At 39.9% G+C, this 144,179-nt stretch overlaps 1 protein-coding gene across 1 annotated transcript; it reads left to right on the forward strand.

The window, feature by feature from the left end:
* Nucleotides 1-11,276: 11,276 nt before the first annotated feature.
* On the forward strand, nt 11,277-115,507 carry Prkg2 (protein kinase cGMP-dependent 2). The gene is made up of 19 exons (XM_036201717.1): nt 11,277-11,712; nt 21,797-22,270; nt 43,525-43,691; nt 49,436-49,549; nt 50,124-50,229; nt 53,928-53,991; nt 61,159-61,236; nt 63,357-63,451; nt 66,375-66,443; nt 69,129-69,227; nt 70,378-70,531; nt 72,298-72,434; nt 74,751-74,840; nt 75,998-76,139; nt 96,205-96,368; nt 100,488-100,610; nt 101,808-101,870; nt 111,321-111,387; nt 113,273-115,507. Exons 2-19 carry the CDS (start codon nt 21,810-21,812, stop codon nt 113,366-113,368), a joined length of 2,289 nt encoding a protein of 762 aa, XP_036057610.1. The 5' UTR covers nt 11,277-11,712; nt 21,797-21,809; the 3' UTR covers nt 113,369-115,507.
* Nucleotides 115,508-144,179: the final 28,672 nt, after the last annotated feature.

The following is a 144,179-nucleotide window of genomic DNA, read 5'->3' on the forward strand; positions in this document are numbered from 1 at the left end:
AAGAGATTCACTAAAAAAAAATTCTTTTCATTAATTTTTGGGTAACATAATATGAGCTATTTTTATGCTCATATGTAACAGTTAATAATAGTTATTTAAAAATGAACAAATGTTTATAAAATTTCTTAGCTTTAATTTTGAATATGCTAAATATTGATAGATGTAGCCCACATAAACAAAAATATGTAAGACTATAAAAGTCTTCTGAGACCAAAAAAATCACCACTTCTGAGCTAGACAAATATGGACTCACAAGAAGTTTCAAAACTCACTGTCCACCCAGAAAGCATTGCCTCCAGGTGGCTTCAGTCTTGCTGGGTGCATGAGCTGGATGCCAAATCAGATGGGGAACCCCATCCATACCATCCACCTATATGTTTCTCTAACCCACAGCCTCCACAAAGCAGTTCCTTTCCTTCCCAGGAACCTGCAACCAGAACCAGATAATATTTCATCTCTGGCCCAACCCTGAAGTTTGGTGTCTACTGTCCCTGCAACAGATTCCTCAAACTATTCCTCTCTCAGTGCTGATGGACTTCACTTCCCACACAAAATCTCAGGACATGTCACTGCAATCGGCTCTTGCAGGAGGGATACTAATTACATCATTTTTGAAATATTTTCTTATTAAAGAAAGGAGCCATTCAGTTATGGAGGAAAGTGAAACAACTGCTCATTATGGCTACCTAATTTCTATTAAAAACATACAATTAAAAAATATCAATGCACGCCTCTTTCATTTTTCTTAAATTTAAAAAAAAGTACAAGGGGAAAAAAGTCATTCATCATTGATCTTACAGCTAACAAGCCTACTGATATCCACATAGCCGTTCAAGAGTGTTTGCTGATGACCCAGTGTGTGTGTCATATACTTGGCAAATGTCTGTAAACAAGCTGCGGTGCATCCTTGTGGTCTCTGATAGCCACTGACCTTGGCTCATACAATGAAGTAACTAGAGGTGAGGACAATCCATGCATACACTTTATTGTATTCCATCAACATAGGAACCTGTTTTTCAATAGACCACCCTGGACAGTTAAACTGGTAGCTACTCTCAGTCAGGCTCTCCACAGGAAAGTCAGATGAGTAAGTTGCAAAGCTGATAACACATAAGCAGAAGAAAGAAAAACAAAACAAAACAAAAACAAAATGAACACCTAAGTTCTGTGGAGATTGCTCTGTATGCTGTGAATGTGTTGCTCTGATTGGTTAATAAATAAAATGCTGATTGGATAGTAGCCAGGAGGGAAGTATAGGTGGAACAAGGAGAGAAGAGAATTCTGGGAACCGGAAGGCTGAGTCAGGAGTCGCCAGCCAGATACAGAGGAAGCAAGATGTAAGAGTACCAGTAAGCCACAAGCTACATGGCAACTTATAGATGAATAGAAATGGGTTGATTTAAGTTATAAGAACTAGATAGCAAGAAGCCTGCCATGGCCATACAGTTTATAAGTAATATAAATCTCTGTGCTTTTACTTGGGTATGAGCAGCTACAGGAGCCCGGTGGACACAGGAAACCTTCAGCTACACCTAAGTTAGGTTACTTTGTAGTACTCCCATCCCCAAAGTCATGAAATGGAAATAAGTAGTGGCATTTGACAATGTGTTAAGACAGAGGATGAGTTTCCTCTTAGAGCCTTCCAGTGTACCAGGCTGGCTACACACAGGTCTGGAGATGATTTATGATTTGCTGTCTCTAGGCAGATGGCTCTCCCTGGCTAATGTTATGGTATCAAATGAGTTCATTTAACAGTGCACTGTTTACACGGACTGAGCAAGACCTGCAAAACAAATTGACCCAATGAAGGACAGACTCTAAGTAGGATTCTCAATTATCCTCATTTCAGGGAAAAATTATTACCTAAATGAAACTTTTGGTGTCTTAGAGGATTTTCTGGAAAGATCAGTTACCGTCTGAATTTGGGAAATGAAATGACTTTGTATCTCCAACAAGGTCCCAATGGATTTAGCTTCTCTTGGTTACACAAAGAGACAAATATACTGTATTTCGAACTAAGGTTCTGCTATCTGACTACCAAGATAGGAAAGTAACTGTCCATATCCATATAATATTATACTCCAGAAAAGCCAGTGAAAGCCAAATAATAGCACTCAAATCATTTTATCTTCCTTATTTTGGCATTAAGTTGACATGACTGCTAATTTAAATTAGTCTGTAATGACAATGTAAACAACATATAAAACTTCAAAACCCAGCCAGTCGTAAAAATCAACCATATTGCCATACTGATTTTCAGGTAGCTATGGGTATTTCTTTTAAATTTATAGTTGGGAGTGCCATTTATAGATCTGTGGCGAGATGCCATTCTTGTTTGTTGGAGCACATGGCAGCTGGGATTCCAAATAGTTAACTCATCTCTTGTCACTGCACTCAAGGACATACCGGTTTTGTGTGTCTGTGGTGGTGGTGGGGGGGCATGTTCTCAAACCATGTTGCATTCTGCATGGAAGTTATGACTGAATAGATTTTTAATACCATTTCCCCCCATAGATCTTCTCTGATTACCATGAAGGAAAGGTTGGTTTGGCCCCTTAGGAGTTTACAGTCTAATCCTACCAGGTACAGGAGCATCTGGCTTACCAAAACTCTTTGATGGAAACTGTCATAAAGGCATGGGCTCTGCCAAGGTCTAACATCATAAAGACAGGCTTGGGGGCACACCTGATTCTGTGTGAGAAGTGTCTGGAGTGGGTGTGTATTTGTTTCTTCTGTTACTCACCCCTCATGTTTAGCTTGAATGCTGCATATAGAGAGGCATTATGACCTTTACCTTCTAATCCTCAGTTATCTCTTTTAGATAAATGTACTACAAGGTTATCATTACCCCCTAGTCCAGGCCAATTCAGATCCCATAGAGGTATCTTACTGTGGTGCCCACCAGAAACAGGAGGAGGGGACTTGTCACCCAAACATGTGATCCCTGGACCAGCTACAATGGAGTAGGGAGTCTGGGAAAAGTGCTGAACAGGATCTCAGACAGGGACCTAGTGTATCAGGACCTGCGTTTTCACATACTCCCTGGAAAGCACATGCCTATGAATTTCAGAAACTTGGGCCTGAGTCCTCCTAAGACACCATTGTGTTCCTCTGACCTCCCTAGACAAGCTACAAATGCAGCTTTCACACACTAGAAAGTCCTGCTAAAGATCTGATGCTACTGAAACACCAATGCCACAAAACAGATGGTGGTAGAACCATTTTAAGTGCCTTTGGCGGGAAGGTTGGAGAGATGGCTCCGTGGTAAACATCACTGCCAGCTCTTCCAGAGGACTGGTGTTCAATTCCCAGAGTCCACATGGTGACTGACTGCAGTCTGTAACTCCAGGGGCTTGACACCTTCTTTTCTGGCCTTTGTGGGCATCAGGCATGCACATGACACAAAGGAATTCATGTCTACAGAACACCTATAGACATCAAATTTAAAAAAGAACATTCTAGGCCTTATGTATTCTAACCTCCAGAGGTTTCATCTCTGTAGCATGTAAAACACATTAACATATATTGATAATCCAGTCAAGATATTCACATATTTTTAGAAAAAAATGGAATGCTCTTATAATTAAAGAACAATTTTGATATGACTAAAATACTCCTTTTGTTCCCTGATCTGAAATTGATTATCCATTGTTGTGTATGATGTACATATGTATATAATCACACACACTTGAATTTCTAGTTGGCATAATTCATGTTACTCTTAGAGGATAATTCAGACCATAATACTTACTGTTATTTTCACTGTGAAAAGTCAAGGAAGTCAATTACCACAAATAAGAATGATGAAATGAACATTTGAAAAAAGAGATGAAAATTTTGGGCTGTTTCCCTTATAGTTGAGAGAAATAAACCTGACCAGTCAGTTCAGTAGAATTGTCATGGAGCATTTAGGACCTAAATGAGACCTATGGAAGGATTTTACCTGTTGGGATTGTAATCCTGACCCCAGCCTCCCAGTTCTGAACCGCCGGTACCTCACTTATCCACGCTGTCCTGTGCAGCATCCATGGATGTCTTGATGTTCCTGGAACTCACCAAGCTCCCTCTGGCCATTGCACTCATTCTTTCCCCTGCCTTCTGCCCAGCAATCCTCCCCAGGTCATCCTGTTATGATTTTGCTTCAACATTTCCGTCTCAGTCAAATGCTTCCACTTTAGAGAGGTCTGAGGGCTACCTCTGGAAGCAGCCCCTCCCATGCAGTCTACACCACTCCAACCTACAGTCTGTCTAATACTCAGCCAAATTTGAAAGTATGTTTCATTTTATGTTCTATCTGTCCCCAGGAATTATCCCCTCCACTATTTCTTTTCTTCCAACACACCACTCCCATTTCTGTTTCTTACATAGTCGAACATTCTTATTCGAGTATTTTGTGTCTTTTATTTGTATATATTTTTGCAAAGTAAGTACTATATTTTATGCATAATTTATGTTATATAAGTTATTGGGCTTTATATTCATATGTCATCTCTCTCTCTCTTTCTCTCTCTCTCTCTCTCTCTCTCTCTCACACACACACACACACACACACACACACACATTTCATGGTTTCAATTTTCTACTATCCTTGCCCTTTCAATATCTGACCTGTTATTTCCAAGTGTTGTCTGGCATATATTCATGAGGGGTGTACATATTTATCTTCTCAGAGGTAGACATGGAGACACCCTATTCTTCTAACAAATACAACAAAAGAAGTTGTAATAGGGGGCAGCTCTGTTTTGGCCCGTTATGGACCTGAGTGAAACGTTCTGTAGGATATAAGCATGTCTAGAAGTGGAACTGACAGCAGGCTGTGCATATTTTAATTTGAATAAATTCTAGCTCTCTAAAATGATTTTACCTGTCTAATCTCCTCTCATTGGCTAAGAATTTAGGACTATAAGAAAGGGTTTATATCTACATTGTCTCACTAGCCCTCTGTTGTCTAGAAATAAAAAGAATGTGAGAAGTAGACTTCCTCCAGGATGGGTAAGGTTAGGGCTAAGTACCAAGAGTGTGAATAATGTACTGCTTGTTAACTATGCAGGAACTGAATAAAAACAGAAAGTAAGCAAGGGTTCAAGGAATTAGATGTCCCTATAAGAACACAAAAACACAAAGGGAAAGTAACTGAGTGAGTAGGCATGAAGGATGAAAGGTTATAGTTACAGAGTGGAATGGTCTCTTGGCTTGTGTTCCCAAGAAAATAGAATGCATAGTACCCACACTTACCACCAAGACTTTATGCAAGGGGATTACTCCAGGGCAGCTGGAGGGAGGGAGCAAATGGGATCAAGAAGGTAAAAAAGCAGACACAGGGTAGTACATTACCAATTTGACCACAGCTTCTCTGCAACAAAGTTGGTTGCTGAGTCATGGAAGAGCTGCCAGAGGTGAAGAACCACTGAGTCTTAGAACAGCTCTTGGGTGGGCAGACAGACCAACAATTTATCTGTTGTCTTCATCCTGGCTTCTTCCCCTCAGTGGTCAAGGTCAACTCCACAAGGCATGGGTTCCACTGTATTTCTGGGATGTGTTTGGGTCCCCTCCAGCCAGCATTGAGAGTAGACAGAACTCCTGTGAGTTCACGCAGGTCAGTCCATGGGGCTGGAGTTACCGAGGATTCCTCAACAACGGGTGTTAGAGAAGCTGTGTTAGTGTGGACCTCAGTTCCAGGGATGGTGAATTAAATGGCAATATTAGTCTTAACATACAAGCATGGAGATAGCACGAGCCACCACCAATGCTATTGTGGCTGAGAAGCAGAGACAAAGGCCCCGGTCTTGGAGGGAGATAGGTCCAGGCTGATACGGGGTACACACATATACTATCAGAATCAGTCATTTCAGTCACAAGTCCAAGTATGCCTGTGGAAGTGGATGGCTGAAGCTGGGAGAGATGTTTGTTAGGTATGAGATTATTTAAGGGAAAACCGAAGGGTTGAGAGGCCAAGGTATTTGATATGTGGTCGTCTGAAACAGTGCAAACTGGTGGGATGCCAAACACTGTGGGCCTGGTGCAGAGAGTATGCACAGACATGTTAGCTCCTTTTTGGTTGCTGTGACTAAAATATCTGAAGGAAACTACTTGAAGAAGAGGAAAGACTTTTTTTTGGCTCAGCTTGGGTGGAGTTGTTTGAATGCTCCATGTGCTGGGGTAAAACTCACTGAGGTAGGAATACATGGCAGGGGCAGTTCTTCACTTCCTGTACAGAACGTAAGAAGGATCCAGGGACAAGGTCCCACTCCCCAAGGACCCACCTTCAATCACCTACTTTTTCAAGCTACATTTTACCTTCTGAAGTTTCCAAAACCTCTCCAAATATCACCATTATTCTAGAGCCAGTCATATACAAACAAATGTGTTATTTAATGAGTGCTTACAACTAGGAAAAAAAAAAACACTCTTTAATAAAAATCAATGCAGATAAAACCAGACAACTAGATTCATTTATAGTTTGGTAGTTTGTAAGAAAATTGACTATCTCTTCATTCCTGATTAGGCAGAGTGTTAACTTTTTTTTTTTCCTAGACAGGGTTTCTCTGTGTAGCTTTGCATCTTTCTTGGAGCTCACTCTGTAGCCCAGGGTGGCCTTGAACTCACAGAGATCTGCCTGGCTCTGCCTCCCGAGTGCTGGGATTAAAGGTGTGTGCCACCACTGCTTGGTGAGTGTTAACTTTTAAATGAAGTAATTATCATTCCAATCCATTGTCTTTATTTCATAAGGAAAATCAAGAACATTCTCCACATTCTATAGAATCTGAGAAGCATATGTTTACTTATCCTGGGTGATTTGTGACTGTAGGAATCAGAGTCATGGCATGTTAGGAAAGATAAAGCAAAGGTGAAGCACATGATGGTCATGTCCTTTGGTGTTCACAGTCTACCGGAGAGGGACAAACATAGATTGACAGTGGTAATACAAAGCAGAAAATGATAAATGCCATGAAAAGGGCTGAGATGAAATGTGGGGGTTTCTGAAGGAGGACCACATGTCTACAAGCAATGATTTATTATAGAAAGAAGACAGGGTTAAGAACAGAGTCCTGGGGTCTTTCAGACTGGACAGAAAGTGAGGTAGTAAAAGGAAGAGATGAGCATGGTGTAGACAAAGGCCAGTTTAGGTAGGGGACTAAGGTTTAGGAAGGTTCTAGCTGCTGCCTAGGGAGGCAGGAAAAAGTTCAGATGTGCCTGTAGTTAATGCCCATGAAGCTCACCTTTCTCACTGGGATCAGAGGGAAATCCTAAGCAAGTGAGAGGCCACTGACCCCTCAGGAGTGTCAGGCTGGAATGAAACAATGGTCTCAGCACTGGTCTGTGCTGTATGTAGCCAATAGCCTAATCCTGATGTGGTGTGAGAGAGGACCACTGTGCTGTATGTAGCCAATGGCATCCCCCTGCTGTGGTGTCAGAGAGGACCACTGTGCTGCCTGCAGTCATGGGCATCATCCTGCTGTGGTGTCAGAGAGGACCACTGTGCTGCAGTCATGGGCATCATCCTGCTGTGGTGTCAGAGAGGACCACTGTGCTGCTGTCATGGGCATCAAGGAGGCACTGGTGTGGGCAGCGCAGAAGTCCTATAGCACAGAAACTGGTGGAACCCATTGCCCAGCTATTTTATCATGCCACGTGATGTTGGAGCTGGAACACCAAAGCACCAAAGGCGCCTGATAAGTTTCTGAGATTAGGAATTGGCATAACCAAAATAAAGAAGACACAGTGGCCAAAACAGTTGGAATGGCTGCTGAAGAAGCCACACTTCAAAATTGTTTGGAAACAAGTGAAGGAGGAAAGCGGGAAGGAAGCCATCGCAGAAGGTGGAGAGAAGCCTGGCCAATGAGAGGACACAGTGTGAACCGCCAGGACGCTAATCTTGTTCCCGTCATGTCCCAGAAAAAGCTTAGCTTGAGTGTCATGGATGCTATGCTGGACTTTGATGCTAGAGCACAGAGCTGATCCAGTTGTTTTTGTGGAAGGGGAAGCAGAGTAACAAGTCTGTGTGTAATGGATCTTCAGAGGCTCCTCTGTGGAAATCTGTCCCAGGAAGTCCATTTGAAAGAGATTGATCAGGAACTTAGTAGTCCTTTAAGAGTCTGGAAGCACATCTAGAACCTGCTCTCAGCTCAGTTTCCAATGTGGTTCTCTGTTGTGGGGGAAGCAGGAGACACTGAGAGACTTTTGAAAGGCATGATGGTGGCACAGGGACTTCTGTAATTGTGTGTAAAATGAGGAGGTGGGCCTTTTTGTTTTCCCACATCACTGTAGGCTATACCTGAGCTTTGACATCATGAGAATAGCTATTCTCTTGTGACTAGGTTTAAGAGGGTTCAGAGGAGCCAAGTGTAGCGGAGTCACATTCGAGAGGAGAAGACTTATGCATTAACACCTATTTTTTGTGTCCAAGGACCAAGACACACCTCAGAAGGAGCTTAGAGGTAAGCTGCATTCCTCTGTCAAAGGCAGAGAAAAGGCAATTGACAACGACGACGTTTCACTGAGGAGGGTGAAGAAGTCAAGATTACTAGCTTGTCAAGGCAGTGAAAGAGTCATTCAGCTCTTTGGCTTGCTTCTTGAGGACCGCCTGCCTGGTGCTGTGAACAGTGTAAGTGAAAAAGTACACAAGCCTTCACCTGTCATTAAGGTCAGACTTTATACAAGGGGATTCCCTCTGCCGGCACGTGCTTCTTCCTCATCTCCAGCCGATTCTTACTCACCTCAAGTTTGAATGACAATTATTTTTCCTCAGTGAAATGTCTCTGAGCTCCTCTAGCAGACCCAACCATTGCCTACTCAGTATCATTGCTACCTCCTCCTCCTCTTTTTTCCCCCCTAGTCATCCAATCGAGACTGCAGTCCTGAAGATTTCACGGGCTAATCCTGAAGAGCTCAAGTCTAACAACCAAAGTAACATGCCATTATTCCCGGCTTCTGGAGCTGGGCACATGACCCAGTTTTGAGAAATAGAAGGTGAGATGAAGTCTCACTGGAACTTTCTGAGAGAGACTGTCCTGTTCTTGAAAAAGACACTGTGTTGCCTTCTGGCAGGGTCAGAATTGCATAACTAGAGAGTCTCCAGTCCAAAAGCTGTGGGTGGGGCAGTTCTGAGGATAAAGCTGGCATGCTAGGGATAGCAGCCGAATAACGGAAACAGTTCACAACCCTCCCTGGAATTGCTCAGTCGATGAATTGACCAACTACAGCCTCTTGACCTTGGGACTTCTTGCTGCATGAAACAATAAATGTCCTTATCATTTCAGACATTTTACTTAGGTTATTTATTAATAGTGGCAGGCTCCCATGACGGCCTCATAGTCCCATTGTTTTCTTTCACAGTGTTTGTGTTTATCATATGTATAGTTATGTGTTTGACGTCTGTGTCTTCCACTGGATTACAGACTCTAAATTGACAGGATAAGTTCATTTTGTTTGCCGTTGAATTTATATATCATTTCATTTTATAATTAACTTAATTTCACATATCAGCCACGGATTCCCCTGCCCCCCCCCCAGCCTTCCCCCCCAATCCACCCCCCATTTCCACCTCCTCTTAGGCAAGGTCTCCCCTGGGGATTCAGCCCAGCCTGGTAGATTCAGTTGAGGCAGGTCCTGTCCTCTCCTCAGTGTCTCAGCATAGGCCCTAGGTTCCTAAAAGCCAGCTCATGCACCAAAGACAAGTCCTGGTACACAGCCTGGGGGCCTCCCAAACAGTTCAAGCTAATCGACTGTCCCACTTACCCACTTCCTGTGGGTCTGGGTCTGCTTAGAAAGAATGTGTGAGAGCCTCCACTTCTCAAGCAATACTGCTCCTCCTTTCCTCTCCTCTTTCTTCTTCATTGTCCTCCCCTCCCCTCTCCTCCCCTCCCTCCCCCTCTTCCTGCTCCCAGGACTGTTTGTTTTTCTTCCCTTTCTCTGCTGTCAGTGAAACTGACCTAAGGAATCTACCTGGTTGCTAGGAGAGCACCCAATTCCTCTTCAACACTACTTCTCCACCACACCCTGTACCCCAACAGTGGTTTCCAAGCTTTCACCTCAAGGACCGGAACTTCCCAGATTCAGGGTTGACCTAGCCCTAGCGCCCCACACACTGGACCGAGGGCGTTCATGAACAGCACTTACTCCCACGAGGTTTCTTGTATTCTTTAAAAATGGCAGCTTTGGCTCAGTCGGACTTAAAATCCTTACTATAATTTACTCATGACTTAATTATTTTCCCATAGATTTCCTCTTTTCTTTGGAATTCTTCATCCCCATCTTCTCTGGTTAGGCGGTATTGGAGGCCAGCAAAAAAAGAAAAAAAAAATGTACAGACGTGTGAAAAATTACCTGGGCTTATTTTTTCCCCAGTTAGCAGAAAAAACAAACAACCGTTTTTTTTCCTCCTCTGAAACTTAATGGCCCCATTCAACAAGTGTACACGGGCCTCATTCTATGTGGGTTTATGTATGTAATAGTGCATGCTGGAGTCCAGGAGACCCACAGCCTCCTGGTGGTTGACACCCCCAGGGAGTCGGGTTCTAACGTTCTCTGGATACAAATCGAAGAATAGACCCTCACTGTCCTGTCCACTCCGCAGAGAAACTGCCCTTGTCCTTGTGAATGTGCCAGGACGTTCCTCTGGGAGAAGGAAGAAAGGGGGACTCGCTGCAGCGGACTCTCGGAACATTAGAGCACGGCGTACTGTGGTGGGTGAGTATATCTATTTATATTTAGAAAACTACAATGCACGCCTCGGGATACTGTGCCTAAAAGGCCACAGGAGAGTATTAAATTGCCTGCTTGAATAACCAAGAAAGCTCCGTACTAATAAAGCCTTGCAGATTTTAGTAAGTATACTCGCTGTCCCTTGAAACTCGGTTCAGCCACTGTCCCCAGCACGCATCACGTACAGCCAGCGGGCAGACTAGAAGCGAGGTAAGGCTCCAGAGTGCTGGAAGAATGTGCGGCTAAGCAACCCCTGGGTCACGTGTCTTCTAGAAGGGCACCACTGTGACACCAGAGAGCATGTCCAGGATGTGTGCATGCAGATTTGCGCTCTGGAAAGGAAGGTAGAATAGAGAGAGACAGCCAGTGAGCCAGAGAGCAAGAGCCTGCAGTAGAGCAGGCTGGAGGCACAGGGGTGGAGAGGGAAGGCGATGATGAATACCCCCCTCAACTTTCCTCTCCCTCGGCCCACACACTTGAAATAGAAATAATAACACAACCAACCACCCGCTTGCATCCACGATGTTATCGCCCTGCTTAAGTTGCCTCACTCCGGAGGTTCGAGGTATAAAGTGCAGACTGTCGTCTTTGCTGCAGGCTGGCTCCGGAGTACAGGTTCGCGCCGGCGCCGGTGACCCCACCTTCAAGGAAGCGGGCTCCGGGTTCTCCCACGCCACGCCAGGCTGACCCCCGCCCTCCTCCGTCCCTCCTCTCCGTCGAGCTCCCTCCTCCCTCCCGGGCGTCTCCTTCTCGCAGCGGCCCCCGCAGACCAGCGAGGCGGCGGCAGCACCCACGTCGCCGCAGCTCCTGCCCGCAGCGCGCTCGCCGCGTCCCCGGCTCCCACGCAGCGCGAGCGGCGGTGTGCCAGCAGCCCGGACCCCGCACAGTGCGCACGGTGCGGCGGGGCAGAGCTGAGCTGAGCCCGGCTGGAGCCGCAGGAGGGCGGCGTGGTGGAGGACGCTGAGACGCTGGACGAGCTGCGCACCTGGAAAGTTACGCGGCGGCCTGGTGAGGCTGGGGGACTCGGGCACCCGGGAGGCGCGCGGAGAGGGACGGCATGGGGACCAGAGGGTGCTACTGGCCGTGCATTGCACGGTGTGCGCTTCTCCCACACCCAGCCGGTCTCTCATGCTGTTTGCATGTGGACATGTGGACGCGTAGTGTTGTTCTCTCCGTGTGGCGCCGGTGGCTCTGTACAGCGGTTGGGTTTAGAGCACAGTGTGGCTGCACCATCCTTGAGTTCTGCTGGGGCTGGGGGCTCAGGGCTGTTGTCAGGGCAGGCTTTGTTCTCCAAGGTCTGGATAGCTGATTGGGGATACAAGACTCCTTCCTGCAAGGACTTTTACAAGTGCTTGTAAACTTATTTGGGTGTCCTGTCACTCAGCACCCTGAGGTACTTTCACGTCTTTGCATATTCTGGTGAAGAAGGAAAGAGAGCAAACAAACGCCAAGAAACCAGCCACCTTGGAGATGAGAGAAAAAGAACTGGGTTCCAACTGAAGGATGAGAACTGAGCGCATAGGCAGAACAGGGGCGGCCAGGGCTGAGAACAGAACCAGCTCAGGGGACCCTTAGAAAGGATGACTGACTCCTTGCCTTCTGTGCTTTCTTCTTATTTCCAAAGTTCTGTAGGAAAGGGGCAATTTTTCTTAAACAGAGTGCAACATCCACCTGCTCCCTGCCACACCCCCATACACACAAAAGCCTTAGAAACCGGTTCTCGTCATTGCAAGTTCCTATTTAGCTCAAGGAGAAGGCGATCATCCCACAGAATATACAACAGCTGTTGCTCATGTTCCTGTTGTGTTTCACACGCCAGGGTAATGAGGTGATGGGGTGAAGAATCTCTTTGGAGAATTAGACTCTCCTCTGCATCGCAACATGGCATAGCTAAGAATAAACGACTTGCAAAGATGATGCCTGTGAACCCACCTTTAAGAGTCCTTGACTCCAGGCCTCTGAATTCCCGGGAGAGAGATGAGAACTCACTTCACAGGGAAAGAAGACATGTGCTGCCCGATTGTTGCCCAAGCCATGGGGTCTCATGTTGTCTCATTCCTCTGTGTTATTTTCCAGTTCTCCCCTCTTCTCCCATGTTTTCATTTTCTCTAGCTTCCTTGCCTCATTATCCCGGGCTTATAAGTACTCTTATTTCTCCTATTGTAAACGTTCTTTGCATGCTCCAATGATGCCATCCTGAAGTCCCAACTTTTGGCATCAGCTCTTTCCGTGGGACCTTTTCAGTGAGGTTCTCGCTTCACTCTTCTGAAATGGCTAACCTCTGTGCTTTCCTCTCTGATCTCATTTCTTTTGATGCATCTGGGATTTGAGCTACAGCCTGCTGGCCACTTGAAAGTTTTATCTCCGTGGTGTCTATCAGGCTTCTCTTATTCCTACAATTTTTCCTCGTCCTTAACCAACCCAAAATGTGTTGCTTCTCCTTCTCTTCTCCTACAAATTATATTTTCGCAGGTATGACCCCTATGTCCACACTCGACAATGTAGGTAATTCTTTCTTATCTCCCTCAGTGGTCTCATCTAGTCTTGTGCATTCAAGTCTTACCTCTGTAGAACTGACCTGAGTTTTTCCTTCTTTACATCTGGTGTAGGCATCCCCATCATATTGGCCCACGGGCATCTCAAACTCAGTACATCTCCTGTTTCCATAAGGCTCCTTCTGCATTCCTTCTCTCTGCTGACTGTGTCATGGAGGACCACTGTAGATGGTGCTCCATGGAACATGTTTCACCGGGTGAATGAATAACACAGATTGGAAGCACTACCTTCGTCCAACCTGTCCAAGATCAAAACACTGGAATTGACATGCCCCATTGTCTCTTGTGCAATTAGAGGTTCCACTCCCAATTTGACTCTCATTTGCCTCTGTTTTTTCGAGATTATAATGTAGTCATAACATTTCTTCCTTCCCTTTCCTCCCTCCAAAATCTGCCATATATCACTGTTGCTCTCCTTCAAATTCATGGCCTCATTTTTCATTGTTATTGTATGATATACAAATCTAGATAGATACAGATATAGATAGATACATCTCCTGTTCGGTCCATATCATGTTGCTTGTATGTGTGTTTACTTGTGTGTGTATTTTCAGGGCTGGCCACTTGGCACTGGATGACCGATTGGTGTGCTCTTCCCTGGGGAGGACCCCCTCTCCTGCTCCCAGCTCTCTTCAGTTGCCTGCAGTTCTGTGTGTAGGTGTCCCTCCTCACTTTAACACGTAGCTTCTTACCATAGCTCTACTCTGCTTTCCAATCTAGTTCTTAGATTTCAGTGCTACTGTTTCTTATGTGATCACGGACCCCTGGTACCTTCTTCCATTTCCACTTATCTGTCAACCACTGCTACAAGACTTCGTCTCTCCCTGCCATTTGTTTTTCCAGTCCCTTATTTATTACTGTTTACTGCACTCCTGGGCTTGAAATCTACACAAGCCTCTCCTTTTGGGCATGTCCAAAATTAAACTGCTACTCCGCCTCCCAGTTCTGCTCCTCATCTTGGCTAATGGCGTCAGCTCTCATCCAGTTGCCACAGGTGACCATGCAGTCTTTCTTCCTGCCATTGCTCGAATTCCATTGGCTAGAATGTCCTGACTTGTGCATACCAGCTCACATTTCTGTGATCATTGTTTATACGCTTGTGCAGCATGCCCACCCCACCAAAAGAGCTGAACGGAATGCTACTAAACCTTTTAGTATCTAGGATAGTTAGTATTCATAGAATTCGTGGTGCGAATTCTGCTGTGGGTGGTTTCGTCCACAGGTAGCTGGTAGCGGCTGATAGTTTGGTATGACAAGCCCATATGGCTGTGAGTGGAGAGGAGAACAGTCTCAACATCGAGATGCTGTGGATAGATAAAACTGAGCCTGTTGTCCACTGTCACAGGGCAGGTGGAAATGGGCTTTTAGTTGTGCCCTGTTAGGACAGTCAGCTGTTTCTCATGAGGTCACTTCTGTTTGGGTTGCTTCAGGGAGAAGAAGCAGCAGGGATTTCCGTATTTAGTGATGGTTAATTATTTTCTAAAAGAGCTCTGGAGATACCAGTAAATGGTAGCCATACAGATACACATCAGTTTCATATAATCTTAGAATTTTATCTAAGGAAGCCAGTACAATCCCCTCCTCCAACGTCAAGCTAAACTGCCAATATGTTAATAATAATAAAAAAGAACCCTACTCTGCTTTTCATGATTTATTGAAGGAAAGGAAATTGCAGTTACCTGTAACCATCCCTTCTGTGAAATCCTCTATAGTCATGTTTTCCTCCTCCTAGTTGCTATGGAGATAGTCTATATTTTCTCTAGTTCCAGAAGTTTGAGTCATTAGAATAGGTTTGAGACTCCAGGCCTGCTTTAATCGCATAAGCACATCTTACTTGGATTGGTGCAGTTGCCTTTGTCTCCCTTTCCCGAGAGGTTCCTTCTCTTGGTTCCATAGTTATTCCAGGAGCATTATCTCCTAAAGGACAGATATGACTATACAGCTTGAAAAAGAACTTGGCTTGCATTAAAACCCAGATACCATAATAAGGCTTGTGCATTTTTGGGTTCTTACTCCAGTATATTACTTTTTTAAGCCTTATTACTCATTACTTTCCTTCCACTCATCATACCTTCAGCCCATTTCTTCAGTGTGTTAGGCACTGGGTTTTCTTGCATTTAGTTCATAGTAAGTGTTCTGTTTTCTAATGAATAAACTCTCTACTTTCCAACAGTTTTAGGGTCATAGGAAAGTACAGTAACTCCATACCACTCCCATCAGTTTGCTTTGTTCTTAACAACTTCGAAAATAGGTTTTCTTTTATTTTTAACATTTGTTTTTATTTATGTGTATATGTATCTGCGTGCATATGTACCATATGTGTGTGGTGCCCACAGAGTCCAGAAGAGGGCATCAGAGCCTCTGGAGCTGGAGTTGCAGCTGGTTTTGAGTTGCTCTATGTGGGTGCTGGGTACTGAAGTCTGGTCTTTGGGATGTGCAGCAAGGACTGTTAACCTCTAGGTCATCTCTCTAGTCACTGTTCTTAATGTCTTGCAGCAGTGTGATATGTTAGTTGCAATTGATGAGCCGACATGGACATATGACCAACAAAAGCCCATCAGTTATAATTGGGTTTATCCTTTGTATTGTATAGCCCATGGGTTGGGACAAGTGTGCAATACCGTGTATCTTTCATTGCAGTATCTAACAGAATGGTCTCAGTGTCACAAACACTACCTATGTAGTTAGAGGTTTCCTGCCTGGCCCAGTCACCCACCAGTCCCACAGTCTCTCCGACCCAACCAAGAAAGCACGCAGAAACTTACATTGTTTAGAAACTGTATGGCCGTGGCAGGCTTCTTGCTATCTGCTTCTTCTATCTTAAATTAACCCATTTCTGTTAGTCTATACTTTGCAACATGGCTTGTGGCTTACCGGTGTCTTTACATGTTGCTTTTCATGGCAGCGGCTGGCAGTGTCTCTCTCCAGCCTTCTACTTCCCCGAATTCTCTACTCTCTTGTCCCGCCTATACTTCCTGCCTGGCCACTGGCCAATCAAAACTTTATTTACACAGAGCGATATCCACAGCACTACCTATGTTTGACTTGTTTATTTCTTTCTCCCCTGCTCTCCAAAACTCTTGGCGGATACTCATCTTTTCACTGTCTGTACTCCTCCTATTTCCCATAATGCTGTACAGTTGAACTCATACAGGAAGTAGGTTCTTCTAGTTGACTGCTTCACTTAGTAATATTCTTTTAAAGTTCCCCTATGTCTTCTCATGAGCTACTACTACTTCTTATTCTTGAATAATATTCTGTTAAGTAGATGGACTGTAGTTTTTTTGTTAACCAACAGAAGGGCATGGTTGCTTCCAAGTTGCAGCCTTTATGAATAAAGCTAAAGGTTTTGAGGAAGCCATGTGACTCATATTGAATAAACACGGGAAGCATGATTAACTTCGTGACAGATGACCACTCTGTTTTCCAAGGTGCCATATCACCTCACATGCCCTCTGGTGACATCAACCTTTCTGTTGGTCCATATCCTGTCATCCCTGTGCTGTTAATGGTCATCACTGTGTCTTGGTATCTTACTGTTGGGTTTATTGGAAGTTATCTACCCACAGATGACTGTGTCTTCTCTTGTTCTGCTTTGCTGTCTATAAATCTTGGGTGAGGTGTCTTTTCAGGTCTTTTGACATTTTTCAGGTTTGTTTAAAATGTTGTGTGTGGAGACCACCACCTTCGTTTCCTCTCTCCCAGACTATTTCACTCTCTTCTTTGCGGTTTTAGCAAAGGATAAACTTAACAATTTCTCCTTTCATAAGTTACTTGTAGCCTTTTATTTCAGAAGTTACCACTGAATCCAGGATCACCTAGACTATCTTCTAGGTTTTATCATTTTGTGTCTTATGTTTAGGCCTGTGATGTACCCTGGAGCTAAGTTTTGTAAAAGCTGTGAAGTCTGTGCTTATGTGATTTCATTTTTTTCCCTTCATGTAGTTGTTGTGTGTTCTGTTCTCCATCAGATTTACTTTGCTTTCTCCAAGGGTCAGTTGATTACACAGTTCTGGGATGCTGTGTTCTGGTGATCTACTTGGCTATGATTTCACTCAGGCCCTCACATCTACTTTCCTCTTCACATCCTCACAATGTTTGCAGCTTTGTAGTGAGCACAGTGGGGGGCAGAGTCAGGTCTCTGACTCTTCTCCTTTGATTGTTTGCCAAATTTGGTATCATTTTTTGATCATTACATTATTTTGATTGGGATAAGTCATTTCCTTGGGTAAATAATATTAACAGTAACTGTTTAGTAGTTATTTATTCATAATGCCATATTCCAGGAGCAGTGATAAATTTTCATCATTGTCTAAGTCATATGACCCTCTAAGAATTCTAAATGACACGCAAATTGTTTTATTTGCCTGTCTATCTGTCTCTGTGTCAGTCTGTCTTTTCTGTTCTTATCACTGAAGCATAGTAGCTGTTCTGGGGTCACAGAAAAACTGATTAAAAGTACTGAGAAAGGAACTCTGGCTCTGTAGCCTTAGCCAGCACTTTACCACCATCTCCCGTATTTATAGATATGCTTTGCAACCCCCTCCCTCCCTCCCTCCTCCTCCCTTCCTCCCTCCCTCTGTATTTCCTGCCCCTTCATGGGTGTGTTGTGTGTGTGTGTGTGTGTGTGTGTGTGTGTGTGTGTGTGTGTCCGTGTGTCTGTGTTCATGTCTATGTATGTCCAGTGTCTGCTTATGTGGATGCATTTCTATCAGACTCTAGGTGGGTAAAGAGTGAATCATATATTATCTAAATCAGAGCCAAGATTTTGTTTTTAAACTCCTCTAGGGCTGAAGGAAAAAACACATACTGACTGCAAGGTGTGAACCAGCCTGCAAGCCCTTTCCAGTCCCTTTGCCCTTCTGTGAGTAGCTTCTTCTGCACAAAGAGAATTAAGATAATGAAGGAAACTGTGATATTCTCCTCTCCTCTTGCTAAGTGCCATGACTTAATCTCCTCTCTCTCCTACCTGACTTCGAAGTGTATTCCCTCTCTAGTGACTAATGCTATGCCTTCAAAGATAACTCACTGAATCTCTTTGATTTAAGAATTTCACTTCAGCATGTAAGAATAATTAGAAGCTATACTAAGAAGCTGCCAAGTTTAAGTAAATCTGGACATTCTGGATTTAATTTTGTGCCATCATTCAAACTGTTTTCTCATCTCCAGTTCTTTGGTGGGGCAGGTTTCATTTATTTATTTATTTGTTTGTTTGTCTGTCTGTTTGTTTCCACAATGGTTTCTCTTCTCAATAGAACTTAAGGTCCAGAAAGAGTAAGATCTCCTTCTCACAAGGAAATATTTGCATCTTTAAAGACCTCTTCTTTTCAAGGCATCTGGTTCATAGAAATGACTTAGACTTCTGCCTCATAGAAATGAAACTGTGTTTTCCTCCTACAGAGATATATGAGGCCATCTCTAGTCCCACATTGCTAAAAGAGACCCTGTACCTGATGGCTCCTACATATTTTGCGCTGAACAGGGTGCTTTACAATCTTCATCATAACCTTATGACACATGACACAGAGAAAATACACCATTTTATAGATACAAACCTAAAATCAGAGATGTCATGTAATTTATAGGAGGGTGAGAGAAGGCAGATTGCTTCCTCTTCTTGAGTAGCCTGAGTCTGTTGCTCCTGTTAAATTGGGCTTTTATTGCTAAAGTCATTTCTTATTACATCATGCACTGTCTTTTAATGTAAAAATGATTTTAGTAACCTGTAGCTGCTAGATTGATGAAGCAACATCCGGCAGCTCAGTTCTCCTTGTGGCTAGCAAGCCATATTTGAGAAATCATGCACTGTGAATCTAATCAGGTTTTATGTGGCCAGAGGCTTGAAGCCTTGCTGAGGGGCAGCAGAACTTACACAGGGGAAGTAAGAACTCACACTAGTCTTGAACTACTTAGTAACTTGTACAATTCGGTGACCTGAAAGAAAAGTTAGCTGCTGTCATTTCTTGCCCTTCTAGGAATTCTAAATAGCTCTCAAGATTAATACAGCTTCTAAAGTGACTTCAGTAAAACAGAGGGTGGAGTTTGGGGCGATTTAACACTCCCTACTTAACTGTGCTTCAGGTTTGTACGACGATTGGATCGGTACAGATTTTGATCTGTGCACAGAATGGAAATGATTCTAGACCTTTTCATATTTAGGGTGTTAGAACTCTGTTCACTGTCAAATCCAAGTTCTAATCCATGAGACAATAGGCCTTGATAAGAGTACTTGTTACTTGGAGCTTAGTAAGTGATTGTTTCATGAATACAGAGTGAGTCATTAGTTTAATATTACATTTAATTCTGCTTATGCTTGCTGAGTTCTCCACAAGACAATCCCCTTTCCTCCTTGCCTCTCCTTGTTCACAAAGTCTGCCTAGAAGATGCCTTAGGGCTGCATGATCAAAACCTTTGGGAGTGCCTTTCAGAATAGCATTCAGGTAAATTCTCAAGTCTCTATCAACACCTTCTGAATGGATAATTCTGGATACAAGTCTGTCTAGGCTCACTTCTTTAAATTCCCCTCTCCTCCACTTCTGTGTGAAGTTAATGGGTGAGAATAATAAATGGTGCTGGCTGAACAGAGGCTTAAGGGATGTGTCTGCTCCATGTCTGAAGCCTGTGAAGGCAACTCCTCACAGACTTATGTTTATTAACGGCGGCTCCCAGCAAGAATCCTGTGAGGAGTGGCCCAGTGTAGAAGGACATTTCACATCTTATTTCTGTCTCAGTCTTGGGCAGCCTCCATTGGTTGGTAGCATCTGTTCAAAATTTGGAGACTGTGTTACATTTTTGCACCTCGCTAGCCTCTTGGAGGCCACAATTAATCTGGTAGAAGTAATAAAATCAAGTCAAGATCTTTGTTTCTCTTTGAGCTTGAAATCCAGAGGGGGAGTGGGGAAATAGGTGTTTGTAAACTTTGTTTTTGATCCTCTGTTCTGATTTTATAAAATCAGAAGTATTTCAGATGATTTTCACAGTTGATGTCTGGTTCCCCAGACTATCCTATCCAAAACTACAATGCTTGGTGTGCCAAGAGTTAGGGCAGTATCTGCCGTACTTCAGCTGTGCAAATTTACTCAATAAGCTTATGACCTGCAGGTGATTCCTTTTCAAAACAATATTTTATTTTTTAAGTTTTAATTATGTGTAGGCGTCTATGAATGTGATGCTTTGGGTGACCAGAAGGGAGAATTGGATCTCGGAGAGCTGGAGTTACAGGTGGTTGTGGGCAGTTGGCACTCTTAACTGCGAAACCATCTCTCCAGCCCTGATTTACTTTTTTCAAAATCTACTATTATTTACGTGGAACTGTCTCGGTAAACCTAAACATGCCACTTACTTTCCATTGAAGTAATAATATCAATGAAACAAAACATTCTGGTGCCAGCTCTTTGACTGTATAATAAATGTTAAAATAAATACATAGCTTTGGAACTTTAAAAGAATGGCAGATCAACTAAAATTACCCCTTATAATCTCTCATCTCCCTCTAGAAACCTGAGACTCATTGGGTTAGTGATAACTTTGGGGCATCCATGAGGCTACGGGTGTATGTTCATGCATAAGCATGCTCATGCTCGCACATACATGTCCGTGTCTAGGCAGGGCAGAAGTTGATGTTAACATGTCATTGTAAATTGATTTCTACCTTATGTGGTCTCGCCTGAACCTAGAGCTCACCCAGTTTGGCTAGTCTAGCTACCCAGCTTGCTCCAGGTTTCTCCTGTGTCTGTATCCTGGGCACTAGGAATCCAGGCAGGCTGAGGTGCCCACCCAACATTCATGTGTTGTTCCTCACACTTGTATGACACGTCCTTGACCCACTGAGCTGACTTTTGAGCCCGGAAGATGTTCTTAATGAAGGAACAGAGCCTCACCCCATGGGCCATTACTATTTGCACCACTTGATTTGAGGACCTAAAGTGAAGGATGTAGAAGAAGCTTCACAGGGATGTTGTCTTCTCAGGGATCACAGTTCAAAAGTTCATAACAACTAGCATTGTCAGAGAGGGGGCCAGGCAAGAACAAACTGCTGGTAAAGCAATACAAAATCTACCTGTGCTCTGTGAGGAATGCAGGCGTGTTATTTCTCAACCAAGGGGTGCTCTTTACTAGAACCACAGAGGTAGTGGTGGGAGTTGTGACATTTCCCAGCCTCTGTGGCTGGGCTGTTCCTTTGCATCGAATCTCTGCCCTACTGACATCCAAACTGCAGTCTTGTTGGACGCTTTTTGACAAATGTCCAGAGAATGACCAAAGAGAACAGCAGGTGACACAGGCCCATTGCAGAAAACACTCAGGTGTGATGCTTGTACTGGTGAAAGAACAGGGAAGAATGAACACAAATGCTAACTGCTCTCTATAGAGAGATAAAGGAACTCTGTCATTAGCTTCCTCTGTGCGTCTGGAGGAGTTTATTGCTTATCAAAGGATGATGACTGCTGTGTGTCTGTTTATGAAGCAGACTGGAAAGGGGAGGGCCATTAGGAAGTGGAACTCCACTTGCTCACTCCCAATTCTGTGCCCTCCCTTAGGCTCCTGAGCAACATGGGAAATGGTTCAGTGAAACCCAAACATGCTAAGCATCCAGACGGCCAGCCAGGGAACCTCAGCACGGATGCCCTGCGGAGCAAGGTGGCAGAGCTGGAACGAGAGCTGAGGAGGAAGGATGCAGAGCTTCAGGAACGGGAGTACCACCTGAAGGAGCTGCGGGAGCAGCTGTCCAAGCAGACTGTGGCCATTGCGGAGCTCACAGAAGAGCTGCAGAGCAAGTGTATCCAGCTGAACAAGCTGCAGGATGTGATCCATGTGCAGGGAGGGAGCCCACCGCAAGCTTCTCCTGACAAAGTGCCTTTGGAGGTTCACCGCAAGACCTCAGGGCTGGTCTCTCTCCACAGCAGGAGGGGGGCAAAGGCTGGAGTGTCTGCAGAGCCCACAACCCGAACCTATGACCTCAACAAACCCCCTGAGTTTTCCTTTGAGAAAGCAAGAGTCAGGAAGGACTCCAGGTAAGAAGTTTCTGTGCTCTGCTCATTCAAGTGGCCTCCAGAGTAGGGGAAGACCAGAGAGGTGGCCATGAAGCTTCCCAAACAGCCAAGGCCATGGCAACCTCAGTTGTGGGTGTGGAGAACTTTGTGGAATGTGTTTGTCCAGGAAATGTGTCTCTTATGCAACTTTTTCTTCAAATCTGGAATTGCACTTTACCTGGAGGTTGAGGGATATAGTTTCAGAGGCCGGTACAACTGAGGAGCCAAATTTAGTAGATACCATCTTTCCCTTGACACTCCCAGAGGAGTGCAGATCATTTAGCAAGGGTGCACTTGTCTTCCTAAGGAAGCAGACTTAACGTTGTGCACAAAACACAGTGGGGGTGAACAGGCACAGCAGAGCCAGCTTCCTAGCGGCTGGTCTTCGAGAGTCCTGAGAAGGGGCGGTGATGGAGTCTCAAAGGAGGGCGACTTCATCTCTTCATGAATGCACAGTCCAGACTGGGTGCTTAAAATAAACAGACACAGACCTCGCCTTCTTGTGTGGAGAGACAGCACACACAGAGAGACAAATGAGGAGTGTGAGATTATTAATTGGAGTAAATGGCACAGTGACTAGAAGCAATGTTGTGGGTGGTGTCCAGGGAGTGAGGGGGAAAGGTGAAAGCCTGGCTGATGGATGAGGTGACCTTTAGCTCAAACATGAAGGATAATCACTGAGCAGAAATTAGGTGAAAAGAGCATTTCAGGTAAAAGGAACAAATGAACTTTGATTGATTTTCATTTAAATATTTCAAATCAACGGTGCATATTTATATGTGCAGTGTGATATTTCAACACAAGTATGCAATGTCCATTGATCAAATTGGGAATTTAGGGTTTCTATGTTCTTATCATATATTTATGTTGGGGACAAAATTTTGAATTTTTAAAAGAAAATGTAAGATTTCACCACTGCTTTCTTCTTATGGGTATGTCAGTGTGTATATGTGGGTACCCTTCTGACTAAAGATTTCTTGATTAGGAGAAATTGATTAGGAAGATGAGTCATGGTCTCCTCTCTGCATTGTCTTTCAATGAGTAAGTGCTTTTAATTGACATGAGGTTTTTGCCTTGGTAATGTCTTGGCTGAGCCTGTATCTCAGTACAAGAGCTATGAAATTAAATCAAATTTTAATTTACTCACAGGCACCCGTAACATAAATCAAGACGAAACATCCAACTTAAACAAATAGCTGATTAATCTTGACAACAAAGTTATGAAGGGGGTTTAATTATTCAATTTGTTGACAGCAATTGAAACAGTGAATGATCAATAAATACTCGAAAGGAAAAATAATCATACCGGATTATTAATCATATGATTCTGTAGGTGAAATAAATCTGATTAATATTAGACATTAGAGGGGTTTTGTGAGGCCCAAAGTTTTATTATTAGTTGGTTTAGAAAGGTCTTCTCTATTTATTTCTTTCAAAATAATAATTATTTTAGTGGCCTAGATTTATAGCTGTTACAAACATTCATATTTTTCAGAACTTGAATATTATCTACTATTCTTTTTGATAGACTATGTATTTTGACATAGGGATGTATAATTATATGTTATTCATTATGTCATCATGCACATACACACACATACATGTGGGCGTGTGGGCATATGCAATAGATCATTTACTGTCATCCCAAATCTTCTCAAATTGAATCTGGTTTATGTATGAGACAGTGTATGAGAAAACTTATCACTAATCCGTCTTTGACTTTCTATCCACGTAAGCTACTCCCTCTCATCTTTAAACCAAGGATTTTTTAGTTGCTTTGTCCAAAGACTTGCACTCATCTTAATCAAAACCCTACTCCCCTAGAGCTGAACAATATGAGACAAACATATCCCTTTGAATTGTTTGGTTAGCTTAGTTATTACATGGCAAAGGAAATTGTTATTTATGCACTTTGATTTCTAAGCTAAGCCCCCATTATTTTTCTTCTGTGTATAGTGAAGAGATCACTGGAAAGGCAATGTGCCACCAAGTAAGGATTAGCAGTGAGTCTTCTCACCCCCATAGCAAGCCAGACAGCCACACATCTATGTGTAGGTCAGGAGGAAGAAAGGGACTAATGGATTTTTTTTAAATAGTACTGGAGACCAAAAGACTAATTGATTTTCTTTAGATTGGTCCTAAATAGAGCTGCAAATCATTCATGCCCTAATAATCCTCATCTGCTTTCACAAAGCCTTGAGGTCATAGGTGAAATACTTAAGTAGGATATGGACCCATCGCCCTTTCATTGACTGACTTATGCTTCAACTTCCCTTGATAAATGGACAAATACATTTCTCTTTCAGTTTGAAATAACTGGTTGAGCACGGCTAACTCAATCCACTCAGAGATGTAAATTTTCAGAGTTTTAGAAGTAGTCACCACTAACAATTTTACCATTTCTAAACACTTCTAGTTTTGAAGGAAAGACCAAATAAATCTGGACTATTCCTTATGCAATTCGTGAAAAATTTTAGAAGAAACAATGTTCTAAAAGTCAGAGCACTAGGAAAATGGGGTTGTTGGTCACTAACAAAGCCTGATATACACAGCCCATTGATTCAGCCACTTTCCATGCAGAGCCTGCTAGAGATGTGAGAATGCATTCAGTTAAAATGGCTGTCTGTTCATTCCTAGGCTCTCATAATTAATTCATGGAGCTTCAGTAATGTTTCCTGAATGAATTGAAATCTATATTTATACCTAAGATATATGTATCACATATACTTTGGATAACTTTTGCTCTCCATGCTTGTTCAGAAAGCCATTGAATATCACTGTGATATATTCTTTTAAAAGAATATCTTTGCTAACAGAGGTTCACAGTTTTCTTAAAATCAAGTCTTAGGTAGCTAACGGAGGATAAAATTTGATGAGATAACAGATTAAGAACTTCGAAATTCCATTCCAATTATCCATGAGGAACTTTCACTCACAGCACTCACACCTGGGACTTTTGAGACCTCTCCATAGATACACTGTGACTGCTGAGTGACCCTCATTGAACTCAAGACAGCCTCAGCTCATGCCAGCTTTGTTGACCTGGACCTACCAAGTGTACTATTAGAGTTTGAAGAGGCAACCTGAATAACTGCATCTCTGTGCTTGAAGCAGGGGAACTTGTAATGGCATGGCAGGGGACTGTGGAGGTCTAGAAATTCTGTGCTACAGTTCAAGGGTTTGTTCTTAAGCATTAGGCTCTAGAGTAGTTCAGCTGTCTAGTAGAATTTTGTGCAATGATTGACAGGCTCTGTAATCCATGCTGTCCAGTGTGGTAGCCAGTAGTCAAATGTGGCCATTGAATGCTTGAAATGTGGTTAGTGCCTGTAAGGAAATGAAGTTTCAACTTCAGCTAATTATGGTTATATGTCTACAACTGTTGAAAGACTATTGGTTATTGCCATTCTAGGATATGTGTTTCTTGTAACAACCATTGCCAATGATAGGACTGTGATCTCTATGTGCTTGCTGGGAACACTTTATAGACAAAGTAAGGCTAGTATAGGTAAAGCCACAGAAAATGTGAACTATCCTAACAGATTGAGGTGGGCACAGAGCAGAATTGCTGTAAAGTGGCACTGGACTTATATGGCCCTTTGTAATCACTTGGCATTGAGCCTATGGACCAGTTTAGATCTTCAAAGGCAGACAGCTGAGTAGGCATGCAGCCTGCTTCTATTACAGGAACTAGGTTTATTGGAGTGCTCTAACTTGCATGAGAGTTACTACATTCTATTAAGAGTTTTGGTCTCTGATTTAAATGTAATATAGGTGAATATTAGAAGACCTTAGAGCTAGATGAAGCTTAGGGATCATTTCATGCTACTCTCTTCTGGGAAGAGTATGGCCAGGCACACATGGACATGACAAAATATACCACAGAAGGTGGTGAACTCAGATTGGAATCTAAGATTTGACTTACAGACCTCTGATATTTAGATCTACTCACAGACTCGAGTCCCACAGTTCAAGTACCAAGGTCCTTTATGGTAACATCCTCTGTTAGAAATGGTGGTGCTTCCTGCTCCTTCTGTGTGGAGTTGGGTAGAACCTGTATGCTTCACTGATGGTTAGCATGAGCTGTGTCCTAAGCTAAGGCCTATGAGTAAAGGGTATGAAGAGTGGATCTGGTCCAAGCTGTGTTGTGCATGGCAGATCCCATGTGGTTATTTGAATGAATCCTGCACTTCTCAAGGCTGAAACCAGGGAATGGTTCAGCATTTCTGTCCATGTCAGACTTGCCATGAGTACCAAGTTAGCCAGGCATCCAAAGATCAGACCCGTTGCTGAAAATAAGTTTTCTGTTTCAGTAGACATTGTTTAGCAAACTCCAGCTATGCTCATGCTGAATGTCTGGTGGAACACAGGCAGATGTATCAGAGACATCTGGTAAGTGGCTGGTAAGAGAAGAGCGCCTTTTGTGGAGAACACTTAAACTATCATTTGGGACTATTGTTCTTCTGAAAAGAGGAAAGCTCAAACAAAGACTTGCCATGACTTCAGAGGTTGACTCCAGTTTTAGGAGGGACAATTAGTTTTATTTGTTACTCCCACCCCAGGAGCTGAATAGGTAAAAGTGGAAAAATGCTGGTGAGTCACACATTGAAGCGAGATGTGGGAAAGGAATGAGGAAGAGTATGGCGTTGTTATTTGGGCTTCCCTTCTGAAGCAGCACTGAGCAGTGAGTGTGCACCAGAGAAATGTGTTTCCCTTACTCACCAGGAAAGTTCCTATGGAAAGAATAATGTTGATGTATTAGTAAATGTGTGCTAGACACCAGTGTGATGCTTCATAAACATGGAGATATGTGGTCCAACAACTCTGTAGATCATCTCTCCCCCACTTTACATATTACACACACACACACACACACACACACACACACACACACACACACACCAGCAACTGTGTGCTAGCCACCAGTTTAAATACTGCATAGATGTGGAGACAGGCAGTGCTTACATTAGATCATCATATCCCTCTTTCCATTTAAGAAAACTGGGACCTGAGGCATGGCATCACTTATCTAAGGTTGCAAAGCTCTTCATTTCTGAACACAGATGCGGTTCTAACTTTGCTACATGTGACCTTTCCAAAATTAGAATTAGAACAGGACTCTTCTTATTTTGGTTGAAAAGCCCTGTAGTAAACTAACTGTTAAATAATTATAACTGGATAATTTAAATTCTGCAATTAGCAGAACAAAGAAATAAGATGCCATCAAGAAAACCCCTTTCTGCTTTTGTTGATTCTCCATGAAAAATTATACTTCCAGCAAGGGCTTCTCTGAAATGAGTTCAGAGTACCAGGGAGCTGTGTGGGGGAGGGGGCACAGGGGCTGAGTTAGTGACTTACATATTGCTACCCGAGAGCTTTTAATAGACAACTGGAAATGTTGAGAATAAACTGTAAACTTTCACCTGTCAAAGTTTGGTAGTTAAAAAGTTGGTGCATATGCTTAAAATACTGCTGGCTTACCCTCACTATTCATCAAAGCAAATACTGAGGCACTCAGTCCAATGAAGGCATGGGAAAACAGAAATCTAACTGTTTGATAGGATTGCTGGAAGCTATGGGTGATGATTGCCGTGTGTGCAGGAAGTCATCACAGTGTTTGGAAACAGAGGTTATGATTTATAACAATAATGCTCACGTAGACACCCAGATCCAAGCTAGCTGCTGAGGGATGGGCTGAGGAAACAAAGTCATCATTTAACTATTAGCTGGTGGTTGTTTTCCATACATTATCTCTAGGACGCTTTGGACTTGCCCGATCAGATATGTGTGATTTCTCCATTGTACCAAAGGTGAAATGAAAGCTAAGGGTAATTTATCACTTGACTCAAGCTTTTAGTGCTGAGAGATTGTTGAAGCAGGTTTGCAGTTTGAGTTTACCTGGTGTCTAATGTATAGTCTCAACTAGATGCAGCCTACAGAATGAATGGCTTCCCTTAAGGTTGTATAAGTAGGCTTGGGGAATTTTAGGAGGCTGGAGTGGGTGAGGGGTAACCTTTAGCTTTAAAGAAAAAGGGAGGGTAAATATGGGCGAGTTTTAAAAATGTCTAGAATTAAGTGCAGCTGCCTTGTCATGTAGAAGCAGTTAAATGAATTAATGGCCTCCCTAGTGCTGGCATCCATCCCCTCTCACTCCCAGCCTCTGCCTTTTCTCTCTCTCTAGGAATACAAGGGCTCTGAGCTCCACACACTCAGCCTCTCTCTTTCTCTGCCCCCAATTCTCAAATGCTCTGCTTTATTCATTTCTACCTTTTAGTTCTTCTTACTTCAACCCTGACTTCCAGCTGTCAGCAGCTAGGGTTTAGGAAAACGTTTAACGAAGTCTCAGAAAATACCCATGACTTGAAGTCTGACTGTTTGGAATAGTCTGAATTTCAAGTACTCACTGTTTAAGTGCTGTGAGAACCTGAGGACACTACCTTTTGGGCTACATTCTTAGGAGGAAAATCTGTGATCTTTTTCTATTACACAGTGTATCGATTCTAACCAATAGCTTCAGGTTACAGGGAGCAGTGGATGGCTCTGCACAATAACAGATTCAGGTCAATGCTTATTTACTGAATACTAAATCAATGTCGCTCGATCTTTTAAATATATTTAAGCCACTGTTGCCTTTGTAAACCCACAGAGTGCCGGTACCTGAGGCTTAGCAAGATGCCTAGTTCAGGGTCATCATCTGCAGTTTCTTTAAATTTTTTTGAGAATTTTATATAGTGTATTTTGATCATATTCTCCCCAATGCCTCCCAGATCCAAGTTCCCCTCCCAGACCCCTCCCTTCTTCCCTCCCTTCCAGATCTATCTCCACATCCCTCCCAGAACCACCTCTACATCCCCCCTAGATCCACTCCTACATCCATATCTCTCAAAATTTGTGTCCTATCTTTTTCTTCCTTTTAATAACTCATGGACTCCAGTTTGTGCTGTCCAGACACTTATGAGTGTGGAGCTATGCACTGGAGTGTGGTCAACTTACCTGGAGCCACATCTCTAAAGAAAACTGGCTCTATTCTCCTTCAGAAGCCATTAGCTGTCCATAATGCCTCAGTTAGGACAGGGGTTCATGAATCCCTTCCCACCCTGTGCAAGACTATTGGCTGCCTTGGTCTTGTGCAGGCAGGCAACCATGCCTTTGGTGAGTTCAAGAGCACAGTAGTCCTATTATGTCCAGAAGACAATGTGTTGCTGTGTTTTTCTTCAACCCCTGGCCCTTACAATCTTCCTCTCTTTTGAGATGCCCCCTGGGCTATGGGAACATGGTTCCAGTTGTGAATGAGCACTCCACTGATGCTTATTCTCCAAGACTTGAAAAGTTTTGAGCCTCTGCATTAACCACTACCATTGCATAAAGAAATTAGTCTGATCAGGTCTGAAACTTGCACTAAACTCTTGGTAGAGAGGCATACATTTAGGCAGTTTGATACTATTACATTTAGTAAAATAACAGTAGTATAATCACTAGGACTTGTGAGTCCTTCAACCATGGTTTCTTGGCTAGATTTGCAGTCCTAGGCATGTGTTTCCTCCCGTGGAGTGGACATTAAATTCAACCAGAAAGCAGTTGGGTACCCCTATAACATTAATGCCACTATTGCACCCATGGGCATATCTTGACACATGGGTCATTATTGCAGTACACAGGCTTCACAGCTGGGTAAGAATGTTGACTTATTTTCTCTAAGTAGCCTGCACAGCACCTTCCAGAATCTAAAGTATATGTCACCTCAGCTAGATGTTAAGACAGTTACAATTTAATCTCAGCAACTTTGACATGTATTTTATTTTTGCTTTCTGGCTCCTCAGCTTGTAGCTACTGTAGACCCTATTGGTCATGTGGGTTTGGGATTGTGTGGACTGGCTTTGAGCCCTTGTCTTGTAGGCCTGGACCGGGAGTGTGTAGTTTCCCTTATTGACATCCTCTTGGTGTCCTCTGAAAGAGAGTATGCCTTTCTGATACAGTTTCTCTTTTACCCTAATCGTTATTCTAGACACTGTGTGTTTTCCTTGCTATGTGCCGCAGAAGACAGTAGCAGAAATAGTGCAGTTGAGGAGACAGTATCTTTCTTTCTATGCTTGTTAGGTCAGAATGAAGCATTGACCCAGCCCTGCTCTCACAAACACTGCAGTCTCTGTAAGCCAACACTGCTCCCTGTCTGACTTCTACGATTTAAACACCAATACAATTCCCAGGCAAGAAGAGCCTAGACAAGGTCAAACCTATTGGGTGTCTAGACTTTATGGGAGTACTTTCTTTGCAAAGGATACCTTTCTTATCCTATGACCACACCTCTCTCATTTTAAAATAGTCTGTCTTTGAAGTATTTTTTAGTTGTAAATCTTTCAGGGCAGTCTTAACTGACAGGTGTCTTCTTCTTTTTCTTTAAATCTAGAATCAGCACTAGCTGGAGGATGTTTTAGATTTAATTTATATCAAAGTATGAGTGGTCAGGAATCCTTCTGTCCAGTTAAGCTTCCCGGGATTATGGCTTGTCACACCAGTTCAGTTTGTGGCACAGGGTGGGGGGGGGAGTTAATTTTCCATCAGCAGTTTGACAATCTTTTCAGAAGTTATAACCAACCTGTGGGGGTGGGAAGAAAACAAGTCTCTGGAGCTGCTCCCCCACCCCACTATGAGAAAGAGGGATGGGGAGCTAAGGAGAGACTAGAAAAGGTTACTGTTTGAAATGTCTTGGGACTGGAGACATTGGGACCAGGAGCTTCAGAGAAAACCAAGTAATAGGTTGCTGCACAATTAGCAATGTAAACAACATGTATTTGCTGTCTCAAGAGTGTTCCTGGTTGGAGGCCAGTGCAGTTTGTGTAGGTAAGTCACAAGCCTTCAGTAAAGAGGTCAGCTGGCTGTGCTCTTTTGTAGTATCTTCTAGAAGGAGGGTCTTTTCCAAGCTCATATAACTGTTCATAGAATTAAGTGCATGTAGGTACAGGACTGAAGTCCTAGATTCCTTTCTGATTTTGGCTGAGAGCTGACCTCAGCAACTTAGACCTGGTGAGTCCCTTGCAGTGTTTGCCTCTCTCAGGCCTCCTTACCATAGGTCACTTTTTTGTGGAAGGTGGAGATTCTCTTTACAGTTGGCTTAGAAACAGTCATAAAACCCTGGCGTAGCCTTCTACTATTGTGTGTTTTGTTGGTGAGCAAAAAATCTTTGGATCTGTCCCCACTGTATGGCAAGGTGTTACATAAGGATGTAAAGCAGAAGTCACACCAAACTCTTTTATTTCTTTGAAGTGAGGCTCTCTGATCCAAAATAGCCATGTGGGTATGTAAGGCACACATACAACAAGTTCAGAGTCATACTTCTGTGTTCATGGCAACATGTGTCAGAGCCAAATGATAGGGACCACCCAATGTTTACCAGTGAATGAATATAGAAACAGAATGTAGTATGTAGAAGGCACACATATGGGATATTATACAACCTTAACAAGATGTTATATCTCATGCTATAGTATAAATGAACTTTTAAGATATCATACAAAGTGAAATAGACAAGGTTCAAAAGAACAAATGTTGCATAGTTCCACTTATATGATGTATCTAAAGTAGTCAAATACATAGAGGTATAAAGCAGAGTGGCGATGGCCAGGGGCAGATGGGCAGAGAGACAGAGTCACAGGTGCAGAACTGGAAGCAGGTGAGTGATGGTCGCATACAATGTGAATATACCTAATGCTACTGAACTGTGCATTTGAAAGTAGTTAAATGGCACCTTTTATATAACATCTATTTTTATCACAACCTAACAAATATTAGAGTTCTAGGACTGATTGGCAGTGTGCCCCCAAATGCTCGGCCATGCTTCAAGTTCCAGATGTGGGGGCTGGGAGAAGGGAGAAGGGGATAAGACTGTTCTCATTTTTGTTTCCACTTGTGATACTGTGAAAGAGAATGTGCCGTATCAAAGTGCCATAGTAAACATTGATTGTTAATTAGCTATTCATTACTTGGTGTTGGCTGACTGCTTGCTTGACAAACGTCTGCTTGTTGATCCATTTTCGTTGTTTTACCTATCTTATCATCCCTTCCAGTGTTGCAGAACTGCAGAGGGAGTGATGACATCCCTTGTGTACATCTCTAGTTCTTCAGAAAAAGGGTTCTACATTTCTTTATCCGTTTGATGTGTGTGTGTGTGCACATGTACGTGCAACCCACTGAGCCGTGCCCCTGCCCCACAGCCGTAATTCCCTAAGAATATGCTGTAGTCACCTGGGGAATTATTTTTAAAGGTATCTGGGTCCAGCCCTGGGAGAAGCTGCTTAAGTTGGTTTGAAGTGAGAGCTTGGGCTTGTAATATAGATTTATAAACATTGCTCACTGCTAGCATAGAGAACCCCTGTGATATAAGGATGTGTACCTCCCCCCCCCACTGACTTCCAAAATAATCAGTTGAATGATCTAAGATGGGTGCTAATTAGAGACTTAGAACTGTTTACCATTTATACCTAATTACTGTGCCGCACCGTCAAGGGTGTGCATATCATCAAGTGTGTCAGGCTAACTTCCTTGTACATTTGAGTTGTTTTCAACATTCCATTATTAATCTCTGTTTTTAATGCTCATGGGGAAAGAACCATCTGCAGAAACCTGAGAAAGAGACAGAGAAGTGTTTGTTGTAAACAGGAAGTAACAGCAACGTAATTAAATTTGAGCCACGCCTGATTACATGGGCAGCAGGTGTGAGGACAGACAGGAGGAAGCATCCCTGTCCAGGCTGGCTTGTTGGTTTATAAGTATATGCAATTATTAGGAATCTTTCTGTTTTATCTATCCAAATTTAGGGTGTGGGGATAGGAAACAAAGAGAAACATATTCTGGTTATCAGTTCTATCTATTAGGTGAGTGACGTTATTTATACCCACTCTGCCCCTTATGTCCATAATATTTAAACAAAAAGGAGGAATTCAAATATTTTCCAGAAATCTCGATTTCATCAAATTTCTAATTGTACCAGGTATAGCTTGAGAGGTTAAGTAATAGGGAGGAAAGCATAGCTTTGGTCTTCATGTTCTGAGTCTCTTGCGGGAAATTAAAATGATTTTTGCCCTGGGTGGTGAATACTATGCTGTAAGAGAGGTGTTAGGAAAGAAGCAACAATTCTGTTGTTTTACCTAGTCAGATATTTTATTTACCTGTTTGTTTTGAAACAAGTTATCACTGTGTAGCACTGCCTGGCCTGGAATTCACTACATAGAACAGGCTGGCCTTGAACTCAGCAACCTACTCAGCTTCTACTTCCAGAGTGCTGGAATTGAAGGTGTGTACCACCACACCCAGTCTTAAGAGAAGATCTCAAGTTTGGTCTTGAGGGAGATGTAGGCTGTAGGGATATAAAATGGGCTGGCACATTGAGGGAAAGTGTAGTTCAGTGGGTGTGGACACCCTGAAATGTGAGGAGACTAGAAAAGCAGTGGGGTTGAACCATTAGAGTTTCACCGACATTTGGAAGTGATTTCCCCGAATGAATATAGTCATAACTTATATAAAGAGCATAGAGCTTTCCAGTTCTCCATTTTAAAATTTGTGGTGAGTAGCTGATTCATCATGGTCATAGATAACTCTTGAGCAGTATACTTTATGTCCCAGGTACTGTTCTAAGTACATTATGCTGTTAACTAATTTAATTCTCCTGGAAATTCCACGACCTGTGGACTGTGTTTATTGTTGTTTTACAGCTTAGAAAATCTGAGCGGTTAAGTGACATGCCCAAGTTTCCACAGTTACCACATGGGAGACCTTGGAATCAAACTCTGACATCCCAGTTCAAAGTCATGTGTTCATAGCAAGAGTGTCTGTGTATGTTTCTTATTCAAATATATAATAAAATGCCATACAACATATAATGTGGACATAGAACTGATGCTCGTAAGAAAGTCTTGGTGGTAAGAGAAGGCAAAGGTTGGCCAAACCTTGGGTAAAGAAGCTACCACCAAGATGAGGGATATGACCAAACACGAGGCCAGATGTCACTAACATCCAGGACTCAGGATCCAGGGTGAACTTTGACAAATGGAATTTCCTGAGCCAGCTTAGAAGACGGGAATTTATTGCTTTGAAGAATGTTGATTATGCAAATTGGTGCTATAAAAGGATTATGAAAGGTTGTGATGTTGCCTCAGATGAGTATAAATTTGAGATCACGCCCACTAGAGGAACTTTGAATGGAGCAGAGTTGTCTTGGAAATGGCTTTGTTGCTCTGTGCTTCCCAGAACCTTTGCTTCCTATCAGTCTCCAGAAAAGCATGCTATAATTACTTGTGTTGCCAACTGCTGATGTTGCCATGCATGGAGGATTTGCTGTTGTGTTATCCGAGTTACAAGCAGAGTATGGGTATGGAGCAGGTGGGGTGCCATCCCCTAATCACTGCTGAGAAACCCACAATTCAGAAGGCTAAGCAACTGGCCCAGGGTTGTGAAGCTGGGAACTCGCAGAACTGAGATTTGGAGCTAATATTTTCTAGTTCCTGAGCCACACACATTTAAAAATAAATTGGGATCAGTGGTAGTTCTGGGGAGATGGTTCAGTGCTTTAAGTACTTTCCAGGCAAGCATGAGGACCTGAGTTTGAATCCCTAGTACCCACATAACAAGCCAGTTGTGGTAATGTGCACCTGTAGCCCCAGCACTGGGAGGTGGAGACCAGGAGGACCCTCAGGACCTTCCCTCGGGCCAGTTTTAGCTAATTGGGGGCCTCTAGGTTAAGTGAGTGATGCTGCCTCAAAAAACATAATGTGGAGAATGGTGAAAGAAGACATTCAAAGTTGATCTCTGGCCTCCACGTGTGTGTGCATTCTCACAATGTCTACAGACTGATTTCTCATGGAAGCATACAAAGAGTAAAGCGAATACACCCGAGTAACCATTAACATTACTGGAGAATAGAATGTTACCTCAGAAGCTCCTTGTGCATCTCCCAGTTTTTTTTATCCATCATCCACTTCCAAGTCACTCTCTGTGCTACTATTACCATAAATTGATTTTTACATATTTTAATCACTGACTTTAATGGAGCTATAGATCACAACTCTACATGCTCCCACTTTTTTTATATACAGCAAAACTCATTTTTGTTATATGTAATGGTGACTTAAGGATTGTCCTTGCTGTGTGGGGTTTATTGTGTGACCCTGTTTAACTGACCACCTCCATACTGGACATTTGGGTGCTTCTGGTTTTACTGCCTGTGAATGCTGCTGTCATGTCTTTCGGTGCATGTATGTGTGAGATCTGATGGACATAAACTGAGAAATGAATAGCTTGGCAGTATGGTATTTCTAAGCTAAAGTTTAGCATAGTTGCCTAGTTTTTCAAAGTGGCTGACCAAACTGATATTCTCACCAGCAATGTAAGTGTATTACCTTTCTTCCAAGTCTCTGCAGTGTTTGGTAACATTAGCAATTTCCATCTTACCCATTCTGGTGAATATGCTGGAATGGTCCATTGTGGCTTTAGTGTGCTGTTCATTCCCGATTAAAACTGGTGAGAATTTCCAATACACTCTCCACTAGTGTCTTGTTTTTGCGTGCCATAGCATCGTGTTACAACTACTATCCTTCATCATGTATTTCCACACTTCTAGACTGACTCTGGACTTTGAATCCTATACAAAAGGCCTTTTTCTCCATCCTCGTACCACTAACATATTATTAGTTATTTTGAGTTACAGTAATTCTTAACATAATGTTTCATTTTTCTTGAATTTTCTGAGGCTGTTGTTTGGCCTTTTTATACCTATAAGAACTTTAGAATTAGCTTCTCAATTTTCAAACATAAAACCATTTTGCTTAGAATTTTATCAATTAGAATATACTTGACATCATTAGAAGTTTCATTTTAGGGAATCAGTGAGATGGGTGAGTGAGTGAACACACCTGTGCTAATGCCTGGTGACTTGAATTTGGCCCCTTGAACCCACATAAAGGTAGAAGGAGAGAACCAAATCTACAGAATTTTCCTCTGACCTCCACATGGGTGATATGGCAGTGTATTTACACATAGGTATCACACACACAGACACACACACACACACACACACACACACACACACAATAAAATGACATTTTAAAATTCAATTTCTAAACCAATTACCCCAATATATTCCTCTATTATTATATTTTATTTATTCTCTATCCCCCTCCCTCCCTCCCTTTCTCCTCCCTCCCTCCATCTTTCCCTCCCTCTCTCCCCTACAGTGCCCCCTTTTGGAAAGAACATCTTCTCTGGAATTTATTGGAACAAGCAAGAAACTATAACAGACTTTGTGTTTATGGACATTATGAAACCTTTGATAACATGCATCAAAGTTAGTACTCAAGACAAATGTTAAGGGTGTTGCTCCAGGCTGTGGCAAATATTGATCCTCCACTGCCAGGGCCCACTAGGCAGCCCTCAATTCCAATGGCAAATTTTATTTTATTTTTTTAAATTTTCTAATCAGGTCTTTATTTACTTCCTTAACTTTCAAGCCCCAAACCTTCTCAAAGGAAGTAGAAGAAAACCAGTAGATGTTATTTCCCTTTATTGTGTATGTATCTTACTTTACATAGTATAATAAATACTATATGATTTGTGTTTATGTATATATGTACATATATATACATATAACTTGTATTTAATTTTATAATTTTGATTTCAGTCTTACTGACAACTATATTTTATGTTTTCCCCCTTTATTGAAAATAGATTTTTCTTTCTCATATAGTAGATCCTAATTATGGTTTCTCTTCCCCCTAATCCCTCTATAGCCTGGGTTGTTTGGAGGTTTCCATAGGACCCTTTTGGCCAACAAATTATATGTAACCCATTCCTAGTACTGGAAACTTCATTTGGTGACAAAAAATGTCTAGTTGGGCTCTGTCTCCTCCATTATTTGCTGCTTTAATTTAGATCGACTTAATATATATACATATATTAAGCTTCTACTGTATTAAGTTTACATACTACCCCTCAGATGACCCTTGCTTTTGCTGTCCTTTATCTTTTTCCCTCCTCGGTCCATCTCTCTCCTCCCCCTCCTGATTCTTCCATTCTAGATCTGTGTTTTGTGTGTGTTGGAATTTTGATGGAGATTGCATTGAATCTGTACACAGCTTTTGATAGGATGGCCCTTTTTACTATATTGATCCTACTGATCCATGAAGATGGGAGATTTTTTTATCTTCTGATATCTTCTCCAATTTGTTTCTTTGTTCTCTATGGACAGTGCTTTGATTATTATGTGCACGGGAATTTCTTTTCTGGTACAGTCTGTTTGGTGTTCTATATAATTTTTGTAATTTGACAGGCATCTCCTTCTTTAGATTAAGGAAATTTTCTTCTGTGATTTTGTTGAAAATATTTTCTGTGCCTTTGACCTGGGTTTCTTCTCCATCCTCGATTCCTATTATACTTAGTTTTTTGTCTTTCCACAGTGTTCCAGAATTCCTGGATGTTTTGTGCCAGGATATTTTTTTTAGATTTAACATTTTCTTTGACTGAGATATCCATTTTTTGAAGTTCTGTGTTTTTTTTTTTCATGGTTTAACATGTGATCAGTATTTATGAAGGTTGGTGTACACTTACTGAAATTACTGAATGCAGACTGTTAAAATCAGTTGAATCTAGAGCTTAAGGAAAATTTGATGATCAGTTGTTTAGACATGGCTTCTAACTAGTGTGTCTACTTGCTTTGTTATTTAGAGAGATGTGTAAAAATACGCTAATATTATTGTGGAAGTTGTGTCAACTTCTGTCTTGGATTTTGTTGTTGTTTTATACAGGTTGATACAGTCTTCCTAGGTACATGCCTATTTAGCATATTGACTGATTCCTGATGCTATCGTCAGGAAATAGCACCAATTCTCTTTAACTGGTACTGACATATCACCCATTTTTCTCCATTTCCTATTCCATTATCTTTAAATATGTGTTTAAAGCATAACATGCCTGATGTTTTTGTTTTGCTATCAGTTTGACAATCCCAGCTTCCCAGTGAAATTTTTTCTACACTGGTACGTAATGTAAATATAATAGTGATTGATTTAAGCCTAGTATGTTACTCTTTGTTAACCTTCTATCTCATCTTATCATTGTCTTGCATTAATTAAGCATATATTTTACTGCATTATTTTAGGATTTTACTTAAACATTTTCTTAATAATCTTGTAGGAAGTTCCCTAAATGGTAGCATGCCTTGTTAATTTATGAATGCTTCCCATTAGACTTTTACCGATTTCTGGACCTTCTGTTATATTAACTCCATTTATTCTCCATCTCCTTCATGTCTTGCCTGTTCCATACATTTATTTAATGTGTATTTTATGCTCCATAAGGTATCCCTCTGTTATAAAGGCAACCTTACTTTAGTCATTTGCACACTTACTTCCTCTGTGGCTCTTTCTTCCCTGTCACATCTGCTGCTTCTCATCTGGGATCACATCCCTGGAATCTGGAGCTAGTCACTATGACGAGTCTATTGCCAATGGAAAAATATTTTGAAAATGTGTTCATTTTGCTTTCATTCTGCAGGCTGTTTTCATGGTAAAGCTATTGAAATGGGCTCTGTGGAGCACTTTGGAGATTTCCTATTGTGTTCTGGCTTCCATTGTGTCTGCAGAAGAGTAAATCAGTCCTGTTGTCGGTCGTTTGAAGGTTATGTGTCTCTCATGTCCTGCTGCTTCATCCCCTCTTCTGCTTTTATCTTCTTTTCAGCAATTTAACTATGGTGGGCTGAGATATAATTTTATTTTAGAATTTTTATTTATTATTACTATTATTGTGCGTGTACATGTGTGTAATGTACATGATGTTGTGTCTCTGTGTGTGTATGTCTCTGTGTGTGTAAGGTGTGTATGTGTGGGATGTATGTGAATGTAGGTGAAGCATGGATGTAAAGGTCAGAAGACAACTTTCAGGGCTCACTTCTCTGCTTCCACCTTGGGTTTCTGGAATTAAACTCAGCACCTTTGTCCACTGATCCATCGGTCTGATACCCTGGACATAATTTTAATCATGGAGTTTATAGTGCATCTTTTCTGTGGCTTGATGTCCTTTAGTTGATTTAATGATAGTATCAGATATGATAGTTGTAGTTTTCTAGCTAGCTTTATGTCATCTAGACACAAGCTAGAGTCATTGGGAAGAGGGAACCTCCATTGAGAAAATGCTCCCACCAGCTTGATTGTGGGCAAGCTTGTGGTACATTTTCTTAATTAGTGATTGGTACTGGAGGACCTAGCTCACTGTGAACAGTGTCGGCCCTGGGCAGGTGGTCTTGGGCTGTATGAGAAAGCAGGATGAGCAAGCCATGAGAAAAAAGCCTGTAAGCAGCACTCCTCCATAGTCAGTGCATCAGGTTCTACTGCCAGGTTCCTGCTTTCAGAATGTTCTGATGGCTTTGAATGATGGTCTACAAACTCTAGGATAAAATAAGCCCTTTCTTTGCCTAGGTGATTTTGCTCATGGTGTTTTATCTCAGCAATAGAAACTCTAATGAGTACATAGAGTTATCATGTCTATGACAAAACTACCTGAGATAAACAACTTAAAGGAATAAAAGTTGCTTCTGTTCAACGTGTAAGACATTTCCATCTGTGTCCAGCTGATTCTCTTTCTTCTGGGTGTTCAGTGAGACCAAACATAATGGTGGTAGGACATGGTGTAGTCAAACTTTCCACCACAAGGTAAACAGGAAGCATAGAACACAGCTGAGAGAGAATCTTCCTGTGGAGTCACTGTTAGGTTAACACAGCTCCACTATTTCCAACAGCTTAATCCATCTGCTGTCATCTGTCTATATGTATGTCTGTTTGTCTATCTGTTATGCATCATCTTTTGTTGTTGGTTTGTGGGACCAGGGAAAGTTGTGCTGATAGTTAGCTGGTCTATCACAGTTGTCCATTGAAGTGAAAGATTAATACTCATGTGCATGTGTGACGTTTGTATTTGTGTGTGCATCTACAAGTAGAAATCAGAAGTTGGTGTTAGGGGTCTTCCTCAGTCACTCTCCACCTTTATTATTTATTTAGAGACAGGGTCTCTTCTGAACTTATTAATTTATCTAGGCTGGCTGACCAATGAGCTACAGGGATCTGCCTATCTCCTCACCCCAGCACTGTGGTTAAAGATACATGCTACTCCATCTGGCTTTTATGTGGTTGGTGAGATCTGAACTCAAGTTCGCATGCTTTGCACAGTAAACCCTTTACCAACTGAGCCATCTCTCCATTTTGTTTATATTCTTAATGGCTGTTATATGTGTCCTGTGTAAGTGTTTGAAACAGAAATTGTCCAGCACAGTTGGCACAAATCCAAGAATCCTGGGAGTAGAAAGGAAGCTTTGTGTGAATTCTGCATTCACTCAGGACCCTGGGGGGCTTTTGTTTGTTTGTTTGTTTCGTTGGTTGATGAATATGATGTGAGTAGCATGAGGTGAGAAGAAACTCATGGTGGAGGAGAAAACACGCTCCTCTCTTTAAGGAACAGCTGACAGAAATAGGAGACAATAATAGTGGCTTACTTCATTAAAGGATTTCTTCAAGAAAAGACCTATGTTGTAAAAATTGAGAATAGTATATTGTAGAATATTGATTTCCTCTATAGACAAAGGGTATTTCACAGCACTTCTATGGGTTTTGTAAGCCGAAGTCAATACAGATAACTGAATTAGAAAGTTTTTTGAAATACTGATTTAAACATAGTTGGCTTACCAATAGACTTTTGTGAACTTTTAAGTTATGGTTTATGAACTTCCAAATTTTCTTAAACTCAGGGCATTTTTATATGTGTTGTTTCTAAAAATATGTGTTGGGAAACTGGGGTATGGGGCATTGAGGAAGCAATAGTGGGAATACTACATGAGCACTGAAAGTCCACTGATGCTCAAGCCTTTTGGATATTGTTCATGTCTAGTACTTGAGCCAAAAAGGATGCCTAGCAAAACTATGCTGTCAGTATATATCAGCTGAGGGAATGTTTTGTTAATGGATAAAGGAGAGTTTGGACCAGACTGAAACATTCAATCATTTTCTTTCTTAGTAAGATTAGTTTTATAATGTAGTATAGGATGAGCTTTAGGAAAGGTCCCAAGAAGCTGAAATCTCAGAAGAGAAGCTGTTAACTTTGTCCAGAGCTGTAATTTGTTCTTAGACTGTGGTGACATCATTGCCAATTGAAAATAAAAAGGACAACAGTGGATCTATTGTAAGAGAATCAACATATCTAAATGCCCATCAATAGATGAGTGGATAATGAGAATTATATTAAAATATATAATAATTGTATATAGAAGAATATTCTTCAGCTTTAAGGAAAGATGAAATCACAAACTTTGCAGGAAATGGAAGGGTGTGAACTATAATATAAGGCAAAGTCACCCAACCGCTAAAGAAAAATAACTTTCACATTCTCCCTCATTCACGGGTCAGCCTATAATGTATGCATGTATGTGTGTAAACAAACTATGTGTGGCTACAGTGAAGCACTTAGGAAGAACTAGAAAGATTGTATTAGGTGACAAGGAAGAAGGGAATTCAGATAAAGGCTATAAAGCTAATAGTTTTTCTGATTTCAATTCTAGCATGGTTTTCCATTGTGGATAAATGCATAAAAATGTAATTGATATTAAAGGCATGAAACCCTAAGTGAAGATCCAGGGCTTCAGAATGGCCCTTCTGATTGTCAGTAAGCTCACTGAGATGTACAGTGTTTGGATCTGGGCAAGAGTCTGCTTGAGTGTAGACTTTATTCTAGCTGTGTGATACTTCTATCTGTGACAAATGCAAGCTATTTTTATATTTAAAATAGAACTGACAAGATTCTGTGATGGCTTAGATGAAAGGGGAGGGAGTTCTTAAGATGGCCACTGGGTTCGGATGGCTCTGAGGAGGGAGAGATTCTCTAAAAAGGGAGTGGTTCCTACAGAGGAGCTCATCTGTTTTCTCCCTGTGGACTAATGTTTTGATGAGGTCATGGGGCAAGTTACTAATTTCAGGAAGCCTTAGCCTGTGCTTGAAAACCAGTTGTATAGGAAAAGGTTATAAGTTTCCAAACGGAAAAATAAAACCAAAACAAACTACTGTTAAAGGGCATTTGAATGAATGATGCAGGGGAAGAAAGCCATTAAAAATCATACTGACATTAAAGGGATGATGTAAAAATTCTGACAGCTCGTGGAGCATCTTTTCCTCTGGCTCAATGATACTTTATATCATCTGATGGAGTATGTTAATTAAATCATTTGAAACACATGGCAATTGAGTAACTATTTTGAGCTGCCTCTTTTCCAACAGAAGGCAGAGGATTCTAGGATTGTCAATAAGAAAGACTTTAATTTGAGCAGTGAATAAGTGTGTGGCACTGAAAATGAAGTTTCTGTCCAGGCTAGACATGCCTAGAAAAAACTCTCAAGCAAACCCAGACTTTCACCCCACCCCATGTCAATCAAACCTTGGAAGAGGTAGTGGGATGGAAGGAAGTATCATAGACGGTAGATTCACAGACTTGTATTTGAAGTCTATGAGGAGTGAATTTCTTCCTACCTCTCATTCTTCTTCTTCATAAAACATGGGAACAGTAATTATTTTATAGGATATATGATTAAATAGGGTATAAAAGAACACTGTCACTGGTGCTGTACATGCATGTGTGCATCAGCGAAGGGATGCTTGTGTGCATTAGTGAAGGGATGCATGTGTGCATCAGTGAAGGGATGTATAAGTGCATCAATGAAGGGATGCATAAGTGCATGAGTGAAGGGATGTATAAGTACATCAGTGAAGGGATGCATAAGTACATCAGTGAAGGGATGCATAAGTGCATCAGTGAAGGGATGCATGTGTGCATCAGTGAAGGGATGTATAAGTGCATCAGTGAAGGGATACTACTTTTTAATCTCACAAATGCAACTTCTTCCTGTTTTCCAGATCTGCTTCCATATGTCAACTTCATGGCATGGGAATTTTCCATTGAGAGATGGGATTATAAATGATAATTAAATTGATAGCATAATAACTACCAGAAAAATAGTCAAGGTATTTTTAAGGGTTTGACACATAATAGATGGTAATTCTATAGGTGTAGTTTTTGATGAGACCAGGAAACAAAAATATCTCTGCAAAAAAAAAAATTATAAGCTTTATAGATCATAATATCAAAACCCAGAATGAAATGAACCATTTATACTTTTCATTAGTTGTAATGACCATTTATTTTCTGTCATTGCACAACAGTGAGAAAAAGCTCATCACTGATGCCCTCAATAAGAACCAGTTTCTGAAGCGATTGGACCCCCAGCAGATCAAAGACATGGTGGAATGCATGTACGGGAGAAACTATCCACAGGGCAGTTACATCATCAAGCAAGGAGAGCCGGGCAACCATATCTTTGTGCTGGCAGGTGAGTTTTGCACTTTTTTTTTTTTTGAGTTCTCATATGAAGAGTTTTTGCTGATTTGGGACTTTTTAAAAATTTAATTTATTCATTATTTTACATCCTGACGTCTTCTCCTCCCATCCCCCCCCCCCCACATACATACATACATCCACTCCTGTTTCTGTTCAGAAAGATGCAGGCCTACCGAGGATATAAACAAAGCATGGCAGCATAACAAGTTTTGATAAGACAAAGCACCACCCCCCTTGTATTGAGGCTAGGCAAGGTAATCCAGTATGAGGACTAGGTTCCAAAGAGCCAACCAAAGCAATTCGCTCCTGCTCTTATTGCCAGGAGTCCCACAAATAGACCAAGCTACACAACTGTCATATACATGTAGAAGGCTTAGGTCTTTCCCACACAGGTGCCCTGGTTGTTGGTTCAGACTTTGTGAGTTCCTATTAGCTAGGTTAGTTGTTTCTGTGGGTTTTCCTGCAATGTCCTTGACCCCTCTGGCTCCTACAGTCCTTCCTCCCTCTCTTCAGGAGGATTGCCTGGACTCAGCCTAATGTTTGGCTGTCAGGCTCTGAATCAGTTTCCATCAGTTAACTGGATGAAGGGTCTCTGATGATAATTGGCGTAGTCCCCAATCTGATCACAGGAGATGGCCAGTTCAGTCTACATATCCACTATTGCTAGGAGTCTTAGCTGGGGTCATCTTTGTAGATTCATGGGAGTTTCCCTTGCACCAGCTTTCTACCTGACCCTGAACCCTACTCCTCTTTCCAGCCATCTCTTTCAGTACTCTCCCCTTCCAACCCCCCAATCAATTCTTAAAGTCTCATCCCCATCTGCCCCCACTGCACCCAGGAGATCTCTCCTACTTCTCCTTTCCAGGGAGATCCATGTGTCCTCCCTTGGGCCCTCCTTGTTACCTCTCTGGGTCTGTGGATTGTAGTAAGCTTATCCTCTACTTTACAGCTACTATCTACTTATAAGTGAGTACATACCATGTTTGTCTTTCTGGGTCTTGGTTGCCTCACTTGGGATGATTTTTTTCTAGTTCTATCCATTTACCTTCAGATTTCCTGATGTCATTGTTTTTTAACATCTGAGTATTACCCCGTTGTGTAAAAGTACCACATTTTCTTTATCCATTCTTCGGTTGAGGGATGTCTAAGTTATTTCCAGGTTCTGTCTATTACTAATAAATCTGTTGTGAACATAGTTGGGCAAGTGTCCTTGTGGTGTTATTGAGCATCCTTTGGGTATAAGCCCAAGAGTGGTATTGCTGGGTTTTGTGATAGATTGATTCCTAGTTTTCTGGGAAACTGCTATATTAATTTCCAAAGTGGCTGTACAAGTTTGCATTCCAATCAGCAATAGAGGAGTGTTTCCCTTACTTCACATCCTCTTCAGCATAAGCTGACATTTGTGTTTTTATCTCAGACATTCTGACAGGTATAAGATGTAATCTCAGAGTAATTTTGATTTGAATTTCCCTGATGGCTAAGGATGATGAAAGTTTCTTTATGTGTTTCTATGCCATTTGGAATTCTTCTGTTAGGAACTCTCTGTTTGGGTCTGTACCCCATTTTAAAATTGAATTATTTGCTTTTTTGATGTCTAATTTCTTGAGTTCTTTATATATTTTGGAGGTCAGACCTCTGTCAGATTCGAGGTTGGGGAAGATCTTTTCCCATTCTACATGCTGCTGCTGTGTCCTATTGACAGTGTCCTTTGCCTTACAGAATCTTTTCAGTTTTATGAGGTCCCATTTATTAATTGTCGATATTAGTGTCTGTGCTACTGGTGTTCTATTCAGGAAGTTGTCTTCAGTGCCAATATATTCAAGGCTATTCCTCACTTTCTCTTCTATCAGGTTCAGTGTAACTGTATATATGTTGAGGTCTGTGATCCACTTGGACTTGAGTTTTGTGCAGGGTGATAGATATGGATCTATTTACATTCTTCTACATGTAGGCATCCAGTTATGCCAGCACCATTTGTTGATGATGCTTTCCTTTTTTCATTGTATAATTTTGGCTTCCTTGTCAAAACTCAAGTGTCCATAGGTGTATGGAATTATATTTCAGTCTTTAATTTAATTCCATTGATCAATGTGTCTGTTTTTATGTCAATATCATGCTATTTTATTACTGTAGATAAGCTTTGTAGTAGAGCTTGAGATCAGGGATGGTGATACCTCCAGAAATTCTTTTATTGTACAGGATGATTTTAGCTATCCTGTTTTTTTTTGTTTTTCTATATGAAGTTGAGTATTCTTATTTAAAGATCTGTAAAGAATTGTGTTGGAATTTTGATGGGGATTGAACTGAATTTGTAAATTGCTTTTGGTAGGATGGTCATTTATGCTATGGTAATCATAGTGATCCATGAGCATGGAAGATCTTTCTATTTTCTGATATTTTCTCTAATTTCTTTTTTCAAAGACTTGAAGTTCTTGTCATATGAGTCTTTTACTTGTTTGGTTAGGGTTATTGCAAGATGTTTTATATTGTTTGTGGCTATTGTGAAGGTTGTTGTTTCCATGATTTTTTTTCTTAGCCGTTTTATCATTGGTATGTAAGAGGGTGACTATCTTGTATCCAGCCACTTCAATAATGGTGTTTATCAGGTGTAGGAATTCCCTGGTGAAATTTTTTAGGTCACTTATGTGTACTGTAATGTCATCTTCAGATAACAATGCTTTGATTTCTTCCTTTCCAATTGGTATCCCCTTTATCTTCTTTTGTTGTCTTATCGCTCTAACTAGGACTTCAATTTCTATATTGAATAGACATGGAGAGTGTGGACAGCCTTGTCTTGTTTCTGATTTTAGTGGAATCACACTGAGTTTCTTACCATTTACTTTGATGTTGGCTGTTGGCTTGCTGTAAATTGCCTTAATTATATTTAGGTATGTTCCTTGTATTCCTGATTTCTCCAATATGTTTTTCATGCAGGGGAGTTGGATTTTTGTCAAAGGCTTTTTCAGAATCTAATGAGATGATCATGTTCTTTTTTTCTATCAATTTGTTTATATGGTGGAGTACATTGATAGATTCCCATATGTTGAATCCTCCCTGTATCTCTGGGATGAAGCCCATTTGACCATGGTGGATAACTTGATATGTTCTTGGAATTTGTCTGCCAATATTTTATTGAGTATTTTGGCATCAATGTTCTATTTTTGTATTTTTGAAAAAAATTATAAAACCAAAGCCAAGTTGCTCCATTTGTAGACAATAAACAGATGGACTTCATGAGATGAGGATATTGGTGATGTGATTATGACAGTGGTTGATGTTTATCTAGGATGTTGTATGTATCTCGTATCTCATTGAACACTTGATAGATCTCATTTCATTTCTTACCTATCTTCTAAGAACAAGCACAGTGTCTCTCAATGTTATCAGTGGAGACAATCCCCCCAGAGGTTAAATCACGTAGCCAAAATCTCAGTGCCTGTAAGTGGTAAGTGAAAAGCAGACAGAAAATCTGACCTGAAGCTTCATTCTTTCAGTTACTGAAAAGTTTCCTTCCAAGTGTGGTTGCTTATGTCAACACTTCTGACAATGATCTGAGGAGAGTTTGTTTTCATAGTTTTGAAAATCACATTGATTGTCGGCCAATGATTTCAAAGGATAAGTTAGGTTTAACAAATCAAATAAAATGTCGTACTAATTAAACTGGTGTTTTTAAAGCCGTTTAGTTCCCATTCTCTGTGATCAATTGAACACTAGTCCCTGGGAGATAGTAGCAGACCTACCTATGGATTTTTAAATGGTTGCTAATTTTTAAATATAAAGAAGCAAGAAATTACTTGGATAGGGGTTGAGGTCATTGAATTTCATGTAAAATTCTGAATTGCCTCAACTTTTTGAGTCTTAGGGAAGAAAATTGCACTTCCTTACCTTGGTGGTGTGGCAGCCTAGTTGATGCTATGAACTTCTACCTAGCAGTGGGTTCCCAATTATCTAAGCAATCAAGCAGCATTGCTTTTTCTGTTTCTCATGGCCTTAGAAGTTGCCTATCTAAGCAAGTTAAGGGACTTGTATTGTCCTGTTTGTAATATGCCAAGGATTGTTCCTTTATATTTTGATTCTAGAAGCCCATCAGTTTTTGTAATTATTGGTTTTATTTGTCAGATAATCTTTAAAGGCAACTTCAAAATGAGTCTGCCATTCCCGAGTCATTATTCTCCTCTTGTAGTGAGTTATAGTCTTAATTTAGACAGCCTACAGTTCTTACAAGGATAGATGACCCACAGTAATACTTTCTTCTTACAACTCTTTTCTTGGCTGTTTCCCATCTATTTTAGCAACACGAGAGCATTCTGGCAGGAGAAGATAGGTCATTAAGTCAACAAATATTTATGGAACCTGCTAAGAGAGGACAGGAATCCCACACCAGCCCATCTTGTTCCTTGCCAATAATTCTGATGAAAGACTTGGAGAGAGGCATTACTGCAGCCATTGAGACCAGGCGTACAGCCTACATGGAAGTGAAATTTATTTGAATTAATTATTGTGGCATCTAAGGACTGAATTGCCTGGCTTAATTATCTGCCCAAGCAAATTAATTTGATAATTAAAGTTCTCTCCTTTATAAAATATAGCATGAATATCAAATAGTACAGCACAGTTAGCTTGAACTCTTGATATTCCTTATAATTCTTCGGTATTATTCAAATCCCATGAGCCAAAACCAATTACGAAAAGAACCTTGACAAGCACTAAGATTCAGGATATCAACTGGAGAGCACCACTAAGTGGTTTCAATGGAGTTAGAATTAGCTATAATAAGAAATTATTAAACTGCATGTCTAATCTGTGGAATGTAGAACCAAAAAAAAAAAAGTTCTTTTTTATTTTTTCTTTGCTAGAATGTAGTTCTGACCTAGCAAACACCTTTGTTTCTCTTGTCCGGCAGTTGTAATGGTTCCCGGAATGATGTCAATTCTCCTATCAGGTTTGGTGAATTGAGTGGATAACATATTGACCCAAGCTATTTGGGAGCAGGAGGAAGAAAGACTGATATTGCTTCCCCATTTTTCTTCCTTCAAAAATGTAGATGTTTTTGCTTATGATTTTTTTTTATTAGAGAAAATTTCATTTGAAGAGGAAAAATAAAAGAGGGTTTCCAGGGCAAAGCAACTGTAGGAAGCTTGCTCGGTGCTCTGTTTTCTCTAACCCGGCTTTGTGTAGGTATAGACAGGTGCAGGAATGGGAGGTTCAGCAGCAGAGAACCATGGAGTAACTTAGCCAAAGTTATACAGTCAACAACAAATGCAACCCAGATGGAGAACTAGGTAGCTTGACCCGACAGCCAGGGCATCATGGCTCTGCTAATTTTCTCTTCCCTCATGGCAACAGCTGTGCAGTGTTTTCAAGACACACTGATTGTTGGGCTCCTGGTAAGGGAGAAATGGCTACATTTTTCATAGAACAGAATGAATATTGTTAGTATTTACATAACAGTTAGCCTGTGCTATCTATTGTTTTAAGTTCCCTACATGTATTAGCATTTAATTCTCATGGTAAGTGCATGAAATATATGTGTTTCTCCCCACCATCCATGATGGCAAACTGCTCAATGTGAGTAAGTGGCAGGTTTGGTTTCAGGCTGGATCTTTTAACCACTCTGAGATAGTCAGATTCCTAAGTAGCTTAACTGAATGTTGAATGATTTCTGGTTATTTTTTTCCTCTATGGAACTAAGATAGATTTTGGTGATCTGTGTTTTTCTTAATTTCTACTTGATAGAGGGTAGACTAGAGGTGTTCCAAGGAGAGAAGTTGCTGTCATCCATCCCAATGTGGACCACATTTGGGGAACTGGCGATTTTGTACAACTGTACACGGACTGCCTCTGTGAAAGGTAAGCAGAGAAAAGCTGCTTGGAATCACCACTGCATCGAAGGTTGTTTCCTAAGCCAAGCTTATGGCACTTTGCTCCACATACTCTGGTTCATAAAAACACAATTGCAGTAAAAAGATTTGTATGTGAGCTTTGAGATGAATAATTTAAGTTAAGAAGAACTTTCCCTACCCTGGGTATTGACTCTTAGTCTGACTGCACATTCACACCTTTGTGCATACAACACTTTTAACTTCCAATCACCTGCTCATGAACTCTTTAGTGTTTGGATCAGCTATAGGCTGACCAGCGTGACTTAGAAACACACCCTGTGCGTGTGGGGTATAACTGGAAATTGCAAATCATTTAAGCATCATCCTACCCAAAACACAATCAGAAAAAGAAATGTTCTGCTACCCTCTTCCAAATCCTGGTAGATTTCAAAGCTGAAGTGGTATAAAATTACCCACTCTTTCATTATTTCCTTTCACTTGCATGTTTAAATAATACATTTCCAAAATAAATATATAGTCACTGGCTGACATTTTGGAGTGTTTCCTTCTGATGCTAAACACCATTGTATTATTTTCTCAAGCTATTACCAATGTTAAAACTTGGGCACTCGACAGAGAGGTTTTCCAGAACATTATGAGGAGAACGGCCCAAGCCAGGGATGAGGAGTACAGAAACTTCCTCAGAAGGTAAGAAGAACCATGTGGGGAAGGGCAGCCATTGTGTGGACAGGGTGATTTTTGCCAGAGTAATAATGATTTCCCTAACAGTTTTCCCCAATTCAAGCAGTTTCTATATTATTAAAGCAAGGAGCAAAAGAATTCTCCTGTAGTAAATGGCAGCAGATACCCAAAATTATATTTGCTTCCTATTAGCTTATGTGCTGAGTTATTTTGATCTGAGAGAGTACAGCAAAAGGCTAATTCTTCTAATATTACTTTTAGTTATTATTATATTTTATTTATGTGTGTGTGTGTGTGTGTGTGTGTGTGTGTGTGTGTGTGTGTGTTTATGTGTATGTGCAGATGTGGGCACACACACACTGACAAGGTATGCCACATCACACGTGTGGAAGTCAGAGGACAGCTTCCAAGAGTTGGATCTTTCCTTCTATCATGTACTTCCATGGGATCAAACTAAGGTGACCAGGCCTGGCTCAAGCCTCTTTATACCCTGAGCCATCTCATCAGGCCCATCAGAATATTAAGGATACTGTATATGGATTCAAGGACAGATCACTTTGTAAAATGTTATGTACCTTGGCATCATGACTGAGTCCCTTTATATGGAACCAAATGTCTGTATAACTTTAAAAGTGAGCTGGAAGAGATAACTCTTTTTGAGAATGTATTTTCTTCATGTACACTAGTTTTATATTATCTGTGAGAGTTTTGGTAGCCTCTGAATTTGGAACACATCATGTGATAAAATGCACTTAGGATAAGTGGTAACAATAATTATGAATCATGTGACTTATAAAAGTAAATTTTAAGTTTTTCCCAAGTATAGTCTAGTAATTTGATCTTCCATAGCCAGCCTGAAAAGCCAATTCTATTAGGTCTGCCCATGCTTTAGTGTTTAGTAGGGGCTCAGAAGTACCACAGGAGCACACACATAATCAGCAGAACATAGTCAGGATGCAGGTTCTTCTAGAGCACCTCTCTGCCACACCCTCCTAGAGAAACAGTGACTCCTGACAAAGAGTTGCAGTAGTGACAAGCAGGTGTCTTATCCAGGTATCGGGTACCTTAGCTGACATGTGGTTGGATCTACCTAAATACAGGTGATCTTAAAATTCTACAGCTGAATGTCGCAGGTCAGCATTTGAAGTAAATAAGGCCCACTTACACATGAGGTTAAAAAAAGGGGGTACATGAATAAACCAGTGGCTTCAGGATGTAGATGATTATCTGAGACAAAACCTGAATCACTGCAGAGCAACAACCCCCTTGGAGCTCAGCATGCTTTGCCTGAGTTGAAGGAGGCCAAAGAACCTACTAGTAGATATTCCTTTTCTCCATCTTTCTTTTTGTTATTTCATTCACTCATTCATTCATTCAACAAATATTTGTTTCTAGACGTCAAAGATGGTGGATTCAGTGGTGAACAAGATAAACCTGACCTCCGTCCTCACAGAGGAGAGATGAACTAGATTTCTCCTGATCCAATCCCAAGGGTGACAGGCTTTCTATTCATAGATCCCAGTTTGGACCAGAAGGAAAACTTTGATAAGCATGTGGAAACTGAGTTCTAGTTGCCTTTGCTGTCTCAACTGGGAGGTGCCACTCTAGAGAATGCGGTTTTCTTTGTCTCATCATATATAATAACCTCTTTTTTTATATTTACAGTTTTTAAATATGGCATGTAAAATGCAGGGTTTGTAGTATATATATGTAAATCACAAAACCTCATAATGCTAACAACTCCATTACTAGGAATGTATTCACAGGGAATGAGATCCGTATGTTAGAGGAGATAGAGGAGACATCTGTGCCTCCATGTTCTTTGCACCACCATCCAGAATAGCCAGGAAATGGATACCATCTCATTGACCATCAGCCCATGAATGGATGAGGAAAATGTAGTTCATGTATAATGGAACAATATTTAAACATAAAACGATTAAAGCTCGTCATTTGGGATTACGTGACTCAAAGTGGAGCCTGTGGTGTTAATGAAGCAGGCTAGGCATAGACAGACAAATATGGCACAGTCTCACTCGTGTGTAGACTCTGGGAAGGTTCACTGTGTAGAGCTTGACAGCAGAATGGTGCTTCCCAGATGCCTAAAACAGTAAGGGGGAAGAGGGATGAAAAACTGTTGGCCAGTGGGTTCTAAATTAGAGGTGAACAGGAGTAAGAAGTTGTGATATTGCACCAAAAGTGATTATGCATAAAAACAATGTAACATATATTCTTAAGAGCTTAGGGGAAGAATTCTGAATGTTTTTATCCTTAAGAAAATGATAAACTTTTGGAGAAATATGTGTTTACTCACATTTAAACATTGCATAGAAACATGGGAAAGTACCCTATAAAGACATCCAATTTTATATATGCACTTCAGTTAAAATAAATTTAAATGAGCATATAATATTAAAAAGTATCCTTGAAGTTAGGGGTTGCCCCAAAGTGCCTGTGGGCTCTGACATCATCACAGATGTCTGCCCCTCCTCCTTTCAGGTATTGGCTGCTTTTGGAAGTTTAGTGGTTAATTAGCCCCTTGGTATTCTTTGTAATTTTGCTTATGGCTTGATTTAACCCATTTTGAACTCGGTAAGAATGGTGTTACTTTTGCAGCCCATTAATTCTTTACCTGTCACTATGCATTCATCTGTTCTCCAGCTGGGGCTCATTTTGGTGGTTTGAAATTCAACACACCAGTGCAGACATGCTTACAGCTGTCTACTAGCCTCATGCTGCCTGCTTCGTGTGTGGAAGAGTCTGCCCAGAGCTCCCTGCCTTCACAAGATCTAGTCAGACGTTTTGGGAATAGCATAATTTTTCCTGTAAGCATGTCAAATGATAGATGGTAAAAAGAGAAATAGTTCATTTATAGAAATTATATCGATAGCCTAAAAAATGTGTAAAATAGAAAGAAATTGCTTTAATAAAACAGTTTAGTCATATTTGGTTCGTTAATCATACTGAGGGAAATTTCTGATTTTTTAAAATAATGGTTTTCAGTATTATATTTGACTCTCAGAACAAATGTTCCTGTTACCTACTTCTGGAAACACTGATTTAAAAAGACAGAACAGTAAGATTAATAATCAAAGGGTATGCCACTGGTAGTTTCCATGTCCCCATAGGTTCAGTCTTTACTTAATTGCAAGGATTTGGATGAAATTCTAACCCTTCACCTTGAGTCTCTACTCACCCAGACTCTAAGCGACAAAGGGAAGTGGAGAAAACACTTTTCCAAATGTGAGTCACTTAGAAAACCAACCAAGATGTGCATGGGTTTCCTCTCCAGTAGACAGGATGTGACTGTCCCCTTTGGAAGATCTTGGTACCTTCATTTTTACACCTATGACAAATGCCGGGAATAGTATAGTACATATGAATAATTTCCAGTTGTCAAGAAATTCTATTATTTATGTGTTTTCAGTATTTAAATGCTTTGGAAAAACTGAAGTGCATTGCATTATAATAGTAAGTGAATGTAAAAATTTAGTGTCTGTATGAAATAATGGTTTTTTTTCCCAAGACATAATTAAGTAAAAGCTGCGTGTGGTGTTACATGCCTTTAATCATAGTGCTTACAAGGCTGAGGCAGGAGGAACGTGAGTTCAGGAGTAGCCTGGACTGCATAGTGAGACTATATCTCAAAAAAATTCTTAATTAAAAAAAGATAATTAATTTAAGATTTCTTTTTAATTTTGAAGTGTTTCCTTGCTGAAGAACTTACCTGAAGATAAACTAACCAAGATCATTGACTGTTTGGAAGTGGTAAGAAATTTTAAAGTAAAAAAATAAATATCATTAGAAGATTTTAGAATCTAGTCATACTGTTAGTACTGTAAATGAAAAAAGAGGAAAAGATTGTAAAATGCTAAACTACAGAGACCAGGAGCTGTTTTAGATTGTGAGAAACCTTAGGCCAACCCACACTGAATTAAGGGACCAGCAAGGGTTAGATAGCCTTGGAACTTGCAAAAAGGAATTGGATTTGCATGTGTAAAGTGAAATTTGATTTACATATTTTAATCTTTTTAGTACATTTTATACAACTAATCTGCCTTACTCAAGAGGCATTTGATTTTCTCCAATTAACATCACAATCCCTTGCAGAGTTTTCATAATATAAAGGAATCAGTGAGGCATAATTAGGAAACAGGGTACAAAAAGGGCAAGCTGGGGCTGTGGGGGAGGTGTCTGCAGCCAGGCCATGCAGCATGCTATACCATGCTATATTCAGCATTCTGGGCCATGAAAACACCTTTGAAGAGATTGCACTCTCACCTATTTCAATATCTAGAGGCAAATGGCAGATTGGAAAGGGTTCAAAAGCTCATTCCTGGCATCCACAGATGGCTGGTTTCAGTCTAAGACTTGTCAATCCTTACTGCTTTATAAGTGCCCCTTGGTTTTTAATGATACCAGTTTATGAAAACCTCTTCAGATTTCAGAGATTATAATTCAAAGCAAATGGTCCCTCTCCCTTTCTTGGGGGTCCATTTCATTGAAACCAAAACGACTTTTCTGAAATTAAGAAGAGGTAGAGACTGATGGCAATATCATAGCTGGATGTGACGCATGTACAGAGCTGCTTTTAGTAGGAACAAAGTAAAAAGCTCTGCCGGTCTGTTTGCTGACAGACCCATGCCCCTGTCAATCATAACAAACAATGCAAACTCCTATTTGCAGAGACGGAAGCGGTGACCATTTTTCCAAAACCTAAGTGACATCAGTAATGTTTAAACATGTAGTCATGGAACATCCAATAGTTTATCAAGGACAAGCGATGGGGACACCATGCCTTGCCTCCTGTCCCCTGGGGTTTCAGATATGAAGTTAGCTTCAACAAGCCTGTGTAGTCTGTATCCCTTTGGGATTTTCTCACTGTAACATAAACCAATCACAGATGTTACAAATTAATAATTCATCCCAGTTTCTTAGGGTGTTTTTCTTTTCAGGCCAGAAAGGCACTATAATATACACATTTTTTTTGTTGTTGTTAACCAAAGAAATCTGTTTTTAATATGCTACTAATAAAAGGCATTCATGAGAGGGGAATCCCATGCTGATAGCAAATATTAGAACTTTATGTCATTAAAAATATATGGTCAGTTAGACATATTTATAGTGGCCATAAGCAACAGCTACAGGATACATAGAAGGCTGTCTAGAATTATTAATTAGCACACAATTCAAGTTTGCAAGCTTCATCTTTTAAAACACTTTGGGAAAGCATGGTCGCATCTCAGCATCTGCAGACAGCAGCACTATTTATAAAGGGCTCTTTATTCTACCTGACAAACAAATGCGTCTCTGTAATGTGTGAAAATTCTCGGATGCGGAAGTGATTAGCAACAGAGTAATGGGATCTGTTTAGTTCTAAGAAAAGCACATAATTTACCAGCAAAGCTCCACTCCTGACTCATCCACAGGGTCCTGACCACAGGCAGCCTCCAGAGCAGGGGGGTATGACAGAGCACCTACTGAGTTCTCAGAGCATTTGTCCTGAGACCCACAGTCTTTGAGAAAACAGAAAGTGTCTGAAATTCTGCTTAGAGCTTGGTGGGGAAGCTTTTTTCTTTTGTGTATGGGGAGAAAGGTAGAGAGAAGGGTTCATCCTGTAGAGAGAGAGAGTCATCCTGTGTCCTCCCCCACCCCCCACGCCCCACCCCTCCACACACACCAAGCGGTGGATCCTGTCAGGTTCCAAAGAAACTCAGGACAAACCACGAACTATGCTGCCTATTAGCATACCAAAGCACACTGGCCAGTGGGCTCACTCAGTATCTGTGGCTCTCTCTGCTCTTCTCACCCAGCTCCCTACACTAAAACTCTGTAGCCCAGCTTCTCATTCCTATATAACCATGTCATTTCAGCAGCTGGCTCTCTTGGTCCTTATTCTCTTTCCTTTCTCTCTTTCTCCTCTGCTCTTGGCTCCTGGTCCTGTCTCTTGCCTCTCTCTCTTCTCTTCCTCTAACTCTCCCTGTGCCCCACCCCCCATGGGCCTGCTCAGTCTGCTGGATGTGTTTGGTGTGCTTCTTTCTCTCCCTGCTCTGGACTCTTCCAGATACCTCCCGCTGTACTCTCCCTCACATCTACAATAAATAAAACCCTCCTCAACCTCAACCATGAGCAATCTTGCCCTCCTTTTTCATTCAGATCCTATGTGTTTAAGACACAGACTGTTGAATTCCTACACCAAATATTTGGCTCTGGTAGTTCAGTTTTCCACCAGCTCTCTTGAGCACAAGTCTCCCAGAGAATCCTATTTGCAAGGCAGTCATCTTCTGGAAGCCTCTGCTCATGCTCTGCCTGGAGCATGAGTGGGGGATAACAGCACACAGTCACTGCTAGGCTTTAGGACTCAGTGAATGACAGCCATACAGCAGGATGTAGGTTTGAAGTGGTAGCAACAGCAGATGATGAAAATTCTAATGTGGCTCCTATCCCTGGGCGATTGTGAAGCAGTCAGGTGACAGAAGAGTGTCTGCTTCCATGCAGGCAACAGTGAAAATGTGTGTTAATTTGCACTCTCCTGAGTTAACACAGAGATTAAGCAGCAACTTGTCTGGTTGGGGCAGAGCTCTGGAACCTGACCCAGTGGCTCTCAGCACTGCTTCCCTTCTGTGTATCCACCTCTGCACCTTCCACAGAGCTCCAGTTGTGGCAGCGCTGTGCAAGGTACACTCGTGTGAATGTCTTTATCCTTCTTCTAGTCCAGGGTGCCATCGGAAAGGCAGATTCCTGGGTACTGTCCCATGCTCACTGAATCAGAAACTGGTAGAGAATCCCAGTGCCACAGTTCTAAAATTCCACCAGTGGGATCCTTAAGCTCATTACAGTTTGAGAAGCGCTGGGAGTGGGGGGGGGGGTGGTGAAAAGGGATTGAAAGGCTGTTTTGTGGAGTGTGCCATGTTCTGCCTCTTCATTCCAGAGATTGCCATTTTAAATCATGTTTTTCAAAACCTGGTCTCTCTATGCATGTTATATGTAGTTCAGGTGAGTGTGTGGGTATGTGTGCATGTGTGTGTGTATGTGTGTATGCATGTGTAAAGGGACAGCGGACAACTGTGGGTGTCATCTCTCAGGCACCATGCCCCTTTTCTTTTGAACACGGTCTCATGTTGGCCTGAACTTACTTGATTAGACTAAGCTGGCGGGCCAGTGAGCCACCAGAATCCACTTGTCTTTTCCTCCCTAGTGCTGGAGCTACAAACACATGCTCTCATAGCCAGCTTTCAAAATGTGGATGCTGGGGCTCAAACTCAGGGACTCCTGCCTGTAAGAAAGTCACTTTGCTGCCTGCCTTATCTCCTCAGCTCTGTGAACAGGTTTTTAAACAATAAGCTGGGATTCATGGTCACAGAGTGAGTTAAACATGTGTGCTTATGTGTATGTGTTACATCTTGTCAGTCATCAATGCTTTTTTGCAATGAAAATTTGTAGCACAATTTCTAGATTGTGTGGACGTCTGGGATTATCTTTGCTTTTACTCTGGAGTTTCTTCCCTGTTCTTATGTTTTCTGTACAGGAACTCGATTTATTGCCTTTTTGCTTCATCAGCACAAAAGGGGTATCTTATTAACATTGAGAAATAATGTCTTTAGGGGCTGCTGTCAATTTGCGCTGTTTTCTTCTGATCTTTCCTTACTCTCTTTTGAAATTGATTTCCTTATTTTTATTTTTTATTTTTCACATATGCTGTATCTTTCTCCAGACTTCTAGACATCTTCCTTTAAAATTTCCTTTTTCAGGCCATGGGTAGTAGATCATTACTAGTTCATGAAACCAATTTAGTGAAACGGTTCTGCAACATCAAAGTAGAAGTGCAGGCATGGTTTTAGACTGTTTCAATCTTATGTAAGTATCTATGTGTGTGTACCTTTATGGGTATATCAAGTATACACGTAAATTAAGCCATCTCTCTGCAGGATGGAGCCCATGGCATCTTGGTCTTCTAAGGGACCCCTTTACGATGTAACCACAGGACAGTCACCACACTGTTTGCACTCCTCTTTTGGGTTGCGGTGGCTGCCCTGGCCTGACTGCCTGCATACCCCAGTTGGCAAATACTGGGCAGTCTAGCATCATAGCCAGTACTCACCACTATATATTTTTGGTCCTACCTGTTTCCACAGCCTTTCCTCATCTCTGAGTTGACACACTGGGAGGTGTTATTTGCTTTCCTTCCATGGTTTTGGGTGACAAAGAAGCATCCCTGGGATGTGTCCACTGGGGAAGCTGACCTTTAAGAAATCATAAGGCTCTTTTTCAATGTCTCCTTTCAAGCTTGTCCCCTTTGAACTTAGCTGGTTGGCAGGAATTGAAGCCACACCTCTGCACATGTAAGGGGTTTTGTAATAGTTGAAGAACAGTCTGATAGACCTTCAGAAACTTCTTGTGACGTTTCTGCTCCATGTAGGTGATGGAGACTGAGATTGGAGTGGGGATAAGAGATGTGGAGAACAGATCCTCAGACATCGGTGATCTGATAGGACACTTTACTGAGAGTCTGGTGTCTTAGGTACAGAGGGAAGACATCTTGAGTTGTAAGGTTGTGGTCATCCTTAAGGGTCACAGTTATTGCCACTGTAAAACAGAATTTCTCTATAGTGAAGACTTCTGAAAAATAGGAAATGAGAAAAAAGTGAAGAACTGGGCTAAGGGAAGTGAATGTAAAATCTTGTTATTTGTGTAAAATAGAATTCATCTCTTGTTTACAGAGCAGTCCAAAGGGTATGTTCTCAGACTTTCAAGAATAGAAATGGATGGCTACTTGGCTATTTCCATTTATCAAGTGGTTTTCAAGGTCCTTCTAGGCCGTCTAATTAAAGATATGCACATGAAAAGTTTTGTGGGCCTGGCTCAGAAGTGGGACTCATTGCCTTTGCCTGGTTTTTTACAACATAAACTAACTATATGGCTTAAATTAACGGCAGAAGTATCATGTCTTTGGGTAGCCACATATGCCTGTGGAAGACTCTGAGAGCCAGTTTACAGTCTGTTCACAGGAATTAACAGTCACCAGGTGCCTGGTGTGTACCAAAAGTTGAACCACGCATTTTATGAACACTTCTGCTGCATCCTCAGACATTGATTAGGTACAGTTGATGTATACCGTCTTACTTTGTTGAAGAGGAAATTGAGGTTCAGAGATGTGACAGTGAAACATATACCACTGTCCTTTCCCTTCATGCATCAATTGTTAAAAAAAAAAAACATTTACTATGTTATGTTTAAGGTATTCCCAGTAGTTCAGAAAACATTGTCTTATGGGGATATGCAGAATTGTACCCCCAAATGCCCATCCCCAACCCCTGGCTGGCTAGATGAACTGAATGTACTTGCATAAGCCCTTGAAAGGAGTGAATTGTTCTACTTTGTATTGGAAGTGGAAGTCAGCAAGACTCCATGCATAGGAATCCTACATGCCATTACCCATTCTAAGATGTCAGGGGTACCTGACTCCCCACCGATGGATAAGAAGAAAATGCAATCTCATCCCACAAATGAATTCAGTCAGCCATCATAGTGAACTTGAAGCAAATATTCCTGCCTTGAGGTTTCAGAATGGAATACAGTTCCTACTAACACTTCAAACCCATGCTTGAAAGACCTCAAGTAGAGAAAACCTAGCTGCTCGAATCTGTCCTTGAGCTTCCTGACCCACAGAAGCAGGATGCTAATCAAAGGGCACTGCTTAAAGCCACTAGATTTGTGCTTGTTTGTTTTGGCATCTACAGAAAACTAATGAATTTCTCTAGCTTAGAAGGTCAATGTTCTTAGTTGATGTATTCATTTAAAAGAAATTCCATGTAGAGATGGGCTTTGAATCTGGTTCCTTTGGTTTCATGGTTCTTTCTAAGAGACATTGAAATGTCTTACTAAATATATACATTGCTATAAAAAAATTAAAGTTGTATTCATTGATATGAGGAGTAATATTCAGCCCATAAATATTTATTTTATTGTACTTTGATCGTTTTGCCTAAATGATCAGGAAAATATTGAAAGGCAAACATGCTAAAGTAATTTGGTTTAGACTTTATTTTCCAGTCTAAAAGAAACAAATGAGTGAAATTATGTTGTCAGTTTTGCTGTTTTAAAGAATTAAACAAACCCATTTTGTTAGTATAAATAATTAAGAAATCCATTTTAGTTCTCTGACTTGAGACAACATCAAATTAAGGCGACACGGGGTAATATCTGTCTGGGTGTCCTAAGGTACCGGCTTGATCCTGTGCTCTAATGAGTAGATACATTACTTTTCCCTGCTCAAGAATTCTCAAATCACACAGCTATGTAGTAAGGACAGAAAAATTAATTTATGAAAAAGTGATCATTTGCAGTTCCCTGAGGGTACATCAACACTAAACCCAGAATTTGCACATGTATGTTCTGATGTCTCTGGGACTGTTTGTGTTGAGAGTTCTTTAGAAATAATGCCCCTGGCAGAGCTACCTGTTCTGTATGCAGACTCCTAGGTTTGCTCCCCAAAGAGTTAGATGTTAAGGATGCTCTTCCTTATATCCATTAGGAGTATTTTCAAGTTATCATTCAATCATGCACTTGTTTCTGATATGTGTAAAAGGTTTCTGAACCTTTGATCCACTCTTCAGACAGTTACTAGACATTGCAGTTCTTCCAAAGGTGAGATCACACCGCATCCCTGGATGTTGTCCTGCTCTCTCTTCTCATCAGATCTCTGCCCTCTTTAACTAAAATTGAATATTGAATAAGTGAGGTTTCTCAGTGAACAAGCACACATCTTCTTGCTGATTAATAAAGCAACTAACTCTCATTACTTTTGCCACAGTATTAATAGAGGACAGCTTAGAGGCAATCCATACTCATTTAAAGACACAGAGAGTTCTTTCTATTCCTTCAGTCATAAACCTCCACTTGATCTGACATTCTGCTTGTTTTTCATCCCAACAGGAATACTATGACAAAGGCGATTACATCATCAGAGAAGGAGAGGAAGGGAGCACCTTTTTCATTTTGGCAAAAGGAAAGGTAAATGCTAAATAAGGCTTAAGTCATAAAGACTTCTGTTATGATTGGTATGCCATGGATGTAGCAGTGTTCTTCATTGCCATGGAAGAAGCCCCCTGACTGAAGGAGTGATGAGGTATCTCTGACAGAATCTCAGGGGTTCTTTATGAGGTTGGCTGGGTTTGGGCATAAGGGTACAGAACACTTGGGATGGACCACAGCAGACAATGTAGCTTGTCAGTAACTGCACACAAGTTACTCTGGTTTCTATGGAAGCCTCACTGTGTGCGATGTCTATAATGGCTGGTTTATTTCTAGAGGCCCATTTTAGGAATGAGTATATGATTGTCAATCAGCCCAATTGTTCAAGAACAAGGCTGGAATAAGGTCTTTATATGACAGATTTGACCCACAGTTTAGGAGAATGAATTCAGCAAGTAAAGGTCTATTCTTTGGAAGAATTCTGGCTAATAAAGAAATTGGCATTGTTATCATTTTAAAATATTTACTCACTGGGACATTTATAAACATCAACCACAAACTCTAGCCACTGTGAAATAGTTATTAACATATTTAACTAGAATAGGTCTAGCTCAAATAGGGAATATTGTATGTTCCAGTTTCTGGGCCTCACCCTCCTTGCCTGTGCTTCACTTTGAAATGGCCAGCCACCAATTTGCATTGTTTGGGAGGTCTATATGATATATCCTACCTATGGAGAGACATCACACTGATACTTAAACTTATTCCTGATTAAGTTATCAACTCTGTTAGACTTTTGGAAGCAACAAAGGTCCCAACAAAGCAGACTCAGATTATATGCTTTGAGGATCTCTCAAAAGGAATCACTGGGTTTATATTTAAAAAACTGACCTTTGGAGCCAGATGTGATGGTACACCCCTGTTGGGAAATATTATCTCAAGGTGTGTTATTTTTGTTTATGTTGCATTTGTTTAACTCTGTGAAGCTGTGTTACTGTGCCTGTCTAAAACACCTGATGGTCTAATAAAGAACTGAATGGCCAATAGCATGACTGGAGAAAGGATAGGCAGGGCTGGCAGGCAGAGAGAATTAATAGAAGGAGAAATCTGGGAGTAGAAGGAGAAGGAACGAGAGAACAAGGAGAGGAGGACATCAGGGGCCAACCAGCTAGCTACACAACAATCCACGGAGTAAGGAACAAAGAAAGGTATGTATACAGGAATAGAGGAAGATAAAAGCCCAGAGGCAAAAGACAAACAGGATAATTTAAGTAAAGCTGGCTAGCAACAAGCCAAGCTAAGGCCAGACATTTATAAGTAATAATAATCCTCTGTGTGTGATTTATTTGGGAGCTGGGTGGTAGATGCTCCAAAAGAGTAAAGAAAACAACCAACAACACATGCTTTTGATCCCAGCACTTAGGAGGCAGAGGCAGGCAGATATCTGAGTTTGGGGCTAGCCTAGTCTAAAGAGCAAGTTTCAGAACAGCCAGGGACACACCAGGGAATCCTGTCTCAAAAATAAAATAAAATAAAATAAAATAAAATAAAATAAACAAAAACAAAATTTAATTTTAGAAGGTGATTTGGATGGAGAATTCTGTTACAGAGGGTTGTCAAACACCTGCCTTAACAAGAGCAGAGTACAGCAGTGTATTACAGCAGCAATGTAAGGACTGTAATGGCATAGCAACTGTAGCAGTATAAGGATTGAAAATGTGTAACAATTGTAGCAGTGTAAGGACTGAAAAGGTGTAAGGACTGTAAGAGTGTGACCACTGTAACAGAATAAGGACTGTAAAGGTGTAACAGCTGTAGCAGTGTGAAGGCTGAAAAGGTGTAAGGACTGTAACAGTGTGACCACTGTAGCAGTATAAGGACTGTAAAGGTGTAACAACTGTAGCTGTGTAAGGACTGAAAAGGTGTAAGGACTGTAACAGTATAAGGACTATAAAGGTGTAACAATTGTAGCAGTGTAAGGACTGAAAAGGTGTAAGGATAGTAACAGTGTGACCACTGTAACAGTATAAGGACTGTAACAGTGATGCAGCCTCCTCTTCCCCCTTTCAGATGGTTCTGCAGAGTTTATCTGATGCGTGTGTGTGCTCAGATCCCTCATTTACTCTGACCTCTCTTTTGAATTGTTTCACTTTGTTTAGGTGAAAGTCACACAGAGCACAGAAGGCCATGACCAGCCACAGCTGATTAAAACCCTGCAGAAAGGGGAGTACTTTGGAGAAAAAGCTCTGATCAGGTGAGTCTGTGGATTTACACAGTGCTCAGAAAAAAAGGCTTGGACTGTTTTCCATGTCAAAACACTAATTTTGCCCAGAAAATAATTGGAATGTTGCCATAGTTTGCAATATTATCCTACTCAAAAAATTTCTTTTAAATTCAAATGTGAAGAGAGCTGGCAGGACAGGTCAGCACTTGCCACCAAATCTAATGACAAGTAACTCCCCCAGATTGTCCTCTGACCTCCATATGTATGGCATGCCCAGGCAAACACACACACACACACACACACACACACACACACACACACACACACACACACACATCAACACAGAATAAATAAATAACTATAATAAAATTTAAAAATCACGACTTTTCATACTCTGGGTGTCTTTACACCATCATGTCAAAAATAATCAAGTTTTAGAAAATTTTTGTGAGCTCAATTTACATGTTTTAGCATCAGCTCAATATAATGCATTTGAAATTTCTGTGACCTTTCTACCTTTTGAAGTATAAGTTTATTTACTATTGACCTAAATTATGGAAAAATGCTATTAAAAGCTAGTAAGTGGCTCAAGGGACACTTGTACTTCCACAAACAAACAAACAAACCCTGTATCTTGAGAAATTCATTTTCCTAAATAGAAATAGTTTCATAAAATAGCAAATAGAGTTCAGAAAAAGACACATTTTTGGAGTTACATATATTTTTAAGTGAATAATGTGGAGTTATTTAGGAAATCACTTAGATTTTATATTACCAGCAAATGGTTTTATTTGTAGTTTATGTTTGAAGAAAAGAGTTATTTCTGCCCTTTTTTCATTTTCTTAACTTTCACCTATGAAGCTCCAGGTTTGCTGGTTTGTATGACAGGCTGCACAATTACAGCGCCAAGAGAAAGTGCTCCGAAATTACCCAAAGACATATTTGATTATCTAAAGTTCACACATCTTTTATTTTTCAAAGAAAGCCCACGTACTAAAACATAATACATTGGGCTTTAGCTATTATGTAAGAAATTTCAAAGTAGAATTTAAAGGCAAGCTGAGTTTTCTTTCTTATTTCCCAGCCAGTAATGAACTCACTTTGATAATAAGGAAATTATCTTTTTTTTAACACTATCATAATAACCTAAGACTTCAATGTATTTATTTTTGACATTTAGAGGTTATTTTCTACCCATTTTCAAGCAAAACAAATAAACCTTGAAGATTCATAGGATCCTATAGTGTAGGACAGATACTAAGCAGCTCTTGAGAACCCATATGCTATCTGGTTTAGCTGGACTTGGCTGCAGCTAGCCAAGTATAGGTCTTTTCCTATAGGAAATATGAAAATTTATGTTTAACATAGACAACCAACTCCCCAAAGCTTCTGAAAGCACAAAGCTAAAATGAATAGGAAGGAAATATTAATACAAATGTTTCTCCTTTCTTTTGCACATTTTTATGATCCTATTTTTTAGGGCTGCTGACTGTGGCTCAGTCTTGTTTCTATTTTATGTGTTTTCAAAATGACATTAAATAGTCTCAGGGGTTCTTTGAGAATTTTATTTATAAAAATAAATCCATGGCACTTAATGTACAGTTACTTTGAATGCACACATGGGAAACTGTGGTAGCTATGGGGTGTGCAGGGAATGATCTTTGTGACAGCAATAAAGTGGACATGTAAGGTGAAAACCTCAATAATTCCCTTGCTCTGAACTTGTAACCCAAGATCATGTCCGTGTCTGTGTCTGTGCTTGCTTCTCTCTCCCCCATTTCTGCCTCTGCTCATACCTCCTCCTCCACCTCTGCTTTTAGTTGCATGTGTAAACTGATCCAAAGCTGTCCTGCCTCTGACTAAAAGATCCCAAGGCTCAGTTATTTTCACTGATACCCCCAGCAGGAATCCTACACACTGAGGACAGACTGTAAAGTGCATAAGGTGGTCTTTGGATGTCATCTAGAAAGAAAGGGGGGGTTTCTGGGACCTACAAGAGATGGGCTGCCTGAGTCTTTTCTGTCCTACCACTAAGAAGATGTGAAGGAATCTACATGATTGCTATTGTTGATGAAATTGTCCAGAGCTGTCTGTCCTGTGATGACTGCATTTCATTGGCACTCCTGGGTTATTCTATGCGACTGTCTGAGCACTGGGTGCTATATGTGTGGGCCTTTATTTAGCATCTAATTCATGACTAGTAGAAAGAGAAAACTAACATGTAAGTCAAGGTCACTGAGGAAATGACTGATGCTTCACCCATCACTCTTGACTTAGTTCCACTGCCTGCAGCTCACATATAATGACTCGTTATATCTAAGAGAGCCACGTTAGAGTCTCCATTGCATTACACATAAGGAAGTTGGCGGTGCTACTTACATGGTGATGTCATCAACCATAACACAGATACTGATTTCAGAGATTTTACTGAGAAAAAAAAATATCGATTTTTACATCCTACTTCCATGGCCTGAAAGTGTTTCAGTAGTCAGTTAATCTGTTGGAATGGCTCTCTACACACGTGCCTGGATTCCATTTAAACTGATTTCCTATATGATACTCACTTGATCATTTCCCAGGACATTTCTCTGGTCAGTTGGTTTCTATGTGCTGCCTCCTTGTTCATTAGTGATTCTTCTTTGATGGGGGAGAGTTATTGTATTCTGACTGTGACAAAACACACAATGAGATTCCACGTCACAGTTGGTGATTCTTGTGCACTCACTGTACAATTACCTTTCCTGAATCCTTTGTGGACATAACCTTTATTGGGACACATTTCAAATCCATTTGTAAAGGGTTGAATATAAAGTACAACAGTATTTGAAAACACTGTGGTCTTTGGATGGTTTAGCTGGTGGGTGTGAATTCACGTAAAATCATAGGTTCCCTCACAAAACAGACTTTTAGTTTCTAATAGTGGTGAAAGCTGACTTCTCTCCTTCATCTGCAGTGATGACGTCAGGTCAGCCAATATAATTGCTGAAGAAAATGATGTTGCATGCCTCGTGATAGACCGAGAGTGAGTATTCTGATGTTGGAGAACACAGGCACCTGCCACTTCAAAGACTTGGCTTCTGTTACTCCAATCCCTCTGTTTTCACATTAGCGTTCTTCACCACTTGGAAATGCTGGTCAATGCTCAGCTGCAAGTGGATTCTATTAAAATTCATGAGCAGGAACTAGGCCTTCTGATCAGAATCCATCTCTGTGGTGGCAGATGCTGGCAAGCTAAATATTTTGTGTGCAAAGTTGATACATAATTATCAGCAATGGACTGATTTAAATTCTGTGTCTTTCAGGGAAATCAGTTTGTTAGTGCTTTTTTGGATTTATTTATGTGTCTGTGGGTATGCCATGAGTGTGAGTATCCAAGGAGACCAGAAGAGAGCTTCAGATACCCGGAGCTGGATTTAGAGGGTGTTATGATCCACTTGATGTGGGTTCTGGGAACCAAATATGAGCCCTCTTCAAGAGCAGCAAGGGCTGCCAACTGTTGAGCCATCTACCCAGCCCAGAATCTTCCTGTGAAGTATAAAATAGTCATTTAACTAGTTATCATTCCAGAGAGGCACAACCATCTGCAGTAATTTTTAATGATATGCATCAATATTGATATTGTTCTTGGTTTACTTTTTAAAAAGACTCACTTTTTATCTCTCACTACTTCAAAGCCCATTTTAACCTGGCCCTTCAGACCCATCATTAATCAATTAAATAGTCACTGGTTATGCTGTCAATCTAAAGAATACAATTCACATAAACCAAAACAGAGCATTGTCTATGTAAAGCCATGGTATCATCAAAGAATAAGACATGCTCCTATGACATGGAAACAATATCAGTAAAATGGCAAGGTATAACAGTGGAATATAGTCACTGGCTGATTGCTGATAGCATTTGCTGAGCATAGAATCCACAGATGTGAAACACTGGAAAGATTATTAGAACACCAGAAAAATACTTTTTATCACAGAAATTTTCAAACATTGAAAAATAGAAGAACATTGTGAACTATATAATGCAAGTCCATTAGTTACCGGAGCATTTCTAATCTACAAGCCACTCCACAGATCCATGCCGTCTTTATAGTACTTTCAAGGAAATTTACAATAAACAATTACTTTGTCTATAGATTTCTATACTGTCTCCAAAAGCCAAATACCATGTGTAAACCACACAATCCTGATGTAAATAAATCTAGAAAGCTAACTGTAATTCTAATACCCCTCCAAGCTATTCTGATTCTTTCCTGCGGTTAAGACGAGTGAACCCCAAGCAGGTTATTGAAGGTCTTCTGCCAGCAATGCCCTGTGTGACTGAACAGGGGCTACTGTCCAGGTGCCCTGAGTCATTTCACCATTTTGTCAACCATGCCACAAGGCTCCCAGAGCACCTCTTCAGAAAGAGTGGCCATCATGGTTCTGGGAAGAGGAAAAGGCTTTCTTTTATTTTTAATTGATGAAATGGTCCTTAAAACTGGACTTTCCTAAGCAAAGAGAAAGCGTCCAAGTCGCTCGCTCTAGGAGAAGTAAAATTGCAAAGGCTGAGGAAATGCAGAATGTGCTTAGACAAAAGCAGTCCATGGATGAGGCCGCTGGATAGAAAATATGTTAGTTCAATATCGTCCCACGAGTCACTTTGTTTTTTATGAGTTTCTTAAAAGTATGTGCGTGTGCTGAATAGCAGCTGTGGTATAATTCCTCCAGAAGCCAGGACAAAATATTTGAGAGAAGAGAAGAGTGAACTTCATCTGTAGTCACGTATATCAGATGATGTCCCTCAGAATCCATGAAAAAAAATGCAGTAATTTTATGCACCTTACAAATTATTTGTAGGCTTATAATTTTAAATGTTTAATTTGCTTGCATATTGGGTTGAGAACATCACCTGATAGATACGACAGATGAAACATTATATGAGTTAGAGGTGAGAAAGGTGAACCATCAGATACAAGTAGGTTGACCTACAACTTGGATTTCTGGGACCACTGGCGTTATGGATCTGTGAGTGTCATCTCATTCACTCTGGAAATTACTTCAGTTTTTGTGCCTCTAGTTATGACTTACAGAATAGATTAAGGTCCTACAGCAATAGCACCATTCATGACACTCTGTATCATCATATTGATACAGTTTAATTGATTTAACACCTATCCTACTAACTACTGTAAGCCTCAGGAACACAGAAACACATCATTTGTCCATTGTGACTGCAGAGCCAGCATTTGGCATAGTCCTTGGCATATGGAAAAATGCTCACCAGAGAGTAGCTTGACAAAAGGGTACCATAATTACACTAAAACAGAGTGACAGAAACTCTATAGATCCTTATTTCTTCTTCCTCAATTCACAATTTAAAGCAAACTCTTGATTATAGTGCAAGAAGAATATCGTTGAGTTACTTTCTTATTTTGAAATTTTGAGGAAATGTGAAATAACTGTAAGGTAATAAAACAAAAAGGGAGGAGGTGGAGAGAGTCATGTCTCCGAGGCTTGCTGGCCAGCCATCCTGGTCTAATTGGCAGTCTCCAAGCCAGTGTGAGACCCTGTCCTAGGAGAAGGTGGACGGACAGCTCCTGAGTGATAACACTCCACACACATGCATATTCCCCCATATAAACTTAGAAATACAGAGAAATGGGAACAAAAAGTGTCAAACAGCCTGAATACTTACACAACAGAGCATTTTGTTTTATTTTATGTAGAACGTTCAACCAAACTGTTGGGACATTTGAGGAACTCCAAAAATACCTTGAGGGGTATGTGGCCAACCTGAACCGTGATGATGAGAAAAGACATGCAAAGTAAGTGACACAGGGGTTTCTCTGCCCGCAAGGACAGGCGCAGGTGGAGGTAGCGATCCCTGCCGAGTGGAGTGACTCTTCACGTGCCCTCACCAGCACATTCTAGGGACACCATTTCAACTCCAAAATGGAGAGTTTTTTAAACCTCTCAGGAAGCCTTTTGAGTATTGAGTATGAATCTGAGGGAAAAATGTCCTGATGAGGGGAATACTTTAGAATGCTGACTTAGTTCAAAAGGACGTGGTTACATGTGAAGAGCGGGGTTATAGTTTGAAGTTTTTGAAAATTTCTAAGGATGTGTTTTTGAGTAGGAGGGGGTTGAGTAGATCACTCCAAATCTAGTAATAGTGATTGATTTTTAAAAATCCATAGGGAACTTTTGTTAAATTACAATTACTTGATAAAACATTTAAATTTTATTTGTAATATTAACCCCAGACCTTTGGACATCACAAGTGAAAGCTGAAGCGGAAATATATGAGACAGGCTTCTAGAGGGACACTCAAACTTTCTAGAAAGACTGAATTTTGAGTTAAAGTGTTCAATAGGTACTTACTTATTTTTTCTTCAAGATATGCATTTGCAATTTTTTGGTGCCTATGGCCTCTTACAGTTTATCCATATGTAAATCAGAACAGTAAGTTTTAATTCAAAAACAAAACTTGTATTTAATAAACAGCAATGCTTAGAAGCAAAATGTATTTTCATGTTTTATACAGCAGTTATTCTGCGTAAGACATGAGAAGCTTGGTTGGCAAACAGCAGAAATTCTTAGTGTGGTCTTCTGCGAATGACAAAGGAAGTGACTGGTTTTGTTCTCTTCCACTACTCCCTTCCTGGGTTATTTATTGACAGCTTTATTGAAGTGTGTTTCAAATGCTACAAATCCCCCATTTTACTTCTCATTGAATGTGTTTGACTTTTGTCTAGTCCTTACGTGTAATGTGTCCTAGATTCTATTACTCTTCTCCCTGATATGACCAGACGCGTCCCTGTTGAGGTTGAGATAGTCTTTGTTGTTGTTGTTGTTTCATTGATAAGCAGAGTTCCAGGTAGAAATGAGCTTCAGGAGAATAGAATTTGTGAATGGCAGGGTAGCAGCGTGGCTCAGGTTGTGTGTGTGTGTGTGACTTCTCACTTCTCTCTTCAGGCGCTCTATGTCTAACTGGAAGTTGTCCAAAGCCCTTTCTCTGGAGATGATTCAGCTGAAAGAGAAGGTGGCCAGATTCTCCTCAACCTCCCCATTCCAGAACCTTGAGATTATCGCAACACTGGGCGTTGGTGGGTTCGGAAGAGTGGAGCTTGTAAGGGGTTTACGTTTCAAGCATCTGAGCGAAGCATTTTGACTTTTTTGTTTTGTTTTGTTTTGTTTTCCAGCTTGTGCTGGAAGAATATGAGTTATCGTTGCTATCTTAAAGTGTTCTGAACTAAAGGGAGGAAATGTTTCAGTAGATTTGTGCTTGCAAATAGTAATTAGATGTCCTGTCAATTTTCCTACATCACATCCTGTGATGAATTTTGTTTATAGTAATCATTGGAGAATGTACCAAGTAAGCATTCTGAAAGATTATGAAATGTAAAAAAAAATGTATTTCCTAGCAACAAATTACGTGTGCAATCATAACACATTATTTCTCTACACCAAAGGAAAGGAGAATGTGGCCCCAGAAATACCATAGATGGAATCCTCAATATTATAATCATATTCCTTAAGTAACCCTACCTCTATGTCTGCTGTTGGCTCTCATTACCCTGTTTTGGGGTTTTGTAAAAATTTCCATCAAGGAAAAAGGAAAGGAGATGAGTGGAAAAGGCTGTGTGAAGAGCAGCCTTCTGCAGTCCTCAGCAAGACAGCTGGGAGCTGTAGCCTGATTTCCATTATCTTCCACCTCACCACCTGTCTGGGCTTAATAATCAGCTCCCAAGAAATAGCACAAGTCCTGCATCAGATCAAGTGTTCTGAGGGAACTCTGGAATGGAAATCTGTGCTCATAATGGGTGCAGATGGCTCTGAGCCTGTGGCAATGCCCAAGCCCTTCTTGCCCAGCCAATTTTTAACAATTCACTGTACAGTGACCTCCAGGAGATATGTTAATGTCTTTGTCTGCAGGAAGGCTGGGCATGAACAGCCATGCAATGCTGCTACAATACTGTTCAAACTTATTCTAGACCTCATCTCTGACAGTTGAAGGGAAAACACTTTCCTAACAGGGTGAAGAGTATTTGCAAAGTGACTTATGCTGTATTCAGATATTCTTCTGAACTGGTATTTTCTGCCAAAAATGTAGCTAACGGGTTTAATTAACAATGCCAAGATCTGCTTTCTTAGATAGTAATTACTTGAAGCAGTAATTTCTCCACTTACTTAAATTCTATAGACATTACCAGTGGTAAATACAATCAAAATATGGGGTGAAGTCACTTTCATTTCCTAAGCAGTATTGTCTGCTTATGCATTTTTATAACAGAAAAAAACCTAGTTGTTTTGATCTTGATTTTCTCTTAAGAAAGAGTTCTGATTTTTGCACACAGAGGAGGCCCTCTCTTAGTGTCCCATACTGATTTCTACCATGATGGACATGTGTTTCTATGCTTCCATCACCTGATGTGCCTTTTGAACTTTGGAAATGTGCCTAATACAATCAAGGAAATGATTTTCTACTTTAAATCAATTAAAACTTAAATGACCTCATGTAATTTTTAGGTGCCCACAGATGTAGAAGCTGATATGAGTTTCTTTGAAAATTAGAGGTGAATATCAAGAAATGAGAGACCTGGGCATTTCTTATCAAAGCTGTTCATGTTACATAATCAAAACTGTAAAAGTTTCTTGAGAAATTTAATGAGATTTTTTTTCTTGTTTCAGTACAAAATTTTTAGAAAAAAATTATATGAAGTATTTTGGAAATGATTGGAAGTGTGTAAAGCTATATAGAAATCAGTTCTAGAGGGATAAGTGGTTAAAAACTTATATTCTCTTTAAGTGTAAAAGCTTAACTCTCATTAATTAATGTTATATTGTACATTGTTGTGATACATAAATTATGAGGATCTTTCATTTCTCACTTAGGTTAAAGTTAAAAACGAGAATGTTGCTTTTGCTATGAAGTGCATAAGGAAGAAGCACATTGTTGACACTAAGCAGCAAGAACACGTCTACTCAGAAAAGAGGATCCTGGAGGAGCTCTGTTCTCCCTTCATCGTTAAGTAAGTGAGCAGTTGCCATTCAAGACACATTACTCAGAATTCTCCTATGAGATCCCGGGTAGGAGTTTCCAATTGCTTTCATTCTAGGGAAACTTTTCGTGTGTGTGTGTGTGTGTGTGTGTGTGTGTGTGTGTGTGTGTGTGTGTGTGGTGTTGGCTATTACAGACTAGTTGGAGCTAATTATTTTATCCAATGCTAATGCAGAATTTGGGAAGAAGAAAATAAGAACCCACAAGCTGGGTGGAAGTTAAACTTCTGCAAGGAGGAGCATTTGGGTACACACAGTTACCAAAGTACAAAGCTACAAAGTGATCAGTAGTTACTCTGTTTTTCTCCATACTTGTTATCAGCTTGCAGGAAGTACTATCAATGTCACACCCTCTTCACTTGTGTATTCATAAGCTACAGATATAAGCCAGTTTAAACTTTCATTTACTTTTTAATGACCCCTAAGTGTAGTTTTGGTGATTTCTGATGATGTGCAGCCATCAGAAAGACCAAATGCCTTGAGAGAATCTTCCTACCTATCTATACTTCCAGACTCATTTTTTGTTGTTAAAAAAAGACTGATCCCAAGCAATGCTGACATATTTATTCAATTATATTTATATTTTTCCAGAATTCCCTTTTAAAATGAATATTCACTAATGAACTGTGATGGGCAGCTTAAGGGTTGTATTTGTTTTTACAATACCAGCTCGTGCAAAGTGCCTGACGTGCAGGAGAGCAGTGATGGTACTTAGAATGATATCAGGGAAGACGTTTACCATGCCGAGGCTTACATGGAAGGTACTCAGAATTTGACAGGGATGGCAGTGAGGTGATCATGTTTATATCACTGTTATGAGGAAGTGAATCAGAAACATACATGTGTATTTTCCAGTAAATGCTTTTCAACAGTATATATTACTGTATATATATAAATAATGTATAATAAATATATAATTTGATTAATTTATATGTAAAATGAGAAGCCATGGTTGTATAACTGATGGGAAAGTAGATGTCCCGTGTGGCATCCAGCTCTGGAGCATACGCTCTCAAACACTTTTATTTTCTGACTGGTCTGGTACTAACTTTGTAGTCTAGGATAACCCTGAAATCACAGAAATCTTCCTGCTTCTGAGAGCGAGGATTACAAATGTGTGCCAACATGCCCAACTTCTAGAGAGACCACTTACTGGAGTGTCCATGTCTGCACATTCTCTGGGCTCTCTCCTGACTGCTTCCATCTGGGCGTGGTGCTAGTAAGAAAGGGGACTGCGACTTCTTCTTCCCTCCTCCCCTTCCCTCTCTCCCATTCCTCCCCATTCTTCCCCTTCTCTCCTCCTATTCTCCCTTACTTATTTTTATTTTAGGTATATGAGTGTTGGCCTGCATATATGTATGTGTACCATGTGCATAGGGGATGGCCATGAAGGTCCAAAAGAGAGTGGCAGATCTCCTGGAGCTGGCATTATAGATGGCTGTGCGCTGCCATGTGGGTGTTGGGGACCGAACCTAGGTCTTTTGTGAGAGCAGCACATGCTGTAATTGCTGAGCCGCCTCTATATCCCCTGAAACAGGTTCTTCTTGAACTCTAAGCACCAGAGAATGTTTTCACCCAAAGTGTTGAATGTGGTACACTGCCCAGGCACACTCCTCCAGCTCTGAAGCTCTCTTATCCCAGCTTTTGAGTATGGAGGCCTGTTAATCATATTAGCTCTGTCCTTATCAGACATTGTTTTTAATGGTAAGAGCCACTTTACTTACCATCTACTTTCCAGGGTCACCTGAGGGCAGCAGGGCCTTTGTTGACACTAGATCATATAGCAAGCCCCTCACCCAGGCTGCTCCCACCTCTAGGTGTCCTTTCCAAGTCACTCCCCACCAGACTTACTACTTAAAAGTCTGTCCCTGAGTCTATTTCCAATACTAGGAGACATACACCATGAATATAATGAATTGTTATGCAAGGCACATATTAAAGCAATACATTCGCAGGCCTGGGCTTTGGAAAGGAAGGACATCCCCTACTTGGCAGTGAGATAATAAGTCACTTTATGATGAAGGTGGCCTTGGTGCTCAGCCTTTCAAGAATGAAAACATTTTGACAGTGACATGGAGATGAAGATGTTCAGTCTATGCTAAGTAGAGGACAGGTCAGAGATACAAGGCAATAGGAATGACAAAAGAGAGTTTGGTAGCAGCCCTGTGCAGTTTCTGGGTATGTGTGTGGAAATGGGAGTCATTTTTCCAAATGTTGCTGAAGTAACTTAACCAACTTCAAGAGGTTGGGAATTACATTTCTAATCATGTGTTTCTCTGTCTCCACAGATTATATCGTACTTTCAAGGACAATAAATATGTGTACATGCTGCTGGAAGCCTGCTTAGGCGGGGAGCTGTGGAGTATATTAAGGGACAGGTAATGAAAACAGACCTGTAGGCAATAGCTCTTATCAAATTACATCCGGGGCTGGCTACAAGGGTAGTTTTAGGGCACAATGATAGGAAGACATTGTCACTGCATATGTGTGCTTACCCCAAAGACAACCTTGGTAAGTAGTAGCAAACCCACCTTTGAGGCATGGCTCTCCAGGCTTTGGAAACTGGAATAACTTACCTGAGGATACAGAGGGTGAAGAAAAGTGAGTTCTCAGGAATCAAACTGAGTTTTCTCTCCAAAGTCATACCTTTGATTATAAAATGTGAGGAATTGCTACCACATTAAAAAAAAAATCAATGTATAAATTAGATAGCATCCTTACATGAAATAACTCTAATAAATGACCAGTGGGAGCCAAACAGGGAAGTATTATGGCCAGCTTTATCTCGGGGTTACTGGTTGATGCTATGTAGCCAAGAATGGAAGTGGCCACTTGAACCATATTTAGTCAAATGATAAATTATGTAAGTCTTGGTCATGCTTTTCATCGAAATAATTGCAAATCTCCAGAACGTGCCACAGGGGTCTAAAAGTCTTCTTTTCTGTTTTGTATGTTCATATGTGATTACCAAAATGAAATGCATAAATGTAAGTTGTTTCTTTAGTGAAATTGTTGTAGTTTTTATAAAGCATTCCCATCAGTTTCTTTATGATCTGTACATAGCCACTGGCATGTAAAATGATATTTTAATGTTAATGATATTTAAAAAAAAACCTCCATTACCAGAGACTGGGGCAATGGCTCAGGAGGTAAACTGCTACTACATATGAATCAGGACCTGAGTTTGAATCCCCATAACCATGTAAAGCTGAGCTTGGTGATATGGCTCTGTAACCCCAGTGTTCCCCCTGTAAGATGGTGGGTAATTCCTGGAAGCCTGGTGGCTAGCTTGCGTGATGTATGTAGAGTTAATCAACAAAAACAAAACCTTTTTATCAAATAAGGGATAAGTCAAGCATTGATACCTGATTTCCACATGTGTGCCATGACACATAGACACCCACAGTAACACACACATCTGCATGTGTGTGTGCGCACACAGACACACCATGTAAATTTTATAATGTAATCTAGATGCCTAGGACAGCACCAAAGACATATTCAGAGTATTAAGAAGAAGACAATGTCATTGCAGAGGCAGCTTCGATGAACCCACCTCCAAATTCTGTGTTGCCTGTGTGACAGAGGCATTTGATTACCTGCATCGACTAGGCATTATCTACAGAGACCTGAAGCCAGAAAACTTGATTCTGGATGCTGACGGTTACCTTAAGTTGGTAAGGCAGGTTTTCTTATTCATAGTATCCTGTGGGATGTTTCTACAACAAAGTCATGCTAGAGTTGCAATCTCTTTTTAGTTTGGTACAACTGCTATTTTTACTCTATGCTTAATACTATGTGCAATGTGATATGTATAGTATATTTAAATGTTTATTTTTATGTGTATGAATGGATTGTCTGTGGTGTGTGTGTGTGTGTGTGTGTGTGTGTGTGTGTGTGTGTGTGCGTGCATGCACTACATTCACACCTTGTGCCTGCAGAGCCAGAAGAGGGTATCAAATACCCTGGAACTGCAGTTACAATTGTGAGCTGCCATGTAGGTGCTAGGAATTGACCTAGGTCTTCTGCAATATCAGCTAGTGTACTTAAACTCTGAGTCATTTCTCCAGTAATTATTCTATACATTCTTTTTTGACCCAGTATTTCAACTGTCTCTCTCTTTCTCTCTCTTTTATATGTATATATAAAACCATAACTCTTACTGAAGATTCACATCATAAAATGCCTTTAGAATTTGTTACTATTGTTTTAAACTGTGTTTTGTTTGTGGCTGCATACAGGAACCGCCTTATGAAGAAAAAAGAAGTTGGTGTGATTTCTGTCTTTAGGTATGCACATCCTAAATAGGGAGAGGAGGGAACAAGTAACCCTTGGTAGCTATTGTAAAATCTTTTTGTTTGTTCTATTAGGCAGTAAGCATTCAGAATCTATGAAACTACAGGCTCAATGAGGATCAGCTTTCCTTGCTGTCTATGTCTGGAGTTCCATCAATTCCCAATAGGAATCCATTGATTATCACACAAGATTGTAAAAGGATACCATATAAACTTCTTTCAGTGAGAAACTACTAGAACTTGATGACCAAACTGAGGGAAAATCAGGGCACTTTGGACCTCAGGCTTCCTGAGGTCTATTACGATAGCTTCTCAAACAAAGTTATCATATGCAGACGCTGTGCTGAAACTTTCACGGTGAATCTATTCGATGGTGTATAAGATAAGTTTAATTGCTATAATTGTGAAATTTAGCCCAAGTGATTAAATTTGTTATGTTTATTTTCTAAGAGATCTTTTCCTATGAAGTAAAATAAGAGTCCTTTCATGTGAAACTTGGCTCACTTCCAATAAACATTTTGATCCATTCAAGCTTTATTTTATCCATGAAAGACAGCTTTCAGAACTGGTGAGGTACAAACACAGGGCTTCAATCACTTCTCTTACTCACAATTCCTGTATTGACTATGCCTCCCAGAGCTCTTTAGGGAAACTCTCTGGAATATTCTAGAAGAAAGAAAAACTGTCATGAGTGCTGAAACTGTTTATTAAATTTATCTCTTACTTTTCATAGTTGTTTTTCCCAAAACTTCAGATAGTGTATTTAATATTTATAGGAACAGACGGCAATGACTCCTCTATTTGCCATCATTATCTAGCCTTCTCATTTATTTATCAGCCAACAAAATAAACAGTTAGTGACTTTAGTTATTTTAAAAGTCAGCATTGAATTTTCAATTACCAATTATATTTAAAACTAGATATCATGAATTACTATTGCTACAAAATGTTCAAAAATACCAGAAGAGACATGAAAAAGAGTGTTAGTGATGTGTGAATGCATTCATTAAACAACACAGGAGTTTCTGTGGGCCTGGGAAGAAGGTAGATCAATGTGGGCAGTGACCAAACACTGAAAGGCAACACAATTGCCTCACATGGGCAAAGCCCTAGGTTAAGTCTTCAGCACCAACACTAAAGCTTCTGACTTGCATGTACCAGCAAGTCTAAATGACCTAGAAGTTTGATTTAGTAGTCATGCCATTGAGGAATGGCAGACCTAACTTTAGATCTGGGCATTGTGGGAAAGCGAGCTAGAGAACTCTGTTCAGTGGCAGGAACCACACAGGTTAAACAAATACCAGACTTCTAAAGATAGTACATGCAAACAGATATGCTTTTCTCATCATTAGCTCATGGTAGAGGGATGGAAAAGGTCTTCTCTAAGAATTCTTGACCACAAGCTGCTCTTAATGGAAAAATCCAAGCAAAGATGTAAATGAAAACGGATCCACACTGGAACAATGCCCATGTTCCTAAGCATCACTGCATATTCTTTTTAAAATAATATGCTGTCAACTCAGGACACAAAGAACTTCTGGAGGTGAAGTTCCAGGAAAGACAAGCTCATGTTAAAAATATATTAATAATAAATGTATGAAAAAAATCATAGTAACTACCATGGGCATTAGTTGCCAAAAGAATAAAGAGCAGGAGTAGATGCTTAAGTGCCTCGGGTCTTTCAAAAAGAGATCTCAGAAGTTTGGAGAAAGATCTAACAAATAAGGTGTCTGCTGAGAAAATACGACTACAATAATTCATTAAATATATAATGGAAGTTTTTAATTAATAGTGGAGTCAGTTGCATTGTACCATCTTGCTACAGCTAATTTATGTATAAAACATGAAGGCTCTAGAGAGCAATACAAATAAATAAATTTCTAAGCCTTGATAAAGGGTATCCTGCTAGGTGAGACCCCACATTTAAAAACTGTTGCATAGGTGTTTATTGAGAACATGCCTCAGTATATAAGGAATTAGGATTAAACCTTTAGTTAACATCCTACCCAATGAGCAGTATTGGACATTCTTCCTTAGATGGAGAACAAGAACAGATTATTTGATTTTACAATATTAACATTGTAGTAGGTTTCAGTAAATGAAATAAACCAAGAAAGGGCAACAAAAGGCCCCAAATCAGAAAATCCAATGAGTTACCTCTTTTTATTTGAACATAGCATGAATTTTTATTTATTATTTTATTATTATTATTTATTTTATTTATTTAATATTATTTAGAAAAGTCTAGGAAATTCACCAAAGAAGTAGTGGTGAGAATGGGTGAGAATAGGCATTGTTGGCACAAAATCAATAAACACATAAAATTTTTCTTTTTTACATAGTAATAATAAAATCTCATAAATGAATTAAAATAACATCAAAATTATAAAATATTATATCAAATAGTATCATCATTGTGAATAAATAATGAAGTAAGTTGTATAAAGATGTATAATAGCTCTTCATTGAAAATCATAGACTATTAATACAAATAATTAATTGGTACTGTATACTATGTTCATGATTTGTAGAGAGTAATAGTATATAAAGCAGAATTGTCTAAAGATGCCTATATTTTCCAAACTGATTTATAGATTCAATGTCAATGTAATCATAATCTGAGTAGACAGGTTTTAGTCATGGAGAATGTTTTTCTAAAATCTACATGCAAATATAGAATGTTAAGAAGAATTAGTATCCACATTTTGAAAGAAGAGCAACAAACCAAACATTACACTTTTAGGTGTCAAGTCTTCTTACAAAAGCTACAGTGGTCTTAGAGATGTGCTATTGGTGTGAGGACAGACATGACCTGGTAGACAAAAGTTCATGCATAGACATGCACATTAGTGAGAGAATAAGGCATTAATGGAATAACTGGGGGATATCCACATGTGAAAAGAAGAAAACGCCTGGTTCCTACCTCATATTGTATGCAGCAAGAAAGAAGTATTGTGCTGTTACAGCTGGGAATGGCCACAGAGTTTCTAGAAAGTGAACAGTATTAATATTAAAAGAGAAAAGGATTCATTAGATTCCATAAAAGTCAGAAAATACTGATTATTGGAATATACTGCCAAGAAAGCACATAATCATGACATAAACTGGAAGAACTATTTATGCTTTATTTGTGTAACAATGAGCTTGTATCTAGAATATATAAAGAACCCCCACAACTCATTAATAATACAAAAAGAGCAACTATTTTTTTTTTGAACAGTCAAAAACCTTGAACACACATTTCATTAAAGCAGACATGGGAAGGATCACTCAGCTCTATCCAGTCATCAAGAAAATTCAATATAAAGCCAAAAAGAAATACCATTTCATAGCCATTACAATTAATATATTGAAAAATAAAAATTACAAGTGCTGATGAAGACATACCTACACATTTCTGGTGTGAGAAGAAAAATGATAATCCATTATGAAGTATGACTGGCCAGTTTCTTACAGGGCAAAACAAAAACCTGCTCTAAGGTAACAATAAATCTTGGCATTTACTTAGGATAGTTGAAATCATGTTGTTGAAAATATTATGTATGATTGTTCAAAACACCTTTGTTCCTAATAATTCCCCAGGTAGAATCAGCCCAAATATCCATCTTCAACTGTCCATACTTGTATTTGGTCATACAGCAGCATTAAATGATACTTGGTCATACAAACGGATGGATGAGTTGCTGCAGGCAACAACCACATTGAATGAAGGAAACCACACACAAGAGCACCTTCTCCATGATCACACTGATCAAAGTTCTAGGATAGACGGCAAAATCACAATAATGGTCGTTCAAAATTTGTGGAGAAAGAAACCCACAGAGATTTCCCTGTATAGTGGTCGTACCTGGAGGTGGCGGCAGCGAGGGAGGTGGCGATGGTGGCGATGGCGGTGGTGGAGGTTGTAAGAGTTTAATCTTCCTCGAATTCAGTGAATTGTACACCAAAGAGCTGTGTGTTTTATTACCTGTAAATTATTTGTCTGTTCGAATAATGTATTTGGAGTGCTAAATAGAAAATTTCCACAAAAAGAGAAATCAGAGACTTAAAGAAAATTGACTAATTACAGAGAGTGTAACAGATATTGAACATTAAAACTAAAAAAAAAATAAAATGAAGAAATTTGGAGAATGCAGTGAGAAAAAAAAATGTTTGATTAGTGTCCAATACAGAAATAATACAGAGAGTGGGTTAAAAGAAGTATAAAAAAAAACGAACAATGCCTCACAGACATGCTCAGAGGCTAACCCAATCTAAATAATTCCCGACAGGCATGCCCAGAGGCCTGCTCCTAGGTAACTCTATGTCTTATCAGGTTAACAATCAATATCAACCATGACATGATTCAGTATTGCTCATGAAACTCTAGTTAGAAGTTGCCTGAGGCAATGGCCCCTTGAGTTGCAGACTGGATAGGGTAGAGGATCCGATCTATTCATGGCTCACAAGTTGGTTCTGGTTGTCCTTGGAGGCCTTAATTCTCCACATGAACCTCTTCATAAGACTGGTTGAATGTCTATACCATAGGGCACATGGCTTCCTTCAGAGTGTGTCATCCAGGTAGCTTTGGACAAGCTACTTGCCTTGTAAGGCCTACTCTTTGATGCCAGTAGTCAGCACTTTACTGTATTCTTTTGACTATGCAGAGCCAGCCCTGGTGTTCTGTGGGAGGGGAACATCTAAATTCCAGGGCAAATGGATCCCTGGAATGTTGGCAATCGTAGTAGGGAAATAAGAATTTAAACAAAGAAAACCTTAAAAGAGGAAAAGCAGGTAGGTGTAAGTGCAAAGATATAAAGGGAAGAAATATTGGGGAGGAGGGGACTTTCACTTGATATCTTACCAGCAACCAAAGAAGCCAGAATGCAGCAGGATATCATGCTAAAAATGATGAGCAAGAAGAACTGACAAACTTTAATTCTAAGCCCAGAGAAACCTTCTTCCAGGAAGGGTGTAGTGGCATATTTAGCCAAAGATGAGAGCTGTTTCCTGCATAAAAAGGATATGATTATGGGAGGTGAAAACATGAACCTCTGTCCCCCACTGAGAGCAAAGCAATGAGGAGTGGCGATCACAGGGCAGTGGCAAATCTGTCGACTCATTAAAAATTGTGATATAAACCAGTCATCACTGTAACGCATCACATTCAAACGAGAAAATGCTAACTAACTCAACAGTAGCTTCATATACACTTAAAGTGGGAGTCACTGAAATTAAAATAGAAGGGTAAAATGTCATCTTCAAAGAAGGCAGCAAGAAGAAATAGGAAAGCCAGGCGGTGGGGAAAGAATATAAAATAAGAAATTAGAGAGAAGTCCAAGACATGTAAATGAACAACTCTCCAGATTAGAAAAAAAATAAGTATTGTCAAATTAAATTGTAAAATTAAAATCAGCTATATGACATTTGCAACAGAAAGACTTAAATATGAGGTGCAGGAAGCTGAAATTAAGTAGGAAAAAAGATATGTCTGGGAAATATTGAGTCAGTTCAAAAGCAGAGTTCACTGAGTGACTATCAGAGAAGCATTCCTAAGGATAAAGTCATACCATTTGATGAGAGGGTCCACAGGTCATAGAAAAAGCCTCTTTTTTTTTTTTATTTACTAATGAAGTGCTTCAAAAATAAGCAGCAAACTGGCTTAATTAGGAGGCATGACCAGTTATAGACATTTTAATACACAACTCAGAAATTGATAGAACATTTGGACCATAGATTTCTAAAGTGTTAGAAGATGTGTACAACACAGTTAATAAACTTGATCTAATAGACTTGTGGAATATTGTTCCCAAAAGGTGTAAAAAGCACATGAGCAAAATTTTAGCAGATACTGGGCCATTAAGCAAGCTTCAGCAGAGAAAAATTTAGAGTTTGGGCTGTTGGCAGGAAGCCCTGTAGAACTACTTCAACTGAGGGCTCCTGGGATGGTCAAAAGGGATGGGAATGGTGGGGGTACCTGGTTGCAGTATGTCAGGAATCACAAAGTCCTTGTAAAGATGACCTTGGCCTTGTATGTATGTATGTATGAAACTTCCCTGAAATGTTCATGGGAAGTTAGACATCCAATGAAGGCAAGTAAGGAAAAATTTTTCATTAGTAAAATAAAACAGAAATTCTGGGGAGAAATTTTCTAAGTAATAGAAAAACTTAGGTTTGGGGCTGTGTATTTTAGAGGGTCATAAGAGTGTGCCCATTGTGGGTAATTACAGAAATTATGTCTATGGTGGACAATGAAGACCTCCTTCTGTTCTTCCTCTTCAGTCATGGGTAAAATAGGCTTTCATTTTGTTTGGTTTGGTACATTGATTTGTTCTGAATCAGATTCTACCTGGGCTCAGGTTGTCTTCACCAGGAAACACCCTGGGTGCAGATGGAAGAAACAAAGGTTCATGAATAGTTTCACATGGCTCTCTCCTGACCATGCTGTAATTTCTTAAATCTTGCTTCACTTTCCAAGCCAAGGAAAGCAGATGGAGGCAGTAGTGCTAAGAAACCCTTGTCTGGTTCTAATGGATAACTACATCAAACTACTTTTGAAATGTATTGTGCTATTGAAAGTTTAAGGAAATCTCACTGTGTAGGTGGAAATTTCTGTCCATAACCCCTCCCAAGTAACTACACAGAGGCTTAATATTAATTATAAATGCTTGACCAATAGCTTAGGCTTGTTACTAGTTAACTCTTACATTTTCAGTTAACCCATATTTTTATCTATGCCTGGCTTTGTATCTTTTCTCAGTATGGTCTACCTATCTTGCTTCTCTCTTTATTGCTCACTATTCCTCTGACTCTGCCCTTCTTCCTCCCAAAATTCTCTGTCTGGCTCTTCCCCCTAACCTTATACTGTGCAGCTATTGGCTAGTCAGCTTCTTTATTAAACCAATCACAGCACATATATTCACACAGTGTAAAGGAATATTCCACATTTCTCCCTTTTTGTCTAATTAAAAGGAAGGTTTTAACTTTAACCTAGTAAAATTATATTCAACAAAACAGTTATTGAGAACTACAATTGCAATATCCAGTCTATTTGTATTTGGAAAATTTAGAGAAAATATTATTTATCATATCTTTATGACTTTAAAGTTTTATACCTGATTTACCTTTTATCATAACTAAGGAAAACTTTAACTATGACTATCTAATGTTTAACTCTGTCAAAGACCCCAGAAGGGTGAAATGTTACCTAATGACAGGTACTTCTGGCTAACTGGACAGTGACCCTAGGTTCTTCTGTAACATTAGGGCCCCCAACTTTAGTCTACAGGCCTAGAATATCTGACAGACATTTCTGAGAAACAGGGAATTTTGAAGGACTGTCCTACCTTGTCTGCTCAGAGGCCCATATCCCAGGTGATTCTAAATTCTGTCAAGTTGACAACACTAAATCCCACAATGGGTTGATTAATTTTTAATTTTTAAATATTTTGACTAAAATAAAAGTAAACCCAATGTATCATGATTTGTGTAATATTTCCTAAAGCTGTGTTTATAGAGAAACATAAAGCATTGAATACCCATATTAAAAAAGGAGAAGGATCAAAAATATATACCAGTGTAGGAATCATTACAATTGAAAACAGGAAATCCATAGAGAAAATTAATCAGTTCAAACACTGATGCTTTGAAATGATCAATAAAACTGACAAATCTCAGTATTACAAATGTAGGAGGAGATATTATTACATGCTTTGTAATACTAAGATGCTGATAAAGTAACTCTGTCAATAGCTTAAATGAAATGGGCAAATTCTCTGAAAGATATTCTTTCAAGTGTCACACAGGAAGAAAATGTAAATAAGTTCATATTTGATAAAGGATCAAAGGTGATCTGCCAGACAAAGATAGTCTTAAAAACAACCAACCAACCAACCAACCAACCAACCAACCAACCAAGAAAAACTAGAACCTAGTACTGGAGTAACAACATCTACAACAAGTAACCCACACGGAGAACTTACACCCTGCACAAAATTAGGTCAAAATCAATCACAGGCATAAATATTAAATACTAACTCATAAGACTCCTAGAAAATAATGTAGGGGACACCTGGATGACCTTGAGAATGGTGATGACTTTTAAGGTACATATGGGAGAAATAATTGACAAACTAGACTTCACTGAAATGAAAAGGAACTGATCTGTTAAAGACAAGCCAAAGTCCAGAGAAAAACATTTCTAAGAGATATATTTGGTAAGAGACCATTGTAAAAAAAGTACAAAATATTTAAAGCAAAATAATAAACAACTTGATTAAAGATAGGCTAATGACACCTATGGATGGTTTACCATAGAAAATTTCAGATGGGAAGGAGACATATGAGACAAAATCATAGCTTGTTGGGGGGTTAAACACTAAAACAGCTTTCCACCACCACATGCATGTTAAAGTGGTTAAAGTCTGGAACATGTACAACACCAAGTGCTGAAGAATTTGGGGTATTGGGAATTCTCATTCAGTACTGGGATAATGCAAATGGCGAGGCTATTTTGGAAGACAGTGTGTTAGTTTCTTAACAAAGTAAGCATACATTGACCAATTGAGCAATTATATTCTTTGTACTTACTGTAACAAGCTGGAAACTATGACCACTTAAAGACTTGGACATAAATGTTTATAGCTTTACCATAATTGCTGAATCTTGGGAGCAACCAAGATGTCATTCAATGAGTTTATGTGTTTATCACAGAGGTAAACTATGGATAAACTGTGGTCAATGCAGGTAATGGAAAATTATTGAGCGCTAAAAATAAGTGAGTTCTCAAATCATGAAAGGGCAATTCTTTAAATGTCTTTCAACCATTTGTGATTCTTCTTTTGTGAATTCTCTGTTTAGCTCTTCAGCCCATTTTTTAATTGGATTGTTCAGTATTTTGATGTCTAGTTTCTTGAGTTCTTTATATACTGTGGAGATCAGTCGTCTGTCAAATGTGGGGTTAGTGAAGATCTTTTCACATTCTGTAGGCCATCTTTTTGTCTTATTGACCATGTCTTTTGCCCTGAAAAACCTTCTCAGTTTCAAGAGGTCCCATTTATTAATTGTTGTGCTCAGTGTCTGTGCTGTTGGTGTTATATTTAGGACGTGATCTCTGGTGCCAATGTGTTCAAGAGTACTTCCTACTTTCTCTTCTATTAAGTTTAGTGTAACTAGATTTATGTTGAGGTCTTTGATCCGCTTGGACTTGAATTTTGTGCATGGTAACAGATATGTATCTATTTGTAATCTTTTACATATTGACATCCAGTTATGCCAGCATCATTTGTTGAAGATACTTTCTTTTTTCCATTGGATAGTTTTGGCTTCTTTGTCAAAAATCAGATGTTCATATGTGTGTGGATTAATGTCAGGGTCTTCAATTCAATTCCATTGGTCTGTATGTCAGTTTTTATACCAGTACCAACCTGTTTTTATTACTGTAGCTGTATAGAAGAGCTCTGAGGTCAGGGCTGGTGATGCCTCTGGAGGTTGCTTTATCATACAAGATTCTTTTAGCTATCCTGAGTCTTTTGTTTTTCTATATGAAGTTGAGTATTTTTCTTTCCAAGTCTGTGAAGAATTATGTTGGGATTTTGATGGGGATTGCATTGAATCTGTAGATTGCTTTTGGTAAGATTGCCATTATACTGTTAGTCCTACCTTCCATGAGCATGGGAGATCCTTCAATTTTCTGATATCTTCTTCAATTTCTTTCTTTAGAGATTTAAAGTTCTTATCAAAAAGGTCCTTTATTTGTTTAGTTAGTGTTACTCCTATGTATTTTATATTATTTATGGCTATTGTTTTTTTTTTTTTTTGAGCTGAGGATCGAACCCTGGTCCTTGCACTTGCTAGGCAAGCACTCTACCACTGAGCTAAATCCCCAACCCCTATTTATGGCTATTGTAAAGGCTGTAAAAACACTAATGACAGTCAATGTTGGAGAGGATGTGGAGCAAAGGGAACACTCCTCCACTGTTGGTGGGAATGCAAACTTGTACAACCACTGTGTGCCCCGGCCAGCAGGGTTTCAACGGGGGCAACCCACCTGTGGGAGCAAATGAGAGACAGGGGACACAAGAGACGGACAGCAAGACAAGATTCTGATCAAGCTGCCAATCTTTATTTCTCTCCACATGGCTTATATAGCATAAGAGGGGAAGGGGCAGGAAGGAGGGAAGGGGAAGGGACGTGGAAGACGTGCAGGTCGTGCAACTGCAAGATGTTTGATAAGGTCACTGGTTAGGGGCCATTTGTTCTGTTGCTAGGCTACCTGACCATGGAATACTCTTTACATTCAGTTGCCATAGCACCTGACTGTGGAATGTTCTTATCTTGGGGACCTCTGGTTAGTAAACAGGTATTACTGCTCCGGGGAAGGGCAGTGGGCTTATGGCTTATTCTCTGGCTTAGCTACTACTTTCCATGGTTCATGTTTGGTTCCTGAAATCTTGGCCCCTAACAACTATGGAAATCAGTATGTCAGTTTCTCAGAAAATTGGGAATCAAATTACCTCAAGACCTAGCCATACCACTCTTGGTCATATACCCAAGGAATGCTCAATCATACCGCAAAGATACATGCTCAGCTATGTTCATAGCAGCACTATTTGTAATAGCCAGAACCTGGAAACAACCTAGATGCCCGTCAACTGAAGAATGAATTAAGAAAATGTGGTATATATACACAGTACTACTCAGCAGAGAAAAACAATGACAGCATGAAACTTGCAGGCAAATGGATAGAACTAGAAAAAAATCATCCTGAGTGAGGTAACCTAAACCCAGAAGGACAAACATGGTATGTACTCACTCATAAGTGGATTCTAGATATAAAGCAAAGAACAATCAGAATGCAACCCACAGAACCATGGAGGCTATATATGTAGCAGGGGGGACCCTAGGATGACTGTGGCTTATAGTAAGTTTTGGTTTTACTCAATTACTGGGCAAGCCTCAGTGAAACATTTCACTATTAAGATAAGAATTTATACTCTATCAAGCTGATAATAGAAAAATAAATAAACAAATAAAATGATAAATAAAAATAACAATAAATAATAAATAAAATTTGATAAATAAAATTGATAAAAGTTTGTAGTTAGAAAAAAAAAATCATGAAAGGGCATGCTGGAAACTTGAAATGCTGTTGGTAAACAAAATAAAGCCATTCTAGAGAATGCTGCATGCTGCATTATTTAAACTATAAAACATTTTGTTAAAGGAAAAACTCCTTGGAGGCAGTGAAAACATTAATTGTTAAGATGCAGGATGCAGCCGGGCAGTGGTGGCGCATGCCTTTAATACCCGCACATGGGAGGCAGAGGCAGGTGAATCTCTGTGAGTTCAAGGCCAGCCTGGGCTACAGAGTGAGTTCCAGGAAAGGCACAAAGCTACACAGAGAAACCCTGTCTCGAAAAACAAACAAACACAAACAAAAAAGATGCAGGATGCAGAAGAGGCATCAGCAGAGCTAGTTTTAGGGCAGTAAAACTACTCTGTATTGCATACAACAATAGAAACATGGAATTGTATATTTTTCCAAGCCTATTGTATATCAGTTGTGAGCCCTAATGTAAAGGAGGGACATTTGGGATGAGAATGGGTCAATAGGTGTGGTGATAATTGTATTCCCCAAAATATTGTGCCCCCTAGTAAACTTATCTGGGGTCAGAGAACAGAACAGCCACAATATTAAACATAGATGTTAGGCAGTGGTAGCACACGCCTTTAATCTTAGCATTCCAGAGGCAGAGATCTACCTGGATCTCTTTGAGTTCAAAGCCACACTGGAAACAGCCAGGCATGGTGACTCATGCCTTTAATGCCAGGAAGTGATGGCAGGAAATGGCATAAGGCTTGAAAACCAGGAAGTAGAGCTCGTTAAGCTTTTAGGATTTTGAGCAGCAGTTCAGCTGAGATTCATGCTGGATGAGGACTCAGAGGCTTCCAGTTTGAAGAAACAGGATTGGCTGAGAAGTTGGCGAGGTGAGGTTAGCTGTGGCCTGTTCTGCTTCTCTGATCTTCCAGCATTCACCCCAAACCTGGTTTCAGGTTTGCTTTTATTAATAAGACCTGTTAAGATTTGTGTTACAGGGGTTGCGGATTTAGCTCAGTGGTAGAGTGCTTGCCTAGCAAGCGCAAGGCCATAGGTTCGGTGTCAGCTCTGAATTAAAAAAAAAAAAAAAATTGTGCTAAAAATAGGGGTTTATCAGTTGCAAAAAAAAAAAAAAAAAAAGTCCTGCTTTGATATGGATGGTAATAGTGAGGGAGGCTGAGCATGGAAGGAACAGGAAGTAGATGAGGAAACTTGGTATCATTCCTTTCAGTTTCACTGCAAGAAAATAAAGGCTTAAAATTAAAAAAACATACTCAGCAAATTAAGATAGAAACAATTTTATAATGAACTCAAAAGCTTCCACAAAAGCAGACTACATTAGTAGATTTTTCCATTGATAAATGTTAAAGGTCTCTTAGAAAACTAGAAAGAAAAGAATTCATTTTTTAATCAAGTAAAAGGTACCTAACATAAACTGGAGGAAACATATAAATTGATAAAGCATTAAAATAAGTATTGCCTTAAAAATCTTAAAAACTTATAATGTGTGAACTCACAGAAACTGTGGCAGAACACACAGGAACTACACAGGTTCAAAACAGACAAAGTCCTGGCACTGAAAAGGGGGAGTGGACACAAAACCCCACCCCTAACCTAGAAGTCCTCTGCAGTTGACACCCCCTGGGAAAGGGGGAATCAGTTTTCTCTGATGGAATACCACAGGGTCAATCAGGCACATGTCAGAGCCCTGTGCCAAGAACATTTGGCCAACTCAAAACAGACATATTTGCGTGTGATTTTGATTTTGTTTTGTTTTGTTTTCATCTTTGTTGTCTTCTTTCTTTCTTTTTACTTTGTCTTTTTTTTTTTTTGAAAGAGAGAGACAGAGAGAAAATGAGAATAAGAATGAAGTTGAATGAGTAGGGAGGTAGGGAGGATCTAGGAAGAGTTGAGGGAGTGGAAAAGATATAATCAAAGTATGTCATATGCAAAAAAAAAAATAAAAACATTTAAGAGCATTACTGTGCACACTTCTATTCATTATTTTACTGTATGTTCTACCTAATTCAGAAAGATGTCAGTATATTTAAAAGACGCATTGAAAAGTAACAACAGTGCCGGGCGGTGGTGGCGCACACCTTTAATCCCAGCACTCGGGAGGCAGAGGCAGGCAGATCTTTGTGAGTTAGAGGCCAGCCTGGTCTACCAAGCGAGTTCCAGGGAAGGCACAAAGTTACACAGAGAAATCCTGTCTCGAAAAACAAAAAACAAACAAACAAACAAACAAACAAAAAACCCCAGAAAAGTAACAACAGAACTTACCAGATGGGATGATTCATTGTATAAAAATCCAAACTTTATAAAACCAGACTTTACAGTTAAATGGAGAATTTTCCGTGTAGTTGCAGGAAGTAAGAGTCTTGATACATAGTATATTCTAAGGTAATCAAAACCAGAGTAAATAGGAACACAAATGCTATTTACAAAATGTGAAAATATAATGTATCTAGGGCCAAGTATAAGAAAGTGTTTAACAGCTTTACTGAGAAACTTGCAAAGTTTTATAGAATGGTATTAAAAGATCTAAAATAATGGAGGATGTAGCTCATTTCCTTTGCTAGGCAGAGGTAGACAACTTAGTCTTCTTTCTGAGTCATTGTGACCAAGTGACATAGCTGTAGCTCATGAAATAAGCAAAGCTGTTCATCCACTCACAAACCTGGCTTATAAATGTTTTTGAAGTGGGTCTCTGTACTCTTTCTGGCTTGTTGTCAACAAACACAGACAATTAGAGCTGGCAGAGCCATCACATTTGATGCCCGTGCCCCTGATTCACTATTTCAAAGTCACTTATATCCCATGGAAATCCATCATGTGAGTAAGAATTAATTAATGGACAGTTAAAACTTGGATATCTTCTTGAATCTATTTTTGTAGTATCTTGTGTTACATATCCCAGCTCAGACAGACACGTCATGTTTGAAAACAGGAAGCTCCTCATCCTCGAGGAACCAGTACCTTATAAATTGATCTACTGTCCCGATATGCTTCTAATGACATTTCCACCAGAGCTGTTTCTGATGTTTGCCAAGCTGATGCTAGGAATTTGTGCTAGAATACCCAAGCACTCAGAATAGCCAAGGCATTTATGAGGCCAAATAAGGAAACCCAGGTAGAAAAAAAAAAAATGTCTCCTCAGTGATGTGAGCTGATTATAGCTCAACTACTCACCAGCAGAGGCAGGGGGGTTGGAACTGTAGTGGTTTTATCTGCACAGATAGTAAAAAGCATGTTAATTCATTTGTGTTACAATGCAGCAGCAGCGTAAGTAGACTTCATTGTTCGGTAAATTCACCATCATGGGTTTGAGTTGCCAAAAATCAGTATGAGATTGATCTAAAGATAAAAAACTAGAAGCTGTGTTATATTTGCTAGAGCGGGTATGTGGCAAGGTTAGAAATGAATGGGAACATGGATTGATAAATGTGTGCATTAGAGTGTGGGTGGTCACTTGGCCACATGCAAGAACACATAGGATGGAACGTCCCTCTCTTCTAGTGACTGAGCTGGTAGGGCACTGGGACCTTCTGCTTCTCATGTATTTGTGTCACACTTTTTATGTATCAAGAATTTCCTAATGTAAAATATGAAAATAATCACTGGCCTCAACCATTTTCTACAGATGCAGCATTACTAGCTAACTTACTAGGTGAGAGTTGAAATTGTCCAGCCATCATTATGCCTACCACATGAGGCTGTTTCTGCTTTAAATATCTTCTGCCTCAATTTATGTGTTGCAAGAGACTTACCTTTGAATGGTGGATGGAGTCTTACAGCATGCAAGTATGCATGGTGACTTTTCTGACCACAATATATCTTATTTAAACTGACCTTAACAGTTAATCACCTTTCCCCCCCCACTATAACAAGCACAAATTGAACACCCACCATATTCCAAGCACAGTTGACAACAAAATGGATATATGAGGATGCTTCTCAATGAGCTAGGTTTAGTGATCCAGAAATTGCTACCCAAAGGCATGTGACCATGAGGTATAAATGGTGGTAAAGAACCTAGAAGGAGAGAGAAATAAGTTTTGTGATTCAGGGAAGGCTTCAAGGAGACCGAGCTGGGAGATGAACCCACAAAGATTTTCCTAGTTTGCGTTTGTAGATAATATTCTTCCTTTTGTCTTGCCCAGCTCAGTACTCTGAGTTTTCGGTGAATCCCTCCGCCCTATCTAGAAAGGGCTGTTTCATAAGAGATTCCTTTGTTCCTTTCTCTGTCTCTCCCGCTGCCACTCCAAGAAAAGCTCCATTGCTGTCCACTAGGGAAGGATGTTCATAAACTGTGGGAGTTGGCAAAAAGACAGAGACTCCATTTCCCCTCATCTAGCCTGAGGTAAAGAAGGTGTCCTAAAAATGCCACACAAATACTTTTTTGGAGTCTTATGTCTCCATGAGTCACCTGCCTTGATTAGACTGGTCACTTTGTGCCCATTTCTTATGTGAATGAACCACCATCTGAGAAATTTGCTACCCCAGAGAGACACTTCTGAGGAAAAAAACAAGAGAGATCATTGCTGCTGGATGCAGCTTTAAGAAGCCATGTGCTGATTTTTCTGTTTCTGAATGATGCAATCACTGCTCCAGGTTTGGCAGTATCTCAAATCCTTCTAGTTTATTTCAGCCACTAGAAATATGTTTGAAAGCTCTCAGCTCTATGGAAGCCACCCTTAGTAGTGGAAATTTAATGCAGACCATTAAAAAAAATCTGTGAATAGCTTTTCTAGAGATCCCCAAAGTCTGGTTTTTCAAGCAGAATTTGGAAATAAATGGAGAGGGTGTCAGCTTTCTTCTCCCTATGATCCCTTGAGGACATGAATCATCATGCTCTTTCTTCCAAAGGGCTTTTGGTGGTTTACAACCCATGTTGGATCTGCATGTCCTCTCTGCCCTGCTTGCCTCCATGTACCATGGCCCAGTCACATTGACCTTGGCAGGTCTTGAACTGACTATCAGTGTTGGCTTCTTAGGCCTCTGTGCTGTTTCTTTCTCCTGGAAGGACCCTCTTCCTTGGATTTACAAAACTCTCTCTCATTTCGTTCTGTTTAAATCTGCTCAAATGCTACCTTATTGAAGTATGTTCTTCTGGTCACCTTATTTCAAGTGCAATTCATCTTGCTCTCTGCACCTAAATCTTCTGTGTGTTTCTCCACAGCATGTCTCATCATGTGACATCACATCATTATCATGATCCATTTCCAGGCTCACTATTTTTCTCTTCTTTTTGATAGAAGCTCCTTGAGAACTAGAGCTTTGTGTATGTCCTACTACTGGCTATGGGATGATCTTCACTGAGTGTAATGGAATAAAATGAAGAGGAGCTTACCTTTCTGCCATCTAAAGGAGAAGAAGAAAGGCTCCTTGGTGTAGCTGTGGTGCTGAGATGGGGTGTGGGAGCTTGCTTCTTGTAGAAAATGCACAGAACTTGACCTAGAAGTATATTAGTGAGAATTTTGGGTTGCTCTGAATGCCAGCTTATCCTGGCCAAATGTATTACATCAAACTTGGCTTGATTCAAGTAGAGAAAGAAAGTGATACAATTTTGTAAATCTTGGAATGTTAATATAATTATTACCACCTCATTGAGCCAAAATGCATATATTGCAAGAGCATACCAGCAATTCAAATTAAAATATATTATTCTAAAAATTAAAATAGCTCTCCTAAATAGCCAATGAACTTCTAGCAATTCTTAAACGGGGAATTAACTGCAATTAAAAAAACAGTCTAGAAGCTATTATAAACCAACAAAATGCAATGTTTCTGTATATGCATTTATACAATTGCAGCTATAAGTGCTGTGTTTTCACCTCTTAAGTTTCAGTTTTTATAAAATTAGCTAGGGCTTTCATTATTGTTTCTTTCTCTGAGGATTATGTAGATGTTCTCATCTCAGCTGGTTACAGAGTTTAATTTTATAATATTCCCAGACATCTCTCAGATGTAATCTTTGTGAGTCATGCTGTGTAGTTGAAGGCAAACAGGAAAAACTCACTTTGAATTAAGTTATTTGAATTCCCTTTTTTCAATAAAGAAATCTTTGCTACTATGTGGTAAGTATGAAAAAGTTGTAAAGGGTGATGTACATCTTATTTTTTTAGTTAACCTTGTATCCTATTGAAGGTGTTTATAAGCTGTATCAGTTCCTTAGTTGAATTTTTGGGGTCACTTATCTATACTATCATGTCATCTGCAAATAGGGAGAGCTTGACTTCTTCCTTTCCAATTTGTATCCCCTTGATCTCCTTATGTTGTCTTATTGCTCTAGCTAGAACTTCAAGTACTATATTGAGTAAGTATGGGGAGAGCAGACAGCTTTGCCTTGTTCCTGATTTTAGTGGTATTGCTTTGAGTTTCTCTCCATTTATTTTGCTGTTGGCTGTTAGCTTGCTGTAGATTGCCTTTATTATGTTTAAGTATGTTCCCTGTATTCCTGATCTCTCCAAGACCTTTATCATGAAGGAGTGTTGGATTTTTCAGAAAGGGGGCGGGTAGTTTCTAAGAGACTTCTTTAAGGAAAAACAAAAGCTTTAAACATGAACTTTTGAACAAACACAGGAGTTAGATGTCTTAGTTTCTGGCCCCCACTTTTTGAAGTGAGGGCTGATTCTGATGTTAACTCTCCATTTTTTTGCTGTTGTTGATTTGTTTTTTGTTTTTGTTTTGGTTTTTGGTTTTTGGTTTTTGGAGACAGGGTTTCTCTGTGTAGTTTTGGTGCCTGTCCTGGATCTCTCTCTGTAGACCAGGCTGGCTTTGAACTCACAGAGACCTGCCTGCCTCTGCCTCCCTAGTGCTAAGATTAAAGGCATGTGCCATCTTCACCCGGCCGCTCTTCACTTTTAAGCATAGATTATTGCCATGTTATTGAAATTATGCACATACAATCAAGCCTTTAAAATGGGCATGGTGAGCCCAGAAATAATTTCTATGCCTGTTACCTGAGGGAAGTAGAAAAAGTTAAGATGTAATCAGTGCATATTAGAGATGAATGGGTACATGCTCCCCCCCCCCCCCCCCCCCCCCCCCCCCCCCCCCCCATGCAAGGAAGTCAGCTGTTGTTCTGTAGGACTGGTTTTCAGTTAGGCACACTGCACCATTCAGTGAGAGGCTGCTGAAGCTCTGGCCTCCTTTTTTTGTCTCTTCTCCAGAGTTCATTGGGTAAATGTTTGAAGAAGTGAGAGATACATTCCAAAAGGCAAGGAAGGGAGCACTGACTCCCTATCAAGGAAGAGTTCCTAACCCCTAGTCAGGGACAACCTCAGGTGTCACCTCCTGATGGCACCCACACCCTCCCAGCCCAATCTCACTAATGTTCTAGATGTTAGCTCTTTTTTCTTTTCACTTTGAGGTTATTTTTCCCCTGTTGTGTATCATGGAATGTTGTGTTAACTGTGCATGCATAAGTTTTCCCAGCACTCAGCTTCTCATAGTGAACTGAATATGATAAGCATAGACAAAATCTAAGTCGGAGTGGGTGCTGACCCTGCATTTTCAGAATAAGTCAGTTAATGCTGGTACTATCTGCCATCCATCTTGCTAATGGGGACCAGAAGTGTTTGGAGCTCAGAGAAATTTCAGAAAAGATGCTGCTCACTTTTCTTTGGTCTGCTGAAATAGACAAAAGGTACACATTGTAAACAGTTTATCTTTGGGACTAGGCAGAGGTTTTAGCATCCCTTCTTAGTAATAGACTCTTTCCCAAACTCACAACCTTGCTATTATTTTAATCCCTGGTGGAATTTTAAAGGCACATGTTTCTGATCAGCACGGGAGTTTTGACCTGCTCCGTTTCCGACCTGGGCCGGTTCACCCCTCCTTAGGCAACCTGGTGGTCCCCCGCTCCCGGGAGGTCACCATATTGATGCCGAATTTAGTGCGGACACCTGATCAGCATAGCGTACTACAGCCCAGAACTCCTGGACTCAAGCGATCCTGTCTCAGCCTCCCGAGTAGCTGGGACTACAGGCATGCACCACCGCACCGGGCAAGGCACATGTTTCTATCATTCCCTGCTTCTCTATTTAAGCCATTAGATAAGCCAGCAAATCAAAATGTACTTTAGACTTGTTTGCTGGGAGCATAAGAATGAATTTGAATTGTCTTCAAGGGTAATGAAATATATGTGATGAAATCTTCTCTGATCAACTTGGTTGACATGTGATGAAATATGACATAGAAAGAAATATCTGATGTGTGTGTGTGTGTGTGTGTGTGTGTGTGTGTGTGTGTGTGTTTTGAAGGAAAGTTTGGGTTCTATGAAAACTCATAGAGTTAACAGAAAACTTAAAAGCAGAATGCATATGTTTTATAACATCTTAAGTTTTATTTGACATCCTGTCCCAGGTTGACTTTGGATTCGCCAAGAAGATCGGCTCTGGGCAGAAAACCTGGACATTCTGTGGGACTCCAGAGTATGTGGCCCCTGAGGTCATTCTCAACAAAGGACATGACTTCAGTGTGGACTTCTGGTCCCTAGGAATTCTAGTATATGAACTCCTAACGGGCAAGTAAGTGTGAATCTGAAGTTAGTGCAGTCTTGTCCAGCCCTGTCTTCAGAGCAGCCCAAAATAATTCACTAATGATAAAAACACAAAATTTAATAACCTGGAAATATTTTTTTAAAGATTTCACATTCTCCTATGTACATTGCTTCAAATACAGGGCTTGGATAGGAAGTGTAAAATATAGATAAAAGATACAGAAAGCTAAAGCAAGGAAGTATAGAATTGTTATAGTTTACCTAAAATGGCAAGTTTCATTGTTACAGATAACATATTCAGTATGTGAAAGTTTTATACTCCGGAACAATGGAAGCTTTGGGTTTAATGGAATTTCTTTCTTTTTGAATAAATGATGAAGACTGTTTTCCTAGTTCAGTAAAATTTACTGATCAATCACACTAAATTTAGCCAGACCCTTCCATCTCCCCAGATGTCATTAACCAGAAATGCTAAGAGGAAACCACAAGGCTGAATTTAAATTTTAAATGCCCTGCCAACTCTTTTCCAAGGTGCTAATGAACGGAGTCAAGACGCAGCATGGGATTCAGCAGTTAAGAGTGGATTATCGTTCCTAAAGAGATGAAAAGATGAGATTAATGAATTCACTGTGGATTTAAATATTTAACACAGTACAGTGTGTGTGTTCACCTGCAAATGCATACAGGCACACACATGTGCAAAGAAAACACAGCATGCTCCACATTTGTAAACCACTTCACTGCTGGCAAAGCATATATACATACAATCTAGCTTAGTTTTCATACACTTGTATGGACTAGATGAGGTAGGAGTTTTTATTATTATTCTATGATTCACATTTTTTGGATTATTTTATGGTTTAAATCATACAGGGTAGACAACTAGGCCATAGAGCTTTCTACCTGAGATCAGTAATTTGATCCCAGACCTTCTGGCCCTCTTTGTGAGGTACTTTCCATGACACATGCATGCTTTATGACTCTTTATAGCTAATTGTGCTCAATGTTAGTTTCTGAGAGATTTGCACTTGGAATTTTCTAAGCACTACTGAAATGGGTCCCTTAGTGGGGGAGGGGGTGTAAATATCAACATACACGTGACAAAAACATATTTCATAGAATCTTCTCCAACTTTCTTCTTTTTGCAACACTAAGGACTTAAACAGGGCTTTACACACTCTAACAAAGTACTCTACCACTAAGCTATTCTTAAACAGCTTAAATACTTCAATTTAAGTATTTAACTCAGTGTTAAATTACCCACGCCATGGTTTACATCTTTGTTCACATGTACTGGGGAAATGAAAATCTGTATTTTATCTGAATCAATATTCATTATCTATAACCATGTTCAAATATTTATCATTTAAGATGTGGAAGGAAAGATGGAAAATTTTCCTGGTAATCATTGAGAAAGACAAGTTTGTTGAGGTGTGGCTAACTCTGGATTCTTTCCAACATTTTTTTTTCCTTGTCTTAGAAATTTCTAGGGGAGAGGTAGTGACATAGTGGTTCTTGGAGCTACTGGAAAACTCACACGTCAGTCCTTGTCAGCTGGAAAATGTGTCATGTAGAATAGCAAAATAAAATGGGGAAGTAAAGGAGGGAGAGAAAGTACAACAGCCAGGAATTGCTAAGGTGGCCTTGAACTGTCATAAAGGTGTTAAAAAGATATTTTGCCAAACATTTTCAGGGTAGGGCAGAAGAAGTGCCTTTTTAACTGTGTAACTTAGTGTTTAAGAATATAAGGGGAAATGGGGGAAAAAAGAACCAAAGAAAGAAAGAAACACAGTTGTAAATGTATGTGTGTGTGTGTGTGTGTGTGTGTGTGTGTGTGTGTGTGTATTGAAGATGTCATAGCGATGGCTTTGCTTCCTACTTCATTTTCTTCACACATGAGGCATTGGGTAGTGAAAAGTTGATGCACTGCCTTTGCTTCAAGGCTTTATTTTCATTTAAATTTTTTTGTACCAAGAGTGAATACTATTGGTTTCCAAAGGGCACAAGCATGGTTGAGATACAACAGAGCTATTAGATCATCTTAATTTTCAAAATTTAAGTAGCGTACTAGACCAGACAAGAAAGTGTTTTAGAAATCAAAGTGATATGTGAATTAAAATGTTACCCAACTTTGGTGGCTACATCTCAACTAGGTTTTACCCTGTATTCCTTGAAATACTCTCCTTGGTGGTTCCAGGGCCTCCTTTTCCTTCCTTAGCCTACACAGATAGCCCCTGCACTGACTCCATTCCAGATTCTTCTCATTTTCCTGATAGATTAACATTGGACCTGTCAGTCCTGGCCTCTTTTCCATCTAACACTCATAGGGTAATATGCTCGAGTCCTGTGGCCATAAACCTTATGAGATGACCCAAGCCATAATTCCTTAGTGTCCTTCCTCAGTGCTAGGCTCATAAATCCAACTGCCTGCCCAGCAGTTCCATATGGTTCTGGAACACAGTCCTGATTATCTTCCCTGTAACTAGCTGCACCACTGCTGAGTCACTTGGCTCTCCATTGCTGCGGTGAAATACCAGAGATCATTTATGAAGAAGGAAAGATTTCTTCTAGTTCCTAGTTTCATTCTATGGCTCATTGACCCTGTGATCCATTATGACAGGAACATGTGGCAAAGGAGTTCTGTTCACTGTGTGGTGGCCAGAACACATAGAGGAGGAGATGAGTATCCTAATATCCCAGTCAAGGTCATCTCCCCAGTGGCCTAACTTTCTTTCAGTATGCCTCAGTCTCAAACTCATCACTTCCCCATTGTGAGACAACTTGGGGGTCAGGACAGTGGCCCAGGTCCAAATGACAGCACTCATCTCCATCCTAGTTTATTGCTCTTTATTTTTTTTTTTCTCCGAGGCAGGGTTTCTCTGTGTAGCTTTGCGCCTTTCCTGGATTTTGTTCTGTAGACCAGGCTGGCCTTGAACTCTCAAAGATCTGCCTGCCTCTGCCTTTGCCTCCCGAGTGCTGGGATTAAAGGCATGCGCCGCTACCACCCGGCGAGTTTGTTCCTCTTAATGACAATAATTTCATTCTGTGAGTACTCTGGCCAAACTTTGTTCTTGAATCCCTTTTCTCTCTTTCACACTACACCCACTACATTGGCAAATCCTATTAGTTTTACCATCAGCCTGAGTTCAGGGTCTATAACAAAATGATGTAAACTGGCTGGTTTTTTTTATTATTATTATTTAAAGATCATTTATTTCTTGCAATTTGGGAGGCTGGAAGCCTCAGCAAAGAGTTGAGTTCTAGTGAGGACTCTCTTCTAGTTGCAGACCTCTGACTTCTTATGGGATGGAAAAAGATGGACAGACAACATTATGTCTCAGAAGGTCACTAAAACTCATCATTGATGGCCCCGTCCTCAACCTAATTAGCTTCATTAGCTCCCAGGTACTATCCCTTGCAGATTATAGTTTCAGTTTGACAACGGGACCTACCTAGTACATTTCATGGTGTAGATACAGCCATGTCTATTTCATTGCCTTCAACACTACTTCCCACAGCCAGCCTGCCAGGCTCAACCCCCACACCTTACTTGTATTAAATATATTTCTTGTATTAAAAACAGATGACTGGAGATGCTATAAGTTATACTGCTGACTCAGAATGCATCCCCAGTTCCTTACTGTAGCCCACTAAATACGTACGATGCTGCTATAATCTCTCACACCCCTCACAGCTTACTCACTTCACCACCTCCACTGCCCACGGCTGCCCACCCCCGACAGGTTCCTTCGCACTTCCTGTCTCAGAACTCAGTGCCCACAAACAAGTGTGTAGCTCATCCACTCCTTCTGCCCAGTCAGAATTCTCTCTTGTCAGCTCAAAGAAGAGGCTTTTCCTACTCACTGTTTTAAAAAAAGAAAAGAAGAAAATCACACTCACCCACCCTCTCTGTCTCCTTGGCTTTCGTTTTACTGATTATCACCTCATGACATGTTACCTGGGTGTATCATTTAAGTGATATGAAATTGGCAGAAGGTTTTTCCAGACTATATCCAAATCTGTTGTAAGGTAACTGACAGAGGAGGTGGTTAGAAAGACAGGAAGGAGGAGGAAGAGAAGCAGGAAAAGAGAAGCGACGGTCTCTCAGACACTCGTTGAAATGTGTCCTGTTTTTCATCTTCTCCAGCCCACCCTTTTCTGGAATAGACCAAATGATGACCTACAATTTGATTCTCAAAGGAATTGAAAAAATGGATTTTCCCAGAAAGATCACAAGGAGACCTGAGGATTTGATTCGGAGGCTTTGCAGGTGAGAATGACCATCGGCAGTACCTAGCACTGGGGGAAGTGTGAAGGCTTTCACCTGCTGTGTGATGTGTAGACGCTTCACAGTCAGGTTTCTGTGTTTGCTACTTGAACCTTTCATGTTGCTGTTATAACTGAAGAAAGTTTTTAAATTAAAAAGATACTTTTGAAAATCTTGTGTATGTTGACTGAGTGTATATCTGTGTGCAAGTGCAAACCTGGTGCCCTTGGAGGCTAGATAATGTCATCAGAGCTGGACCTGGAGTTACAGACTGCTGTGAGCTGTCATGTGGGTACTGAGGATTCAACACAGGGCCTCTGGAAGAGCAGCACATTTCCTTAATCACTGAACCATCTCTCCAGCTCCTTGATATTCCTTTTCCTTTCTTTCTTTTTTAAAACAGCTTTCAAGAAAAGATTTATTGATCTCTATTTTATGTGTATGGGTATTTTACTTGCATGCATGTCTGTGTACCATGTGCATTCCTGGTGACCACAGAGGTCAGAAGAAGGCATTGTGTCTCCTGGGGCTAGAGTTACAGATTGTGAACTATAATATAGTGGCTAGGACTTGAACTTGAGTCCTCTGGAAGAACAATCAGTGATTGTTCTTATTCACTGAGCTATCTCTCAAGGCCCAATAGAATAGTCTTTAAAAAAACTAATGTTTCTCCAGTCTTCTTTTAAATTATTGCAGCCTTCTACTTACTACCAAAAGCATAATTTTTCAGAAAAAATATTGTAAACTTCCAGAATTTTTTGTTTTGCTTAAACTGCAATGTACTGTGGTGTCCTGGTGCTCCACCTTTGAAGAACTTTTTGAAGGATTTAAAGTTAGTAAATCATAAAACCTAGGTTGGGCATTACCAGTAGGAATACCTCCACATTTCTAAGATTGCAGCTTAGATGTACATGAAACTCTGAGCATTTCCCAGTTTTCTTAGCTGAGTTAGAAAGATAGTATTTTACTCAGCATCTACTCATAGCTCACATAAAGAACAGATAGCTGTATGGACACTCAGCTGTGGCTCCTCTGTAGGAGGGCCATGACTTCTTTCTCTCCCTGTACTCAAGTGGCTGACCCCCACAGTGGGAACTGATGAAAGTTATCAAGTGAATGGATTTAAAAACAAATGTTACTCTCTTATCAAAAACTGCTTATTTTATTATTATTACAAACTTCTTTCATAAATTATTTCAGGCAAAATCCAACAGAAAGGCTGGGGAATCTGAAGAACGGGATCAACGACATTAAGAAACACAGGTACTTATTTTCTTTGTTGCCAAGATAAACATAGAAATATACAGAATAACCAGGTGTCTTGGTTAGGGTTTCTATTGCTGTGATAAATAACATGGCCCAAAGCAACTTGGAGAGGAGGGGGTTTATTTCATCTGACAGCTTGTAGACCATCATCCAGGGAAGTCAAAGCAAGAACTGATACAGAGGCCATGGAGAAGTGCTGCTTACTGGCTTGCTCACAGGCCAATCTGAGAGAAGCATTTTCTCAGTTGAGGTTCCCTCTTTCCAAATGACGCTATCTGATATCAAACTGACATATGTCACCAGCACTTGAGGTGATCATGACAGGTTCTTGTAGCTGCAAGTTTTCTCAGGGTCCACCTAGCCCTGTGGTCTGGCAGCCACTTATAAAATAATCACTCAGAGGCTTAATACTATTTACAAACTGTATGGTCTATGGCCTATGGCAAGCTTCTTGCTAGCTAGCTCTTTCATCTTAAGTTAACCCATTTCTATTAATCTGTGTTTTGCCACATGGCAATGGCATTACTGGTCCGCTGGCATCTTGCTTCTCCTCCAGCTGCCGCTGGCGTCTCCCCACTTCTCCTTTCTTTGTATCTCTGCTTAGATTTCCCGCCTGTCTCTAAGCTGCCTTGTCAAAGGCCAATGCAGCTTTATTTATCAACCAATCAGAGCAACACATATTCATAACATACAGAAAGACATCCCACAGCGGGTTCTCTCAGGAGACCCCCATGCTCACTTTACAGGCTTTCAACTTTGGGGTGTTTCGGTTTTCAGTTTTTCTTTGCAGTTTGCTAGTAGTCGTTGCCCAAATCAGTCTCAATATGATTTCTTTAATGATAGAAATTTATGTAAAGAATGAGCAAAGTTATTTTAAAGGCTATAACATCATATCTTTCAGTCATAGAAACAGTATATATCCAATGTTATTTTTATTATTATTAACCTAGCTTCTGTGAAGGGATTAAACAATATTTTTGGCATTGAATTTGTAACTAAAATAGGTTATAATTCTCGCAGAGATGCAGAAGAGAATAATATAGCTTAACCCACTGTTAAACAACACTGACTAATGAGTTTTTACTTTATGGTGCTGTGAAAGCAATGTATTTAGTAGGAACTATGGCAGCATCTTGCTCTGGCCTCACCTCTCTTCAATCCTTACAATTCCCTTAAAAGAATTCACAAGAAACACATGTAATATAAAAGACAGGGGGAAATTTTATTACAGAATAAAGTGGGATTCCAAGGGATAAGAGTGTGCAGTGGCCAAAGGGACCATTGCAGAGCAGAGCACTCTTGTGTCATGAGTAGAGTAGACAAGGCAAGCAAGACCATTGCCTAGGCCTTTGTATTTAATTAGGTTTTATAATTATTCCATAAGCCCTCAAATAGACAGCTTTCCTGAGGGGCATGTTCCTGTCCAGACTGACAAGCTTACTTGGGTTTATTCTTACAGGTAGGGCAATGGTTTATCAAGGCTCTTGCTAGAGTGCAGTCTTATAAGGCTTGGGGCTTGCAGGTCCTGTTGTAGATAGTATTGATGGCTTTCTGGGCAGTTCAGGAGGTCACATCTCCAGGGCCAGAGAAATGACTCAGGTCATCTAAAAATAATTGAAGTCCTGCAGCTCCAATCTTTGGCTGTGCTCTGTGAGGGAGGGGCCCAGTGCCAGTGTCTTTAAATCCTGCTAATGTCTAAATAGCTCACCACAGAAACCATGTCCTGACTTCATAAAATCTTTTCTGTAGCCAGTGATGAGTAAAGTATTCTCTTAAGATGTCAGCCTGCAGCTGTGACCCACAGTGCCCAAGATAGGAAGAGTAGTTGACTGTGTTCCTTATAATGTTCTTTATTTTAAGTTGTTAAATCTTTTTTATTTAATATATTTTCAAATTACATAAGTTTTTGTCAGTATGTGACTTATCATAAGTCACCTGTATTCCATTTCAGTTTTAAATAATATTATATATTCATTTAAAATATAATGTCCTTTGAATGTTTCTCTAAGCTCTGAAACCTCAATTTGGTTTTCAATTGAAGTACATTGATTTGCACATAACTACAATAATGAGTCATTCTCAAGGGTGAGCTATCATTTCCCTTTAATAGCTGTTAGACCCCTGATAACTTCCTTGACATCCCTTCTAACTTGATTAAATATTCAAATGTGGCACTTTGAACCTTTAAGATTTATGCTTTTTACACAGTCCTTGGCAAGTCCTGGAATTTTCAGAATGTTTTCATTTTTGCTTACAATTTGTAGGCAGAAAATATCACCTGTAGCTATACTTTAATGATCCCACATATAAGTGTGAGAATATCATTATTGCAAGCCTTTGAATATGCTGATGTGTTCACTTTCAACAATAAAAACACCTCTAATGTTTTCTTCCTCTCAGATGGAGGGGTGGTGTTCCTATGTGTGTGTGTGTGTGCTGGAAATCGGGATACAATCTAGAGTTCCACGCATGCTAACACATGCATGACCAAGCCACACACACCCAGCCCTCCAGTGGTGGGAACATTAGCAGTATGGTCACAGGGGGCGGCATGTGGAGGCTCTCTGTTCTCCCTAACAGCAGCTGCTGCAAAGTGAGCGAATATATACATAAATCCTCAACTGCTAGCCCTGCAGTGTGAATTCATGATCCCCCTGGCAATCGAGCCATGTGCTCACCATTGTGAAACCAAGCTCCCCCATGGGGTAAATTAGAGAGAAAAAGAGGGAGGGAGAGAAACAGGAGAGAGGGGGACCGACAACAGGCTCATCTGGAACTTTACAGGCACTAAAGTACTAGTAATCCTTTTTCTTAGTCATCCTCTGGATTTCCTTCAACTGTGAAGCTCACTATTGGTGTTAAAATCCATTTACCTTATCCCTTGCACCCCATACTGTCACCATAGTTTCTTCTCTCATTATAAAATGACATATAAACACACCATTCATAGTGACAAGTGTCCCACCAATTAAAGTGATTCTTACTATATTGTCCTGCTCTTCCTCATTAAGGAGTTGCCATGCTTTCTTTGGGTGTGGTTGGAAAACAGAAAGGATCTAATTGGTGAGAAGCTCTGGCTTTAGATTTTTTTTTTCTTATCTACCTGAGGCTCCTTCAAATGTAGCAGTCAGGCTGTGGCAGGCAGGGTACACTTGCAAATGGATGCTGTTATTGACTTTTCTTCCCCATGAGGGCTGATTTGTCCCTTCTCTGTAATAGGCAGAATTGCTGCCACACACAGCTTCAGAGTCAGAATGCAGGGGACACCTGAGAAGAGACAACAGATTGATTGCATGGTGCTCTCTGAACAAAAAAAAAACCCACAGAATTTCATTCTGTTCTTTTCTCCTGGCTCTCTTTCTAAGCTATCAAGCTAGGGCACAATTTCAGGGTGTCGGTGGGGAAGTCTCTGTGTCTCTCTCTAGATAAAGGGTCTTTAAACCTCATGCAAATCTCCCAAGTCTACATTTTTCTTCCTACCTTGTGCCTTCTTAAAATGCAACAACAGCAACATTCTCTTAGGGCCTGGAGGGAAATGGCCCAGTGGTTAAGAATGAATACTGTTCTTGCAGAGGATGTGAGTTCAGTTCCCAGCATCTATGTCAACAGTCTAGAACTTCCTCTAAGTCCTGCCCAGGGGATCTGACACCTTTTTCTTGCCTCTTTTTGGGCATCTGCATTGAAGGGAAGCACACAGACACAATTTTATTATTAAAAAAATTAAGTAAATTTTTAAATTTTACTTAAATAACATTTTCTTCATTTATTTTACATACTGACCACAGTTTACCCTCTCTCCTCTCCTCCTGCTTTCCCCTCCCGATTCCATCTACCCTCTTCCCCATCCATTTCCCCATCTTCACATCTTCATTCAGAAAGGGGCAGGCCTTCCTTGGGCTTAAACAAAGCTTGGCAATTTGAGGCAGGACTGAGCTTCTCCCTTTGTGTTACAGCTGGGCAGGGTAATCCAGCATAGGGAACAGGTTCCCAAAAGCCAACTAAGTACCAGGGACAGGTCCTGATCTCACTGCTAGGAGCCTTACAAACAGACTAAGCTATGGTACTGTCACATGCTTGCAGAGGGCCTAGGTCAGTCCCATGGAGGCTCCCTATCTGTTGGTCCAAAGTCCATGAGCTCCCAGGAGCTCAGGTCTGTTGCCCCTGTGGGTTCTCCCATCATGACTCCCCTGGCTCTTACAATCCCTTCTCCAATTCTTCAGCAAGACTTCTAGATCTCAGCCCAGTGCTTGACTTTGGATCTCTGATTCTGCTTCCATCAGTTACTGGATGAAGGCTCTATGATGACAATTAGGGTAGTCACCAATCTGATTACAGTAGATGGCTACTTCAGACACCCTCTGTACGATTGCTAGGAGTCTTAGCTAGGGGTCATCCTTGTGGATTCCTGGGGGTTTTCCTGACACAAGGTTTCTCTCTAACTCCCCAATCCCCCCCACATCAAGATGTCTCTTTCATACTCCTCTGTCAAAAATTAATTTTTGAAAGAAAACTTTTCATCCTAGCTTTGTATTTTAAAAAAGTATGCCTAAGCTCATCAGCTATCCTTTGAATTTGCCCAATTTGTGCATTCTTTATTAAATCAACCTTGCCCCCTTGTTTATTAGCTAGCCTGGAAATGAGGTATCAGTCTTCTCTATTTGAAAGGAAGGCTAGTGAACCTGGGTACATATAATTATCCATTTCCCAACAGGAGGAGATATCAAATACTTTACCTATTCATTACTTTTGAGAATAGCATCTACAGATCTCCTGAAAACAAGCAGTTTCTCTGCTGTTGATGTCAGTGGTTCTTTGCAGAACGGTATTCACTTATGAGCATGTGCTGGCACTTGCTTTGCATAAAATGCAGCCAATCTCAAAGGGCACTCCTGCTAAGTAAATGTCATCATTAGTCAAATTGCCACAAGTACACTAAGAAATGCAAGGCGATTTTCTTCAGTAGAACCACAGTGATGGTTAGCATTAATATTTCTGGGGTTCCTTGAATAAAGAGCATTGTAAGATGTGTGTTAAGAGTTGGTTCCTGTATTTGGTGGCAAAAGAAGGTCCTGCAGAAATGTGTACCCAGAAATGTCTGAAGAGGGAGCCCCACAAAGTGCCTAGACAAACAGGTGTGTCCTGGGTCAAAACCGTATGGCTTCACACAGGGACAGAGGCTAGGCAGGCATCAGCTAACATTGTGGCTTTTTAACAAGAATTTTAGGAGCTCCTATCAAAATGGTATCTAAAGTGGAAGGCACTAGTTCCCAATCCATTTCTAAACTCAGGTGTTTATTCACCAGTCAATGGCTAAGTGAAAACTCTGAATCGAGGTGAGGCTGTGAAATGAGGGAAGACTTAACTCTTGCTTGGCTACAGGAGGACAGTGGCAGACTCCTAATGGTCCCCTGCCTTTAGCTGCCACCACTGCACCACCCTGCCCCTGTGGTCATTCTCTACATGACCACAGTTACCTTTTGAGAACCAGACTGTGTTGTTTCCTCAATGTTTTATAATGTCTTTCTGTCACTCCAAAACTTACTGTGCCCTAAACTCTAACAAAGCACCCAAATAGGATCTGGCATTTCACCGTTGTTTTGACGTCTTTTGTCCTTTTCGTTGTTAAGATTTACTTTTTGTTTTTTTTTTTTTTAATCATGTTTTTTATTAATTCTCTGAGAATGTCGTACGATGGAATTTGATCCTATTCACCACTTCACGCTCTCAAATCCACCTCTCTGCTCTCAACTCTACCCACCCAGCCTTAAGTCTTCTTCTTCTTTCCCTCAACTCCAATTTGTGCTTCCAAACTACTCTTGGTAGGAGCAGCCCCAGAGTATGGCTGACCAAGGGGTCCACACTATTGAGGAAAGCTGGCCGTGTCCCAGCAGCTATCATTTGCTAATCGCTCCCCAGCTAATGGTGAGACTTCTTGCCTCTCTCCATCCTCCATGCGGAATTTGTCTGTTTTGAGCATGCACAGGTCTTCTGCAGGCTGTCACAGTCGCTGCGGGTTCCATATGTACAAATGCCCTGATGCACTGTTTCCTTGGAGTTATTCAACCACCTGTGGTCCTTATGATCTTCCTGACCCCTACATATCTTTTTTCCCCCTCTATTTTCTTTGCATTTTGTATCTCAGCTGATTCCTGCCTCTTCCATCTGGGAGGTTCTTGCCACAGAATTTTCCATGGCTTCTCCTTTCTCTTCATTCTTTTGTTGTTGTTTATTATTATGTTTTAATTTTACACATCAGCCATGGGTTCCCCTGTCCTCCCCACTCCCGCTCCCACTCCCACCTTCCCCCCAGCCCCTCCCCTCCATTCCTATGTCCTCCAGGACCAAAATTCCGCTGGGGATTCATTTAAATCTGGTGGATTCAGTACAGGCAGGTCCAGTCCCCTCCTTCCAGGCTGAGCACATGAATTATGAACCAACGGCTGTGGAGACCCCAGCTGGATCAGGCCCTCTGGATAAGTGAGACAATTGAATGGCTTGAACTATTTGGGAGGCATCCAGGCTGTGGGACCAGGACCTGTCCTTAGAGCATGAGCTGGCTGTTTGGAACTTAGGGCTTACACAGGGACACATTCTCTTCATTCTTTAAATAGTACCCCAGTTCAAAGCAGCCCTTCCAAATGCTCCCCACTTTCAGTACCATCTACCACTCTATTCTCTTTTATCTTCCTAGTACTTGTTAGTGTCTAAGTGTAGATTAAGCATTTATATTATTGGCTGTTTTTTGCCTATCACCTTATAAAAATAAAAAGACTATTTTTTTTTCCATACCTGGGACCAAGTAGTCTTTCCCTAAGTATTTGTTGCCTGGCTAAATTGACCCCAATGTCCCAATTAAAAATGATCAATAGATAGAGGGTGGTATTGTTCCATGTTCTTTGTAAGATCTAAGAGATGGAGCAGACGGTCTTCAGAAGTGAGGCCTCCAGATGTCTGGCATTACACATATGCAGAAGACCAGAGTCCCCTGTTTAGATTAATGATATGGACACAGGAATGAAAGAAATTCTGACTGCCAGCTGGACTCAATATTCCCACAGGTCACTGGAGAGCACTTTCTTGTTGGAACTTTTTAGACACTAGACGAGAAGTTCTGTGTAAGTCTGTTCTTCTACAGAGTTGTTCAGTCATCCAACAACATTTTATTAAGCCCATTTCTGTGTCAAACCCCTGTGACAAGTGCTGCAGGCATAAAAATAGAGGAGACTGATGAAACTCTCCACCCTCGAGTGGAGAATAAACAAGATTCTTGCATCCTAGTGTTTATTGGATAATAGTAAATGTGTCAGTCTATACTGGAAATGCACAAGGCAGGAAGGATCTCAAGTATGAAGGAAGAGGGGAGACGGTGAAAGAGGAGTTCAGACAAGCCAGTCAGTCAAGGGCTGGCAGAGACAACCCTTGAGATTAGACTTGAAAATACTGCAGGAGCGAATCATATGGAAGTCCAGAGTACAAACAACCCAGCATTTGGTGCACAGGCCTTCAAGTAGAAGAATCCCTTGACATTTGAAGTCATGGTGAAGAGAGAAATGAAGTGAAGGAGGAAGAGGAGAGGAGGGGTGTGTGGTGTGGTGGAAGGAACTGGGAGAGTGCCTTTTGTAAGGCTGGGAAGCTTCTGTACCGATACAGTGAGGACCGCCTCTCCCAGGGAGTAGAATGGACAGTACTGAACAACCTTTACCAGAGGCCTGATGTTGCCTGGTGCAGTGAAATAAGCGCTCTTGTAAAGGAGATGGTGAACAGCACTGGTCGCTGGGTTTTTGTTGGAAGTCAAAATTGGGGCTCATCAGTATAAAATGCTTTTTAAATCCATGAAGCAGAATGGTTAGGGAAAAGAAAGGACGTTCAAGGACTGGTCTGTGGAGGGCGTGCACTTCCTTAGAAAATGGCAGTAGTAGAGGAGGAAAAGCGCTGGGAGGACCAGAAGAGTCTCCAGGCAACAGTGCGCGCCAGAAGCCAAGAGAATAAAGAGTCACAGGAAGTGGTGCTACTAATAGACCAAATATCATGAAAATGGAAACATTTAATAATTCAATGGAGCGGAGGGAATTGAAACAGACTGCAGTGTAGGCAGGAGAAAATGGGTGGATGGAATGATGACAAACCCTTTTCAAGGACTTTTCCCTCCCAAGCACAGGAGAGAAGCAGACTGAATTGGAGAAAAATTTGGTCAAAGGACGTGTTCTGTTGTTGTCAGAAGTCTTTGGGGTATAGCTCAGTGGTAGAGCATTTGACTGCAGCAGCATTAAGTTGTTTCTATATAATGATCTAGCAGGGTCGACGGTGGTAGTGCAGGGACAGGAGAACTGCAGCAATAAACCAGACAGGATGGGGTCAAGCGTGTGGGAGAGAAACGGGCATTCGCAGGAAGGTAGGAAGGTCGTTTATGGTACAGGAGAGGAAGCAGTACTGGGAGGGTGCGGAAGGGCTGAAGAGAGACTGTGAATGTTTTTTCTTTCTTACGGGTCTCTCTCTCTCTCTGTGTCTCTCTCTCTCTCTGTCTCTGTCAATGTCTCTCTCTCTCTCTGTCTCTCTGTCTCTCTGTCTCTCTCTCTCTGTCTCTCTCTGTCTCTGTCTCTCTCTCTCTGTCTCTCTGTCTCTGTCTCTCATACACACACACATATGTGCGCACTTCATATCTCTCAGTGAATTAAGAATCAAGGGTAGGGTCTAAAGCAGCAGTTCTCAACCTATGGGTTGTGAGCCCCTTGGGGTCAAACGACCCATTCACAGGGGCCGCATACCATATATCCTGCGTATCAGATATTTATAGTATGATTCGTAACAGTAGTAAAATTACAGTTATGAAGTAACAATTAAATAATTTAGGGTTGGGGTCACCACAACATGAGGAACTGTAGTAAAGGATCCCAACTTGGGAGCCAGTGAATGGTTATGTGGTTTAAGAGTATTTTGTTGCTCTTGCAGAGGACCTGAGTTCAGTTCCCAGCACCTACATGGTGGCTCACAACTATCATCTACTATAACAGTTCAAGGAAATTTGACACTTTCTTCTTACCTCTAGATATATATGTACATACACACATACATGCAGGCAAAAAAAAAAAAAACAAACCCTTATACACATAAAATAAATAAATCTAAAAATAAAAATAATGAAAAGAAATGAGGGTACCATAAAGATGGGAATAAAGTTCTGAAAGTCTGAAGAGATGATACACTATAAATTATGAATTTCAGTGTGGCAGGGAAATACCTAGGATGGTTGCTGGGCTGTGTAAGTGCCCAGTAGGCATGGGTTTAACAACTCTTTCCCCATTAACTTCCAGCTGCTTGCAGCAGCACTTTTGGAGGTAGGGAGTGACAACATGGATTGATAGATATACTCTGACATGCTATTCATTTACTACATAATGCTGATCATTTATCATGTAAGTAATATCCTTCATATTTTTCTCATTTTAGGTGGTTAAATGGTTTCAATTGGGAGGGCCTGAAAGCGCGGAACCTTCCATCCCCTTTACGAAGAGAGGTATGGTGTTTGCTATGACACTCCCTTGATTAGTTTCTAGGAACTAGTTTTTAAAAACAGATTTGAGAGAGGGAGAGGGATAAAGAAGGAAGGGAGAGGGTGAAGGAGAGAAAGAGAAAGCATGTACACAACAGACTTTAGGTACTTTTTTGAAATACTTCTTATTAGGTGAGCCTCCTAGTAATTATGACCTAGGGACTTAAGTTGTATTTCTGGGGCTGGAGAACAGGCTCTGTTGATCAAGTGCTTAGCACATGGCATGAAGACACTATGCCTGGTTAAAAGCTGTGCATTGTAGTGTGTGCATGTAATACTAAGGCTGGGAAGACAGAGGCAGGAGAATCCTTGGAACTTACCAGTAAGCTATTCTTACCAAACTGATGAGCTCCAGGTTCAGGGAGAGACGCTGCCTCAAAATGTAAGGCAGAAAGGAATGAGTAATGGCACCTGGCATCAGCCTCTGGCATGCACAGGCATGTACACACATGTGCTCTGTGCAGTACCCCCACAACCGCATAACAAGCACACATATGCTCCATGAATACACACAAATAAAAGCAATAGTATTGCCTATTTGATAATCACTAAGGTCACCTCTCAGGAATTAGTTATATGCCAGTGTCCCCTAAGTCCCAAAGTCATCAGAGTTGCTCAGGTACACAGATAAAATACAGTTTCTTGTTAATTACAGTAAGAGTTGTAAACTGTCTGATCACCTATGCTACTAAAAATGAAAATATAACTATATCTAAAAGAAATGCTTATATTATTACACAAATAGGAAAAAATAAACTAAAATATGGGGCACATAAAGGAATGATCAAGAACGATGGTCAAACATAAAACTTTTCCATTAAAAGAAAGTTTTTATAGATAGAACAGAATGAAAAAGGAAGAATAAGGAGTGTTGTAATATCGGTGTGTGTATGTTTCAAATGACCAACAGATGTTAAATGTCCTTCTATGGTATTTAAATTATAGTAAGTGTAGTCCAAAATTCTTATTGTATGTGAATATGTCAGACTAGAAATTCCGTTCTCTACTACTGTTTAACTTTCGTGAAAACTTTGAGCTATCGATGTATGGGTGTGCAGTGGAAGACATGGCTTCCACAATGCTTCCAGACATCACTCATATACATTTGGTAGAATGTTGACCTCTTAGTTCTTGACATGTTTCCCTCAAGTCACATGGTATTCCACTTTTTCTTAACCTATGCTGTCCAGTATGACAACCACTATGCATAGTGGTGACAATCCCTGGAGCTGCCCCCAAACTCCCAACACATCATAATAAATCACAATAGAATCATCAGTGGTTTTTCATCTGAGTATTTAATTAGGTGTTGGTTAATTTAAGTAAAGAATTTTAAACCACTTGGTTACAAAATAATTTAATACCAGAGTCATTTTTTTTTTTCTTAGTGATATTTCAGTGTCACTAAGATTTTGGATTGTCCATTTGCTTACTATGCATACTTTATAGGGATGAATTAACTGTTCAAATTCAATATTGCTAAGAAACTTAGATATCAGAGGAACTCGGATAAATAATGATTTTAAAAAATAATTTGTTTTGAAAATATTTCTTATCTTGATAAAAGACGGTAGGTAGTACTTATTTCACCTTTTCTTTAGAAAATCCTTCCTCATGTTCTGTAGCTCCTAAAAAATGTAACCAACAACAAAATCATTTGCTTCTAATGGGATGGTCTCCTGAGCCTGAGACTGTGACATAAGACAGGTAATTGGCCATCTTTTCTCATATGTACTATGAAAGAGGCTCCAGTGTGAGGTTAGCACTCAGGTAGGGCATGCTTGACCTGTATGGACTGGCATGCTTGGTCACCTTTGTCCTGACCTTTGCTCTATCCTTTCTCCATTAGCTCAGTGGCCCCATAGATCACAGCTACTTTGACAAATATCCTCCTGAAAGGGGGGTACCTCCGGATGAGATGTCAGGCTGGGACAAAGACTTCTGACGGAAGAAAAGTGATGGCGTGCCACAGAAGAGGACTGTGAGGACCAATGACACAGTGCTGATGATTCCTCTCTTCAGAGCATTAGAAGATCTCTTGGAAGACTGCGGGGGAGAAGAAAATCCTGGCTGGTCGGGGCAGGAGAGTGGATAGATGTGGTTCTGGACAAGAATGTCTCCTTTAGATGCTGTGAATTATCCCTGTTTTCCATTATGTACTTGTCTCAGACTGTCCTCTCCCCTTTACATGATCAGATCTATTTTTGTTGGCATAACATAGTTTTCTGTGAAATCTGTTGTTCCCTTCAACTCACACTCTCCTGCCTAGAGTCCTAAGAAAAAAATTAGTATTTTCTTCTTGAGCACCTTCCTTCTAGAAGGAAGAAGATGAATATGGACCACTTTAGAAGAAGCTCTCCAGGGCTCAACAGACACTATGGATATATTGTGATGGCCCCAAATGGTAGTTTCCAGACATCTTGGGTAGTCAATAGAAGATCATGAATTTCCTTTTCTTTTAACATAAAAATAGACTAAATTGTTTTTCTGATGCCATCTAGGGAAAAGAAAACATTTGAATATTAGTTAGTGATACTAGGTATGAAAGGAAGTCAATTAATCAAATCAGATAATTACATTATTTTTAATAACTTAGGAAAAACAAACAAAAACTTTCTTTTTTCCTTTGGCCAGTTGTAATACTCAGAGATTTTTCAAAAACTTCATTAAAAATCATTTAGAAAGTAAAACATGACTAAATATTGGGCCTTTGTGAAGGTTCTACCTTTTATTTAAAAAATACTTCCACTGTCAAAGTAGAAAAGATAGTGGAATAAAAGACTAAGGGCATTTCCTTCCCACAAAGACAGAGCACCATGACCCCGATAGGTAAAGGTTCTGACTCTCAAGCTCTGAGGTCTATCGCTCAACCCTGCCATCACTGCTCTCAATACACACAGAGAATAGAATGAGCACCTTTAATTTTTATTGAGAAGCCCATTGGCAGGTGTTGGTACTTGTAATCACTGTAGAGTTAACGGCTTTGTTTAGAGGCATTCGAGTCATGTATATAATTATAACACAAGCTATTGGGGATGTGATAGGATTTTAGAAGTAAAAGGAACACTCAGAACCTAGTTTCTTTCTGTTTCCTCTTCTCCGTCTTCCAGATAACGATAGGGGAGTTTCAAATCATTGGACACCCTAAGAATTTTACCAGTGAGTGTTCATAGGTCTTGATCCCAATCACTTCCTCCCTTGCAGATTTCTCACCATCTTTTTAATCCTGGCAGGGTAGAAACGACATCCTGTGTCATTCCTAGTTCCTGTATCTTTCAATCTTCTGATTGTATTTTCATATGATAATATTCTATGTGGAAAGGAAACTTCACCAACTCCACACATGTATTTTCATTCTTTAAAGAAAGTCAGCAATCTATTTCCTGAAGATTTAAGCCAGATTAAGCCAGGCCCAGAAAAAGAAAGTGCATCCTTAATAAATTATATTTACATATTTAGAGTCCTTTTGCTGAACCAAAGAGTTTTGTTTCATGGGGTAGATTTTTAAAGATTATGTATTGTATATAGAGAAGCCATTTTTACTAGGATTAATATAACATGCTTTAAGAATTTCTAAAGTCTAAAAATATTTTATTTGCATTTGGTTTGTATGTACTATATGTTTTTCCATGTATATATTTTATAATTACCAACATATTCAGGTAGAAAATGGATATATTGGATGGACATTAGGACTGTACAGTTATAACAATGATATTCTTTAAAGTGTTCCATTATTGTAATTGGAAAGAATAATACTACATATATAGAGTTAAAACCCAACTTAGAGGTTAATTTTTCCTGTGAGTGGTCATATCATATGTAATTCCCACATATGATTTTATTGTCTTTCCCTTATAAAGATGAAGATATGTAAGACTGAATTATCATTTAATCTCAGCTGATTTCTAGCTCAGTGACCTTGAAAAAATGATTTGCCTTTCGGTACTAGCTTCTCACTTGTAGAACAAAGCTGAGGCAGAGATGGATCCTTACCTGGTATCTGTGAAATGATCCTTGCTGCATAGATGGGAGCTACTGTTACTATCTCTATTGAAATTAAAGCGGCCTTATTAACCATTTAGTTCTGAATCATGTGTGTCAGTGGTACCTGTATGCAGAATTGTTGAGTTAAATCAAGTCTCTGCAGTAAGGATGGTTGATCAAACTTCAGTGTATAAGAAGTGCTCATCATCACCAAAATGAAGAAGTGCTCTACTGAACTGACCTACATTTAAAAATCTATGAATAAATGATACATAAACATGGTATTCACACGTGCATGTGTATGCAAACACACAAACACAATCACACACATGCACACACACACACACACACACACACACACACACACACACACAGAAGTATGGAAATATCCCTGTATGTGAAGACCCATCATATTTTTAATAATTTCTAATTTCTGTTTTCTAGGATATAATATTAATTTTTCATTCATCAGATTTTTTTCATATGGGGTCAAATTTTTATCATGGTAGCTTATTAATTTTTACCTAAGTATTAAAATGTCTTGGAGGACAGAAAAATGAAGTTTGTAGAAAAGAAAGAGATGAGGCCCAGATTTGCATGAATTTACAACAAATCACATTCTTATTCCTCTATAATTTCTAAATATACATTTAAAGTTTTGAAACATTGGACCTAAATATTAGTACTAGTATGTCACAAAGAATAATCACTTAGAAATATGTGCATGTGTTTCTTTTGACATAATAATAATAATAATAATAATAATACATCCTGTTTTTTATTGCCAGACATCATGCTAGGAGCACTTACATCCATTGTTTCATTCAAGTAAGATTCTACAATTATACGGAGCACCAAAGACCCATATTGCCCTGGAATACATATTTCATTCCCAATTTAGTTGTAATGTTTTTGCCTGGGCTGGTGCCTGCTGTTGTACATGTCTAATAAATCTTCCCTAAACTTAGAACATTCACCAAGAACCATCATTTTGTCACTCTCAGATCCTGAGGGCCAGGAATTTAGACAGGTGGCCAAGGTGATCTGTCTGCACCACAACACAAATGCTGGGAGCTAGAATCATCAGGGACCTTTTTCACTCACAAATTTGGTGCCTGAGCTGGAACTTTGCAGTGGCTGAAACTGTGCTGGTTAGCCTATGCTTGTTGTCTCAACAGTTCAGAATATTTACTGTGGCATCCCCAAACTAGCCAGATACGTCGACAGCAGCACTGGAATCTAAGAGAGAGGGTTCTAGCCAACAAGACAGAAGCAGCACTGCTCTGTATGCCTCACTCCTGGAAGCGATCTAACATCACTTCTGCTATATTCTATTCATGGAGATGTATTCCCACCCAGACATGAAGGAAGGATACATAAATGTGACTTCTTAATGAGGAAAGTTTCAAAACATAGGTAGCAAGCCTTAAAACTGCCACAATCCACTTTCTGACTGCATATTGCATTACTCCCATATGCAAAACAAATTCATTCCCTCTTGGGAGCCTCTATAAAAATATCATCAGCCTCAGGCCCAGCATCCAGGATGTTGTCACCTAAATCCTACTCAGGTGTGGATGGGGCCCCTGGGTGCAGTCCTTGAGTATATTCTTTCAGGTCTGAAAGCCTCTGGAACAAGTAAAGAAGTCGTCTTCTCTTGACACTCACAGCATTGAAGGGTGAAATGATCAAAGGGTAAATGCAACAGATAATGCCTTTAGGAGATGGGGGACAGTGGAGGCACAGGCAGACACGAAGAGGTGTATTCACCTGTAGCCAGTGGACTGCATTCATCTCAGGAGAGCTGTGAATCTGGCCCAATACATTTGTACAGGACAGTGTAGTCACCCAGTGTCAAAAGGTTGGACACTCCTGAATACAGTTATCCTGAAATCCGGGCTCGGCTTGTTCTCTGCTCTGGCATTTATGTGACTGCATGGAAATTGTTCTTCAGATATTTGTGTGAATCAACAACATATTACACATAGGCTGTCGTCAAGAAGAACTGAATAGCACAGGCTTGAGGCATTTTAAAAATCTATTTGAAAGGCTGTGGCAAGCAGCTTCTAAAACACCCTCAGACCTCCTTTGTGCCTGCCTTTTATGATCCTCTCCTCTTGAAGACATGCGATAGTACATACACTTGGAATCCCAACACACGAGAGGTGGACAGAAGAGGATCAGGAGTTCAAGATGACCTTTGGCTACATCATGAGTTCAAGGCCAACCAGGGCTTCATGAGACTTTATCTCCAAAATCTGAGAATAAAATAAACCACCAACCAAAATTTCGCTCTTCTTTAGAGTTTGCTCAAAGCTGATAACTTCCTATTAATAACCAGACAGGAAAAGCAAGAATAAAGCAGAAACAGAACAAGAACATTGAATCTTTGATGGAAACTGAAATTTGTTAAGACAGAAATTTGTTAAGCCCATGTCCACAAACTGGAGCCTGCCTCTGGCTTTCACGATGACCAATCTTGTCTTGTTAGGTGCACTGCAGCTCATCCTCAAACTCTTCACATCTCCCTTGTCTGTGATTTAAAGATACTAGGGAAGCAATCTGTCTGGACCAGAGAAGCCATTGTTCCGGTTACTGATTGTCCCAAGGTGAGTCCTCTGGTCACTGGCAGTGTGCAGCAGTGAGTGATGCACTTATACTCACCCCCAGAGTGCAAGTTGGCCTGAGTCCCACATCCGCCTTTCAGACCAACATTCTCATGCAAACTTATCTTATAGAAAGATCCAGATCCCAAAGAAACTGAGAAAGGATGGCTGAGGACCACACTTGTTTTAGCTTAAGTTGGCAGAGGACAAAGTAGCTTATTTTTGAAATTAGTAAAATACATAATATATGATTGTCCTTATATAGGACATTTAGTTTGCATTTTTAGCCAATGAGTTTTCTTTTTTCTTTCTATTTAATATTTATCAATATTTATTTAGGACACAGGTCTCATACTTCTGTAGGAAATGACAATAGTAATTTGACTCAGGTGATTGGCATACAAACTCAAAATTGAATTATTGGTATGGCATTTTAAATTTCAGGAGGCAAAAAAAAAATCAAGATCTTTTATTTAATTGTTGATTGACTAATTTAAAATTGTACAAAGGAAAGTAAGGTGAAATTTGTAAGCCTCTTCAGTGAGGTGTAGAAATAGACAACACTGATGAGGAGCTATAATCAGAAAGAAATGTATTGTGGTTAAGGAAGAACACTGGCCAGTCTCCAGTCCTGGAGCTTGATACAGAAGATGGGGCAAGCATTCAAGAACACACATTGCCTGGGAAACAACTGCACAACCTGCTTTTCAATGCAAGAAAATCTTCAGACTATAATGGATCATGAATTGTAGGGTCTGGAGCGCCCCTTGGTTCTACATCTTGCTTGGATTGCTTTTTATTGTTTTGAAAATTTAGAACATGCATACCATATTTACATCATTTCTGCTCTTCCATCTCCTTCCTCCAACTCTTCTCATGCCTCCCAAGTGTGTGTGTCTCTGTGTGTGTGCATGTGTACAGAACCTACTGAATCCACTTAATGCAGCTCTTATGTTCATGCATTTAGCAATGACCACTTGGGATTGGAAAAACCTATCAAGAGGCTCGTTGCAGAAGAAGACTGATTCTCCCTCTCTAAGAAGCCATTTATTGTCTGTAGCTCTTCATCTAGAGGCCTTGTGAAATTTCTTCATCCATGTGTACATGACAGCTGGAGTTTTCATTTAGCAGGTTTAGTTTAGGCAACCCTATTGTTAAGATTTCATGAGTGTCACATCTCTGTTATGTCTAGAGGCACCATCTCAAAGCATCATTCTCATTCTCTGGCTCTTACAATCTTTCTGTCCCCTCATCTGCAATTTCTCCTGGGCCTTAAGTGTAGGAGTTATATTGTAGATATCTTTGGTACAGAGTTATACTTAGGAAATAAAATCAAAATACTAAAAAAAAGTTCCTAGAAAAGCTTAAAATATAGATCTATAGAACAAAACTAAGGAAAAATAAAACCAAGAAAAATTTCTCTCTAGTTGGGTTATGACTTTCCCTTATCTAGACCCAAGCATATTTGAAAGTTTCTTCTATGTCCTTTATCAGTTGAGCCACCATCTGAATGGTGACAGGGAACGGAAAGCCAAGCAGAACAGCCAAAAATTAGACTTGGTTCATGTGAACATTCTGTGCCTCAAGATTTATATGTTTATTTTATTAGATATAGCTAAAAATGTAAAATCTATGAAAAAAAGTTAACTTAAAACTAGTAGCTGGGAGGTGGTGGTGCACATCTTTAATCCCAGCACTCGGGAGGCAGAGGCAGGCGGATCTCTGTGAGTTCGAGGCCAGCCTAATCTACCAAGTGAGTTCTAGGAGAGGCACAAAGCTACACAGAGAAACCCTGTCTCGAAAAAAAAATTATTATACTGAAATCCAATATTTAGCATTGTTTAACAGTTTTGAGTGTTAAATACACACCAATTCACACAGCGATTGATACTGAATCCCACAGACTGTTTACAGGTTATGGATGTTATCCCCCCAGAGTTCTATTATTTTGTACTGATTCCTGATAAATTGGCCTTGGTTTGTTATACTTTTTATATTATGAAATTTTAAATGCAATGTAAAAGCAATCATTGTATAATTCTAAGAGAAAGAAAAGAAAGTTAAACATTATTCTTGCTAAACCTTGTCATTTGGTTACATGTTATTGGTAACTGCCATTCTAACTTTCTAATTCATTCTCGGAGACACCTCACTGACCTCACTGTGGTCTGATCAGCATGCCCCTTCTGACTAGTAAATTTGAACATCTCTTTACTTACCTGTAACCATTTCTTAGTCTTCTTTGGGAGAAATCATCCGTTCAGTTCCTTCTGTCCACTTTTTAATTGGGTTCCTATTTTTTATTTGTTTTGTTTGTTTTGTTTTGTTTTTCTATTAAGTTACAAGATTCAAATTGGCTGTGTAGGAAAGATAGCTGAGTAGGTCAGAGGAAGCAAGCCAGTAATGAGCATTCTTCTGTTGGTTTCTGCTTCAAGATTCTGTCTCGCCCTCCTTCAAATGTGGGATATAGTCCATAAACTAAAATGAACCCTCTTCTCCATAAGTTGTTTTCAGTCAAGAGTTTATCACAGCAGCAGGAAGCACACTAATACAGGGAGATTGTTTGTAATAAAAAGCCTCTCAATAAGGAAAGCCAAGAATCAAACCATTTTCTGGTGATTCTGCCAGACATTTAAAGAATACTTAGGATGAATCATTATTGAGATTGTCCAAAAACTGATGATAAAGAAAAGAATATTTCCAAAATCATGTCATGAGCCTATCATTACCATAATACCAAAGCCAGCTACACACAAAAAAAGACAACTAGAGGCCAATATCCTTGATGAATATAGGTTTAAAAACACACAGCACATTTAGCAAACCAAATTCAGAATCAATATATGTAAATTAATTAATATGAATCACCATGTCAGCAGAATGAAGACAAAACCCCACATGATTATTTCAGTAAATGCAGAAAAGGCTTTATAACATGTGACCCCCCCTTCACTATAAACAAAAAGGAAAAAGAAATAACTATATCTGGAATTGGCCTCAACAAAACTACATGCAACAAACTTGCAGTACACCATACTCAATGGTAAAGCCTGGAAGGCTTTTCTCTAAGACCAGGGACAAGGTGAAAATGCTTATTCATGCCACTTCTAATTCTAATAGTAGTGGAAGCCTTAGCCAGAGCTATTAAATACAGAAGATATCCAAATTGAAAAAGAAGGAGTAAGATTGCTTCCTTGTGCAGATCACATGACCATATATTCAGAAAACCCTTGGTACCATCAAGCAACAACAGATGTGTTACTAACAAGCACATTCAGAGAAGTTTCTAGCTATATAATTATGATAGTAAAATAATTGTTGCATAGTCAGTCTGTCTTCTTCCTCTGTTCTGCCCTCCATTTCCAATTCCCCAGTCTCATCCCGCACCATAGCAGAGCACTTGCAGGAGATATTGTCCTCTCTCCCTATGACTCCAGTCCCTGGGGACACTGCCAAACCTCTCATCAGACTCTGCTCTTCTCCTTCTTGTGGACCCTTTCACAAACACCCTAATTCTAGCACATCCCTGCTCTTTTGTGTCAGCCCCCAGTACCTAGAAACACCTACCAATGACTCAGAAGTACTCCCTAACAGGAAACCTACACCCACCACATGTTCCTAAGATCCAGAGAATGCAACAGAAACCAAGGAACCAAACAAACAAAGATAAGATCAGCTATTATTACCTAGAATCCCACCAACCCAAAAATGGAATCATTAACATCCAAGACACTATGACTCCACCAGAACTCAGTAATCCCACTGCGGTGGGCCCTGAGAATACAATATAGCTGAAACACAAGACTGGGACTAAATTAGATATAATGAATATCCTTAAAGACTTTGTAGTTGTTTCTTTTTTACACTTTTGTCTCTTTGCAGGCCTTCCACCCGGCTTCCAAATGACCACACAGAGACTTGTTCTTTCTTATAAATACCTGACCTTAGCTTAGCATATTTATAGCCAAATTTTCTTAAATTATGCCATCTTCCTTATGTTTTTGGGATTTTATCTTTTTTTTTTATTTCTGTATATCTTTTCTTTCCTTCTTATTTCTTGTCTGGCAGTGTGGCTGGGTGGCTTGCCCCTGGCATGTTCCTCTTTTCCTTTTCTTGATCTTCCTTTTCTAATCTTCTCCTATGTATTCTCTCTGCATGCCAGCCCACCTATGTTTTCTCCTGTCTAGCTACTGGCTGTTAAGCTCTTTATTAGACCAATCAGGTGTTTTAGACAGGCAAAGCAACACAGCTTCACTGAGTTAAACAAGTCCAACATAAAAGAATGAAACACATTTCTGTATCATTAAACAAATATTCCACAGCATAAACAATTAGAACACATCTTAAAATAATCTCCCAAAACTGGACCTCAAAGAGGATGTGAACAAATTTATTAATAAAGTCTGTGAAAACACAAACAAACAGTGGAATGAAATGATGGAAACAGTTCAAAACATAAGAGCAGAAATAAAACCACTAAAGAAAATCCAAACTCAGATAAAATCAGGAATGAAGAGTTTAGGAAGCCAAACAAAAGTTTCTGAGGCAAGCCTCACTAGCAGAGTATAAGACATGGGAGACGGAATCTTGGATGTTGAAGACAAGATAGAAGAAACAAATACCTCAGTCAAAGAAAATGTTAAATTTAAACAAAATCCACGTACAAAACATCCAGGAAATCTCAGACACTATGAAAAGGCCAAATCTGTGAATAATTGGAATAGAAGAAGGAGAAGAAACCAACATCAAAGCCATAGAAAATATTTTCAGCAAAATCATAGAAGAAAAAGTTCCCAATCTAAAGAAGGAGGTCTCTATCAAAGTACAAGAAGCATACAGAACATCAAACAGACTGGACCATGTGGTAGTATTGTATTCCCCGAAATATTGTGCACCCTAATAAACTTACCTGGGGTCAGAGACAGAACAGCCACAACAATAAACAGAGAATAGGCAATGGTAGCACACACCTAGCATTCCAGAGGCAGAAATCCATCTGTTCAAGGTGGTGACTTGAACACAGCATGGTGACTCACACCTTTAATCCCAGGGAGTGATGGCAGAAAACAGAAAGGTATATAAGGCATGAGGACCAGAAACTAGAAGCATTTGGCTGGTTAAGCTTTTAGGCTTTGAACAGCACAGTTCAGCTGAGATTAATTCTGGGTGAGGACTGAGAGGCTTCCAGTCTGAGGAAACAGGATCAGCTAGGGAACTGGCAAGGTGAAGAAGCTGTGGCTTGTTCTGCTTCTCTGATTTTCCAGTATTCACCCCAATAACTGGCCTCAGGTTTGATTTTATTGATAAGACCTTTAAGATTCATGCTACAGGACCAGAAAGAAATTCCCTTGGCATATAACAATCAAAACATTACACATACAGAACAAAGAAAGAACATTACTAGCTACAAGGGGAAAAGACCAAGTAACATATATAGCTAGATCCATTAGAATATTACCTAACTTCTCAATAAAGATCCTAAAAGCCAGAAGGCCCTGGACTCATCATGTTCTACAGACTCTAAGACACAGCAAATGCCAGCTCAGACTACTACATCCAGCAAAAATTTCAATCACCATAGATGGAGAAAGAAAAACATTTCACAATAAAACCAAATTCAAGCAGCATCTATCTACAAAGCCAGCCCTATACAAGACACTAGAAGGAAAACGTCAACCTGAAGAGATTAACCACATTCAAGAAAACACAAGGAGCAAATAATCTCACATTAGCAAATCAAAGGAGGAGGGACCCAGACTAGAACAACAAAGTAACAGTAATCAACAAGAACTGCTTATTGAGGTTTTGTACTATCAATGTTCTTAATTCCCCAATAAAAAGACATACACTACCATATTGCACTCAAAACCAGAAATCATCCTTCTGCTATATCCAAGAAACACATCTCAACATCAAGGATAGGGGACATCTTCAGGTAAAAGAATGGAAAAAGATATTCCAAGGAAATGGACCCAAAAGGAAGCCAGTGTATCCATTTTAATATCTAGCAAAATGTAATTCAAAAATAAAACTAATCAGAAAAGATAGGGAAGGAACACTACATCCTTTCTCATCAAAGGAAAAATCCACCAAGAGAGCATTGTAAGCAATTCTTAGCATCTATGCCCCCAAAACATGGGCACCCGAGTTTGTAAAAGAAACACTAGTACAGCTAAAACCACATATTGATGCTCACACAGTGATAGTGGTTGACTTCAGTACCTCCCTCTTGCCAATAGACAGGTAAACCAGACAAATACAGGAACAAATTTGACCACAGCTTGGACACAAAGCAAGTCTCAACAGATAGAAGAAAATTAACATAACACCCTGCATCCTATCTGACCACCAAGGATATCAACAACAACAGAAACAATAGAAAGCTTCCAAACTCATAGAAATTAACAACTCAATACTAAATTTAAAAAATATGTCAAGACAGAAATGTAGAAAGTAAAAACTCTTTAGAATTCAATACAAGGGTTGGGGATTTAGCTCAGTGGTAGAGCACTTGCCTAGCAAGTGCAAAGTCCTGGGTTTGATCCTCAGCTCAAAAAAAAAAAAAGTAAAAGAAAAAAATAAATGAAATTGTGTGCAATGATTATGAGATTTTAAAAAAAAAGAAAAAGACTTCAAGTCTTTAAAGAAAGAAATTAGAGAAGATATCGGAAGATAGAAAGTTCTCCCATGCTCATGGGTTGGTAAGACTGATATAGGATGAATGGCATTCCTACCAAAAGCCATCTATAGATTCAATGCAATCATTATTAAAATCCTAACACAAAATTTTCACATATCTTAAAAGAACACATGTCTGAACTCACAGAGACTGAGGAAGCATGTACAGGGCCTGCTTAGATCTAAGCCAGATGGGATATTGGTGAAATTATTTAGGCCACTCCACGTAGTTAAAAGGGAGGTTTATTTTGTGGGGTAACTTACAATGAAGGGGTAGGTTGCAGGGTCTGGGAAAGGTATAGTGCAGTCCGGCGGTGTTCGCTGGAGAACTCTGCTTGGTCTGCACGTGACCTCCTCTAGATCCTCCGTCTTCCGTTTCCTTCTCTGCCCTGCCTTGTGGGCCCGACCATTACCGAAGCCTCAATGGTGGTTGGAACTTCCCGGCCAATGCTGGGATGGCTACCCACTACAATGGGATCCATCACTGAGAGAGGGAAAGTGGACATAAGCCCCAATCCTGAACCCAGAAGCTATATCCAATTGATAACGCTCACAAAGGAAACATTAGTTCTCTCCAATGGAGTCTCATTGACGATATAAGCCACTGTTAAGAGCTGACTCCATACCCAGCAGTAGATAGCCAACACAAAACAAATTCAATGGCACATTTGGAGGTTTTTTATTTTACTTTATTTTTTATTTATTTTGTGTGGTGTGTGTGTGTGTGTGTGTGTGTGTGTGTGTGTGTGTGTGTGTGTGTGTGTATGTATGTATGTATGTATGTATGTATGTATGTATCTCCTGTGCTTTTTCTTTGGCCCTCTTTTTTTGTCTTATTCTGGTTTGTTTGTTTGTTTTTATTGTATTTTATTATAAGTTTTTAGATGACTGTTTTCTAATGAGTGAGCAAAAAAGAGTATGGATTTGGGTGGGTAGGGAGGTACAAAGGATCTGGGATGACACAGGGGAGGGGAATTGTAATCAGAATATATTGTAGGAAAAATATCTGTTTTTCAATTAAATAAGTAAAATAAAAAAATTAAATCCTTTTTCCTTGTGCATTAAGGAAAACTATTCAAAAAGAAATCAAACAATGTCATTTTAAATAGCACTAAAACAATTATTTGGGACTAAATTTAACTAAAGAGGTTGAAGAACTGAACGTGGAAACACATAGAACACAATACTGAAGACAACATAAGTAAATGTTAAGATAGGTTGTGATTGTGAACTGTTTGAGATGCCCGTAGTGCCTGAAGCAGTCAAGGCTTTCAATACAGTCCCTATTGAAATCTCAAGACGTTTTTCTCAGAACTAGAAAAGATAATACTTTAACTCACACAGAACTAGAAACAACTTGAGTGAAGACATCTTAAGAAAGAAGAAAAAAGTCAGAGCAATAGACTTCTTGATTTTCGGTACATTACAAAGCCACAGCAGGCCAAGTGTCAGCATACTGCTTGCTGCATGTGCCAGAAGACACACACTGACTGATGGAACAGGATAAAGTGCCCTAGAACTAACCACATGCATCAGCCATAAATATTTAATAAGGATGATGATAATACATGTTGGGAAAAGGACAGTTTCTCCAACAAATTGCATTGGAAATACTAGACATCTACAGGCCAAAAATATCTGTATTTGACCTCAAACACAAAAATAAACTGAAAATGAATTGAATATTTAGGCAAAAGTCCTTAGAAGAACACATAGGAGAAAAGCATCAAGTAATGTTCCAGGCAACTGGAAGTGTCTACATGCCAAATACACTGAAACAGAGTGGAGAGGCAATGGGGGGGGGGGATATTTGCAACTGTATATACAGTAGGGGCTATTCAAGACATCTAAGGGGTTCAAGCTCTTTGATGCAGTAACTAACATTTTCCTTCAGTTGATAGTTACATCATGTCTTTCTTTCACTGAGGTCTGTAGCAGTGCATAACGCCCTCCCGATGAGATAGATGTAGTACACAGTCTCTAAGGAAGTTCTCCTCATGCTCATTGTTGAACTTCTCTGTGTATTTTAAAGTTGAGTTTAATTCTAGTTATCTGAAGCAGTGCTCGGCCATCAACTTTATTTTCTATTTTGCACATAGGGCTTGCTGATGCTCCTGATTCTACAGTTTGTGTTTATGATGTGAAAGAAAGAAAACGAACACACAAGATCCATTTTAATGTTTAGCACAGTGTTGTCTATTCAGGAATTCGCCCATAGAATCATGTAATGGTCCAACATTGCTTTTACTTTAGCAACTATCTAAAATGATTTGTAGGGTAAACATAAATAATCCTCATAATATTGACAAGTAGAAAAGTAAAGCAGTGCCATTTTGGTTCAACATAGTGTGCTACTATCCATAGAAAATTTAAATCCAATTGAAAAAACTATTTCCACAAGTATTACAATTTTAAAAATGAGTTGAGAAGGGGGCATGTTAGGGAATACAAGGGGATTTACAGGGAGGCAGTGTGAGCAGATATGATTGTATTTTATTCCACATATATTTTGTGTTTTCAAAAATGAGAAAAAATTAGAATTAAAAATAAAAATTAAATGAATTTAATGAATTGTTTATAAAATCAGCACGGAATAGTATATATAGTGAATAATAATAGAAAAATTCAAAGCCAAAATATACTACCTTTTTATGTTTGTGAAGAAATGTGCAATGCAAATCATTCTCCTTCTAATTATTATTTAATTAGAGTTAGGGAGATAGCTCTGTCTGGCATGAAACCCAGGGTTCAAGAGTTAGGGAGATAGCTCTGTCTGGCATGAAACCCAGGGTTCAATCACCAGCACCTCAAGGAACTTGATTTGAGGAGTGCATTATTTATCCTGTTGCCCTCTTGTTCAAATCACTATTAGTTCTTCTCTGGATTGCTGAAGTTGTGGCCTGGCCAGTTTCACACCCATGATCCCTTTCTGTCCGTTATTCCTACAACAGACTCCACAAACCTGTTAAGTATGAGCCAGCACACAGCCCCACGCAACTCTGCCATGACTTCCGATCCCACCTAGAAAAAAAAAAGCAGAGCCAGCCACAAACTAGCAGGAACCAGTTCTCCATCTCCGTCCCTTCTCGACAGAATGTCCTTCTGCCGCTGTCACTGCCCCATTCTAGCTGGCCTTCTTGGTTTTCCTTGAACTTGTTGAAGTGCCATTTCAAACTATCTGCCAGAAATTGAGGTTTTTATCTATAGATACTAGCCTCCTTAGGTTCCAGCTCAGACATCAACATCATAGTGTTTATTTTGCTTTTGTTCTGGATGATTCTGTTTAGAATTCTGTGTGTCCCCCAATTCCATCTCTCTTCCTCTTACTGTATTTTAATGTTCCCTAATAGAATATACTTTGTATTTGCTTTTCTTGCTTTCTGTCTCCCTTTCATAAAATGTAACTTCAACAAAGTGTTCTCTCCTTTCTATTGAGAATAATACTTGGTGTGTCATGGGCAAGTGGATAAATAGTGCTTGAATTTCTGATAAGGTAACTGAATCCAAAGAGGTAAATATTTGCATTCACTGTTAATAAAACTTCCTTATAACTATCATCTTCTGATTCTCTAGTCCAATTACTTTTCCATAACATTCTTTTACTGCTATGATAGCTATATACAAAATATCTCCTAAACATTTTCAAATAAACAGATTTGGTTTTCTTACAAAAGAAGCACATAATACTAAATATGTTTTGGACATGTTGATGTCTTATATAATCTGCCCAGCCAACAGGCAGTCACTCAGCAGCCTATAAAATAATCACTCAGAGGCTTAATATTAATTGCAAATTATACAGCCTATGGCTCAGGCTTCTCACTAGCTTGCTCTTATAACAACTCAACCCATAACTCTTAATCTATGTATCGCCATGTGTTCTATGGCTTTCCTTGTATCCCATTACATGTTGCACCTTAGACAGTGGTTTGGCATCTCCTCCCACTCTGCCTTTCTCCTCCCACTATCTCCCTTGGATTTTCCTGCCTGGCTCCATCCTGCCCTGTAGCTTTATTTATTAGCCAATGGGAGTAATACATATTCACAGCATACAGAAATACATCCCACAGCATATTTCTTTAAACACCAACAGTATGACCTAATATTAATCTTTAAATGTTCAATTAAGCATGGTAAATTACAGAGTACATTCGATCAAGTTATACATAGATGCAAATTTCTGTCATTATGCATGAATAGAATGTAAATAATCTAAAAACACTCAGCTTGCAAAAAATGTAGGGGATAGCAGCTTAGTTTTTATATGAGACCGAGAACATTATTCAATATCCTTTCATTCTAAGCTCTAAAGACCTGACCTCTCCTCATACATTGCTGTTAAGTATTATAGTGTCTGCCAGGGAATCTGTGGGAGGGAAAAGGCAATGATACTATATGACTTTCCATGTGAACCTTGAAAAAGAAACTGGTCAGAATTGTTATATTCTCTAAAATGTCCCAAAGGAATTCAGCCCTGTACCTTACTCTATTTCTCAGGCTACCCATAAAGGGCTGTTCAATTATTGTGTTCAATGATTGGTTCCCTTCAATCTATTAACTACTCTAAAAGTAATCCATGAAATCAGGGGTCCCTGTAACATTTGTTACGAAGTTGAGCTCTTTGGCTCAAGCACCATTTACACATACTGTTAGAAACCTAATATTGTTATAATATAAATCTGTAAAAATAGTATTTTATTCTATTGTTAAGTTAGAAATAGGGTAACTTGATATGATAAGTCTCTTGGTTGTGCCTAGGCAATTCATGTTTGTACAAGTGACTGCTCAGAGTTGAAATTGATGTTCCTTGTTCTCCCTGTCCTACTTCCTGATTCAATTCATTTGTGATTAAATTTGTTGCATGAACTGCTTTTTATTTTGAGAACAATCAACTCGAAAGAAAAATAGAGAGAAAGGTATTTTGTTAGCATCCGAGTCTAACTTCCAAACTCTACTGAAGACTTTCACTAGAGAATAATCATCTCATGATGAAGAGGGACACTGAGAGCCAACCTTGTAACCCAGGACAAATGGCTTTCTGACCGCTATGTCTCTAAGTAGGAGGGTCATATTCAGCTGAACCAGAGCACCACTGCTTCATGCAGAAGCTAGTATGCAATAAGCCTCGGTCTTGTCGCTCCAGTATAATAACTGGACTCCCTCTAGTGGTAGGAGTAAAAAGCTAAGGTACGGCTGCTTGGATACAGACTTTAGACCAAAGTAAACAGACTGGATGGTTATTAAGCGGCAGCTGCTGATGATATTGTAGGGTCTGAGAGAGATAATATAAAATAACAGAATCTTGAGCATTCATAGGAGGTGCTCTGATGCTTCTCATTTGTAAGGAAGGATGTAGCTGAGGACTTGATGGGCTGGACTGGTTTTGCCTCCTTAAGGCTGTCCCATAGGGAGATTTTATTGTTCTTTGAATCCAGGAAGAATAATAGAATGAGTACAGGTGCCTGTTGGGAGAGATGCTACTAACTCGAGCAGAGGCAGGTCCATCCAATGACTGCTGTGTGGGACAGGTCCCTGTTGTCTGAGCTGAGAAGGGCAAGGGCAAAGCTTTCTTCCTCTCCATCACTTAATAGCTGCCAAGTGTCGTTCTGGGGATGTTGTGAGGCACCAGGGGTTTCCAGTTTGAGGGAAGATATAAAATTTTAATGTAAATATCTAAAATACATTAAAGAAAGTGCTTAATTTCATAGGCAGAGGGCCACAAGAGAGTTCCATCCAGAACACAAAGGATGAAATAATCACTTCCATGTACTAGGATGAGGAGAGAGTATGCATATTGATCTGTAGCTGTGACCTGTCTATTCACATCTCTCTCTGTGTTTATACGTTTTCTCTCTGTATACACAAATATATAGGTATACATATATAGTTAATTAAAAATATATGGCTACTTGGGAAAAATAGTTGTAACACGAACAACAGTTAAACATTTCATAGTTTTAATGAATAAAGAATTCTTATGTATGAAAACAAAAAATACCAATTCCTTACTGACAATAAAAGAACTAAAGATAACCAATAATATATAGCAAATGCATTTTGCTTTACTAGAAATTACATAAATCAAATCAACTATTAATTAGATAAATAATCAATTTTAGTTACTATTTAACTATTATTCAGTTAACTAAATCTAGCTACTGCTGATAACAGCAAAATTAAAATTCTAGTTAAGGCATCAAAGTTTCCAAAGATCAACACACACTAGTAATTATACTGTATGGATGAGGGAAGGGTATGCTTGGAAGAAAGCCTAATGATATGAGTCAGAATGAGAAAGACTTGAAACTCTTAGAATTTGATCAAAAGAAACAAGCTACTACCTGATGCAAGATAGCATCTTTTAGACACGACAGGGATGCTGCACTCATGAAACCATAACAGTGTGGTTGTCTGAACAAAGACCATCCCGGGTGACATGCAAATGTGGATGAGGAAACATCCCCTAGATGAAGAGCTCCAGGCAGGCAATGGCTGCTGAAGGACAGAGAAGCAGTTTCCTCCAGGGATAAGCTTCCCGATGGGCTATATAATCCAAAGTGGCCAGCCCTAACCACTTGTACATGTAGTTAGCAATAATTGGACTCAATAGGTTGTAAATAAGTATAAACACGTATGTAATGATTATAGCAGTAGAAGTCATGAGTTTGAGAAGGCGTGGAGGAAGGAATGAGGGAAGAGGTTGAGGGGCAAAAGGGAGTGATGGAAATGAGGTAAATACAGTGTGCTTACTTATGAAATTCTCAAAGAAATACAAATAAAACTTTCAAATCTGGAAAAAAGCAACAATGGGATAAGTGATTATATCAGTTGTTTGTATATTAACCTCCACGGTAGCGTTTGGTGTAACAGCAGTCAAAGCAGCAAAACCCAACCCATCCTACGTGTTGTAGTGGTTAAATAATGGAAGTCAGATGCAGAGCATCACACTGGAAGACAGTCCATATGGTCTACGTTTGTAACATTACCATAAAGAATAATGGTTGTAAAGTGGAAATAACTTACAAAGGAATATTACAATATATGATAACTGTATTCAGGGAACAGACTGTATGCTCACACGAACTAGCATGGGAACATTTCCGGCAGGGATAAGAATGCGGAAGTTTTTGCTTTCATTTTTACCTCTCTCTGTTGTATCTATTGCCCCACAGTTATGACAAATCACTTTTATTAGCATATAAACCAATTAAGCAATTTTTATTGACAGTGAGAAAGTCTATGTGATTGGTAGAATTACCACGGAAATTTCTAACTACATTTTCCATGAGGTTTCCTGACACACATGTATAATTTTCCATTTCACTTTATCATAGTGCTGAGGTAAACAGAGAGAGTAACAAAGGGGCTCAATATTTCTGGGACATAATAGATCCGTCTTGCTAGTGAAAAATTATCTTTTATGATCCCCTAGGCACTACAGTGAGACTCCATACCTTAGGAGGTAAAAAGGACATACAGGGATACAAAGTCTCACTCAGAGGGGGCATATTAACATATTTCCCATGATGAAAACACATGCCCATTGTCTGCATTGTAAATATGTACTTATCAGCTCCCTAGGGCTCAGATTTAAGTGTAAGAACTGAAAAAATGGCTAAGGATTGCCCCCATACAAGGTGAGGGTGGAGATGGCCAAAGAATCCATGGACCTCCTGTCTCTACACTTGTAGTCTTTCTGACTTTGTGGTGGTTTGAAAGAAAATAGCCCCCAAAAGGGAGTGGCACTATTAGGAGGCATGGCCTTGTGGAAATAGGATTGGTGTTGGAGAAAGTGTGTCACTGTGGAGGCAGTCTTTGAGGTCTCATATATGCTCAAGATACCACCACTTCTTATTGCCTTTGGATCAAGATGTAGAATTCTCCAGCACCATGTCTACCTGCATGCTACTGTACTCCCAGCCACATACTCCCCACCATGATGATAATGTACTAAACCTCTGAAAGTGTAAGCTGTCACATCAATTAAATGTTTTCCTTTATAAGAGTTACCATGGTCATGGTATTCCTTCACAGCAATAGAAACCCTAACTAAGACAGATTACATCCTGCCCACCCAATCATCATACTAAACTCTCAGCTTCGCTGAGGACAGTCTTCTCTAGCTTTAACATTGTGGCCAAAGTTACTTTATTCCTGTAGTGGAGCCAGGCAGAATTGCTCTCAAATCTTAGTGTTAGCCTTAGTATTATACTATTACGTCATTTTACTTAAGAAATAAGTGAACTCTTGAATTTTCTTATCTATAGGCCAGCTCAATATTTTCACATTTAATGCTTGTGAAGGACAGAGTGACTTAAATGTAATGCCTAGCACACAGCTAATGGTTCAGAAATGAAAATTAAACCATCCTCTGTATTAAAGCAAAGCAGGAATTAGCCTCTATTAATCAGAAGTTGGCTGGCTATATAATTTATTAAACAAATGAGATCATTTTTTGACAGTGAAAGCGTGTTGCTTTATTATGCCAAGGCACAAATGGAATCTGGAACAGACCCTGGGAAAGCTAAGATGGCCTTGATGGTTAGAAGATTATTACCATAATACCTTCAATTGTAATATGTTTGCTGGTGCTTTATGGTCAGTATTGAATCTGGATGGTTTACTCAGGGGCAATGGATTGGGAGACTCTGATGATTCTTTGAGAATGAATCTGTCAGACCACACCATTATTGTTTGCATAATGGTATCCCTATATGGAATGCCTTGGATGTCCCTGATACCTAGAATATTGTACATGCTCAATAAATGTTTAGTGAATTGATGTCTAAATGTCCCCAAACTCTTAGTCTCAGCTGCCAGGAAATCATGGAGGCATCTGTACTCAAATAGTCAGCCTAAAAAAGCAGTGATCATCCCTACTGTCTAGGTATCAAGAAAGGAGGTTGCTGATTGCTATTCTCTACACAACATCCTGGGGTCTGAGGAAGGTGGAAAAACACTCGGGTTTCTTGGCATTCTATAAACACTATTTGCCTGTTGAGTCACATGTTGAATATACTAGGCTAAGAGTTACTTTAGGGCAGGCATCAAGAGCATCTACTTTGTGTTTATATCACCAGCCATCAGAGAGTGCACAGCACAAAGCTCAATAAATACTTGCATGATTAAGAAATAGTAATAATGAAAGAATTGTAAAGTAAACCATCATGAAATGGGAGGCACATTGTGGTTTGCCATACAAATTTAGAAAATTCACTTACCCTTGCATCTCAATTTCATAGCAACAGGAGGAAGATGAGCAATAAAACCTCACAGTATGGATCTTGAATGTCATTCATCATCGTAAGTCATAAACATTGCTAATCCACGAAATTTCTATACCACAGTGTATGCTTCATGCTAGTAGATTTGAATTTGAAAGAACTGGAGTTCGAATATAATTTTATTATTAGTTAGACATGAAAAAGTCATCCAAGTCTTAGATTCCATAACTGTCATGGTTGAACTCAATGCAATGAAAAGAAATAGGCATTGCATACCGCTCAATGCATGAAAGATATTACTACTACATTGTTCATATCTAAGATTACTAAGGATTTAGAGTTCTATTGGTTTGTAAATTTTTCATTAAGTTCATAATGTCTATAAGGTAAAAAACATGGTTAGCATTTGTATTCACAATGAGGAAAAGTGAAAGCTTTATTTGATTTATAATATTGGGCATTGGGAGTAAATTGATAGATTCAATAAACAAAAATTAATATACACTAAAAGCTGCCTACCAATACAAAACATTTTCATAAACAAAAAATTCACACCATCAAGAATAAACAATGAGTTGTTGGTGTGTTTCTTTGCACTTCTGTGAATTATATTTGCTCCTAACCCATATTATTTGGGTTTCCATGGAAACTCAAGGGCAGGTATAAGGCATTTACCTGGCTTCTTCTAGAGTAGTCTGTGGAATATCCCTTAATGCTGTGTGAATGTATATCATTATGATTGGTTTAATAAAGAAGCCGACTAGCCTATAGCTAGGCAGGATAAGGTTAGGCGGTAGAACCAGACTAAGAGAATGATAGGAAGAAGAAGTCTCACAAGTTGAGAGGAGATGGAGAGGAAGCAGCAGATGAACTTGCCATATTGAGAAAAGGTATTGAACCACATGGCAGATTATAGATAAGAAATATGGGTTAATTTAAATGTAAGAGTTGGCTATTAACAAGCCTGAGCTATCAGCTGAGCATTTATAAAGGCTAATAAATCACTGTGTGGTTATTTTGGGACTGACTGGCAGGACAGAAAAGTCTGCCTACAGGAGTCTGTTAGTTTCCAAAAGATTCTACTCTTTCTCCACCAGAAAATCAGAAGGTGAATGTATCAGTGAGACTGACGGGCATTGAATGAAGATTTGACAAGTTTGGGAAAATAGTTTTGGTAACTGTACATGTGTATATGTGTATGTGTCTTTGTGTCTATACATGAGAAAGAGGGACTTGGTGAGAAGGAAATACTACACAAAGACAGCCTACATATTCTTAGTCTTGGAAGAAGTAGCAACACCTTGGACCTGGTTTCTGTCTTTATAAAAGTTTCTTTTAAAAAAAATTTAAATTATCTTGCAAAGTACCAAATTCCCTTATGTCATTTGCAAACACACTTTGTTTTTATTGACTCATCCTCCCCATGCTCCCCTTCATTTCATGGCCTCAACTCCAATCCCCACTCCACCCTTCTGCTCCCAACTATCTCCCTCCCACATTCATACTTTTTGTGTCCTCCTGCCACCCCTGCAACCCTTCTTTAAGTCATCTTTATGTGTTTCTCGTGGGTGGGCTCTTCCCACACTTATACCCATCTGACCATACATAGTTAACAATTAGAAACTAGGACTGCATCTGAGAAAGAACATGTGATATTTTTCTTTCTAACCCTGAGTTATCTCACTTAATATTTTCTGGTTCCATCAAGTTTCCTAAAAATTTCATAATTGCTTATTTCTTCCAAGCTGTAATTCCATTGTGTGTATGTGTTACAATTTCATTATCCATTCATCTGTTGGTGGATCTTGGACATACATTTCTTCCCTGCTGTAAAAAGAGTGCCAATAAATACATGGATGCATGAGTACTGCTGTAGTGGGATGTCTTAGGTAGGGTTTTTATTGCTGTGAAGAGACACCATGACCATGGCAACTCCTAAAAAGGAAAACATTTAATTGGAGTGTCTTGCTTACAGTTCAGAGGTTCAGTCCATTGTCACCATGGTGGGGCATGGCAATGTGCAGACAGACATTCTGTCAGAGAAGTAGCTGAGAGTCCTACATCTTGCAGGCAACAGGAAATCAACTGAGTGTCCCAATGAGGGGAGCTTTGAGCAAGAGACACCTCAAAGCCTGCCCCCACAGAGACACACTACCTCCAACAAGGCCACACCTCCTAGTAGTTCCACTTCTTTTGGGGGCCATTTTCTTTCAAACCACCACATGGAACATATTGTATTTTTGCACAGAAGGGTTATAGATGGGCCATGTTAATTTTATTTTAGCCCTTTGAGCTGCCTCCCCATTGATTTCCATAGTGGTCATACCAGTCTACATTCCAAATCACAGTGAATAAGAGCTCCCCACATCCTTGCCAGCACTTGTAATTTATTTTCTTAATGAAAGTCATTTGGATGGAAGCAAGATGGAGTCCTAATGTAGTTTTAATGAAAAAATTTCCAATTTCTAGGTAGTTTAAATAATTCAAAATATGTATGGTCATTTGTATTTCTTATTTTGCAAGCTGTCTGTCCAGTTCATCAGCCCATTTATTGACTGGCAGTTTCTTCCTTTTCTGTTTTATTTTTTCCAGTTCTTTACATATGCTAGATGTTAACTCTTGTATATACAACTGGGAAAGATTGTCTCTCACTCTGTAGGCTACTTACTCTGTCAATAGTCTCTTTTGCTGTCCAGAAAGTTTTTAAATATCATATAATACCATTGGTCAATTTCTTGGGCTATTTGCTATGCTTGTTGGTTTTCTACTCCTAAATTTCTTATCTATACCTATGTCCTGAAGTGTGTGATTTCCTTCAGCACTTTCAGCAATTTAGATCTCAAATTAAGGGATCTTTGATTTACTTAAAATGTATTTACAGGGCTGGAGAGATGGTTTAGAGGTTAAGAGCACTGGCTGTTCTTCCAGAGGTCCTGAGTTCAATTCCCAGCAACCACATGGTGGCTCACAACCATCTGTAATAAGATCTGGTGCCCTCTTCTGGTGTGCAGGAATACATGCAAGCAGAATACTGTAGACACAATAAATAAACAACATAATAAATAAATAAATAAATTTTAAAAAATGTATTTACATTCATGTCCAGAGACAGGAACATCCATAGCCATATTGGGTTATGTTTGAGTTTTCTATAACAGTCCATTGTTCTACACAGCCATTTCTGCGTCAGTACAGTTTGTCACTTTGTTTTTGTAGCATAGTTTGAGAACAAACCTAAGAATCCATGGGATGAAATAAAGAGCTGAGATAAAAAAAAATCAAATGTCTTAAATGATCTATTTACACCTAGAGAAAGAAATAGATACTTAAACACAGGAATCATTTAGATGCCAAATAAATATTACCAGAAAAATATCTCCATAGCATATCATAGTAGAGATGTCAAAAACAGAAAACAAAACAAAAATATTTAAAGTTGTAAGCAGAAAAAAAAAAGAAAGAAAAAAAGACACCCACAAGCACACAGGGGCCAAAATGGCAAAATAATATTAAGTCTGTCATCAGTAACACTGAAAGCAAGGGATGGTATATTTAGAGGTTTGAAATAAATTGTCAACTAAGATTGATGTACCCAACAAAGTTATTTATTAAAATAGATGGAAAAATTAAAATATTTCAAGACAAATCCAGTTAAGGCAATTCATGACAAGTGAGCTAGCACTTCAGAAAATGCATAGTGGAATTCTATGCACAAAGCAAGAAGAATGATGGTTTAAACCACAAGGAGACAGAAAAGAGTACACTTCATGAGAGCAACAGACAGAGGAGAACAGGGAAGAAAATCCAATCAGGCCCAGCACAGCACCCAGGATCCATCTAACACCACAAGATGAAGGAAAGACCCATGAACTGACCAATCAGCACTAGGAGATGAAGGAAAGACACACCAACTGACCAATCAGAATGACAAAGAGCAAACACGTGGCATCAGTACCTTCCCACTGCTTTCCCTGTCTTGTCAAGCACACTTGGTGAACACTTCTCCACTTGGACATTTTATAAATCTATCTAGTTACATTCATTTCTCATGATTTCCTTTCAAACATCTTATTTCTGTTACTAAAATTTCACTCAAAACTCTAGAGGGAATACTGATAAACAATCCTATTGTATTCTATATACTGTGAAAAAATAGCTAAGATCTGTTCCACCATCTGTAGGAAGCAGTAACAATTCCAGTCAGTTGTCTGGGACTTTTGTGCCTCGAACAGCTTTAAAATTAAGTTTTTGTTTGCTTGTTTGTTTGTTTTTAAGACGACAGAGGAACACAGGTCCTCAGAAAGCACAAAGGAACTCTCTCTGGGTAACTGGAGCTGAAGACTTTCCTTGTAAGTCTGTGGTTTTCTGGGCAAACATTCAGCGTTGCATGGACAACCAGCTGGGGAGTCTAAAATGAACTGTCTTTGTTTAGTTTAGACCCACGATGTTCTATTTCAGCCTTGAAAATAGCTACTTTCTGACCAAACTATTTCTAAGTGCTTATTACATGTTTTGATATCTCAAAAGAAGTAGAATTGATGAAAAGTTGGAGAAGATTTCTCAGTTTTGTAAAATATATACTGAAATTGTGCTTTATGTAATATTTTACAAACATATATATGTACAAAATATGATTTTCTCATACAACATTTTATATGGTCAAGTTGATTTGTCAAGTTGTTTGTCTGGACAACTAATTAAGCTGAGATATTACCAAAACTGGATTGAAATTATTGCTGATGAAAACCAGAGCAAAGTGATTAAGTATTGTATACCTAACTATCTTTATCTAGACATATCATTTTAAAGAAAGCATCTCATGCAGCCCAGGCTGGCCTCAAATTCTCTAGAGTGACTTATGACCTAGAACTGTCAGCCTCTACTTCTACAGTGCTAAGATGACAGGGTCTGACCATCACAACTAAGTTATGCATTTTCCTTTGTTGTTACATTTCTTGTTGTTGTTGTTGTTGTTGTTGTTGTTTTGACACAGGCTATATTTTGTGGACCAAGCTGGCCTTGAACTCACAGCACTCTTTCTGCCTCACTTCCCCTAGTCCTGAGATGACAGGTATGAGAAGTCACAACTGTAACCTACAAATATGCTGAACTTTCCTAAGGTGAAAAAGAGCAGCTTTGCTGGGCGGTGGTGGCACACACCTTTAAGCCCAGCACTCAGGAGGCAGAGCCAGGCAGATCTCTGTGAGTTTGAGGCCAGTCTGGGCTACAGAGTGAGTTCCAGGAAAGGCACAAAGCTACACAGAGAAACCCTGTCTCGAAAACAAACAAACAAATAAAAAGAAAGAAAGGAAGGAAGGAAGAAAGGAAGGAAGGAAGGAAGGAAGGAAGGAAGAAAGAAAGAAAGAAAGAAAGAAAGAAAGAAAGAAAGAAAGAAAGAAAGAAAAAGAACAACTTCTTGTCCAAGTAGACATGACTAATTAAATTAGGAATGACTTTTGGCAGATCCAATGCTATCTAAGAAGTTATTAGAATCAGGAAAGCTTTGTTGGGAACTTTCTTGGTCATATAATGTTAGAATGAGTAGTACAGATGTCTGTGTCAATTAATATCTGTATTAAGCACTGCAATCGAATAGAAACTGGTGCCAGAGCCAGGAGAAATGGTTCAAGACAGCTTATCTATCAGAGTGATAAACACACAATCTCAAAAATTGTAACTTATCTTTTTGTAACTGTCTTTCCAGTTTTAGTCTGCCAGAGGATGCTATGGCTTTAATCATTTTTTTTCAGAGACTCTGCATTAGACACAGGCTTCCCTTCCTACAGCCAAAGTGAGGCTACTTCCTGCTTATCCCTTAGGTCAGTGCTATCCCAGACTCTGTGGTAATGGAGATAGTTTATGCCTATACAAAGCAATAAAGGAAGCTATTAGTAACATGGGGCTAGGAAGGCTTGAATGTGGCTAGTTCAACTGAGGAACTGAAACTTTAATTTTATTCAATCTTAAAACTAAATGGTCATGATACTGGCTCAGTCTTCTGGTCACACTCACCAACTGTTTTGAGACGTTTTCTGAGTTGGCATTACCAGATACCTGACATCTAAAGCCTACATCAGAACTAATTTTACGCTGTACCTTAAACCAGTGGGACCCACTTATTTACATCCTTCAGCCACCACTGTTCTGTCCACTGGTGAATGAATCACTCTCCCAGTCTCTTGTGTCCGGTGGCTATCATGGTAACCCTCTTCAAATGCTCAGTGGGTCAAAGCAGATATTTCTATCTTCTTTCTTTGGGTAAGACACTTCACAGCCAAAGTATTTCTTTTAAATTGATTATGAAAGTTTGGGGCAAGGCTCTGTCATTTTTGCATGAAGTCAACACACTGGAAGTTCCTTTTCATAAGCGAATCTTCAGTGGCACTGTGGTTTGGATGAGTGATGAGTGGCCCTCAAAGATACATGTGTTAAAGAGTTAGTCCCCAGAGTGTTCCTATAGGAAAGTGAGGAGATGCTTAGTAGTTGTTTAATGTTAAGTTTTTTGGTCAATGACCATTGTTCATTTTTGTCTGTGGCTTCTGCCTCCTGCTCTTGAGATGAGTAGTTTATTCTACCACCCACTCCTGCCACAGAGTATTTAATACTACTTGTGACTAGTGGAGTCTTATCTGTAACTCATTTTATTCCAGAAATTTACAAGAGAAAGACTTGTAGCAAAGGCCAAGTTTCTCTAAGATTTTATATATTAAAAGATTAACTTCGATTTAAATCAATGTATATACCTACATTTAAATTATTTTCCTTTGTTCTCCAGCATAAACTAATCTTCCAATGTGACTAATAAGTTATTCAAAATAGACATCTTCCTGCTATATGACAAAAATGTCTCATGTGATAATGGATTCTCCATCTCCCTTTAGATCTCTAGTCTACCAGAGTGGAATAGACATAACAATGAAACCTCTCACATTCTGCCAAAGAAAATGGCAACTGATGGTGACATTAGGGGAAACACCAACTTCAAGGAGCTCTCCATCTAGCCTGTGAGGCCTGCAGCCTGCCTCTGTAACACATAGCACCTCACTATGTTAGAAGGTGAGCTTCAAACCAAAGTGGAGAACACAGCTTGGAAGGCTGCCTTATGTCTTGATGCAGAGGCACGTGGTAAGCCCTACCCAGGCATGCCTTCTGTCTCGGTCTGGGTCTGCATCACCACAAAGTCTGCATCAACATACAGTCTGCATCAACATCAAGGACTGCAACAGTTCAAATCCCCCCACCACATACACACAATCGTGGCAACAGCATAGGGGTTCCAGTGCCCACCCAGCCTCAGTCTACATGACTGTCACAATTGCCAGCATGTGGGTACTGTGTTATTAACTTCTTCCATTTGTAACAAGAAGTTTATTTGAGGAAGTTACAAAGGCTTAACTCATTTAAAAACTCTATGGATGTTCATGTGTTCATATATCAGTGCTCATGGTAATGGGAGACATGGTAAAGGTTGTCCATAAAGCAGAACAACATAGCTGACTGATGCTTTTGGCAGAGGGTTGGACACAATTTAATTCTGGCTCTGCTTTAATGATGTTTCTCTTTCTCTCCCCTCTTTTCTTCTGAACTTCTTTATGCACCATCCTCCATTTCTCTCCCTCCCTGCCTCGTGTGTGTGTGTGTGTGTGTGTGTGTGTGTGTGTGTGTGTGCCAGTGCATGCCTGCATGGTGTGTGTGTGTGTGTGTGTGTGTGTGTGTGTGTGTGTGTGTGCCAGTGCATGCCTGCATGGTGTGTGTGTGTGTGTGTGTGTGTGTGTGTGTGTGTGTGTGCTTCTAGAGTAATTGTTAGTATGAGGGTAAAAACATCTGCTATGCTCTGATTTAACTTTGTTTGGTATTGGAATCTTTATTGCCATCAAAGAAGTGCTTTCATGTTTTAAAAGAAAATCAGGACTAAAGGAATACCAAGCTGTCCTTAACTAAACTTGATAATACTGAGAAGCAGGACAACATGGCATACTTCACATTCTCTTCTTGGTATAGTAACTATCCAAATCTTCCAATTGCCCCTTAGAATAGAATTCTCTTTTTCTATGGATTGTAAAGAAAATAGATATAGTAAGTGGGGTAGGAAATTACACACACACACACACACACACACACACACACATACACACACACACACACACAGAGAGAGAGAGAGAGAGAGAGAGAGAGAGAGAGAGAGAGAGAGAGAGAGATTGAGTGGGGTTGGAGAGAAGGGGAATCATTACAGTATATAGTATTCATTCATTTTAGGATTGTAATCAATGGGCTTGCTGAGGTCAGAGTGGTGAGAGACAGTTCATATAAGAGAGGTGGTCAGGAGAGTCACTCCCCAGTGGCTCATCCATTAAGAGCGGATGGGTCAAAGGTGCTTTTTCCTTGTTTCTCCTTCTGTTCACAACTCTTTCCCATGGATGAAAGAACAATACAGCCATTGCTTAGGAGATGAACAAAATCCTTAGTGGGGCTATGATAACATATTCTCAGTCTGTTGGGCTGGCCCAGCTTAATGAGATGTATAGATGACCAGAATGTCCTGTGTGGAAGTATTTAAAGGTATGTTTTCATCCATTTCTGTTACCTCGGGTAATGTATAAAGAAAAAAGAGACATACTGGGCTCATGGTGTATGCAGTGAAAATTCCAACAGCATAGTGCTGGCTCTGGTAGTGTAACTCTGGCTCCCTCGGCCATGCCATGTCCTAGAGGATGACATTACAACAGGAATGCACTGGGCGAGAGAGATCACATGTTAAGTCAGGAAGTCAGAGAGAGTTAGGGAGGTCTAGTCTTGCCGAGCTGACACAGGGAGGAACAGGACCATCTGCAGGTCTAGCACTGGTTGGACTGCAGCCAAGACGATGACAGCCAGGCTTTGGCCTATGGTCAGTCAACTGCTTACCTTGACAAGCACCATGAAGACACCGTTCAACATGACTCAGGATCAAGTGAAGACACCATCTCAGAAATAGAAATACAGCTGATGGGTCAAAAAGCTAGTTGTGTGTAACATTTCACTTGGTGCTGAACAAATGTGCTCCCTGTGTAGTGACTCAGGTAGTCCTTACAATACTGTTGGGTAGAAAATGTGTTTTGTTCTCATTTTATAAGTTAGGCAGGGGAAGGAGATGAGGGCTCATACTTTGCTCAAGGTCACATAGTTATTAAGTGACATAATTGGAATTCCAGAACAAATTATTTGGATCCATGCCTGAGAGCACAACTACCATAATATATTCTCTTTCTAATTAATAATAAGTGGAATCTATTTTTGAAAAACTAGATTTTACTATTAAGGTGACAGGATGAAAGATAAAGGTAAATACAGATATACAAGACAGAAGAGTCTCACAAACCACATCATACAGTAGCAGTGAAATGAGTCTAGCCCTCTCAGGTGAGGGGAGGGTGGTCTGTTCTCCCCATTCCTGCTCATGTTTTCTCTCCACCATTGCTTGTATTATTGTTGTTTTTCCTCTAAAACATGGTTAGGAAGAAAATAATTTCAAGTTGTGGCATAATTAGATGTTTGGGTGAGAATCAGGTACACCAGAGCAAGAAGGGAGTTTAAATGTCATCCAAGTGAGGATTTGGAACTGAAGGAGGCCAGCGAGATGCACAATCCCAGAACGTAGTATTGCCAGGATAGAGTCCCATGGAGGCATCAAAGACAACGGGAGAAGCAAATGTAAGTCAAATTAAACTTTTAAAAATTCATGCAAGAAGGAGTTGGATAAGATAAATAATAACAAAAATTGATGCTAATAAATTCTTTATTCTGTTTTAGGCAACTGATTAAGTCATTTATACATATTATCATGTTAAACTTCATAAAAACCACATGAGGCAGGAATTTAAAATAATATCTTAATTCTTTGAGAATTTCATACGATATATATTTTAAAAATTTTTTATTTTATTTGTGTTTTAATTTTACATATCAGCCATGGGTAATCCTGTCCTCCCCCCTCCTGCCCCCCCACCTTCCCCCCATCCCCTCCTCTCCATTCCCATCTCATCCAGGGCCAAGACTCCCCTGGGGATTCAGCTCAACCTGGTGGATTCAGTCCAGGCAGATCCAGTCCCCTCCTTTCAGGCTGAGCAAAGTGTCCCTGTGTAAGCCCAAGGTTCCAAACAGCCAGCTCATGCACTAAGGACAGGTCTGGGTCCCACTGCCTGGGTGCCTCCCAAACAGTTCAAGCTATTCAATCGTCTCACCTATCCAGAGGGCCTGATCCAGTTGGGGGCTCCACAGCTTT

The sequence above is a fragment of the Onychomys torridus genome, chromosome 10, assembly GCF_903995425.1.
Source record: "Onychomys torridus chromosome 10, mOncTor1.1, whole genome shotgun sequence".
NCBI lineage: Eukaryota > Metazoa > Chordata > Mammalia > Rodentia > Cricetidae > Onychomys > Onychomys torridus.

Coding starts and splice junctions, on each gene's coding strand:
- Prkg2 (XM_036201717.1), top strand. CDS start 21,810: ATGGGAAATGGTTCAGTGAAACCCAAACATGCTAAGCATCCAGACGGC. Junction 70,532..72,297: donor GGTTCGGAAGAGTGGAGCTT/GTAAGGGGTTTA, acceptor TTTCTCACTTAG/GTTAAAGTTAAAAACGAGAA. Junction 96,369..100,487: donor TATGAACTCCTAACGGGCAA/GTAAGTGTGAAT, acceptor CATCTTCTCCAG/CCCACCCTTTTCTGGAATAG.